Genomic DNA, 143274 nt, shown 5'->3' on the forward strand with positions numbered 1-143274 from the left:
ATTGGCCTGGCAGCCTCCATTGCCTTCTCCATGCTCACCGTCATCTTCAGGACCCAGCTGTGAGTACACAACTGCTCTCACACACACACACACACACACACACACTAGAGTGTACACGCCTACACACACACACACACAAATCTATCCCAGACAGACTCCACCTAACCACAAACATCCAACACTATTCATTTGGATCTACCCCACACATCATTAAACCACCCATTCACTCTTAAAAGTCATTTTAACAGATTTAAAAGGGACTAGATGTCATATCGCTACACTTGTGAAACTATCTTTGAAAAAACATACCAAATTGTGTTATAAATCGTGTGTTAAATCGCTACACCTGTCTATTTGTCCCTTTAAGGCCGAAGTACTCCCTCCTAGGGCAAGTCCCTGAGACTGACATCTACAGACCAGTGGAGAACTATAATCAGGTATGCATCCATGGCAACAGGATATAAAAACATACAGTATGTATTCAGTTACTCTCTAATCATACTGCCACTCAACCAAGAGGGAGTCTTCAACGTGTAGGTATCAGGTCTATGTCTGTGGAGGTGTTTCACTTTGCTTTTCTATCAGTTGTACGGTATACTTCAACTAGGGGCTAGGGGGACGTTTCCCCTAGTTACAGATCTAGGATCAGCTTCCCCTCCCCAATCATATCCTTAATACTGGAATCATTAGTTGCAACATCCATTTTTGGACTTATAAATTAATGATATACACCCATTGATTCTAGAAGAATATCATTTATAAATGCCTTAACTGTCGTAACCGATCAGAACCCAAAATATTAGCTTGTTTTACTCCAATGTTTGTAAACAATGTAAATGTAAACACTGTATAGCCTCAACATGGTTAAAACTATACTTTTGATATCCATTGCTCTGTCTATGAATTTGAGAGTAGATACATTTCTTTCAATCATAGCCGCGGGAAATAGGGGTGCTGAAGGGGATGCAGCACCCACTGAAAAAACATAAATAAATACAAAGGATTTATAAAAATAAATAAAAAATCCCAAAAGTACTGCACTGGGCCTTTACAAGTCCTGTATTAGGGACCCATACAGACATCTGTAGCACGGGCAAACATTTTTCCAGCACCCCTCCCACATTAGTCTTTATTATAATAAGAGCATTTGTCATGTACTGTCATGTTGTCTTGTCTCTGTCCTTTCCCTTCACCCTGTCTCCCTCTGCTGGTCGTGTTAGGTTACCTTTTCTCCCCCGCTTTCCCCCAGCTGTCCCTTGTCTCCTCTAACTACCCATTCACCCCGTTCCCCACCTGTTCCCTTTTTCCCTCTGATTAGGTCCCTATATCTCTCTCTGTTTCTGCTCCTGTCCTTGTCGGATTCTTGTTTGTTTGTGTCATTCATGCCTGAACCAGACTGCCGTCATGTTTGCTGTAACCTTGTCCTGTCCTGTCGGAATCTGCCGGTCCATCTGAGCCTACCTATGTTTGGTAATTAAAGAAGCTCTGTTTAAGTTGATTCGCTTTTGGGTCCTCATTCACGCACCGTAACAGAAGAATCCGACCAAGAATGGACCCAGCGACTTCGGATCCTCTCCACTCAGCCGTCGAGATCCAGGGAGCGATGCTAGGCAGACACAAGCAGGAATTGTCTGCTGCTCGACATGCCGTTGAGACCCTGGCCACCCAAGTCTCCAACCTCACAGAACAGGTTCACCATCTCCGCCTCGATCCACCGGCCACTTCCAGGGCTTTCGAATCTCCGGAGCCCAGAATCAATAACCCGCCGTGTTACTCTGGGGAGCCCACTGAATGCCGCTCGTTCCTCACCCAGTGTGATATTGTGTTTTCTCTCCAGCCCAACACTTACTCCAGGAGCACTGCTCGTGTCGCCTACGTCATATCTCTCCTTATTGGACGGGCTCGTGAGTGGGGCACGGCAATCTGGGAGGCAAGGGCTGAGTGTACTAACCAGTATCAAGACTTTAAGGAGGAGATGATACGGGTTTTTGATCGATCTGTTTTTGGGGAGGAGGCTTCCAGGGCCCTGTCTTCCCTATGTCAAGGCAATCGATCCATAACAGACTACTCTATTGAGTTTCGCACTCTTGCTGTCTCCAGTGGCTGGAACGAGCCGGCCTTGCTCGCTCGTCTTCTGGAGGGTTTCCGCGCAGAGGTAAAGGATGAGATTCTCTCCCGGGAGGTTCCTTCCAGCGTGGATTCCTTGATTGAACTCGCTATTCGCATTGAGCGACGGGTTGATCTTCGTCACCGAGCTCGTGGAAAGGAGCTCGCGCTCTCCGTCGCCTCCCTCTCCGCATCACTACCATCTTCCTCTGCCGGCTCGGGTGCTGAGCCCATGCAGCTGGGAGGTATCCGCATCTCGACTAAGGAGAGGGAACGGAGAATCACCAACCGCCTCTGTCTCTATTGCGGTTCCGCTGGTCATTTTGTCACTTCATGTCCAGTAAAAGGCCAGAGCTCGTCAGTAAGCGGAGGGCTACTGGTGAGCGCTACTACTCCTGTCTCTCCTTCAAGATCCTGCACTACCTTGTCGGTCCATCTACGCTGGACCGGTTCGTCAGCTTCCTGCAGTGCCTTAATAGACTCTGGGGCGGAGGGCTGTTTTATGGACGAGACCTGGGCTCGGGAACATGACATTCCTCTCAGACAGTTAAAGGAGCCCACGGCCTTGTTCGCCCTGGATGGTAGTCCTCTCCCCAGGATTCAGCGTGAGACGCTACCTTTAACCCTCACTGTTTCTGGTAATCATAGTGAAACCATTTCTTTTTTAATTTTTCGTTCACCTTTTACACCTGTTGTTTTGGGCCATCCCTGGCTAGTTTGTCATAATCCTTCCATTAATTGGTCTAGTAATTCTATCCTCTCCTGGAACGTCTCTTGTCATGTGAAATGTTTAATGTCTGCTATCCCTCCTGTTTCCTCTGTCTCTTCTTCACAGGAGGAGCCTGGTGATTTGACAGGGGTGCCGGAGGAATATCACGATCTGCGCACGGTGTTCAGTCGGTCCAGGGCCACCTCTCTTCCTCCACACCGGTCGTATGATTGTAGTATTGATCTCCTTCCGGGAACCACCCCCCCCCGGGGTAGACTATACTCTCTGTCGGCTCCCGAACGTAAGGCTCTCGAAGATTATTTGTCTGTAGCTCTTGACGCCGGTACCATAGTCCCCTCCTCCTCTCCCGCCGGAGCGGGGTTTTTTTTTGTCAAGAAGAAGGACGGGTCTCTGCGCCCCTGCATAGATTATCGAGGGCTGAATGACATAACAGTGAAGAATCGTTATCCGCTTCCTCTTATGTCTTCAGCCTTCGAGATCCTGCAGGGAGCCAGGTTTTTCACTAAGTTGGACCTTCGTAACGCTTACCATCTCGTGCGCATCAGGGAGGGGGACGAGTGGAAGACGGCGTTTAACACTCCGTTAGGGCACTTTGAATACCGGGTTCTTCCTTTCGGCCTCGCTAACGCTCCAGCTGTCTTTCAGGCATTAGTCAATGATGTCCTGAGAGACATGCTGAACATCTTTGTTTTCGTTTACCTTGACGATATCCTGATTTTTTCACCGTCACTCCAGATTCATGTTCAGCACGTTCGACGTGTCCTCCAGCGCCTTTTAGAGAATTGTCTTTTTGTGAAGGCTGAGAAGTGCACTTTTCATGCCTCCTCCGTCACATTTCTCGGTTCTGTTATTTCCGCTGAAGGCATTAAGATGGATCCCGCTAAGGTCCAAGCTGTCATTGATTGGCCCGTCCCTAAGTCACGCGTCGAGCTGCAGCGCTTTCTCGGCTTCGCGAACTTCTATCGTCGTTTCATCCGTAATTTCGGTCAGGTGGCAGCTCCTCTCACAGCCCTTACTTCTGTCAAGACGTGCTTTAAGTGGTCCGTTTCCGCCCAGGGAGCTTTTGATCTCCTCAAGAATCGTTTTACATCCGCTCCTATCCTTGTTACACCTGACGTCTCTAGACAGTTCGTTGTCGAGGTTGACGCGTCAGAGGTGGGAGTGGGAGCCATCCTTTCTCAGCGCTCCCTCTCTGACGACAAGGTCCACCCATGCGCGTATTTTTCTCATCGCCTGTCGCCGTCGGAACGTAACTATGATGTGGGTAACCGCGAACTGCTCGCCATCCGGTTAGCCCTAGGCGAATGGCGACAGTGGTTGGAGGGGGCGACCGTTCCTTTTGTCGTTTGGACTGACCATAGGAACCTTGAGTACATCCGTTCTGCCAAACGACTTAATGCGCGTCAGGCGCGTTGGGCGCTGTTTTTCGCTCGTTTCGAGTTCGTGATTTCTTATCGTCCGGGCTCTAAGAACACCAAGCCTGATGCTTTGTCTCGTCTCTTCAGTTCTTCAGTAGCCTCCACTGACCCCGAGGGGATTCTCCCTGAGGGGCGTGTTGTCGGGTTGACTGTCTGGGGAATTGAGAGGCAGGTAAAGCAAGCACTCACTCAGACTCCGTCGCCGCGCGCTTGTCCTAGGAACCTTCTTTTCGTTCCCGTTCCTACTCGTCTGGCCGTTCTTCAGTGGGCTCACTCTGCCAAGTTAGCCGGCCACCCTGGCGTTCGGGGTACGCTTGCTTCCATTCGCCAGCGTTTCTGGTGGCCCACCCGGGAGCATGACACGCGTCGTTTCGTGGCTGCTTGTTCGGTCTGCGCGCAGACTAAGTCCGGTAACTCTCCTCCTGCCGGCCGTCTCAGGCCGCTTCCTATTCCCTCTCGACCGTGGTCTCACATCGCCTTAGATTTTGTCACCGGACTGCCTTCGTCAGCGGGGAAGACTGTTATTCTTACGGTTGTCGATAGGTTCTCTAAGGCGGCTCATTTCATTCCCCTTGCTAAGCTTCCTTCTGCTAAAGAGACGGCACAAATCATCATCGAGAATGTTTTCAGAATTCATGGCCTTCCGTCAGACGTCGTTTCGGACAGAGGTCCGCAATTCACGTCTCAATTTTGGAGGGAGTTTTGCCGTTTGATTGGGGCTTCCGTCAGTCTCTCTTCCGGCTTTCACCCCCAGTCTAACGGTCAAGCAGAACGGGCCAATCAGACTATTGGTCGCATCTTACGCAGTCTTTCTTTTCGCAACCCTGCGTCTTGGTCAGAACAGCTCCCCTGGGCAGAATACGCCCACAACTCGCTTCCTTCGTCTGCGACCGGGCTATCTCCTTTTCAGAGTAGCCTCGGGTACCAGCCTCCGTTGTTCTCATCTCAGTTCGCCGAGTCCAGCGTCCCCTCCGCTCAGGCTTTTGTCCAACGTTGCGAGCGCACCTGGAAGAGGGTCAGGTCTGCACTTTGCCGTTATAGGGCGCAGACTGTGAGAGCTGCTAATAAGCGTAGAACGAAGAGCCCTAGATATTGTCGCGGTCAGAGAGTTTGGCTCTCCACTCAGAACCTTCCCCTTAAGACGGCTTCTCGCAAGTTGACCCCGCGGTTCATTGGTCCATTCCGTATCTCTCAGGTCATTAATCCTGTCGCAGTGCGACTTCTTCTTCCGCGATATCTTCGTCGCGTCCACCCGGTCTTCCATGTCTCCTGTGTTAAGCCCGTTCTTCGCGCCCCCGCTCGTCTTCCCCCCCCCCCCCCCATCCTTGTCGAGGGCGCACCTATCTACAGGGTCCGTAAAATCTTGGACATGCGTCCTCGGGGCCGTGGTCATCAGTACCTAGTTGACTGGGAGGGGTACGGTCCTGAGGAGAGGAGTTGGGTTCCCTCTCGGGACGTGCTGGACCGTGCGCTGATTGATGATTTCCTCCGTTGCCGCCAGGTTTCCTCCTCGAGTGCGCCAGGAGGCGCTCGGTGAGTGGGGGGGTACTGTCATGTACTGTCATGTTGTCTTGTCTCTGTCCTTTCCCTTCACCCTGTCTCCCTCTGCTGGTCGTGTTAGGTTACCTTTTCTCCCCCGCTTTCCCCCAGCTGTCCCTTGTCTCCTCTAACTACCCATTCACCCCGTTCCCCACCTGTTCCCTTTTTCCCTCTGATTAGGTCCCTATATCTCTCTCTGTTTCTGCTCCTGTCCTTGTCGGATTCTTGTTTGTTTGTGTCATTCATGCCTGAACCAGACTGCCGTCATGTTTGCTGTAACCTTGTCCTGTCCTGTCGGAATCTGCCGGTCCATCTGAGCCTACCTATGTTTGGTAATTAAAGAAGCTCTGTTTAAGTTGATTCGCTTTTGGGTCCTCATTCACGCACCGTAACAGCATTGATAAAAAATGACCATTGTCTTTCAGGTGAATGAGATCCCTGGTGTGGTGATCTTCCGCTCCTCTGCGACCCTCTACTTTGCCAACGCGGAGATGTACCAAGACGCCCTGGCAGAGAAGGTGAGGTCACAGGAATTACTATGCACTACACAAGCATACTTTGACAAATTGTCAAAACGCCTGACCTGTTTTGCTTCCATTCTGCTGTGTGCGTATGGAGAGCGTGACAGACATTGTTAGGGTGGCATCCATTCCTCTCTCCTCTCTACAACCTCTCTATGCTGTCATGTTCCAAGGCAGGAATAATAAAATACGATAGAATGTCTCACTTCCTTGCTATTGTGTCTCCAGAGTGGGATTGACATCACCAAGCTCATCTCCCAAAAGAAGAAAGCAGAGGCCAAGAGACTGAGGAAGGAAAAGAAAGAGGCCAGGAAAGCCAAGAAGGACGCAAAGAAGAATGCACCGGAATGGGTGAGGAGGAGGAGTGGCACTGAAGAGATCATTCCAGGCTGTTTGTATATCTCCAATGAAATCCACTAATATGGTCAATGTGTTCGGAGAGTATTGGATTTCTATGCAGGTAATGTGTTGGGTGAGTGTCTTATGGATGATCCATCCATGTCTTGTCCTGTCCAGGAAGGCGAGCCAGACAGTTCGGAGAACGAGTTGGAGAAGGGTGTGGCCACAGTGGAGGAAGGGAGTAAACATGACTCCACCCTTCCTCGTGCCATCATCCTGGAACTGAGTCCAGTCAACTTCCTGGATACTGTGGGCGTCAAGACTCTACGCAATGTGAGTCGTCTGCATGCACTGATATCCATCTTACTCAACCTTTTAACCTGTTCTGCCAGCTTACCTCCCTCTATCTCTCTCTATGTTCTCTGATAAAATGCAAAAATGCAATGTTGCCAAAATGAGAGACACAATTCAAGCAAAATGAATGGAGCAGTCTCTTTCTTGCTCTCTCTGACCTGACCGTTGACCTCTGGTGCTGCTTCAGATCCAAAGAGACTACGGTGATATTGGTGTAGAGGTAGTCCTGTGTGGATGTCAGAGTGAGTGTTACATTTTCCTCCAATGCTAAACATACAACACTGTAACATACATACCCTGAGTGCTGAAAATAGTGGATGTTCCTGTAGTGGGTGTTCCTGTAGTTGTTTCTGTGTTTCTGTGTTTACTTGCATTCTCTTATGTAATTGCTTATCATTACTGATTATACAGGCAAAATCACTATAGTGGCCAATGTTTATGTAGTTAAGAATGTTGATTAACCATAATGTTTGATCACATCACTCACTACTCTCTCCCCATCCATTCCTCCCTCCTCTCTCTCTCTCTCTCTCTCTCTCTCTCTCTCTCTCTCTCTCTCTCTCTCTCTCTCTCTCACTCTCTCTCTTTCTCTAGCTGGTGTTATTGAGAACCTGGAGAGTGGAGGGTTCTTCAGTGAGAAAGTCAGCAAAGCATGTCTCTTCTCCTCAATCCACGATGCAGTGCTTCACTGTCAGACAGACAGGGCCAAGATGAACAAAGATGACGAGGTAAAACATACTAACACACACGGGCACGACACGGGCACGACACGGGCACGACACGGGCACGAACACACAAGCATGTCTACACAAATATACACACACACACAAACACACTCACATTATTTTACTAAAATAATGTGAACCTGTTTATATTGTTTATACACACAAATGGTTATTTTAAAACATTTGTTTTTGTGGGGTTTAGGTGTTGGTTGCTGGCAGCTCTGTTTTAGCATTTAGTTGCAAGTGTGACTCTTCTACAGCTCCACATGGAGAGTGTCTGTGGTACTTGGTCAGGGAACACACAGTACAGTCAGGGAATGTTTTACCAGTGATTAGGCAGGTTATACTGATAGAGCCTGAAAAGCCTTCTCTGAAAGCGTCATGCGGTGTTTGGAATACAAAGCCTCTTGACCTAAGCCTCTCTGAAGCATTGTGCAGAGACTATGTTATGAAACTGCCGAGGGTGGTGGCTGTGTTGAAACAGGAAGTGCCATTAACTTCACAAGATCTTCCTCTCAAACCAACAAACTCAGTCTGCTGACATTATGTGCAGGGTGGCCCCAAACATCTATGTGACTATACAAGAGTGGTCCACAATGTACTTGACCCTGAGTGGAGCTTTTGCCTTTAGTTTTAGATTGTAGTTGTTAACTATTTATAACCAAACCAGCGATGGTATAACACTCTGTCCTCTCCTCGTTTCTCCCCACTCTCTCTCTCTCTCTCTCTCTCTCTCTCTCTCTCTCTCTCTCTCTCTCTCTCTCTCTCTCCCTTGCTCTCCCTCGCCTGTCTTTCTCTATCTCCCTCTCTGCTCTCTAGGAAATGCAAGCGACTCATTTCTGAATACTGAGGGTAATGGAGGCATCTTACTGTATGGGACTTGGGTACTTATTAAAAAGTTCAGAATACTTGACATTCACATTATGTCCACATATTTTTTGACACAGAAAGAAAGAATGTATCAAAACGAGACACAGATACAAACACTTCAACGAGACACAAACCTTGACAACCCCAGATGAATGTTAGCCTTGTACTCCATACAATGTGCCAAGGATGTTGAAACAGAATAGTATTATTCTATGACCTTCCTATAAGCAAATAGATACACCTTTGGGGAAACTTTTATATTGAAAGATATTTACATTTTCTGTGCTAAATAAACTATTGTATATTTATTGTTTAAATTGTTAACAAATAAAAAAAACATCTAAAAACATGTTTCTCTTCATACCTAACTTTATATTTGTTGTAGGAAGAATAGTGTTGGTTATCTGTTGTGATTGTCAACATACATGGTTGATTCTATATTGCAGAGATGCATTGTGTTCAGAGTCATGTCTATATCAGTTCATTGTCAAATGTTCAATGTCAATCAAGATAATGACTTAAAGTTCAATAGTATCTGCATGTGCTGTGTCATATAATCTTCATTTACTGATGTAGCTAAGCTTGTGCTCAGGATGCAGAGCATGATGTATAGGTCAAATCAAATCAAATCTAATTTTATTTGTCACATACACATGGTTAGCAGATGTTAATGCGAGGGTAGCGAAGTGCTTGTGCTTCTAGTTCCGACAATGCAGTAATAACCAACAAGTAATCTAGCTAACAATTCCAAAACTACTACCTTATAGACACAAGTGTAAGGGGATAAAGAATATGTACATAAAGATATATGAATGAGTGATGGTACAGAGCGGCATAGGCAAGATACAGTAGATGGTATTGAGTGCAGTATATACATATGAGATGAGAATGTAAACAAAGTGGCATAGTTAAAGTGGCTAGTGATACATGTATTACATAAAGATGCAGTAGATGATATAGAGTACAGTATATACGTATGCATATGAGATGAATAATGTAGGGTATGTAAACATTATATTAGGTAGCATTGTTTAAAGTGGCTAGTGATATATTTTACATCATTTCCCATCAATTCCCATTATTAAAGTGGCTGGAGTTGAGTCAGTGTGTTGGCAGCAGCCACTCAATGTTAGTGGTGGCTGTTTAACAGTCTGATGGCCTTGAGATAGAAGCTGTTTTCAGTCTCTCGGTCCCAGCTTTGATGCACCTGTACTGACCTCGCCTTCTGGATGATAGCGGGGTGAACAGGCAGTGGCTAGGGTGGTTGTTGTCCTTGATGATCTTTATGGCCTTCATGTGGCATCGGGTGGTGTAGGTGTTCTGGAGGGCAGGTAGTTTGACCCCGGTGATGCGTTGTGCAGACCTCACTACCCTCTGGAGAGCCTTACGGTTGTGGGCAGAGCAGTTGCCGTACCAGGCGGTGATACAGCCCGACAGGATGCTCTCGATTGTGCATCTGTAGAAGTTTGTGAGTGCTTTTGGTGACAAGCCGAATTTCTTCAGCCTCCTGAGGTTGAAGAGGCGCTGCTGCGCCTTCTTCACGATGCTGTCTGTGTGGGTGGACCAATTCAGTTTGTCTGTGATGTGTACGCCGAGGAACTTAAAACTTACTACCCTCTCCACTACTGATCCATCGATGTGGATAGGGGGGTGTTCCCTCTGCTGTTTCCTGAAGTCCACAATCATCTCCTTAGTTTTGTTGACGTTGAGTGTGAGGTTATTTTCCTGACACCACACTCCGAGGGCCCTCACCTCCTCCCTGTAGGCCGTCTCGTCGTTGTTGGTAATCAAGCCTACCACTGTTGTGTCGTCCGCAAACTTGATGATTGAGTTGGAGGCGTGCGTGGCCACGCAGTCGTGGGTGAACAGGGAGTACAGGAGAGGGCTCAGAACGCACCCTTGTGGGGCCCCAGTGTTGAGGATCAGCGGGGTGGAGATGTTGTTGCCTACCCTCACCACCTGGGGACGGCCCGTCAGGAAGTCCAGTACCCAGTTGCACAGGGCGGGGTCGAGACCCAGGGTCTCGAGCTTGATGACGAGCTTGGAGGGCACTATGGTGTTAAATGCCGAGCTGTAGTCGATGAACAGCATTCTCACATAGGTATTCCTCTTGTCCAGATGGGTTAGGGCAGTGTGCAGTGTGGTTGAGATTGCATCGTCTGTGGACCTATTTGGGCGGTAAGCAAATTGGAGTGGGTCTAGGGTGTCAGGTATGGTGGAGGTGATATGGTCCTTGACTAGTCTCTCAAAGCACTTCATGATGACGGAAGTGAGTGCTACGGGGCGGTAGTCATTTAGCTCAGTTACCTTAGCTTTCTTGGGAACAGGAACAATGGTGGCCCTCTTGAAGCATGTGGGCACAACAGACTGGGATAGGGATTGATTGAATATGTCCGTAAACACACCAGCCAGCTGGTCTGCGCATGCTCTGAGGGCGCGGCTGGGGATGCTGTTATCTCATGTTCTACCACCCAAGGCAGTGTTCAGAGTGTCAACAACATATGCTGCCTATATCTCTTAAAGGCACAGTCAGGAGAGAGTGTTAGAAAAGACTATATGATACCGAGAGACTGAGAAACAGCTTCTGTCACCAGGCCATTAGACTGTTAAACAGCCATCACTAGCAAGGTACCTTCCCAGTACTCTGCCCTGCACCTTAAGACTAATGCCCCATGTATAGAGAGATATTGAACACTGGCCACTTCATATACACTTCATATATTGTTTACTCACTGTGTATGTACAGTTGAAGTTGGAAGTTTACCTACACTTAGGTTGGAGTCATTAAAACTCGTTTTTCAACCACTCCACAAATTTCTTGTTAACAAACTATAGTTTTGGCAAGTCGGTTAGGACATCTACTTTGTGCATGACACAAGTAATTTTTCCAACAATTGTTTACAGACAGATTATTTCACTTATAATTCACTGTATCACAATTACAGTGGGTCAGAAGTTTACATATGCTAAAGTTGGCTGTGCCTTTTTACTTGGATTAAATGTCAGGTATTGTGAAAACATGAGTTTAAATGTATTTGGTGAAGGTGTATGTAAACTTCCGACTTCAACTGTATATACTGTATTCTCAACATAACTCATCCTAATATACCTACTACTGTACACACCATTTTATTTTCCAAATGATATACAGTTGAAGTCGGAAGATTACCTACACCTTAGCCAAATACATTTAAACTCAGTTTTCCACAATTCCTGACATTTAATCCTAGTAAAAATTCCCTGTTTTATGTCAGTTAGGATCACCACTTTATTTAAAAATTGTGAAAAGTCAGAATAATAGTAGAGAGAATGATTTATTTCAGCTTTTATTTCTTTCATCACATTCCCAGTGGATCAGAAGTGTACATATACTCAATTAGTACATGGTAGCATTGCTTTTAAATTGTTTAACTTGGGGCAAATGTTTCGTGTAGCTTTCCACAAGCTTCCCTGTCACGACTCCGACCGAAGGTGGCTCCCCTTCCCGTTCGGGTGGCGCTCGGCGGTCGTCGTCGCCGGCCTACTAGCTGCCACTGATTATTTCCTCCCCCTCCCTTATGTGTTCATTGAGTGCACCTGTTTTGAATTTTGTATAATTAGTGAGGCTTTATTTAGTCAGCCGGCCCGCCTGGTTCCTTGTGCGGGATTAATTATTGTGACCTTCTGTGTTGTGTAAACTTGTGTGCACGTCTGTGAGTTACGTGCTTTCCCATTTCGTGGGTCTTTTCTGGACAGTTTAAGTCCCCCTGTTTAGGGCGTTTGTTTTGTATTACGCCCTGTGTTTTCGTGGGGTTGGCTTATGTTCACCGTTGTGGTGCATTAAAATAGCACTCCCCTGAACTCTCTGCTTCCTGCGCCTGACTTCTCACCCACTACACTCAGAACGTTACAGAATCCCGCACCCTGAGGAATGGAGTCAGCAGGAGCAACAGCCAATCCCCTCCCCTCGATGGAGGAAAGGGTTCTACATCATACCACCGTTCTCCATCGGATCGGAACGGCTATGGATCAAGTGATGGAGAGAATGGACCGATGGGAGAGAAGTGGTCTCCTCTCTCCACCTTCGGCTCCCCCCCCTCAGGACTCCCCATCTCCTGACTCCAGCACCCTCCGTCTTACGCTCCCGAGGGTCTATGATGGAGCGGCGGCGGGGTGCCAGGGGTTCTTACTCCAGCTGGAACTGTACCTAGCCACCGTCAGACCCACTCCCTCGGGAGCGGAGAGGGTGAGTGTCCTCATCTCCTGTCTCACGGGTCGTGCTCTGGAGTGGGCGAACGCAGTCTGGAATGGCCCAGACTCAGCGAAGGAGCACTACCCAGAGTTTTCCCGCCGCTTCCGCGCAGTGTTTGACCACCCTCCAGATGGCCGAGCAGCGGGAGAGCGACTATTCCATCTCCGGCAGGAGAAGAGGAGCGCCCAGGATTACGCGTTGGAGTTCCGGACCTTGGCAGCAGGATCTGGGTGGAACGACAGGGCTCTTATCGACCATTACCGGTGTAGTCTCCGGGAGGACGTCCGCAGGGAGCTAGCGTGTCGGGACACCGCTCTTTCCCTGGATGAGCTAATTGACATGTCCATCCGACTGGACAATCTGCTGGCTGCCCGCGGGCGTTCGGAGAGGGTCCTGTGTGTTCCACCACCCAGCACCGCCACTCCCGTTCCGATGGAGTTGGGAGGGACTGTGCCGAGGGGTACCGGAGGAGGAGGCTCCCTCTGCACCAGCTGTGGTCGGAGAGGACACACGGCCGATCGGTGCTGGGGGGGTCCGTCTGGGAGTCGAGATGGCAGGCGGAACATTTCTCGATCACCCCAGGTGAGTCAGCACCAAACTCACCCAGAACCCCCTGTTGGTCACATGTTTGTCTTGATTTTTTTCCTTAAATTTTTCCCCTCTTCCCAGCATAGGGCGCTAGTCGATTCAGGCGCAGCTGGGAACTTTATGGATCGCGGACTCGCTACTAAATTAGGTGTTCCGCTTGTGCCGATAGATTCTCCCTTTCCCGTGCACTCCCTAGATAGCCGGCCATTAGGGTCAGGGGTGGTCAGGGAGACCACGGTTCCACTGGACATGGTAACGCAGGGGAATCATAGGGAGCGTATCAGTCTCTACATTATTGATGCGCCTGCGTTTCCAGTGGTGCTAGGGATTCCCTGGCTGGCCTGGCACAATCCTAAAATTTCGTGGAGACAGGGGGTTCTCCAGGGGTGGTCAGAGGAGTGTTCTGGAAGGTGTCTGGGAGTTTCCATCGGTGCCACGTCGGTGGAGAGTCCAGACCAGGGTCCCACGGTGTGCATTCCCCCCGAGTATGCCGATTTGGCAATCGCTTTCAGTAAAAAGAAGGCGACTAAATTACCACCACATCGACCGGGAAGGGATTGTGCGATAGATCTCCAGGTAGACGCTGCGCTTCCCAAGAGTCACGTGTACCCATTATCCCAGGAGGAGACGTTGGCTATGGAGACATATATCACGGAGTCTCTGGGACAGGGGTACATTCGGTCCTCCATCTCACCCGTCTCCTCAAGTTTCTTTTTTGTGAGGAAAAAGGAGGGAGGTTTGCGTCCGTGTATTGATTATAGAGGTCTAAATGCCATCACGGTGGGATTCAGCTACCCACTACCTCTCATTGCTACGGCAGTGGAATCATTTCAGGGAGCGCAGTTCTTCACAAAATTGGATCTCAGGAGCGCGTATAGCCTGGTGCGTATTCGGAAGGGAGACGAGTGGAAAACCGCATTTAGTACCACATCGGGCCACTATGAGTACTGCGTCATGCCGTATGGGTTAAAGAATGCTCCAGCCGTTTTTCAATCCTTTGTAGACGATATTCTCAGGGACCTGCACAGGCAGGGAGTAGTTGTTTATATCGATGATATTCTGATCTACTCAGCCACTCACGCCGCGCATGTGTCTCTGGTACGCAGGGTGCTTGGTAGACTGCTGGAGCATGACCTATACGTCAAGGCTGAGAAGTGTGTGTTCTCCAAACGAGCCGTCTCCTTTCTGGGTTATCGCATTTCCACCTCGGGGGTGGAGATGGAGGGTGACCGCAGTAAGGCCGTGCGTAATTGGCCGACTTCGACCACGGTAAAAGAGGTGCAGCGGTTTTTGGGTTTTGCCAACTACTACCGGAGGTTTATCCGGGGTTTTGGCCAGGTAGCGGCTCCAATTACCTCACTGCTGAAGGGGGGTCCGGTGCGGTTGCGGTGGTCAGCAGAGGCGGACGGAGCTTTCAACAAGTTGAAGGCGCTGTTCACGGATGCACCCGTGTTGGCCCATCCGGACCCCTCTCTAGCATTCATAGTGGAGGTGGATGCGTCCGAGGCTGGGGTGGGTGCCGTGCTATCACAGCGCTCGGGTACGCCACCAAAACTCCGCCCCTGCGCTTTCTTCTCGAGGAAGCTCAGCCCAGCGGAGCGTAACTATGATGTGGGTGACCGGGAGTTGTTAGCGGTGGTCAGGGCTCTGAAGGTGTGGAGACACTGGCTTGAGGGGGCTAAGCACCCCTTTCTCATCTGGACCGACCACCAAAATCTGGAGTATATTCGGGCAGCTAGGAGACTGAACCCGCGTCAGGCAAGGTGGGCCATATTTTTTACCCGATTCCGGTTCACTTTATCGTATAGACCGGGCTCCCAGAACGTGAAAGCGGATGCACTGTCCCGCCTTTACGACACAGAGGATAGGTCCACCGAACCTACTCCCATCCTTCCCGCCTCAAAGCTGATAGCACCGGTGGTATGGGAGGTGGACTCGGACATCGAGCGGGCGTTACGGGCTGAACCCGCGCCTCCTCAGTGTCCGGCGGGGCAGAAGTACGTGCCGCTTGGTGTTCGGGACCAACTGATTCGGTGGGCTCACGTCCTACCCTCCTCGGGTCACCCTGGGGTGAGGAGGACAATAGGAAGCCTTCGGGGGAGGTATTGGTGGCCTACCTTGGCTAGGGACGTTAAGGTTTATGTCTCCTCCTGTTCAGTATGCGCCCAGAGTAAGGCTCCTAGGCACCTTCCTAGAGGGAAGTTACAACCCCTCCCCGTTCCACAACGGCCATGGTCACATCTATCCGTAGACTTCCTGACCGATCTTCCCCCGTCTCAGGGGAACACCACGGTTCTGGTGATTGTGGATCGGTTCTCTAAGTCCTGCCGTCTCCTCCCGTTGCCCGGTATCCCTACAGCCCTACAGACTGCGGAGGCATTATTCACCCACGTCTTCCGGCACTACGGGGTGCCGGAGGACATCGTTTCTGATCGGGGCCCCCAGTTCACGTCCCGAGTATGGAGGGCGTTCATGGAGCATCTGGGGGTCTCGGTCAGCCTGACCTCCGGTTATCACCCCGAAAGTAATGGGCAGGTGGAGAGAGTAAACCAGGAGGTGGGTAGGTTTCTGCGGTCGTACTGCCAGGACCGGCCAGGGGAGTGGGCGAGGTACATCCCCTGGGCCGAAATGGCCCAGAACTCACTACGCCACTCCTCTACTAATGTGTCCCCTTTTCAGTGTGTGTTGGGGTACCAGCCGGTCCTGGCACCGTGGCATCCGAGCCAGACCGAGGCTCCTGCGGTGGAGGAATGGGTGCAGCGCTCCAAAGAGACCTGGAGGGCCGTCCGGGAATCCCTTCAACAAGCTAGTGGACGGCAGAAAAGGAGTGCTGACCGCCACCGCAGTGAGGCCCCCGTGTTTGTACCGGGGGACAGGGTCTGGCTCTCGACCCGAAACCTGCCCCTCCGCTTGCCCTGCCGGAAGCTTGGGCCGCAGTGTGTAGGGCCTTTCAAAGTCCTGAGGAGAATAAACGAGGTGTGTTATCGATTACAACTCCCTTCCTATTATCGTATTAACCCCTCGTTTCATGTGTCTCTCCTCAGGCCGGTGGTAGCTGGTCCCCTACAGGACGGTGAGGTGCCGGAGGTCCCTCCTCCCCCTCTGGACATCGAGGGGTCCCCGGCGTATACGATACGGGCCATTCTGGACTCGAGACGCCGGGTGAGGGGCCTGCAGTACCTCGTGGACTGGGAGGGGTACGGTCCGGAGGAGAGGTGCTGGGTACCGGTGGGGGACATTGTGGATCCGTCAATGTTGAGGGATTTCCATCGCCTCCATCCGGAGCGCCCTGCGCCTCGTCCTCCGGGTCGACCTCGAGGCCGGTGTCGGCGCGCTGCGGGAGCCGCGCGTCAAGGGGGGGGTACTGTCACGACTCCGACCGAAGGTGGCTCCCCTTCCCGTTCGGGTGGCGCTCGGCGGTCGTCGTCGCCGGCCTACTAGCTGCCACTGATTATTTCCTCCCCCTCCCTTATGTGTTCATTGAGTGCACCTGTTTTGAATTTTGTATAATTAGTGAGGCTTTATTTAGTCAGCCGGCCCGCCTGGTTCCTTGTGCGGGATTAATTATTGTGACCTTCTGTGTTGTGTAAACTTGTGTGCACGTCTGTGAGTTACGTGCTTTCCCATTTCGTGGGTCTTTTCTGGACAGTTTAAGTCCCCCTGTTTGGGGCGTTTGTTTTGTATTACGCCCTGTGTTTTCGTGGGGTTGGCTTATGTTCACCGTTGTGGTGCATTAAAATAGCACTCCCCTGAACTCTCTGCTTCCTGCGCCTGACTTCTCACCCACTACACTCAGAACGTTACATTCCCACAATAAATTGGGTGAATTTTGGCCAATTCCTCCTGACAGAGCTGGTGTAACTGAGTCAGGTTTGTAGGCCACCTTGCACGCACACGCTTTTTCAGTTCTGCCCACACATTTTCTACTTGGGGTCATTGTCCATTTGGAAGACCCATTTGCAACCAAGTTTTAACTTCCTGACTGATGTCTTGAGATGTTGCTTCAATATATCCATATAATTTTCCTACCTCATCATGATTCCATCTATTTTGTGAAGTGCACCAGTCCCTCCTGCAGCAAAGCACCCCCACAACATGATGCTGCCACCCCCGTGCTTCACGGTTGGGATGGTGTTCTTCGACTTGCAAGGCTCCCCCTTTCTCCTCCAAACATAACGATGGTCATTATGGCCAAACAGTTCTATTTTTGTTTCATCAGACCAGAAGACATTTCTCCAAAAAGTATGATCTATGTCCCCATATGCAGTTGCAAACCGTAATCTGGCTTTTTATGGCGGTTTTGGAGCAGTGGCTTCTTCCTTGCTGAGCGGCCTTTCAGGTTATGTCGATATAGGACTCATTTTACTGTGGATATAGATACTTTTGTACCAGTTTGCTCCAGCATCTTCACAATGTCCTTTGCTGTTGTTCTGGGATTGATTTGCACTTTTCGGCACCAAAGTACTGTCACAACTTCCGCCGAAGTTGGTTCCTTTCCTTGTTCGGGCGGCGTTCGGCGTCGCCGGTCTTCTAGCCATCATCGATACATTTTTCATTTGTTTTGTCTTGTCTTCCCACACACCTGGTTTCAACTCCATCATTACATGTTGTGTATTTAACCCTCTGTTCCCCCCCATGTCCTTGTCCAGAATTGTTTATTGTAAGTGCATGTGCACGTTTATCTTGTGTGCGATGGGTTTTGTATCCATTGATTGTTTGTTCTGTTTCCGGTGGTTTTTATTATTAAACTTCTCTGTTGTAACACAGTTTTTGCTCTCCTGCGTCTGACTTCTCTGTTGTAACACTGTTTTTGCTCTCCTGCGTCTGACTTCTCTGTTGTAACACAGTTTTTGCTCTCCTGCGTCTCTTCTCTGTTGTAACACAGTTTTTGCTCTCCTGCGTCTGACTTCTCTGTTGTAACACTGTTTTTGCTCTCCTGCGTCTGACTTCTCTGTTGTAACACAGTTTTTGCTCTCCTGCGTCTGACTTCTCTGTTGTAACACAGTTTTTGCTCTCCTGCGTCTGACTTCTCTGTTGTAACACTGTTTTTGCTCTCCTGCGTCTGACTTCTCTGTTGTAACACAGTTTTTGCTCTCCTGCGTCTGACTTCTCTGTTGTAACACTGTTTTTGCTCTCCTGCGTCTGACTTCTCTGTTGTAACACAGTTTTTGCTCTCCTGTGCCTGAGTTCTCTGTTGTAACACTGTTTTTGCTCTCCTGTGCCTGAGTTCACTGTTGTAACACTGTTTTTGCTCTCCTGCGCCTGAGTTCTCTGTTTTAACACTGTTTTTGCTCTCCTGCGCCTGAGTTCACTGTTGTAACACTGTTTTTGCTCTCCTGCGTCTGACTTCTCTGTTGTAACACTGTTTTTGCTCTCCTGCGTCTGACTTCTCTGTTGTAACACAGTTTTTGCACTCCTGCGTCTGACTTCTCTGTTGTAACACTGTTTTTGCTCTCCTGCGTCTGACTTCTCTGTTGTAACACTGTTTTTGCTCTCCTGCGTCTGACTTCTCTGTTGTAACACTGTTTTTGCTCTCCTGCGTCTGACTTCTCTGTTGTAACACTGTTTTTGCTCTCCTGCGTCTGACTTCTCTGTTGTAACACTGTTTTTGCTCTCCTGCACCTGACTTCTCTGTTGTAACACAGTTTTTGCTCTCCTGCGTCTGACTTCTCTGTTGTAACACTGGTTTTGCTCTCCTGCGCCTGAGTTCACTGTTGTAACACTGTTTTTGCTCTCCTGCGTCTGACTTCTCTTTTGTAACACTGTTTTTGCTCTCCTGCGCCTGAGTTCACTGCCGCCAGTACGCACCCCTTACAAGTACGTTCATCTCTAGGAGACAGAACGCGTCTCCTTCCTGAGTGGTATGACGGCTGCGTGGTCCCATGGTGTTTATACTTGCCTACTATTGTTTGTACAGATAAATGTGGTACCTTCAGGTGTTTGGAAATGAATCCCAAGGATGAACCAGACTTGTGGAGGTCTACAATTTTTTTATTTTGATTGCTTTTGATTTTCCCATGATGTTGTTACGGCTCTCGACGAAAGGAGTGGACCAAAGCACAGTGTGGAAAGTGTTCATGATATTTTATTTTTCAAAAAACACTCAACCAAAATAACCAAAGTGAAAACAAAAGCGCACAGTTCTGTCAGGTACAGACACTAAACAGAAAACAAGATCCCACAAAACCCAAAAGGAAAATGACAACTTATATGTGATCCCCAATCAGAGAACGATAGACAGCTGCCTCTGATTGGGAACCACACACACACGCACACACACGTACACACACACACGGCCAAAAACAAAGAAATAGAAAACATAGACTTTCCCACCAGAGTCACACCCTGACCTAACCAAACATAGAGAATAAAAAGGATTTCTAAGGTCAAGCAAAGAGGCACTGAGTTTGAAGGTAGGCCTTAAAAATACATCCACAGGTACACCTCCAATTGACTCAAATGATGCCCATTAGGCTATCAGAAGCTTCTCACACCATGACACAATTTTCTGGAATTTTCCAAGCTGTTTAAAGGCACAGTCAACTTAGTGTATGTAAACTTCTGACCCACTGGAATTGTGATACAGCGAATGATAAGTGAAATAATCTGTCTGTAAACAATTATTGGAAAAATGACTTGTGTCATGAACAAAGTAATGTCCTAACTGACTTGCCAAAACTATAGTTTGTTAACAAGACATTTGTGGAGTGGTTGAAAAACGAGTTTTAATGACTCCAACCTAAGTGTAGGTAAACTTCTGACTTCAACTGTACTGTCTATTACACATCACATATTTATATTTGTCTTGTGGATTCTGACACTGCTCACACTAATATACGTGTCTCCTTGGATTGTTAATTGGACTCATTCTGCCATTTCTTGATTTTGTTTTAGATTATTTGTGTATTTGTATAGCATTTGCTAGACATTATACTGCAGTGATGGAGCTAGTAACATAAGCATTTTGCTGTACCTGCTTTAAAACGCGCAAATCTGTGTATGCGACCAATAAACTTTGATTTGATATGTTTAGTTGCAAGCGTGACTATTCTACAGCTCCACAGGGAGATTGTACATGTCTGTGGTAGTTGGTCAGGGAACACACAGTACAGTCAGGGAATGTTTTACCAGTTATTAGGCAGGTTATACTGATAGATCCTGAAAAGCCTTCTCTGAAAGCGTCAAGCGGTGTTTGGAATACAAAGCCTCTTGACCTAAGCCTCTCTGAAGCATTGTGCAGAGACTATGTTATGAAACTGCCGAGGGTGGTGGCTGTGTTGAAACAGGAAGTGCCATTAACTTCACAAGATCTTCCTCTCAAACCATCAAACTCAGTCTGGGGCTGCTGATGTTATGTGCAGGGTGGCCCCAAACATCAACTATACCAGTCAAATGTTTGGACACACCTATTCATTCTAGGGTTTTCCTTATTTTTATTGTAGAATAACAATGAAGACATCAAAATGATGAAATAACACATGGAATCATGGAGTAACCAAAAAAGTGGTAAACAAATCAAAATATATTTTAGATTTTTCAAAGGAGCCACCCTTTGCCTTGATGACAGCTTTGCACACTCTTGGCATTCTCTCAACCAGCTTCATGAGGTTGTTATCTGGAATGCATTTCAATTAACAGGTGTGCCTTGTTAAAAGTTAATTTGTGGAATTTCTTAACTTCTTAATGCATTGGAGCCAATCAGTTGTGTTGTGAAAAAGTAGTAGTATACAGAAGATGGCCCTATTTGGTAAAAGACCAACTCCATATTATGGCAAGAACAGCTCAAATAAGCAAAGAGAAACGACAGTCCATCATTACTTTAACTTGTCATGCACTAATTGATTTGGGTGCGACAATATCACTCATCTCTCAAACATTGTTTGATGATCTCAAAAGGGCTTTGAAGCCAACTAAACGTTGGTTAAAAGTGGAATGATGTCCGATGATACACCTTCCGCTTTGTTGGGGACTGTCACCCCTTACAATGACACTAATGGCGTCAGTCCAGCAACTGACCCGATGACTCCTACTGGTGAAACACTGCGATATCACAGACCGATATCCTCGTCTCAGTTCGCAGGTACTGAAGAGTTTGCCACACGTGGATGCGGTGGGGACTGACATGCCTCTACAGCCACTGAGCATTTTGAAGCACAAACACCAGGAGATTTGGTTGAAAGGCTACAGCCATTCTCATAACGCGGCCGCTGACAACTCGCACATAGGGTCCGACCTTTTCGGTTGCGCCTCGGACACCAACACCACCCGCTGGTGGTGGTGGGGGGGTCCGGAGACACAAGGGGGGGAATAGTAGCCCAGACCCATGATTAGCCTCATCGAGGCCGGTGGGGGGGTTGAGACTACAGACAACACCGTACAAGGCCGCCAGAGCAAAAATCAAATCTAGTTGTAAACTCCACTATGAGAACAGTGAGGAGCAGACAGGCCCCTAGATGGGGATTATCTTAGAACACATCTAAGATAGTACTGAGGTGTACCACACTGGTCGTAAAGGAAGTCCAGTGGACTTGTCCACCTCCAAAACAAATGGCAACAATAATCAGTCCTTGCCATGTGTAGGTTCAACTACAATACAACTACTAAAACGCTCCAATCATGTTTTCCGGTAGTATAATATTTCAGAATAAATCGGTAGGATAACTGGTCCCTTTGAGCACCAGTACCAATACCAGCAACAGTCAGTCTAGCTACAATCAGTAAGAAGGTTAGAGACCTAACCAATCAAATTACCCTTGACAATAGCGACATAGGAGTCACTCAGAGTGCAACATGTGGAAGGGGCGGCAGGGTAGCCTAGTGGTTAGAGCGTTGGACTAGTAACCGGAAGGTTGCGAGTTCAAACCCCCGAGCTGACAAGGTACAAATCTGTCGTTCTGCCCCTGAACAGGCAGTTAACCCACTGTTCCCAGGCCGTCATTGAAAATAAGAATTTGTTCTTAACTGACTTGCCTGGTTAAATAAAGGTAAAATAAAAAATAAAAATAAAAATCTCCAGGTCACTCTTCCAATGGTTAACACACATGTCACTAATAAATAGAATCCTCCATTCAGGAGTTAAATGATTGGAATCATTAACCACGATCACACCACGTACGACTGGTCCAATACTTAAAGAGTACTTCCATCGTGAGGTTAGCTCCTCCGTGGATAACAAAGCTATGAAATAGACTTCATACCTATCACCACTACAATAGTGGAAGACACAGTGACTTGTAGTAAAAACTACTACAGACTCCCTTGACACCAATTCTGACTGACCTCCAGGCATTGACCTGAAAATTACCTGACTACGTCAGACTCATTCTGAACAAGTTGTAATCTGCCAGGATACTTGGTTTTCTTCCCTTGGCATGTGCGCTTGTGTACGCATAAACACACATGCACAACGGAACATCCAATTAGGATTTATGCTAGGATCACTTAAGAGTCCAAGCAAAATACCAGCCTTAGTAAAGTTGAACATTTACTTCTAGGCCTTGGACTCTACAGCACTCACCAGTTTTCTTCCCAGAAGTCCATAGGTCATCCCTGTAGACTGCCCAAAACTAGTGCCTTACAGCTGTAAACTTATCATATATCAACTTAGGATAGTGCCTAAGCAACACACCAAGTAGGAAAACCATATATATGGCATTAGAGACAATGCCATGATAGTCATTTTGCCAGAACATTGGACGTATATAGAATACAGTCCAATTAGATGATTTTTGTGTGAGAACTATATTTTGTATACATTTTATTTATGCTTTCATTCCTTTTCGGTTCAGTTCCTTTGACACTTAGGAAGTGACAGAGCCATAAACAAAGTCCCCATACAACCATCACTTACTGCCACAACGCCGCTAATTGGGGAATGAATGTAATTATATACATTTCATGAGTGTGTGTGCGTTGTTAACATCTGCCTAAGTTACTGCCCAGATCTTCCAGTCTGGATGACGACCAGATGACGGGTCCGGAAAGGCGACCCCAAATCCGGACACCCTCGGTCCATCCTTGTGGTGGCAGCATTGTCCAGGTTTGGCCGGGGTAGGCCGTCATTTTAAATAAGAATTTGTTCTTATCTGACTTAAGGTTAAATAAAAAATAAAAACGCAGAGTGAAGGAAAAGAAGCCAACAAGTGCTCAGCATATGTCGGAAGTCCTTCAAGATTGTTGGAAAAGCATTCCAGGTGAAGCTGGTTAAGAGAGTGCCAAGAGTGTGCAAAGCTGTCATCAAGGCAAAGGGTGGCTCCTTTGAAAAATCTAAAATATATTTTGTTTGTTTAACACTTTTTTGGTTACTACATGATTCCATATGTGTTATCTAATAGTTTTGATGTCTTCACTATTATTTTGCAATGAAGAAAATAGCAAAAAGAAAGAAAAACCCTTCAATGAGTAGGTTTGTCCAAAGTTTTGACTGTTACTGTATGTGATTTGATATCATGTTTCTGGATGATAATGCATTAGTCTACAAATGTTTTCTTAAATTCTTAGTATGTAACGTACCTGTTATTACTTCATGGGAACTCTCTCTCTGTGTACATGTGTGTGGGTTTGTGTGTGAGAAAGAGAGAGTGACCATTAGATTATCATCACCTATTCTCTGTTCAGAGAGAGAGAGAGAGAGAGAGAGAGAGAGAGAGAGAGAGAGAGAGAGAGAGAGAGAGAGAGAGAGAGAGAGAGAGAGAGAGAGAGAGAGAGAGAGAGAGAGAGAGAGAGAGAGAGAGAGAGAGAGAGAGAGAGGAGGCATTTTGGTCTAGTATGTGAAGCTCCATTCGCCTGCTGGAAATGGGTTTCAGTCAGTGTGTGTATTTGGTGTTTCCTCTCACACGCATTACCTACAAGCAGCCACGCAACTTCACCCAAAAGAGCTGAAAAGAAAGAGAGAGCCTTGTGAGAGGAGGCAGAAACTTGACAGACCTTTCAGGACATAAGGTTGGTCAACTTTTTTTGCCAGTCATCATCATTATAAAAACAAGACCTCAAGAATGGTTTCCATTTCTTGCTGTTATCTCAGCCAAGAGTTTACTGTCCACCTATGAATATTGAATTTTATTCAACAGATACAATGTTGCTACTAATAATAATGTAACAAATGTGACAGGTATGCCAGTTAAATCACAAAAATGTCACGTTTGGCTACATTGTTATAAGTAGCCAAATGTAATATGTTGAAACATTGGACTGTGGACCCTTATATGACACAGGCTATCAAAAATTAAGTATTTCTAGAAATTCTGGCTATATGTATCGCTTGTGTATGCTATTTGACCCCACTTTCGACAGTGCCAAAACTAGTAGTGTTGTCGACAGTGTCCCCTCATGTCCCTTGAGACTGTGGCCGATCTATTTATAGCTTATCAGAAGCACTATCATCAATAGTTAATTGACCCATAGTCTATTCCAAGGCGCACATTCGTTAACATTTATATGTTTGGTTTTTACAGACAACCTCTTTTGCACGACATTCATTCTGTAGCCTACATTCAGTCACCTTGACTGCACTGTAGCCTATTGTCAGTGCTGGACTTGGACTGAAATAGGTGCTGGTACTCATTTTGGGTGCTGGTACTGTTTATATTTAGGTGCAGGAGCTCCACAATACTTTTGAGTTAGTATTCTATAAGAGGAACAGGAGCTCAAGCAGTAGAACATTTGAGGTGCTGGTACTCAGCTGAGGTGAGCGTCTGCCCAAGTCAAGAACTCCCTATTGTTACTGTAACATAAGACTGTATTGCTATCCATTTAATGTGCACTTGCCATAAAAGTCAGCTGCTGAGCGTGAAGGGGAGGGGTTGTGGTGAAGCGTGACCACAGTCGCCCGGGGAGAGGCGAGTTGAACATAGGTTTACGCTTCCGTGACGTAGATCGCTGTATTGAATTGAAAAAAAATATTTCTAAACTGCGGAATCGCTTGCTGCTGACCACCAGCCAGCCAGCAAATTAATGAAAAATAGCGAACAATGAACGTCTTGGTCACGTGCTTGTTTTTCGCCGGTCTGTCCTACCTGTATAGCACCGACCTAATATCTGTGCTCCGTGTTTATGTTGCAGAGTGGGTCCTCGGCGCCTCCATGCCCGAACCAGGAGCTCCGCGGCGGACTCCGCAAGGTGTCCCCTACGCCGACTTGCAGCACATCGTCAACGCCGACGGACAGCACTTGTTCTGCCGCTACTGGGAGCCGGAGGGCCCCCCAAGGTCAGTGGAAGAAATGTGACGTGATGTGTAAAACGAGGTATAATCCATAAAAGAGCGTGGATGATCGAAGACAACGACATTGTTTTCGTCACCTGCCATGTCCGGAGGTTGTGCGTGTATTTTTGAAATTATTAACAATGCATTCATTATTTAATAGAACGTCAACTGCTATGTATCCTATGTGTCCTATAATAAAAAGTAACATTTTACACAGAGATAATATATTTTTGAGGCTACACCAGCCTGTTAGAGACTGTCAGACTCTAGATACAACTAAGATACAACATAACGTTTTCAATACAGTAAGTTATTATGCACCTGTCCTTGGTCCCTGCCCCCTCACCCCATAACACCATTTAAAATGGAACAGACTCCAATACATCAGAGACAGAGAGTTGGGCCTGGAAACAGAGGCACACAACATCTGGACTGTAGTCAAGCTAGTGTCACACCAAACCATGGAGCTTGCAGTAGCCTACAACTGACTCATGCTAGCTCTGACAGGGTGTTTGTGGTCTCACTTCTCTATAAACATGTAAACATGTTCCTTGTTTGTGGGCGGATTGAGAATCTGTCTCGGATCACACACACAGCTCCTGTCATATAGGCCAGGCTACAGAATGTCACTCCTAGTGTATGAACCAAATTCAATCAACATTACAGTCAGTGTAGACAGGGTGCAGGCTAGTCCAATGGCACAGTACAGTAAGTACAGTACACCCACATCGCACACAACAACAACCATTTACATGCCTGCACTGCGGTCTAGCAACGGTTACTGCAGCAACCATTCATCCTCCTCAGCAGAACAGTCTTACTACAGACGTGCTGTCACTATGGTTACCATCAGGTCCCTAGAATACTGCTAATTGAATCATTTCTACTGACAGTAGTGTGGGTCAGTTTATAGTAGAGCACTGTTTGTTTAGCACATGCTATTCTTTAGACTGGAGGCTAGTATTTGGCATCTCATATGGGGGTGGGAAAATCAGAGAGAAACATATTTTAGGGCTTTCTGTTCATGTGGTGGCATCATTTATAAAAATGACCGTTTTGGTGTAAATCTCTACAAGCTATGGATTCTCCCCTTTATGATTTTGTGAGATCCAGCCCCTCAGGTTTTAAAGGTTGGATTAAAATAAAATGAATGCTTGTTTAAAAATGTGTTGTAACATCAAGTGCATGCCATTTCTGCCATACATGTCCATTGATGGCATCACTGACTGGGCATATAGAGTGTAAAGGCATCTGCGTATTTCCCATCCGGAACAGTCCGTGCATATATTATGACATTCTGGGAAGTTTTTGTTGGTTTTGGTCTTTGACAAGTTTTTTTGTGGGGGGGGGGGGGGGGGGGGGGGGGGGGGGGGCTGTTCGTGCACACCATTTTGTTTTCTCGAAAAGCTGAAGTTCGGAGCCGAAGTCTACGCCCCTTTGTCGGTCATTGGTCAACAGTAGAGATTCTTCAATGAAGTGTTTGTTATCATACAAAGATAGATGACTCGTTTTCATGCAATTTTTTTTTACTTGAGAAATACTGCTAAACCTTACCCCAACATTAAACCTAACCCTAACTCCCTAACCTAACCAATATCCCTAATAATAACCCTAACCCCTAAGCCTAAAATAGCCTTTTTACAAGTGAGGACTGGCAAAATGTCCTCACTTCTCTGCATTTTTGTTGGTTTGCTATTATTGTGAGGACTTTTCAACAAGCATTTAATATACTCACAAGTATATTAAAACGTGTCCACACACACACACACACACACACACACACACACACACACACACACACACACACACACACACTGCATGTAGTTAAGTGGGTCATTCCACTATTGATGTTTTACACAATTGAATCAGGATTACAATAATTTCCTTACCAAACAAGGCTGACTTGAATGTTTGTCTTATTGCTTTTAGTCTCTCTCACTACTCACTGACACACACCTACCAAGACGTGCTCATTTGGCTGTTCTGGTTGTAGCTGTATTCACTGTGGTGTCCCCAGCCCTGTCTCACACAGTCTGCAGTCAGGGCTATGGCCCTGGAGTGTTGAGCAGCTTAGGCCCTTGATCTGATTAAGATGCCAGTGTTCAGGCCCTGGCCCATTTACAACCTCTCCCTACCTCGACTACACACGTGCAGCTTGATATGCCATAGAGATTGACCAGTCTTGTTGTGTTTGAGTGAATGAATCTATTCATGGTGGATATCAGTCCATGTGCTATGAAGCAGAGTTCAGTCTGCATCTCATAAAGAGGATTATCGTCTTGGCTCGTTTCATGCTGCGGGAAAACTTGATGTTCTTTCAGGCTAGAGGCAGCATTTGATAAGCCTGGTTCAAAGCCACATTCTGGGAGACAAGTGGGTCCAAATTCCTTGGAGAGATAGAGGGAGGGACAGAATTTTGACTCCCTACTACCATTCTCAAGACCGAATATACTGAGATTAGCTCTATAGAAGTCCTACTGTCCCATGTGTGTTGGGAACATTATGTTCACACAAAGGCACGCTTTGAGAAACTCCTTCTTAGCCAACAAGTACATGTGAAGCTCTAGCCTGCCGGAGGCTCTCAAATAAGAATGAGAGAGAGAAACTGGAACAGAGATACTAATGAAGTTTAATGAACAGCCACTCTCACTCTTCCTTTCGCATCTCCTTCTCTGAGCATATTCAGGCTAATTGCCATTGACTGAGAGCTTCACTCAGTTTTGCAAACTGGTTATAAGCAGGAACTAAAGCAGCATTGGCAAGCTGGGTTGGCTCCCTGCTCTTTCTGTTGGCTATGTGTCTGTTTTTGGAGATTAGTCCACTGTCTGTTTCCACTTAACTCTGCTGCTCTGTGGGCAAACAAGGGTGTGTCGTGGTTCTGATAGCTGCTATCGCTGGAGGATGTGAGATGTTTAACTCTGATGAAACCCTTGATGGTGATCACAAGGATGTTGTTTTTGTGTTGTTAATGTGTGTCCATGTGCCTATGTGCATGTAATGTGACTGACTTCTCCTTCCCCATTTCTTGCAGGGCTCTGGTGTTCGTGGCCCATGGGGCAGGGGAGCATTGTGGGCCGTATGATGAGATCGGCCAGACCCTGAAGGAACAGTCTCTGCTTGTCTTTGCACACGACCATGGTGAGTTAAACAGCCTGCAGCACCTCTTACAGAGCCACAGGGGTAGCACTTATTTTACGCTACAGAAATGACCTATTCTAAGGTTATTATACAGTAATGAGGAGGGTGTTAATAAATGTCATTTGTCTACGACAGTCAAATCTTTTTCCATTGAGTTTCAAAGTAATAACCAAAATATTGAATCACTAGGAGAGAGTGGGATGTTTGACACAGACGAGCATGCACACACACACACACCCTTCACTGCTGAGGAGCAAAGAGCAGCATCACCTGACAGACACCAATGGGCTTCCATTGCACCATTATCAGTGGAAGCTATGAGAGAGAAAGGCACATGTTCTGAATGCTTTCTTTCAGCAGCAGTGGCAAGGTCCCCCATTTTTTAAATTTAAATATATATATATACAGTACCAGTCAAATGTTTGGACACACCTACTCATTCAAGAGTTTTTCTTTATTTTTACTATTTTCTACATTGTAGAATAATAGTGAAGACATCAAAACTAATGAAATTACACATAGGGAATCATGTATTAACCAAAAAAGTGTTAAACAATGAAAATATATTTTATATTTGAGATTCTTCAAAGTAGTCATCCTTTGCCTTGATGACAGCTTTGCACACTCTGCATTTTCTCAACCAGTTTCATGAGGTAGTCACCTGGAATACATTTCAGTTAACAGGGATGTTTGACACAGACGAGCAAGGACAGACACACGCACCTTTCACTGCTATTTCCGGCACTGTTAATTTGTGGAATTTCTTTCCTTCTTAATGCGTTTTAGCCAATCAGTTGTGTTGTGACAAGGTAGGGGTGGTATACAGAAGATGGCCCTATTTGGTAAAAGACCAACTCCATATTATGGCAAGAACAGCTCAAATAAGCAAAGAGAAACGACAGTCCATCCTTAATTAAGACATGAAGTCAATCTGGAAAATGTCAAGACCTTTGAAAGTTTTTTCAAGTGCAGTCGCAAAACCATCAAGCACTATGATGAAACTGGCTCTCATGAGGACCTCCACAGGAAAGGAAGACCCAGAGTAACATTTGCTGCAGAGGATAAGTTAACTGCACCTCAGATTGAAGCTAAATAAATGCTTCACAGAGACACATCTCAACATCAACTGTTCAGAGGAGACTGCTTGAATCAGGCCTTCATGGTCGAATTGTTGCAAAAAAAACACTACTAAGGACACCACTAAGAAGAAGAGACTTGCTTGGGCCAAGAAACACGAGCAATGGACATTAGACCGGTGGAAATCTGTCCTTTGGTCTGATGAGTCCAAATTTGAGATTTTTGGTTCCAACCGCCGTGTCTTTATGAGACGCAGAGTAGGTGAACGGATGATCTCTGCATGTGTGGTTCCCACCATGTAGCATGGAGGAGGAGGTGTGATGGTGTGGGGGTGCTTTGCTGGTGACACTGTCTGTGATTTATTTTTGAATTCAATGCACACTTAACCAGCATGGCTACCACAGCATTCTGCAGCGATACGCCATCACATCTGGTTTGGGGTTAGTGGGACTATAATTTGTTTTTCAACAGGACAATGACCCAAAACACACCTCCAGGCTGTGTAAGGGCTATTTGACCAAGAAAGAGAGTGATGGAGTGCTGCATCAGATGACCTGGCCTCCATAATCACCCGACCTCAACCCAATTGAGATGGTTTGGGTTGAGTTGGACCGCAGAGTGAAGGAAAAGCAGCCAACAAATGCTCAGCATATGTGGGAACTCCTTCAAGACTGTTGGAAAAGCATTCTAGGTGAAGCTGGTTGAGTGAATTCCAAGAGTATGCAAAGCTGTCATCAAGGCAAAGGGTGGCTACTTTGAAGAATCTAAAATATATTTAGATTTGTTTACACTTTTTTGTTCACTACATGATTCCATGTGTGTTATTTCATAGTTTTGATGTCATCACTATTATTCTACAATGTAGAAAATAGTAAAAATAAAGAAAAACCCTTGAATGAGTAGCTGTGTCCAAACTTTGTGTGTGTGTGTGTGTGTGTGTGTGTGTTATGGTAGCCACTATTTAGCAGCAGTGGTGTGCCACTGATGAATGCATATAGGGGAAACACTGGCTTCATTGGCATGCTCAGAGCAAAGTGTTAGCTCTCCCTCTTTTCTGCACAGAGAGTAATGAGGGGGAGAGTGGGCAATTTATTCCCCTCTTGTCTCTGTAACTCAGTAGTTTCTCTCGTCTCATCTCGTGTCTCTCTCTCCCTCCATCAGTTGGCCATGGCCAGAGTGAAGGAGACAGGATGAATATTAAGGACTTCCAGGTGTTTGTCAGAGACTCCCTCCAGCACATTGACCTGATGAAGGGACGACACCCTGACCTGCCAATCTTCATCATTGGACATTCTATGGTGCGGTACCCTCTTTAGTCTCCTCCCTGACCAAACATTGAGACTGTATTATTGCCAGGGGCTATGGCATGTTTACCTCTCAGTACAATACAGGACAAACTGTTTTCTCAGAGGTCATAGGGCCAGGGTTACCTTAAGGCTATATCCATCACACAAACATTAGACAAGGCCTGCATTCAACACCCCCTACACTCAGTGTGACTCAAATGACCACAGATGCTCTGACATCACAGCTGACGTGTATGACATCATTTATTCTGCAAACTCTTGGGAGATGGTGTCCTTTGAAAGTCTAGCTTTGTAAGAACCAATAGTGCCAAGTCAGGCTTTCAAAAGGATTTACCGTATTTAGCATTAGAGGCCTTGTTTCCCTTCTGTTCTGCTCTTTCCTGTCTATGTTTGCTTGTTCTGCTGTTCTATGACTGAACTCTGCTTCTGTGTCGTAAAGCCCACGAACAATGGAAACCACCTGTAGCCTATTGGTCAAGATCCTCATTGTTATAGCAATCCTTTAGATTCCCTCATGTACCACCAGCCATGCACCTATAGACAGCCTTCCCCTGGGTTTGACCTGCTGTTATAATTAGAGTACTTTGTTTCACTATGCCTGGAATGTAGGCAATTTTAGTAGAGTAAATGTTTAGAACGTCTGAACGTAAACATTTAAACAGGACGTTTTAATGGGAAGTTATTGTGATGGAAAAGCCTGTGGAGTGAGGTAAGGCTTGGCATTTTACAGGCATGTGGGCCGGCTTCCCGGACACAGATGATGCTTAGTCTAGGACTAAAAGGTATGCTCAATGGAGCAGCTCCATTTAAAGTCATTTTTAGTCCAGGGCTAGGCTTAATCTGTGTCTGGGAAACCAGCCCCAAATGAATATGAAAAAGCAATGCTTAGAACCCATGTCTGATGCCTAGAGACTGTAATGTACGAGCAGCGTCAAATTGTGCACTTCTTGTGTCGGGCAAATACCACCACCACTATTGCCATTAAAGCCCTGAAGCCTGTGGTCTCAGTCAACTTGACAAATCAGAGGAAGATTTTCAAAAATAAGTGAATATATAATCGTTATTTGTGAATGTATGAAACATGTGCCGGTGGAAAAACATTTTGATGTGGGGTGCCGTCCTCTAATAATCACACAGCATGTTTTCGCAGTAATAGCTACTGTAAATCAGACAGTGGAGTTAGATTAACAAGAATTTAAGCTTTCAGCCGATATAAAACACTTATATGTACATAAATGTTTAAAATCCATAATATTTCTGATTATTTATTTGAATTGCTCGCTCGCCAGTTTCAACGGAAGTTGTTCCGCTAGCAGGACTCCTATCCCTAAGAAGTTTTTTAAAGACCTGAAGTCTGTGGTCTCAGTCAACACAAATGGCATGTTTAAGAATCTTAATCCAGATACAGACTAGTCCAGATACACATAGTCCCAAAGCATCCTTTACTGCAGTGCATGCACTGACCACTGATGAATTGACCAGTGACCCTCACTGCCCTCAAAAACAGACCCTCTTATCCAAGCTTAAACCTTGCTACACTGCCCACTCTCCTACTGATCTTTCACTGCTGTCCTGGTTAGTGAGCTATACAGACCCTTGCTCCTTACTGACCAATTTCTCCCTCCATCCCTCCTTCTCCTCTTTTTCTGTACTTACTGACCACCTAACTCATTCCTCCCTCCTTCCCCATCTCCCACTCTGGTTCTGTAGATCTGGCCCTCTTCCATTTCCAACTTCGTCAGAACCAGGCCTTTATGTAATGTCAGTATGTTAGGGCCTTACATAACCACAATCCAAGTATTCATAGTGTCAGGGGACGCAACACTATGCAAGTATTTTCCCCCTCATTGCAGTCGGGGATTAGTGTGTGTTTGTGTGTGTATTTCTAGTGGAGGCCTTTCTCATCAGTTCCTTAAAGAGCCTCTCTGTTTCTCGCTCACCCTTCCTGCTCAATCCCCCAAAGGCCTCTCTCTCTCTGTCTGTCTCTCTATAGCATGAAACACACAGGGAATCTCCTTGCCGATAGGTACTTATCACAGTGGGATGTCGTTCCTTCTCTTGCTAGAACAAAAGCGGTACTTGCAGCGTTCTGACCGAGTTGCGACAAACCTACCGATTCTACTTGATCGCAATGCTCGTCAGTGGCCAACAAATTGACTTTGAGACAATCAGAGAACACAAACCCCCACGTGGGGGAGCCAACAAAAGAAGGAAAGAATTGGGCATTTTCTCTATACATCCACAGATGAGCCAGTAACACTTCATATGCAATGTAGGCTATGGGTGGTAGCTAGCTAAGTGCACAGACGCAATGCACACAACACTAAATACTTCCTCCAAGCTAGCTAACCACTGTAGCTAGCATTGACATTATAATTAAATCACTATAGATTAACTAGTTTCCATGAAACAGCTGCCTGTGTTAGCTGATACTTAGCAGTGTCCTTAGCTAGCTAGCTATGTTGTACTAACTAGCAAATATGCTAACTTTAGCTAGCTAGGTAAACATTTGGCTATGGGCTGGCACTGGTAGTATGGGGTAAAGGAGAGGGAATTAAATTGTTTCTTTGTCATCTTGCTAGCTCTGGCCATCCGGCTGGTATCAATAATGGCTTTCTACAAAATAGCAACATTAGAGCAGATCGCTTGATATCTAGACCATAAACAATACGCACGGATATGCAATGCCAAACATCGCTACTGCCACCTAGGGTTTGGAGTATTTTAACAATGTGTTAACTGGTTGATGACTTCCAAAGTCTTTGTTGTGTGAACACAAAAGAGATTGACTGCAGACACTGTTCAGAGGTGCTAAATACTGTCGGCATTTGTGGTCTCTCTTGATTAGTTATTAGAGAGATCCAAAGAATATATTCATTATACAGTGCATTCGGAAAGTATTCATACCCCTTGACTTTTTCCACATTTTGTTATGTTACAGCCTTTTTCTAAAATTGATTAAAACCATTTTTTACACATAAAATATCATAATGAGAAAGCAAAAACAGGTTTTTATAATTTTCAGCAAATTCTTCATTAAAGAAAAACTGAAATATCACATATTGTTATAAGTATTCAGACCCTTTACTCAGTACTTTGTTGAAGCACCTTTGGCAGCGATTGCAGCCTTGAGTCTTCTTGAGTATGACACTACAAGCTTGGCACACCTGTATTTGGGGAGTTTCTGCCATTCTTCTCTGCAGATCCTCTCAAGCTCTGTCAGGTTGGATAGGGAGCTATTTTCTATTTTTGCAGAGCTATTTTCAGGTCTCCCCAGAGATGTTCGGTTGCATTCAAGTCCGGGCTCTGGCTGGGCCACTCAAGGACATTCATACACTTGCCCCCGAAGCCACTCCTGCGTTGTCTTAGCTGTGTGCTTAGGGTTGTTGTCCTGTTGGAAGGTGAACCTTCTCCCCAGTCTGAGGTCCTGAGTGCTCCTGGAGCAGGTTTTCATCAAGGACCACTCTGTACTTTGCTCTGTTCATCTTTTCCTCGATCCTGACTAGTCTCCCGGCCCCTGCCGCTGAAAAACATCCCCACAGCATGACGCTGCCACCACCATGCTTCACTGTAGGGATGGTGCCAGGTTTCCTCCAGACGTGACACTTGGCAATCAGGCCAAAGAGTTCAATCTTGGTTTCATCAGACCAGAAAATCTTGTTTCTCATGGTCTGAGAGTCCTTTAGGTGCCTTTTGTCAAACTCCAAGCGGGCTGTCATGTGCCTTTTACTGAGGAGTGGCTTCCGTCTGGCCATAAAGGCCTGATTAGTGGAGGGCTGCAGAGATGGTTGTCCTTCTGGAAGTTTCTCCCATCTCCACAGAGGAGCTCTGTCAGAGTGACCATCCATCCGGTTCTTGGTCACCTCCCTGACCTCCCTTCTTCCCCCGATTGCTCAGTTTGGCCAGGCGGCCAGCTCTAAGAAGAGTCTTGGTGGTTCCAAACTTCTTCCATTTAAGAATGATGGAGGCCACTGTGTTCTTGGGGACCTTCTATGCTGCAGAAATGTTTTGGTACCTTTCCCCAGATCTGTTCCTCGACACAATCCTGTCTCGGAGCTCTCCGGACAATTCTATCAACCTGTCATCTATAAGTCTTTGCTAGGTAAAGCTTCACCTTATCTCAGCTCAATGGTCACGATAACAACACCCACCTGTAGCACGCGCTCCAGCAGGTATATCTCACTGGTCATCCACAAAGCCAACACCCTCTTTGGCTGCCTTTCCTTCCAGTTCTCTGCTGCCAATGACTGACTGGAACGAATTGCAAAAATCGCTGAAGCTGGAGACTTATATTTATTTCCCTCACTAACTTTAAACATCAGCTATCCGAGCAGCTAACCGATCGCTGCAGCTGTACATAGCCCATCTGTAAATAGCCCATCCAATCTACCTACCTCATCCCCATATTGTTTTTATTTACCTTTCTTCTCTTTTGCACACCAGTATTTCTATTTGCACATCTATCACTCCGGTGTTAATTTAGCTAAATTGTAATTACTTGCTACTATGGGCTATTTATTAACAGGATATACCTGAGCTCAATTTCGAGTCTCATAGAAAGGGGTCTGAATACTTATGTAAATAAGGCATTTCTTTATATTATTTTTAATTCATTTGAAAAAAATGTCTAAAACCTGTTTTCGCTTTGTCATTATGGGGTATTGTGTGTAGATAGAAGAGGACATTGTTTTTATTTCATCCATTTTAGAATAAGGCTGTAACGTAACAAAATGTGGAAAAAGGGAAGGGGTCTGAATACTTTCCCAATTCCCTGTATATGCCATTTAGCAGATGCTTTTATCCAAAGCAACTTGGTCATGAGTGTATACTTTTTACCTCTGGGTGGTCCCGGGAATCAAACCCACTACCCAGCATGACAAGTGCCATGCTCTACCAACTGAGCTAAATTGTATGGTTATTACTAAATAGATCTAGCTATGTTCGTGTTATATATGTGATCTATTTAGAGGCTCACTCGATAGAGGCCCCCACTCATGAATATTCAAATGTCTGGGCAGACAAACACTGTTCAAACAAATTGGTCTCCCAGAAAAACATCAAGAATTATCTGTGCCAAATTGATTAATTCTAGAAAGCGGTTGTGCATCTCCTAATTACTTTACCCTCGCTTATTTGATTTAAATCACAGAAGATGTCATAACTTCTCTTCCTTTTCCCCTTTCATTCAGGGTGGAGCCATTTCCATTCTGACGGCGTGTGAACGACCTAATGACTTTGCCGGTGTGGCTCTGATTGCACCTATGGTCAAGATGAACCCAGAATCTGCCACACCCTTCAAGGTGGGTTTCTCCCATACAAATATGCTTTACTTACTTCTCACCCACCATCCTCCCAATAACTTGAATGAGGATGTCCGTTCTGGGATATCTAGTTCTATGGTTTCACCTGCACCCAGTCCCTTCTCATTTAGCGGGTCACCAATGTCTACAGATCCATACAACTCAGTACCATACCGTTTGTTTGTACAAGTACTTAACCACTGACCAGAGCTGTATTAGTTCCCTACATTCCTTTGTAATCGCTGGGGATTTCCTTATTTGTTGTCTACAGGTGTTCCTGGCTAAAGTCCTAAATCACATGGTGCCTAGTCTCTCTCTGGGCTCTATTGATTCTAAATGGATTTCACGGGACCAAAAACAGGTGAGACTGATCTATGGAGTGTGTGTGTGTGCATGCTTGCGTGTGTGTACATACATCCGTGTGCAAATACATGAAGCAGATGTTTAGGATGTAGAAGTTAGAGTTAAAGAGTTTATTTAGTCACAAAGGACAACGTGATTGAATGAAGAACGAGAGTTGGCGATAAGACTGGATAGGAGCTCATATGTCTGGGTTTGTATGTTGTGTATGTTTTGCCGTTTCAAAGGCTGCTCCACAATAGAGTCTTGACTGAGATCCAGGCCTAGGGATTTGTCACGTCATCCAGTTCTCTGTTTACACCCAAAGTTACCCTTAAACAAGGGAAGCAACAGACAACAATGGGTATCGGGCTCTCACCCTTCTCTCCTTTCACAACCTGTTATGTTGAGGAAATGCACTTATCACAACAAAGGCAGGTGCAGGTCTGGTGTCAAGCTTCTAGACAGAAAATAGGTAATGAGTGTTACAGTTCTCCATTTTTTTATTATTCAAAGCACCAGGATATGGCCTGAGATAAACTTCAGCAGTGAGTGTTATATACTGGACACAATGTATTCAGGCCAGATCTTGTAGAGTAGTATTTGCATCGTGTCAATATTGAGAAAGCCAAGTACCCTGTGGGATACTATCAGGGAACGCCTAAAGGAAATCAAACATGCTCAGTGGTCACTCAACGGTCCCTTCCTTTACCCTGCAGGTTGAGGCGTATGACAATGACGAGTTGAACCATCACGGTGGGCTGCGTGTGTCATTTGGCATGCAGCTGATGGGCGCGGTGGCGCGGATCGAGAGAGAGGTCCCTGCCATCACCTGGCCCTTCCTGCTTCTCCATGGTGACGACGACAAGCTGTGTGACATTAGAGGGTCCCAGATGATGTTTGACATGGCCCAGAGCACGGACAAGAAGATTAAGGTGGGACCAGCACCAGAGACATACAGTACCAGTCAAAAGTGTGGACACACCGACTCATTCAAGGGTTTCTCTTTATTTTTCTACATTGTAGAATAATAGTGAAGACATCAACTATAACACATATAAGAATCTCAAATATATTTTGGTTTGTTGAACAAAGTAGCCACCCTTTGATTTGAATCCAACTTTGCACATTCTTAGCACTGCAGACAGGCCAAAACCAGACATGTCTCAACAGATGTGAATAGGTCAGACACTAAGTCATACAAACTGATATAGACAAGCCAGTATATTTAGAAAGGACACCATCTTTTCTGCTCTTGAACATTCTGTATTTGTTTCACTGGCTGTTCCAAGTTAATACATCATCACACAGAGAGAGAGAGAAACACACACACACACACACAGAGAGAGAGAGAAACACACACACAGAGAGAGAGCGAGAGAAACACACACAGAGAGAGAGAGAAAGAGAGCGAGAAACACACACACACACACACAGAGAGCGAGAGAGAATGAGAAACACTCACACACACAGAGAGAGAGAGAAACACACACACACACACACACGGAGAGAGAGAAACAGAGAGAGAGAGAGAGAGAGAGAGAGAGAGAGAGAGAGAAACACACACACACAGAGAGAGCGAGAAACACACACAGAGAGAGAGAGCGAGCGAGAAACACACACAGAGAGAGAGAGAACGAGAAACACTCACACACACACACAGAGAGAGAGAGAAACACACACACACACAGAGAGAGAGAGAGAGAGAGAGAGAGAGAGAGAGAGAGAGAGAGAGAGAGAGAGAGAGAGAGAGAGAGAGAGAGAGAGAGAGAGAGAGAGAGAGAGAGAGAGAGAGAGAGAGAGAGAGAGAGAGAGAGAGAGGTAATATGAGAGAGAGAGAGAGAGACACACACACAGAGAGAGAGAGAGCGCAAGTCCATCAACTGAGTGACCATCAATTGGCAATAGAAACCGGCAGACATAAGACATGGCTACCCAAAGAGGAGCGTGTATGTGGTCACTGCACGACAGGGGAGGTAGAGACAGAGATGCACTTTCTCCTTTACTTATATTCCTCGCAAAGAGATTCATTATTCACAGAAATGACTACATTTACTCCAAATGTTAACTTATTAAACCCAGAGGAAAAACTAAAAATTCACATGGGCGAAGGAGCAATGGCTCCTCTTGCAGCCAAATATGTATTTTCCTGCCATAGCCTGAGGGACACTGAATAATAACATCTGCATAGTAAGCAGTAACTTACTTATTATTACTATTATTGTTAATCATTCCAAATAGTAGTGGTATGGGTGGTAATGATAGCAGTTTAATGATGGTGATGGTAGTTGTAGTACTGATGTAATGGTGAAGATGACCGTTTTTAGTTATAAGTTGGTTTCATTTTCCATATTTAGATTTTTCCATTTATTACATTTCTACTATTGACTTATCGTTATATTATTTTTATATTATTATTTTCTACCATTTTATATTATTATTTTTTAGAAATGTATTAATGTATATTGTATACATTGTTGCTTTGGCAATATTGACAATGTCTCATGCCAATAAAGCAGCTTGAATTTGAGATCGAGTTTTAGGGTTTAGAATTTTAAAGAAACTTTCTGATCTGTTGCATCAAACTCAATGCTTTAAAAATAGATATGTAGCTTAGAGAGAGAGAGTTAACCACATGAATACTGGTTGTATTAATGTGGGATCTATCATCCCACAACTGTCCCATTTCCTTCTCGACACACTGACCAATACAATAGGTAGCTTCAACTTTTCTACTGTAGTAGATTGAGGCTAGCGATTTTGCTTGTTGGCTGAGGAAAATGACATGTGGACTGTTATTCTAACATGTTCAAAGTGCACATCAGAATTCGGTTAAGAAGGACCACACATCGTTGCATCCTCACTTGCATGTTTTGTCATTCTGAGCGCCGTGGGTGGACGCCTTAACCAGATTATGCACCAAATGCATATGGGTCCGGTAAGTTTCTCAAATGTCCGGTAAATGAAAATGTTGCTGGTCAAATTTCCTGCTCCACATTTCCCTAATGGAAACCCCGGTGTGTGTGTTGTCTCTGTCAGGTGTACGAAGGAGCATACCACGTCCTGCACCATGAACTCCCAGAGACGGTGGCGGCGGTGCTGAAGGAAGTCACTGGCTGGATCTCTGAGCGTCTCGCTGTGTCTCCTTCTCAGGGCTCCTAGTCCCCTCCTCTTCACCCCACAACCCACTGTATGACCTAAATACATTTGTACTGACAGCATATACTCTACTGCTAGCCCACCAGTAGCGATCATTTGCAGTACAAATGTAGTTAACTGCACCTTACCCCAACCCCAGCCTTGTGCACGTCAGTCAGACTTAAAACCTCTTGGTCCTCTGGGGAGAAGTGGGGGGTGACAGGTCAGGAGGCCCACAGGAGGTTTCCTTAAGGTCAACTTGTCAGTGACCTTTGACCCCCATGGCCAATGTAGGAGCAGATTTTCTAAGCTCTTCATTAGGGACAACAGTTGTGCCCCAGCTGCCAGGCAGCATTTCATAGTACATATATCAGCCATGTCTCCCTGTACTGAGTTCAAAGGGAACAATGCTGAGAGCTAGGCCAGGCACAATTCACAGAGGGGTTTTTTCCTCCTTTGTAACCACAGTGTTCAATAGGCCAACAGAAACATATTGAATTTGCCCAGGCTGAGGTGTTCCCTTTTGTGTGTTGCCATGGAGACAACTGGCCTTTGTTATCCCCACCATATCTCAGATCCTTTGTTCATAGAGTCAAACATTTTGGACTTGTTTGAACACCCAGCTCCCCAGATTGCTGCCACTAGTGGTCATCTATCAGAACTACAGGGTATAGGTGGCTGCAACCCAAGATGGAGAAGTTGCCCGTTACTATGGCAACACCTCAGGAAAAACCCTATGGAAAAAAAGGCTGAATCCATTAGAGCACCACAGTAAGGTGAGGCATGCTGTGAATCATTATACAGTACATGCTGTGAATCATTATACAGTACATGCTGTGTACAGACAAAGGCGTCACTTCGCTACAGTTCTTATATTGAAAAAGATGACGGCCTCAATTCATCACCTACAACCTCACCATTTATCTGTGTTTCTCCATAGTTTGCATTGCAAACGACTAATACAGATTTTAATGTATAATGTGAAATATCCATGTTACCGATATTCCTCTTTTAAATGGTGGAAGTTGTTTTGTAAGGGGAAGACTGGTGAATCTAATTGTCTGATGCGTCAAGCATTTAATAAAGTGAAATTCAATTGACTAGACATTTGTCAATAGACCATTGTTAGTAACTCAACCAAGGGGCCAGGGTTTCTGTCTATAAGCACGGTTTTGACTGCTCCGGCAGTCTTGCTTTGGTACTGCAGTTTAACTGATACCCGGCCCAGAAATTACATTTCCTTAGTTGGCCATATAGAATACCACAGTATGAGTCATAATAGCCATAAAACCTAGCGGTCAAGCAAGGAACTGGTTCCAATCGTTTTTCCACCATAAATGTTCCCCCCTGGCATGATGTTTTAATAACCGTGTAAATCTGTCTCGGACAAGGTGACTTATATCAATATATATTCTCTTGTATTTACCCCCCAAAAATCAAATGCTAATTAGCTGCTAATGTGGCTATCATTAACTACTACAAATGCCATGATGATCTGGATGAGACAGCTGAATCAAGGCAAAGGTAAGAATCTGGATTAACTAAGGTGTCAGCTAGAGATGACGTGCAGGAGCTTGCAGGGATTTGTAGTTTTGCATGATGTCTACTTTGATGCCAAATAGCATTTTTGAATCAGAGTAATAGAGCCAAACATATTGATAAAAGTCACCTTGCCTGAGTGAGATTTACACAGTTATTAAAACGTCACACCAGGGTAAGCCTACACGAAACACAGCCCTTATTTTAAGTGTTTCTAAAGTCACCTATGGATATGAATGATGGAGAAATGATTGGAACCATTTTCCTGTTTGACCACTAGGTTTTATGGGTATTATGACACCTCTGTGGCTAAGAGAAGTCAGATTAGAACATTCCTAATAAAAGACACGTTAGTCATCTTTATGCACAAAACATCCATTTAATTATTCAAATTGTTGCTGAGGCCGTTTCTTTCCTTCATCACTCACAGCCGAAGAAATTCAGATGTTATATTCATCCAATGTCTGCTATGTACATGTGAAGTTGTGCTGTGTAAACGGATGTAGCCATTCCATGAAACGGCGAATGTGAGTAGATTACATTGAACACAACAGTCGGACATCTTGGACAAAGTAAATCAGCATTGTGTGTGTGAACTGAATGACCCGTTTTTAAATAACACACATTTTAAGAACAATATGGTGGCATATATTTGAAAAGGGCAGAATTTGTCCAATTGTAAATGTGTTACTCCTGAAACCAGACATGTTCTTATCAATAAATATTGATAAACTGTCAGATTGCTCATAACAAATTGAATAATATGTGAAGGACATAAGTATTATTCTGTTTGCATCTATATAACTACTTTTATTGATCTTGTCTACTCTATTGTTATGCATTCTTAACTTAAAGTAACGTGATGTGGAACATAAGGGTTTTATACTATAGTCAACTTACTTTTTATTGAGCGTTCAGAACTAATACCTGATAACTGAAATTGAGAAGGACATACAGTAAGAATCTGAATGGCCCATTTTATGAAGTGTAATTTATTTTACTATGTGATTCGTGTTGCTTTGTGCTTTATTCCCAGAACCTGTGTGAAAATAACTTGGGCTCCTTGGTCACTTAAAGACTGACTGAAAATTGCTGAAGGGCTTAAACTACATTCTCATGTGACCCACTAGAACAGTGTTTCCCAACACCGGTCCTTTAGTACCCCCAACAGTAGGGAAGAGTGGGGTAAGTTGAGTCATTTTTTCAGAATGTTATGTGTCCCTGGAAATAATCAGAATTCATGTAAACATTAGTTTTGAAAACCTAGCTTACCTCAGGTATGGGTTAAGTTGACCCGCAGGACAGAGTAAGTTAAGCCACCTATACATTTCTGTACTGAATTAATTATTACCCCTACCTTTTTAAACACATGTCTTTATTTCCCAAACACAATCACATTAGTCTATTAATCATATTTTAACACAGTCTTAACACATGATAAACACTTTGCACTTTTCAAAAACAGTTTGAGGACACGCCTGGGAAGAAATGCTTCAATTTGCTCAACTTGCCATTGGCTCAACTTAATCCATAGCCATTGGCTCAATTTAACCCATAGCCATTGGCTAAACTTAACCCATAGCCATTGGCTAAACTTAACCCATAGCCATTGGCTAAACTTACCCCAAGGCAAACATTTTGATTATATTAGCCTACACAGCTACAAGGATGCACTTTCATGCAAAGGTTGACCCCAACTGACCAATCAATAAATTCATTTGACTTGGTGAATATTTGTTTTCTGGACCGAACTTGTTTAGTACTGTTTCCATGTGGTTTCTTTCTTCCCAGACTACATGCAATTAGGATCTCTTTCTAAATATTTGGTCCATTCTGTGTATGGCTTCCTAGAAACAAGGGCGGCTCAATTTACCCAACTCTCCCCATATCATTTTGTTGTGGGCCTGGACAAGCACACCTGATTCTACTTGTCAACTAATCATCAAGCCCTCATTGAGCTGAATGAGGTGTGTTTGTTCAGGGCTACAACTAAAATGTGTGCTGTTGGGGTACTGGAGGACCAGAGTTGGGAAACACTGCACTAGAATCAGCCATGCCAAACAGCAGTCAGTCTCTAGAGACAGGGGCTTGAGCCAATCCAACAGTTATTGCTGAATCACCTCATACAGTAGACAGGTATCATCAACTAGATTCAGCCGCCGGCTGATTTTTTTTTCTTCTTGAGCGGATGATCAGGGGGCCGGAAAATAATTGCAAATAATTTGTAGACTGCAAATTGACAGCAAGAAACCCAAACATATATAACATTTCACTAAAACATCATATTTTCAAACCTTGCTTACATTTGTAAATGATCAGATATATCTCTCTATTATGTGTGGGAATACTTGGAACAGATTTGCTGGTGTTTTCACTGTTTTTTTTTATGTCTAACAATTAAACTTGTATTTTCTGCTCAGAAAACTAGAGGGGGGAGGGGGGGGGCAAATAAAATCAGACTGGAGACAAATTTGGCCAATAGGGGCTCCATTCAATTTGTATCATTAAAATTTAAAGACAAAGTTCCCATGTTAGCTGACGGTAAAAGCTGCAGATGTCGGAACAATCAGGAACGTTTTTATCGTGCAACTGTAACGCTTCAGCACTACAGATTGAATAGAGCCCTAGGTGTTCTCTGGGTCTAATAGATACATACTTTCAAATAGTTGAGCTGCACTTGATTTGGCATGCCCAGTACAATGGAACCAATGAAATAGTCCCAAAAGTGCAAATCACATCAAATACAGTATTTGACCTAGGTCTGGTGCTATGATGGTTTTGGTTACGTACAAAATGTTGATGAGAGACTGATGGAAGATGTTGGAACAATGTTTAATGATCTGTCGTTTGTATTCCTCAAACTGAACATTTTTGTAACACGAACTGCTGTAACATATGATGTTTTGAAATGACTTGTGACCACTGAGAAACAAGAAACTTACTAAATAAGCTAAAACCTATTCAAACAATGTTACCAATAAACCTTGACTGTTGAACTAATCTGACTTTAGCTATTTCCTTGCCTCGTTTCCTTTCCTAAACAACCTGTTGACTGTGATCAATATCAGGTCTGTCTGTCACTATATGGATGGTGGAAAGTCAGGAGATGCTTGTCTGTTTGATAGTTGGGAAATGATTATGAGTTTGTCATCAATAATAATCCAGGCGTCATACTAGATTGACAAAGTTGTCTATTATTTATTACTAAATTGCTCAATTTAACATAAAGGTGCAGTGTGACATTACACATTGGCCTGTAGATGGCAATATAAGGCAACATTTCTCCCAGCCATATAAAGGGCTCTGGCATTTAAAACAATGAACATTTAAAACATTGAGAAAATACTTATCATACATAAAATCAATCATATTGTAACATGTCATATCAACGTACAGAATTGTAGTGTTCCATAAACCGATTTTGTAGATTGTCCAGTCATTTTGGGGCGGCAGGTGGCCTAGTGGTTAAAGCATTGAGCCAGTAACTGAAAGGTTGCTAGATCGAATCCCTGAGCTGACAAGGTAAAAAATATGTTGTTCTGCCCCTGAAAAAGGATGTTTTTAAATGTTTTTATTTCACCTTGATTTAACCAGGTAGGCCAGTTGAGAACTGCAACCTGGCCAAGATAAAGCAAAGCAGTAGTTAACCCACTGTTTCCCACTAGGCTGTCATTGTAAATAAGAATCTGTTCTTAACTGACTTGCCAAGTTAAATAAAAGGTTAAATAAAAATTATAATTGTATAATATGGGGTTGACGCCATATTGGGCGCACAATCAAATCAAATATACTTGTCACATGCGCCGAATACAACGGGTAAATAAAACCTTACCGTGAAATGCTTACAAGCCACTAACTGACAATGTAGTTCAAGAAATAGTTAAGAAAATATTTACAAAATAAAAAAATAAAACGTAGCACAATATAATTATAGTGGGGCAAAAAAGTATTTAGTCAGCCACCAATTGTGCAAGTTCTCCCACTTAAAAAGATGAGAGAAGCCTGTAATTTTCATCATAGGTACACTTCAACTATGACAGACAAAATGAGAAAAAAGAATCCAGAAAATCACATTGTAGGATTTTTTATTTATTTATTTGCAAATTATGGTGGAAAATAAGTATTTGGTCACCTACAAACAAGCAAGATTTCTGGCTCTCACAGATCTGTAAATTCTTCTTTAAGAGGCTCCTCTGTCCTCCACTCGTTACCTGTATATAGATCCTGGATGGCAGGAAGCTTGGCCGCAGTGATGTACTGGGTCGTACGCACTCCCCTCTGTATCCCCTTTACGGTCGAATGCCGAGCAGTTGCCATACCAGGCGGTGATGCAGCTGTAGAACTTTTTGAGGATCTGGGGACCCATGCCACATCTTTTCAGTCTCCTGAGGTAAAAAAAGCTGTTGTCGTGCCCTCTTCATGACTGTCTTGGTGTGTTTGGACCATGATAGTTTGTTGGTGATAGGGACACCAAGGAACGATAAGCTCTCGACCTGCTCCACTACAGCCCGGTCGATGTTAATCGGGGCCTGTTCAGCCCTCCTTTTCCTATAGTCCACAATCATCTCCTTAGTCTTGATCACGTTGAGGGAGGGTTGTTGTCCTGGCACCACACTGCCAGGTCTCTGACTTCCTCCCTGTAGGCTGTCTCATCGTTGTCGGTGATCAGGCCTACCACTGTTGTGTCGTCGGCAAACTTAATGATTGTGTTGGAGTCGTAGAATGGTAAATGCAGAATGGATGTCTGTGATGATACTTAATACTTATTTTCCACCATAATTTGCAAATAAATTAATAAAAAATCCTACAATGTGATTTTCTGGAATTTCTTTTCTCATTTTGTCTGTCATAGTTGAAGTGTACCTATGTTGAAAATTACAGGCCTCACTCATCTTTTTAAGTAGGAGAACTTGCACAATTGGTGGCCGACTAAATACTTTTTTGCCCCACTGTAATTGTCATGCTCATCACACCATTGCAGCCAAAAGACATAGCCTTCCCAGTGTCGTGTCTTTGGCTATGCTGGATTATGTGATATGACATGCTATTCTATAAAATAATTTCTCCGTAATTAATATCACCTGATTGAGCTAATCATGTAAATGTAATTAACTAGAGAGTCGGGCACCACAAAATAATATTTATAGAGCTGTTATCTCCCGAATAAACTCTTAAAGACCTAGTAATATTTTACATCGATAGCAGTCAATATCAATTGTCATCTTAATTCAGTCTCATCTGAAAGTTGTAAATTCTTGGTTATCTGCACGAACCCTGGCTAACAATTTGAATCAGCAATACAAAATTGGTTTAATTATTTATTTACTAAATACCTAACTAATCACACAGAATTACACATACACATAATTAAATCATAACTTGATTACAAATTACGTCATAAAGGAAAACGTCCCTAGCGGGCGGAACAGATATGACAGCTTGTTACACAAAGGAAAAGGGCTGGGTTTGAGTGAAAGAGCGGGAAGACTGAGGGACACAGGGAGAAGCTGTGCTATCGTAAATACAGTATCTGATGCATTCTAAATTACCGCCCATTTGGAAAAGGAAAATGCAATAAATATTTACTCTGAGCTGCGCTTCGGTAGGTTGGTGGTAGATGGAAGGCCGTGTTGCCAAACCGAGTCCTTTGAAGAATGTCTCTGATTGTCAATTGGATACGTTGTAGTAACGTTGTTGGGTGATAGACGGGATACTCTGTCTGTTCCTCCCTAACCCTCGTTTGCATCTGCTGTTGCTAACTCAATGGCTAGGAGGTATCACTTCTGTAGTGAATAAGAGTTCAAAGTTCATACCATTCGCAACCAAAGCTCACGCTGATGTTGGCTTCGTTCTGTAGTTATTATCTGAACCATTCTGACATAGGACCGTTCATTTCCCCCCACCTTCTGACGTTCCCAGAATCTCTATGTTAACCAAAGGTTTTGCAAATGTAACCTTAGTAGGGGAGAGAGAGGAAAAGGGGGGGAAGAGGTATTTATGACTGTCATAAACCTATCCCCCAGGCCAACGTCATGACACCAGCATTTTCATACATGACCCTAAGGATGATGGGATGTTAATTGTTTAATTAACTCAGGAATCACACCTGTGTGGAAGCACCTTTCAATATACTTTGTATCCTTAATTTACGCAAGTGTTTCCATTATTTTGTCAGTGACCCATATACACAGACTGATGGAAGGCCTTGTTAATTTATGGGAGGCAATGAGAGGGGTTCAAAACATCTCCCATCTGTCACTGTAAATCTTTCTCAGGCCTGCATCATTTACCCAGTGAAACAAACAGTGTCTACCAAAAGATTAACCTCCCCAAGGAGTCAATCATTGTTTTACCATAGAGATTAACCACTTGTATTATGTAGCTAGTTTTACAGGCCCTGGGGAATATAGTTCAGAACTGGCACTGTTGTAGCATAATCGTATACTCCTTGCTGTGGGACTGTCCACCAGAGGCAGACCCAAGACAAGACTCTCTAGAGATGTTCTTAACATCGTTCTTGTGAGAATGGCCACAAATAGAGTCAGTTTGATTTGGCCCATATATATATGGTGTAAATACCTGTTGGAGCCTTATAAATCAGATAAAGGTAATACAAATACACTGCATTCTTATTGAAATGCATTGACCAAATGTATATTGATTATAATAAAAGTGTGATTCCAATCTGCAATTTGCTTGGTGCTCCACTCATTCAGACAGAGGTCACTGATTAAACTGAAACTATCACATTTTCACACGACAACAGGGGTAGGCCTGATCACCAACAACGATGAGACAGCCTACAGAAAATATGTTAGTGCCCCAGGAGCCTGAAGAAATTCATCAGGGCCCATAAGATCCTCACAAACATCTACAGATGCACCACCGAGAGCATTCTGTCAGGCTGCATCACAGCCTGGTATGGCAACTGCACTGCCCGCAACCACATGGCTTTCCAGAGGGTGGTGCGGTCAGCCCAACGCATTACCAGGGGCACACTGCCTGCCCCCCAGGACATCTACAGTACCCGGTGTCATAGGAAGGCCAAGAAGATCACCAAGAACTTCATCCACCTGAGCCACAGCCTGTTCACCCTGCTACCAACTAGCAGACCAAGAGCCTGAAAAACAGCTTCTGGGACGTTCTGCGAAATGAGTTCCTTTTGCATGACATATATAGGGAAGGTAATCAGGGAGGTGATGGAGTCCTGGTGAGTCTGATGACGTGCAGGTACGCATAACGATGGTGACAGGTGTGCGCCATAACAAGCAGCCTGGTGACCTAGAGGCCGGAGAGGGAGCACACGTGACAGTACCCCCTCACCGAAGCGAGTGGGGGACAGAGGAGCCTCTTAAAGAAGAAGTTACAGGTCTGTGAGAGCCAGAAATGTTGCTTGTTTGTAGGTGACCAAATACTTATTTTCCACCATAATTTGCAAATAAATTCATTAAAAGTCCTACAATGTGATTTTCTGGATTTTTTTTCTCATTTTGTCTGGCATTGTTGAAGTGTACCTATGATGAAAATTACAGGCCTCTCTCATCTTTTTAAGTGGGAGAACTTGCACAATTGGTGGCTGACTAAATACTTTTTTTTGCCCCACTGTATATACAGACCCAGTCAAAAGTTTGGACACACCTACTCATTATAGGGGTTTTTCTTTATTTTTACTGTTTTCAACATTATAGAATAATAGTGAAAACATCACAACTATGAAATAACACATATGGAATCATGTACTAACCAAAAAAAGTGTTAAACAAATCAAAATATATTTTAGATTTTAGATTCTTCAAAGTAGCCACCCTTTACATTGATGACAGCTTTGCACACTCTTGGCATTCTCTCACCCAGCTTCGCCTGGAATGATTTTGCAACAGTCTTGAAGGAGTTTCCACATATGCTGAGCACTTGTTGGCTGCTTCTCCTTCACTCTGCGGTCCAACTCTTCCCAAACCATCTCAATTGGGTTGAGGTCGGGTGATTGTGGAGGCCATGTCATCTGATGCATCACTCTCCTTCTTGGTCAAATGGCCCCTACACAGCATGGAGGTGGGTTGGTTCATTGTCCTGTTGTAAAACAGGAAGACCCAGATAGTCCCACGAAGCGCAAAGCAGGTGGGATGGCGTATCGCTGCAGAATGCTGTGCTAGCCATTCTGGTTTTTGTGCCTTGAATTCTAAATAAATCACCAACAGTGTCACCAGCAAAGCACCATTACACCTCCTCCTCCATGCTTCACAGTGGGAACCACACATGCAGAGATCATCCGTTCACCTACTCTCAAGTTCAATGAATGATGATTTGATCTCAAATTTGGACTCATCAGACCAAAGGATAGATTTCCACCGGTCTAACGTCCATTGCATGTGTTTCATGGCCCAAGCAAGTCTCTTATTCTTATTGGTGTCCTTTAGTAGTGGTTTCTTTGCAGAAAATCGACCATGAAGGCCTGATTCACGTCTCCTCTGAACAGTTGATATTGAGATGTGTCCGTTATTTGAACTCTGAAGCATTTATTTGGGCTGCAATTTCTGAGGCTGGTAACTCTAATGAACTCTGAGTCTTCCTTTCCTGTGGCGGTCCTCATGGGAGCACGTTTCATCGTAGTTGTCACGCCCTGACCTTAGAGAGCCTTTTTATGTCTCTATTTTGGTTTGGTCAGGGTGTGATTTGGGTGGACATTCTATGTTCTGATTTCTATGTTTTGTGTTTCTATGTTTTGGCCGGGTATGGTTCTCAATCAGGGACAGCTGTCTATCGTTGTCTCTGATTGGGAATCATATTTAGGCAGCCTTTTTTCCCTTTTGTTATTGTGGGCAGTTATCTTTGTTAGTGGCACTATAGCCCTCGTAAGCTTCGCAGTGGTTTCTTGTTTTTGTTGGCGACATTATAAATAAAGAATTGTATGCTCACCACGCTGCGCTTTGGTCCACTTCTTCAGACGATTGTGACAGTAGTGATGGTTTTTGCGACTGCGCTTGAAGAAACTTTGAAAGTTCTTGAAATTTTCCGGATTGACTGACCTTCATGTCTTAAAGTAATGATGGACTGTTGTTTCTCTTTGCTCATTTCAGCTGTTCTTGCCATAATATGGTATTTTACCAAATAGAGCTATCTTCTGTATATAATCCCTACCTTGTCACGACACAATTGATTGGCTAAAACGCATAAAGAAAGAAATTCCACAAATTAACAAGGCACACCTGTTAATTGAAATGCATTCCAGGTGACTACCTCATGAAGCTGGTTGAGAAAATGCAGAGTGTGCAAAGCTGTCATCAAGGCAAAGGATGACTACTTTGAAGAATCTCAAATATAAAATATATTTTCATTGTTTAACACTTTTTTTGGTTACTATATGATTCGTATGTGTTATTTTATAATGTTGATGTCTTCACTACTAGTACAATGTAGAAAATAGTACAAATAAAGAAAAATCCTTGAATGATTAGGTGTGTTAAAGCTTTTGACTGGTATATATTCCGGACTCTGACATTGCTTAGATATTTCTGATATTTTTTTACTTTTTGGATTATGTGTGTAGCGATATTGTATTGCTAGGTCTTGCTGAACTGTTTGAGCAACAATGTGATTGAGGGGTTTCAATTAAGCAAATTATTGATTTTATTAACCTTGTTTCTTAAGCTACATATGTTAATTTGCTAGTAACAGATGACATTCATATTCTGACAATCTCTGAAACTCACTTAGATAATACTTTTGATGATACAGTGGTGGTAGCAATACATGGTTATAACATCTACAGAAAAGACAGAAATGCCAATGGTGGAGGTGTTGCTGTTTATTTTCAGAACCACATTCCTGTAAAGCTTAGAGACGATCTAATGTTAAATACTGTTGAAGTAATATGGCTAAAGGTTAATCTGCCTCACATAAAGCCCATTATTGTGAGAAGCTGCTATAGACCACCAAGTGCTAACTGTTAGTGTCTGGATAATATGTGTGAAATGCTTGATAATGTATGTGATATCATCAAAGAGCTATATTTTCTGGGTGATTTAAATATTGACTGGCTTTCATCAAGCTGCCTACTCAAGAAAAGGCTTAAAAATGTTACTAGTTAACAGTCAACCTACCAGGGTAGTTAAAAACAGCACAGGAATGAAATCATCAACATGTATTGATCACATCTTTACTAATGCTGCAAAATTTTGCTTTAAAGCAGTATCCAAATCCATCGGATGAAGAGGGCACGACAAAACATATTCCCCCTCAGGAGACTGAAAAGATTTGGCATGGATCCTCAGATCCTCAATAGGTTCTATAGCTGCACCATCGAGAGCATCCTGACTGGTTGCATCACTGCCTGGTATGGCAACTGCTCGGCCTCTGACCGCAAGGCACTACAGAGGGGAGTGCGTACGGCCCAGTACGTCCCCGAGTACCAAGCTTCCTGCCGTCCAGGACCTCTATACCAGGCGGTGTCAGAGGAAGGCCCTAAAAATTGTAAAAGACTCCAGCCACCCTAGTCATAGACTCCAGCCACCGTAGTCATAGACTGTTCTCTCTGCTACCGCATGTCAAGCGGTACCAGAGCACCAAGTCTTGGTCCAAGAGGCTACTAAACAGCTTCTACCTGCAAGCCATAAGACTCCTGAACATCAAATCAAATGGCCACCCAGACTATTTGCATCCCCCCCCCATTTTACACTGCTGCTACTCTCTGTTATTATCTATGCATAGTCACTTTAATAACTTTACCTACATGTACATATTCCCTCAACTAACCGGTGCCCCCACACATTGACTCTGTACCGGTACCCCCTGTGAGTAGCCTTGCTATTGTTATTTAACTGCTGCTCTTTAATTATTTGTTACTTTTATTTTATATTCTTATTTTTTTTAGGTATTTTTTAAAAACTGCATTGTTGGTTAGGGCTTATAAGTAAGCATTTCACTGTTGTTTTCGGCGCATGTGACAAATAAGATTTGATTTGATCACAATTTAGTAGCCATATCTAGGAAAATCATAGTTCCAAAGGCTTGGCCTAATATAGTGTAACGTACATCCCTCCTGCCTACTTTACACTCCCTGCTATATTGTGGATAAAGTTATCTGTCTAACAGAACACAGAGGGTGTTATTTAATGGAAGCCTCTCCAACATAATCCAGGTATAATCAGGAATTCCCCAGGGCAGCTGTCTAGGCCCCTTACTTTTTTCAATCTTAACTAATTACATACCACTGGCCTTGAGTAAAGCCAGTGTGTCTACGTATGCGGATGCCTCAATACCATACATGTCAGCTACTACAGCGAGTGAAATCACTGCAACACTTAATTAACAAAGACCTGCAGTTCATTTCAGAATGGGTGGCAAGGAATAATTTAGACCTAAATATTTCAAAAAACTAAAAGCATTGCATTTGGGACAAATCATTCACTAAACCCTAAATCATGTAATAAATCATGTGGAAATTGAGCAAGTTGAGGTGACTAAACTGCTTGGGGTAACCCTGAATTGTAAACTGTCATGGTCAAAACATGCTGATAAAACAGTAGCTGAGATGGGGAGAAGTCTGTCCATAATAAAGAGCACTCTGACTTTTTAACAACACTATGAACTAGGCAGGATCTACAGGCACTAGTTTTGTCGCACCTGGACTACTGTTCAGTCGTGTGCCACAAAGAGGGACCTCGGAAAATGACAATTGGCTCAAAACAGGGCAGCACGACTGGCCCTTAAATGTACACTGAGAGCTAAAATTAATAATATGCATGTAAATCTCTCACGGCTCAAAGTGGAGGAGAGATTGACTTCATCACGACTTGTTTTTGTAAGACGTGTTGACATGCTGAAAGCACCAATGTGTCTGTTTAAACTACTAGCACACATCTCGGACACCCATGCAGACCCCACAAGACATGCCACCAGAGGTCTCTTCACAATCCCCAAGTCCAGAACAGACTATGGGAGGCACACAGTACTACATAGAGCCATGACTACATGGAACTCTATTCCACATCAGGTAACTGATGCAAGCAGTGAAATTAGATTTTTATTTAAATGGAACAGGGAGGACTGTGTAGAGACACACACACACAGGCACAGACATATACACATGATAAGACACACACACATACACATGGATTTTCTATTGTAGATATGTGATAGTAGAGTAGTGGCCTGAGGGAACACGTGTTGTGAAAAGTGCTATGAAATGTAATGTTTATGTAATATTTTAAATTGTATATCACTGCCTTAATGTTTCTGGACCACAGGAAGAGTAGCTGTTGCTGTGGCGCCAATTAATGGGGATCCTTAATAAATACAAATAAAGCTGCCACGGTTTGAAGCTGCCACGGTTTGCTAAAAATGAGCAGTAATCTGCAGCACTTGGTCATATTGTTATCCAGTGCCGGTGCTGGCCTTTTGGAGACCCTAAGCGAAAGAGAAAATTTCCTGCAATTCTACCCATTTTGCAATGGGGTAGAGAGACATTATTTCAGTTTTAAACCTAATTTCTGACAATTCTACACATTTTGCCTAGACGTATGTCATGTTAATGATATCTGAGTGAGCGTGACTAACAAAAAATCAATGTGGGCCCCCTGGAGGCCAGGGCCCCTGGGCATGTGCCCTGCATGCCTATCTGGTATTCGGCCATGATTACTACAAGTTTAGATAGCTGGCTAGACTAATTTACCAATCAAAACATTGTTAGCTGACATGGCTGAGTGACTGTCAGTGACTGACATAACAAGAGAAAAAATGCTGATGCACAACCATAAGCGATCACTTATGCCTGGAGCAGGCCCTGTTGTCAACAATACAGCATAGTGCATCGTTCAGAAACATACACCTATTTTCATTGGGAAGGCAGATAAAGATGTTTTATTTAAAGCAATCACTTTATCGAAATAATCAAACTCATTACTCCAAGTACTTAATGGTGCAATATGCAGAAATCGCTCAGCCATTTCCTGGTTGCAAAAATTCGAATATTTCGACTAATTTCATTTTGTGACAAAAAAAAAAACTATGCATAATGTAGAGAATCATGGTACCATCTAAACTGCTGTGAAATATATTTTCAATACCCAACAATGCTGTATTTTCAGCTAGTTGAAGATGGTGTACAAATCCGAAAGTAAAAGATGCAAAACTAAACTTAAGATCGGGAAATTGCGCACATAGAACAGATCTTCTTAGACTTGCTTTCAATGAGAATGACAGATCTATAACTCACATTTATATGTAAATATTACATATTGCAGCTTTAACCTGTCACTTTTCTTTAGAGCCGACTTCCCCGTCTGCCAGAACGGGACACCCGGCTCACGCCCGGAGGAAGCCCGGTTCAAAATCGAATGTATTCAATGTTAACTCGGTTCACCCGGGGAATTCATCGAATCCCCTAATTGATCCTTGCGTGTCATGAGTCTTAGATTGGATTGGTACATTGGCATGTCAATCAACCGTGTCTACCACTCACCCCGAAGTAACGAAAAGAAGAGCCTCATCTGGAGGTAGAAACAGATTTACGGAAAATCACGAGGAACGTCGTTACCAATATTTATGCCACACATTTTTATTTTAACGTTGGAGAAACACTGGGTAATTCAAGCTAACGTTTGGGTTGTTCCTACCGCTCTTTGTCTACAGGGGCTTGGAATTAAGCCGGGCTCGGATTGTCTGCTGCAACTGAACTGTCTGCCTGGACTCAGCAATAAGAAGTCAGCTGTTAGTTATAGCTACCGGCATTTAGTTTAAGGGACGTTATTGGTAGATTTTAGCCGCCATTACTTTATCCGTATAATACAAAGGCGAAATACTTCGGATATTTAATTAGATGTTTCTTCTTTCCTCGAAACCAACTGGCTAGTACTGTAGTTAGCTAATCTAGCTAGCTAACGTAACAAGTCCCAGTGCCCACCCATTAATTATAGGCTAACGTTTGCTGGCTGGTGGTGTACTATACATCGCCTGTTCGCTGATCAGTTAAGTTTTTGATCGGGTATTGATTGGATATACCACTAGCTGGCGGGGTTTGGTCGCTACCCTGGCAAAGAAACAAGCGAAAAAGAGGAGGCGAAATAAAGAACAGGGAGGACAGCGAGGGAACAAACTATAGTAACATTACTGTAGCTAACTAACAACGTTCGTTATCATTTGTGGCATCCATTTATTAGCCATCGAGCTCATTTGTCAGCTTGGTATAGCAGCAGCTAGCTATCTAGTTACCCAACTTGACAGCTCAGATATCATAAACTAACGTTAACGTCACTGGGGTTATATTGCTTTCTTTACACAACAATACCGGCCTTCCATCGACAGTGTCACTACGTTACTTGCTTGGACATTTTTGTTAGCTAGCTAAGCAAATTTGCAACCGCTAACTGTTTATCAATGTCAGCAAGCTAACCCAGTTTTGTGAAGCTGTTGTAAGTGTCAGCTATCTCCCCCCAGTAGGAGCTGTAGCGTGCAACACATGGACGGATATTGAATTCATATATTTTTTTTTTGTACGAAAAACAGTATACCTGAACATCTTTCTAGTTAGATAGCACCCTCGAAAAACAGTCATGAGTATCGAGATACCGGTGGGATTGACGGAATTGCTGCAAGGCTACACTGTGGAGGTGCTTCGACAAAGGCCAACAGACCTGGTGGAATTCGCCGTGCAATATTTCACGCGCTTGCGGGACACCAGAAGCCAAGATGGGGGCGGTGCTGCTGTCAAGCTCGGGAAGGGAGTGGTGTTCGATGGGGAGCCGATGCAAACAGAGTCAAATGGCGACGATGAAGACGGGTCCGACGAGTCTGATTTCGAGCGTAAGTTGCAGCCTGATGTGGCCGATTCACTTAATCATTACCCAAACGGAATACTGTCATGCTTTTTGTTAGAGATGAGTACAGATGGATTAGACTAAGTCTGCACAACCAGTAGCACTCCTGGACTGGAGTTGGAGAACCCTAACTAAACTAGTAAGACTTATGGCTGCAATCCTGTTTGTGACGTTATATAGGTTAGACATGTTATATCAGATGTCTGCTGATCTTACTGTTAATGTCCTCAATGATGACATAAGTGCATTCACCACACACCCAGGCCATGAAAACCCTATTTACAGAAACAAGATGTGGCCAGCATAACATCTGCCAGCCCAGGCTGTTCCCGGACATAAGATGCCAGGAAGTCCGCTGCTCTCTGCAGGCTGAGAGAGCAACGTGACCCAGATCGCATTGCTTTTCAGGGGCTGTTCTGCTGTGAATGGACGTTCTGTTTTTGTCAATGAGCTCCGGTCTGTGATCACAGCAATTCCAAAATGTGTTTTCATTGGCTGAGGAATGACTTGGAATTCAGTTTAATCTCTGGCTGTATTTGGCGGTTGTGAGATTGATTGCAATTACCTCATTGGTTATATGTGTGGGGTGTGTGTAAACAGATCTCTAATGACAATCGCATCTATTTGAATTCCTCTCTTAGTGGAGAAACCATCTCATGCATAACACAACTCCTCTCATACCCCTGAGAGGCAGACACTGACCCACTAGGACATTTCTTAATGTTATTGGCGTATTATAGCAGACTTTTTGTCTTCATGATAGGGTTCCCATCGTCAAACTTGATGTACTGAGGATAATCAAGTTTTGTAGCATGTTTGTGTAAGTGACCGTAGCTGAAGTAATATTCAGCTCCATAGTTAAAAGGGTCTGTTCTGCGATTGCTACATCAATTTTCTGACTTAAATTCATACATTCTTGAAGACTAAAACATAGAAGTGTCTGATTAGATTAGTTAAATTGTGTAACCCCATCAGAACCCAAAATATAAGCTTATTTTACTCCTTTGTTTGTAAACAAAGTAATCTTAATCAAACATTGTATACTGTAGCCTCAGCACATGGTTAAAACTGTCATTTTGATCTCATGGATGGTCAGTCCTTGTGTTCATAGCTATGTCTGTGCTTACATTTCTCCAGCCCTGTCCCTTCGCTGTTTACCAACTCAGTGGAGGTGTGACCGCTTTGTTGTTCTTTGTACTGCAGATTTCCCATTTTAAGCTACTTAAATAAATTATGGTATAGTTTTGAAAACAAACTGTTGCATAAATCCTATTTTCCTTGAGGTAGAATTGCAATTTGGGCTCATTTGAACCAATAGCCTATCTTTTGCACATTTCAGAGGAATAGATGAGCTCTAAAGAGGGGGAGAATAGAACTGGGGGGGGGGGGGGGGTGTATTGAAAGTAGAGGCCGACTGATTATGATTTTTCAACGGCGATACCGATTATTGGCGGACTAAAAAAGCCCAAACTGCTGCATATACCCTGACTCTGCTTGCAAGAAAGACACAATTTCCCTAGTTAAAAGAAATTCATGTTAGCAGGCAATATTAAGTAAATATGCAGGTTTAAAAATGTATACTTGTGTATTGATTTTAAGACCGGCATTGATGTTTATGGTTAGGTAGACATTGGTGCAACGACATTGCTTTTTCACGAATGCGCATGTTAAATCACCTGTTTGGCGAACTAGGCTGTGATTCAATGATAAATTAACAGGCACCGTATCGATTATATGCAACGCAGGACAAGCTAGATAAACTAGTAATATCATCAACCATGTGTAGTTTGATTGTTTTTTATAAGATAAGTTTAATGCTAGATAGCACCTTACCTAGGCTCCTTGCTGCACTCTCATAACAAGTAGTCAGCCTGCCACGCAGTCTCCACGTGGAGTGCAATGTAATCGGCCATAATCGGTGTCCAAAAATGCCTATTACCGATTTTTGTTATGAAAACTTGAAATCGGCCCTGATTAATCGGTCGACCTCTAATTAAAAGTGGGAGTTTGTATAAGCAGAGAAGGAATTGTTTACACCGGCACTTCATAGCTTGTCTGATAGGGCATTATAAGGCCCTATGAATAGATGAGTCACCTGAACGAAGACATGACAAACAGCAGACCATTGTGAGGTCACTTTGCTTCAGGTTTGCTGTAACCAGATTCTGGATCCCATGAACTGGCCATACAACTCCCAGCTGTATGATTGCCAGGAACATGCCAAAACATTACATTTTCTGTCACAGCAGTTTGAAAATACACTCTTGGAAATATCCTAGTATTTCTGCATTACATACAAACTTTGAAAAACAAGTTTGGGTGCCATTGAGAAGAGAAATAACAAATGTCAGTTAGTCTTATGTGGCATGGACAGAGATTGGGCCCATATTGCGATACTCTACTATAGAAATCCTCCCGCCCATCACTAGGGAAAATGTGGTCCCTGTCAGTTGTGCAACAGGTGACCTAATTACCAGTCCAGACTGTGCATTTAGGCTAATCTAATGGATAGCATCCCTTGAGAGCCACACTCCACACTGGCTTTAAAGTCGCTCCCCGTCTCTCCCTGTGAGCGTGAATGGGGAGGCAAACTAGGCATGCATGCAGTTTACTGCTTCATTTATTAGTCACGTTTTGAAAAGCATCTGAACTTTGGCACTTCCTCATTCCCTGCCCATTTCCTGTGGCAGAAAAATAAGGAAAATCACATCCTCTCTTTTATATGCATTTCACACGGCCCGCTCTCCCATATGCCATTTTTACTGTATGAAGTCACCACGTTGAAAGACGGGCTGTTACCGTGTTTAGTCACTTGGTCGTGGACCTTATGCGGCTTCCCTACACTGCAGGATGTAGAAACCATCCGTTTGGATCATTCTAATAACATATTGTCATGCAATGCATAATAACCTCTGATAAATTCTGATATGGCTAACAGGAAGACTGCAAACATTTTCTCTTGTTGCATGCTTTTATTAACTATCTCAGATAGTTAATCATCGGTCGTTGTGCATCAATTAGCCTTTCCGTTGATGATGCTACCGGTCCACTGTAATATCAACGTTGAAATTGAAATCAAGTTGAAAACAGACCGTCATGGCTGTCCTTCCCTGACTCTTTTCCATTTTCTCTCCCCTCTCGAACAGGATAGCTTCTCAATCTGATTAGACAAGGTGGTTTAGGGAGAAGATGTAATTTGTACGATTTAACGGGACAAAGGGGCTTCGAGGGTGGGAGCACCAGGCAGTCGCTGTAAAGATGCTGCGGGGGGGGGGGGGGGGGGGCCTTCAGGGCCTGGCTTGCTAACAAATAGATGTGTTGGTATTTATTATAGCATTTTATATATGACATATTTAAAAACAATTACATTTTTTTTATGACCTTTTACTAGCAGACGCCTTTATCCCAAGCAACTACATTTTTGACGTATAGGCTGCAATACATGAAAATGGTCATGGAAGATGTCTGACACCCCCCACAGAACGAACATGGAACAAAAATTTGTGTTGGCTTGTGGTGACCTTGTCCTGTCAGTGCAGAGGGAATACAGACTGGGCCGGCAACCTTGGCGCTGTCCTCACAAACACATTGGAGTGGGAATAAAGTGGACAGGCAGCGACCTTGCCTAATCACACAGTAGATAAAGTGCAGGGGTTCAGTAATAGTTCAGTCCTCAGCCATCCACAAGTGGCTTTGATACAGGCATCTTTGCATAGCTTCAATAATTTATTATCTGAAAGGGCACCAGGGTGGGAAATTAACACACACCAAATGCTGGTATATTTTGGCAATGGCTGGTAGAATGTCTATCGCTACCAGCTACATTGGCAGGTGGTCACACAGAGCATTTGCAAGCATGATTTTTGCATTGAGAGAAAAAAAATCTCAACAGGACAGTGGTGAAGCGGGGTGGCTGGTCAAATTAGGACATCCACCAGCCTGGCACCAGCACCACACTCTGATTTTCAGGAGCAAGTCTAGTCTACACAGCTCTGTAAAGGCCAATATGTTCATATTTGGTTGCTAGGCATTCTGCCCAATCCCATTACCCATCTAGTATTTCTTTGATAGTTTACACACTTTCAATTGTTACATTTTAAACATAAGCCTGATAATGTGGGTTCAGGAAGCCTTTGTTACTTTAAATGGGCCCAGATAGTGAGTCAGTGCTCTTTGTTACCATCACTACTGTCTCTCTGACCACACAACCTTCCACGGCTCTTCCTCCTAAAGTCTTTCTCTTGACTTAGGCTATAGCCTTCCAATGGGGCGGGAGTTCCGTCTTTGGCCAAGGTCCTAGCTAGCGCGTCCGCCATTAAATTGGCACCCAGACCGCTCTGACATATAGGGGCTAACCCATCACTGACAGTCCAGAAGGGGTTAACAACGCAAGCTCTAAACAGGACAAGGCCACTTCTCCTTTTAAGGACTAGCCTGGAGAATGAGAGGGGGGGGACGTGGAGAGAGGAGACAAGTGAGGGTTGGGTGTAGTAAAGGAGGCAGATTGACAGGGGAGAGGGAAAGCTGGAAAAGTCATGGGGAGAAAATATACTGTAGTTAATTTCCATGAGTATGACAGTTGAAAGTCAAGCTGAAAATTCAGAGTAATCTCTTGTACCTCAGCTTGTAGTGGAAATCCTCTTGCAAAGAGCAGAAACACAATGTGTGCGTGTGTAATGTTGATGTTCTCCATCACACAGTGGTAAACTTGTGGGTGTGGGAAAATTAGACCCGTAAGTACATGTTTTTCCCAGTGTTTGGCCTGCCCTAGCAATTTCACTGACATACCATACGATAAATGATTTTCAGCGGTCCTTGCTAAGCATGTCTTGTTGTAGTGTGTGGCTGGGGCCTCTACAATCTGCTACCAAAACATGACAAAGTTATTAAGTCTCTAAAGCAGAACACTGCAGGAACACTTGTATATGCTACCTTGCCACACCATCATCCTCATGTTCAGGGAAAATGGTGGACTGTGTGTGTGGATTTACTCATTACACAAGCCTTGTGACTAATCTATACAGTGCTGTCGAAGAGTGCTGAGCACTGCACTTTGGGATGTGCCACATTGACTGGTGACGTCTAGGAATATAAATGCACATTGTTGGGTGAATGAAGACCATGGCAACGCTCCTTGACCCATCAGGGCTTTTTGGAACGTGTTTGCATTAACATACGTGTGTGTGAGCAAGACCAGGTCTCCCTGGAAAACATTTTAAATTGTTAGACGATCCTGGCTAAATCATTAAAAAAAAGCAGTGAGTAGGCTACATCCATGTGTTTAAATAAACATGTAAAAATGGAACCTAGACAAGATTAGCCTTAGTTCATACTTCATTGTCTGTGGTTTGGGCACTGTTACTTGAAAAAGGTAGTGTGTTACTGATGACAGTTGCTTGAAAAACAAAGTAATCAGTAACGTAATCGTTTTCAATTACTCAGAATGAGTCATGTAATCCTATTACATTTGGAATACTTTTGAATTACTTTCACTTTTAAAACCCAGACATACTTAAAACATGAATCTAACATAGCATTTTTTAAATTTAGTAACATGAGCATTTCCAAATGGGGACTAGCATGAGAGTATATGCTATAATTCACACGTTATATTCGATGTGTAAGAGCATAGTCACAGGGCTCCAAACTAGCATTTTCAATTGGTGGCACCAGCTCATGACTTGGTTGCGCCACAATTGCAGTGGGGTCATGCAATTGAACACATTTGTAGCCTCAGTCTTATAAAGTCTTTCAAAGGGTTTCATTCAGAAGTGTACTAGACTACGAAAACGGTATGATTCAAGAAATAAAGTTGACTCTAACAACATGTTCAGGCACGAATACATGACACCAGATATCTTGATGTGCAACCTGAACCAGCGTTTGTCATGAATTTGGTGTATGATAACTAGGCAATAAGGGTTCCAGAATTTTTAGATCTATTTTTGGGTTCAATAGACATTCATTATTCTACATCTTTTTGGGCACTAATATCACACAGGCTAATTAATTTGTGGCTAATTCACCAGTTGAGGAAGTAGTTAGCTAGATCGCCAACTCGAAATATAGCCTATTACCATAAGAGGCCATCCACACTTGATGGACGATCAACCGAACAATATAATCTTTGAGAGCATGTGATAAGTCTTGATGCTGTGCAAAATGACAGCAATGGCAATTTCATAAAATTACCTCTTAACATGAGATGAAGTAATCCCGAAAGTAATAAGCTGTTTTTAAGAAAGTACATTTTTGTAATCTGATGACGTAATCCCAGTTACATGTAATCCGTTACTACCCAACCCTGCTTGGGCCTCACTGATTATTGGTTAGGAGGCTGTGTCAAAACAATTAGATTAGCAGAAGAGATGTTCTGGATAAGCACAGAGGAGCATCAACAACAAGCTAGCAGACACTATGGCTGCGTCTGAGTTGGCACCCTGTCCACTATGGCTGCGTCAAGGAATTAGTAGCCAATAATTAAAATGAATAGAACAGGTGTCCCCATTCAAGTCAATGATGGCATAATGGGTGGACCTTGTTCTATTCATTCCATTTCTATGTGCTCGCCTTCCAGCTCATCTCTTGCCGCTGTGCTATCTCATATCTCAGACTATATATTTATTAATGTGCTTCCTGAGTTATGATGATCCACTTTTCCAGGCATTGTGAGATCTGATCATCTGAGCAGTGTGACAGCCCTGACTGCAATAAAGATTGTTTTCATGGGGAGTCAGGTGTATACAGCTGTGGTAGTATCTAAAAGGGAGAGCTCCCTGCCAGGCTAACCGCCTCTGTTGTCCTTGCTGCTTCCATGGCTGGCTCTGCCGCGGAGGCAAGGTCAGCCGTGCTGGTTTGGAGACACAGACGCCCCTGTCCTGTCCCTGCGGTGCTCTAACCAGAACAGTATGCCAACACTGAGCATGTGCTGATTTAACCCCTAGTCTCCCCCTAGTCCCCCACCCTCCAGCCACACAACTACACTTCCCTTCTCAATGGCCTTGTGTGTTCCTGCTCTGCCCAATAGGCCATTGACACTGGTTGCTGCTTCACAGCCCTGTCTTTATAAACAGTCACTCTGTCTGTGCATATGAGATGATGCTCTGTCATGTTCATGTGGGGCCAGGAGAAACACTTCTCCAGGCGTTGAGGTCTGATCATCTGCACGGGGGGGGGCTGTCGAAGACTGCAAGAACGTAACCTGCGAGCACAAACACTTCATTCCTTTTTGCATTTGTTTCCTTTTCCACTTTATCATGGTTGATTTATTTTTTTTACAGGGGTGGGCATGAACAAGGAGGGAAAGAGGGAGGGACTAAGAGATAGTGAGAGACTAAGAGATAGTGAGAGAAAGCCGGAGAGAGCAACAGGCGGGGGGGTGAGGGATGACTGTTCAACGAACAAGTACCACTTTGATTGTCTTTAGCTCTAGCTGCAATTAGTAAGGCCAGCAGACAGTGATAACGTCTCGTCCTTAAGGGAGTTTATGAGTGGGTGTTTGGGTAGAGGGGGGACCTTTTACTTAGGAAGAAGTGGTTTCAGGGGGGGGGGTTGTTATGGCAATGGGGTCTTCCTTGTGTTTTGTTGTCATGGCAACTTCAGGCACTTGCTATCCCCCACACATGATGACGGGCAAGAGCACTTCATACACTCTCCTTACACAGCACATGCAAACACGCATGTCCTTGCACAATGACACACTTAGTCTACACTCATCCCCTGCTTCCCACAAATGCACTTTAGAATAATGACACTGAAACAATCATTATGTTAATATAGTGTTTCCCCTAGGATCTGTTTGAGCAGCAGTGGCAAAGGTTGGGGGGGGGGGGTTCTCTTTGCTGCGGGGGTCTGTGCACATGCCCCCTGGGAAATGTTTATTTGTAGAACAACTGTGGTGACTTTAAAAAATATATATTCTACTCCAAAAATCCATAAAAATGTAATTATGTTAACACCATCTGAAACGTAACACATGCTTGCCACTGCACTGTAGGGAGATGACGAGCAAGCGGTGGCTGTGTGCTCATGGCTCTCATTTGCACCAATGCTCGCTCTGTTGGCTACAAATATGTTGTAACTTGTCACTCTGATCTTAAAGCGATAGTGAAAGATTTTGACAATGATGCACTTTTTCTATACTGAACAAAAATATAAATGCAACATGGAACAATTTCAACGTTTTGACTGAGTTTCATTTCATATTGAAACAATTCATAAGGAAATCAGTCAATTAAAATAATTTCGTTAGGCCTTAATCTATGAATTTCACAACTGGGCAGGGGTGTAGCCACTGGGGAGCCAAGACCAGCCAATCGGAATGAGTTTTTCCCCACAAACGGGCTTTATTACAGACAGAAATACTCCAGTTTCATCAGCTGTCCATGTGGCTGGTCTCGGACGACCCCGTAGGTGATGAAGCCTCATGTGGAGGTCCTAGGCTGGCGTGGTTACACGTGGTCTGCGGTTGTGAGGCCGGTTGGACGTACTGCCAAATTCTCTAAAACAACATTGGAGGTGGCTTATTGTAGAGAAATTAACATTTCATTCTCTGGCAACAGCTCTGGTGGACATTCCTGCAGTCAGCATGCCAATTGCACACTCCCTCAACTGGAGGTATCTTTGGCATTGTGGTGTTTGACAAAACTGCACATTTTAGTGGCCTTTTATTGTCCCCTGCACAAGGTGCACCTGCAATGATCATGTCATTTAATCAGCTTAAAAATACATAAAAGAGCTGTTAAATTCTACTTTTGTGTTATTTTGTCTGGCTTTATTGCAGTGTAGAATATTGTGTGTGTCGGCACGGTCTCATTTCATGTGTTTGAGTTGTTTTTCTCTGCCGTTTCAAGAGTGCTAGCAATGTCAGAGGTCGTAACCACAGGCTCTACAGTTGCAGCGATCTGTGAACAGGAGAGAGTGTTCACCAACCCTCTCCCTTCCTTTCTCCCTCCCTCTCTCCAGCCCCTCCTCCCAGCAGATATAACCGGAGAGTGTCGGGTAAGTCCTGTTTGATGTCACTACTCACTAATGCAGTGTTATTCAAACTTTTTCAGCAGGGACCCAGTTTTTTAAAAGTTTTTTTTTTATCCAATTTTTTGGCGACTCCATTTTTCTCGCCAGTTAGGCTGGCGTCTCCACCGTTATTTTCACATCAACAAATAACCTTCAGTTCATTAGGCTACATTTTAATCTCTCTAGAACAAAAACATACATTTACTCAATATTTTTATTTTTCAAATGATCTTTCTCAGTAAAAAGTATTCACACCCCTTTACGTTTTCCACATTTTGTCACTGATCTACACGCAATACCCCATAATGTCAGTGGAATTTTGTTTGTAGAAATGATTTTTTAAATTAATTAGATTTTTTTTAAAATTAAAATATATTTTTTAAGTATTCAATGCATTTTTTATTTTTTATGGCAACAACAAATCACAAGTCACATGGACTCATTCCGTGTTCAATAATAGTTAACATGATTAATCACTTCCCCATCTTTGTGCCCCACAGATACAATTATCTGTACGGTCCCTCAATCTAGTAGTGAGTTTCAAGCACATTTTCAACCACAAAGAACAGGGATGTTTTTCCAATGCTTCGCAAAGAAGGCAGAAGCTGAATATCCCTTTGAGCATGGTGAAGTTACTGCAATTATAAATACACCCAGTCACTTCTCAGTTGCCAGAGAGGAAGGAAACTGCTCAGGAATTTCACCATGAGGCCAATGGTGACTTTTAAACAGTTCAAGTTTAATGGCTGTGTTAGGAGAACTGAGGATAGATCAACAACATTGTATTTACTCCACAATACTAACCTAAATTACTGAGTGAAAAGAAGTCTATACAGAAAAAAATTATCCAACGTGCATCCTGTTTGCAAAAAAAGTACTTAAGTAATACAGCAAAACATATTTTCAAGCATGGTGATGGCTGCTTCATGTTATGGTATGTGCTTGTCATCGACTAGGGAGTTTTTAACATAAAAATAAATGGAATACAGCTATAAGCACAGGCAAAATCCTAGAGGAAACCTGGTTGTCTGCTTCCTACCAAACACTGAGACTAATTCACCTTTTCAGCAGGACAATACCATAAAACACAAGAACAAATATACACTGGAGTTGCTTACCAAAACGACATTAGATGTTCCTGATTGACCTGGTTAAAGTTTTGACTTAAATCAGTTTGAAAATCTATGGCAAGACTTAAATGGCTGTTAAGCAACAATCAACTTGACAGCTTGAATTTTTTTTTAAAGAATAATGGGCAAATATTGTACAATTCACATGTGCAAAGCTCTTAGACTTACCCAAGAACACTCACAGCTCTAATCACAGCCGAAGGTGGGTCTTCAAAGTATTGACTAGGGTGTGAATACTTATGTAAATGAGATGTTTCTGCATTTTCATGTTCAAGAAATTTGACATTTCTACAAACGTGTTTTCACTTTGTCATTATAGTGTGTAGATGGGTGAGAACAAACATTTTGAATTCCAGCTGTAACAGTGGAATAAGTCAAGGGGTATGAATACTTTCTGAAGGCACTGTGTATATCTTTTTTTGCCTACCCCACTGCAATTCCGGGGGTCACCCACCTGACTTTGAATAGTACTGCCCTAATGTAATCTGCAGCAGCGATGTTTGTTTGCATGTGAAGTGTTTGTGCTTTGATCTGGTGTAATCTTACCTGGCCTCTTTATGCCTGCTTGGTGTTAACACTAAGTCACTGGTTGTCTTAATGTACCACTGAACACTGATAACTAGTAGGTGTGTGTCACACTGATATTAGTCCCCTGGAGCGTGGTTTTCAATGTTTTCCCTCGTTGTGTCCAGCACACAGAGTAATCCCTTACAATGAGTCTTTAGGTGTATTGATTGTGGTGCTAATATTGTGCCCCCAGGCCCGTATGTGTTACAGTATAAGTTAGAACTCTTTACCCCACCATGTTACGATTTAAGTGTTACGGTAATATTGTTCCTTCTATGTGTTAAAGATGACCCCCCCCCCCCCAAGCATCTGTTAGTCTAAGTGGTAATAGATGGCAATAGTAATGGCATATTTTTGTAGGCACTAACTCCGCCATGGCTCGTTGGCCAAAGCCTATTGGGGGAAATGAATGGCGTTTTTATGTAAACACTGAAAATAAGGTCTGCAATAACACCGGCTTAGGAGATCTTACTTTTTCTACAGTTTGAGTCATTTATGTAATCAAAACTTTAAGCACAAACAGCACATATAGGTCATGTTAACTGACTGATATTGTCTCATAAAACAAAACATATAACATCTAAGCCTGTGTTAACCTCAGACTTTATTTTCAGCATTTATCCCAAAATCCCATTGTCACCCATTCATTTCCACCATAGGACTGGCCGAACAAACCAGAGGTAACTCAGTTTTTTTAGGACTACAGGATGGCAATCTGTGTTTACCCCCCAAGTGTTTGTTACAATCTAAGTGTTCTCACGCCAGTGTGCGCGGAGGCCTTTAACCCAGACGACGATGACGAGGTGGAGGAGCCGAGGGTGGTGCATCCTAAAACAGACGAGCAGCGCTGTCGACTGCAGGACGCCTGCAAAGATATTCTACTGTTCAAGACCCTGGAACAGGTAGAAAAGATGAGACCGAGGTTTTAACCACACAGTGACAGGAAACCCCAACACTCTAATAGAGTATAACGGGCCACACCGTCGTATGCACTTCTGTTCTAATAGCTTGTAGATCACATTGACTCATAAAAGGTTAAGGTTTCCTGGTCTTTACTTACTGGTACACTCAGTAACACACAGTAATACACAATCTGCCAGACAGGCACAACTCACTCCGTCCATTATTAAGTTGAGTAGTTTTTTCAGACAGTGATTGTTGTGGTCTTTGTTCTCAATCATCCTCTTTCCCTCCTGCTGCTGCCCTCCTCCCTCACAGGAACAGTTCTCAGAGGTACTGGACGCCATGTTTGAACTGCGTGTCCAGCCCCAGGAGCATGTCATCGACCAGGGAGACGATGGAGACAACTTCTATGTGATCGAGAGGTGTGTGTGTGCGTGCACGGTTTCTTCAGAATCGTTACAATCAAGGCATTCGCTAGAAAGCAGCGTTCATACCAAACACAATACAAAAGTCCCCCTTGAGCCTTATTTTACTAGTTGTTGTTTCCGCCATGTGTCCTGGGCCTAGGCTTCATGGGTGTTTCCCAAATGGCACCCTATTCCCTATATAGTGAACAACTTTTGAACAGAGCCCTGTGGGCCCTGATCAAAAGAAGTGCACTACATGGGGAATAGGGTGCCATTTTGACGCAGCGTATGAGTGGGCTTATTCTCTGCACCTTAAGCTCCCTCCTCAGTCATGCTAGTGCCTCACCCTGAGAGGCTTAGGGCTAGATGCACGTCATAAGCATGTTAAAACCTATTCCCTCCCTGTGTGTTGCCTTGCAAAGCCTCATGGGAAACCCCCTGGTCACCTACATAGCCAAGTGATCATCATACTAATCCCCCCCAAACAAAGTGAATGCTCACTGGCTACCACAGCACAATGCAACCCTGGCAGCCAATCAGGTGGTGTATCATCCAAATAAATTCCCAGAACTGAGCTCCTCGTGCTGTTAGTCCCCCTACCCCTGGTTGGTTAATCCCAAGAGTAGAGCCCAATACTCCAATTTTTTGATCAACTTTATTATAGATGAAGATTAGTCTGCAAATATCTCCTATGTTATTACTATACACAATGCATTTTGTAGAGAGCTCAAATATTATTAGAACATTCTTCATTTCTCTCCCTTCCCCTCCCCCTGTCTCCCTCGCCCTATTCTTCTTCCAGAGGAATCTATGACATAGTGGTACTGATTGATGGCGTAGGAAAGTGTGTGGGCCAGTATGACAACAAGGGCAGCTTCGGGGAGTTGGCACTGATGTACAACACCCCCCGTGCTGCCACCATCATTGCCACCCAGGAGGGGGCGCTCTGGGGCCTGGTGAGAATCATGCACACACACACACACACACTGGCCTAACCCTCTGACCTCTAGTTCACTGCTATGTTCTGCCACAGCACCTCCCAGTGGACACTAGGGAGAATGGTAAACATAATGGCATTACAGATACAAGATTTACCACAGAGCTTCTAAACCCAGACATCGCAAGATTTCTGGGAACGCTTGCCAAACAAACCGGGCCAGTGTTTGGGGTTTGAAAAGTCAATGAGAGAAGTGAAAAATAGTTCCTTATTTGTATATTTTCTCAATCTAAAGGCACAACCTAGATTTGAGCCAATGTCTTAAGTAGTTGAACATGTTAGTACTCCAACCTCATGAGAGTGACAAACTGACACCTTTTCATTTTTGTCAAACTACTTCATATCGATATAAATCTAGTTTTACTGCTTGCACATGCTCAGTTCGGCACGAGACGACCTTTAGACCTGACGTCGTGTTTCTACTCATGAGCTTAGCTAGCCAACGTCGTCATGACATCGCCGACAAGTCTGATTGCGATTTCTGTTGGAGAAGCAGAAGCCCATCTTAATTCTATTCAGTCTTTGGATTTCCTGTTTTGTTCAGTGTTTTTAAAGACCCGCTACAGCTATTTCTTTACTTTTCCCATTTGGGTGATAAATTGGGTGCCAGGGAGGCTGTTGTGGGTCTTTAATTTGTAGGAGATAGATCTTAGATTTTGTGCTTTAAGATTCTTTGGTCTTTAATACTCTTTATGTAATGAAAAGTGCTATAAAAGTTTAATAAATTCTTTATGATTAATATTTTTAATCATGATAGTAAATATTATAGAAGATTAGTACACCTATCCATACCTTTTGTCTGTTAGATATGTAACCTATAGCAGGAGAATGAAACAGTTTGTGTCGGTGTGATTGTGTTATCCTGTCTGTGTGCACTACCAGGACCGGGCCACGTTCCGTAGGCTCATTGTGAAGAACAACGCCAAAAAGAGGAGGCTGTACGAGCAATTTGTAGAGTCTGTGCCCCTACTGAAGTCTCTGGAGGTGAGGGGAGTGGGATGGGAGGAAGTTGAGGAAGCTCGACAGTGAAAAATGTAGCACTGATATTAATTTGATTTGGACGTCTCCCTTTGCTTTTCCTTATCAAACTTCTGTCTCTCAGTTATCTGAGAGGATGAAGATTGTGGATGTATTAGGAATGAAGACGTTTTCTGATGAAGAACGCATCATCATGCAGGTAGGATGTTCTCCAAGATTCTCTTGGTATTACTGTAAAGCGTACTAGTAACGATGACCATGGGCAATTGTAAACGGTTTGTGTTGCTGTATAGGGGGACAGGGCAGATTGTTTCTACATTGTGGAGTCCGGAGACGTGAAGATAATGATGAAGAGCAAAGTAAGAGTACTTGTTTTCTCCTGTCATTTCTGCCTCATCACCAGAGAATGTGGAAAAAGTGCCTTTATTTTATGTTCATGTCACCCTGTTTTTCTCTCCTCTTTTTCTCATATGTACTGCTTAACCCTGCACCCAAACACAAAGATGGTATGACTAATGATCTGAATTATAATAATTATTAATATGAATAGTAATAATTAAAAGTTGAGCACGGCGTACCTTAAAAAAAAATCGCCAACATTTACCTGATTCGAATCAGAATATTTGTCAAATCTACAATCCACAAAATGTCCTTCCCAAAAAATAATTTAAGCTAGCTAACAAACTATGGTTCCTAATGTTAGCTAGCACTAGACGGCTGTACCTGCATCAGAACTCCTTCTCACCCTGATAGTTTCTCCATCTGATTTCTTCTTAGTAAATGGTGTGGCAGCACTTTGTTTATAAAACCGAACAGTGTAAGACAAAGTTTTACACTGAGGCTTTTTCATTTTTCTAATGCATTGATGTGCTGCTTTAAGTCTGTATTTCCATTCTTGTGCATTTTATTTTTTGCCGTCTTGTGTATTAGCTGGTGCAATTAAATGGATTTTAAAAAGTACTATCTTATATCCATGACAAAGCAAAACTCATTTTCTCATGGCTCTATCCAGACCTGGGTTCAAATAATATTTAGGTTATTTCAATTACTTTAAAATATATTTTGAAGTAGTTTGGATAGTTTTTCTCAGAAAATACAAGTAGTTGAATATTGGAATGTATTTGAAAATACTCATACAAGTGTATTTTCAAATATTTAATACTCCATGTATTTGAACCCATGTCTGTTTTGTTCCTAGGGGTATTTGAAAAAATGTATTTGGAGAAACGTATTTGAATAGTTTTAGGATAGTTATTTGAAAATACTTCAAATAGAAGTAGCTGATCTGGCCACATTATTTGAAAATACACCAAGTATTTAAATAACATACTTAAATACGCATGTATTTGAACCCAGATCTGGCTTGTTCTTAGCTCTCTGCAACAGACATGGCCTATTGCTTAGTGAACAACATGTTTGGGCTTCCTTGGCACTGTGGCTCGTGTGCCATGACAAAACATTTTGTGAATTTTGAAATCGGCAACCAGTCATTTGAATCGGCAAAAAAATATAAAAATCATCGTAAACAAAATCAGCCACAACCCATCCTGTCCTCTTTTTTTCTGTACCCTGCTCTCACTCCCCCTCTCTCCCCCAGACGAAGGTGAACCAGGAGGATAATGCGGAGGTGGAGATCACCCGCTGTAGCAGGGGTCAGTACTTTGGGGAGCTGGCACTGGTCACCAACAAGCCCCGCGCTGCATCAGCGTATGCTGTGGGAGAGGTCAAGTGCTTGGGTAAGGCCACTTCATACATCTACACACATATGTGTGTGTGTGTCAGTTTATTTTAAAGGCCCTGGGCTCTGAGTGGGTGTCCATCAGTGTGACAGAGAGCGGTATTTTCTGCTTGTCTCCTTGAATCATCTTAACTGCAGATTACTGGCTTGTAAGTGTTCTAGATGAGTATCTCTCCTTCACGGTCTCTCAGTACCTAATGCAGAGATGTTTCCCTCAGACAAACAGGTGTTTGCGTGATGCTCTCTCTCTCATAGTGATAGTCATCTCTCTTATGACTTCAAAGTGTACACACATCTAACAATTCTACAGGTGTAGAGTGCAAAAAAATGTTAATTTGAAAGCAGTGTGCTGTACTGTAGTTTTATCTCAGTGTTTTGACAGGAAGGTCTATATCCGGCTCAACCCGTGTGGTGGTTAAGCTAAGCATGGCAAAGAACTGTTGGAAATAAACTATACAGGAGCATAGGCTACAACAGTGTATTTCTATTCCTTTACCAGGACACACTATTCATAAAGCATCTCAGAGTAGGAGTGTCGATCTAGGATCAGTGTTGCTCTTTACATCCTAATGAATAAGATGACATGGACAGGGGGCACCTGATCCTAGATCAGCGCTGTTTTTCCGTGACACCTTATGAATACGGGTCCATGTCGCCATCTATCTGTTGTGCAGCTGTGTGAGTGATTTTGTCTGTGTTTTTCAGTAATAGACATTCAGGCGTTTGAGCGTCTGCTGGGTTCCTGTAAGGAGATCATGAAGAGGAACATCACCCACTACGAGGAACAGCTAGTGGCTCTGTTTGGCTCCAGCATGGACCTGAAATGACCACCCTTCTCCGTGCCTTACACACACGCGCACATTTACATTGATGAACAGATACATAGACCACTTACAGAAGTACACCCTGACACACATTTTCTAGCTTAACACACTCCTTTGTAAGCTTGCGCATAGGTACACACACTTTCTACTCACCCATAAATATCACACACAGACATTCTTAGTTGCTTGAACCTGCTCCAGACAATTTAAAAAGCAACGTCCCTGCTGTTACCACTCTAACGCCGCCACAGCTCAGCAAGGACATCATACACACACACACACACACACACACACACACACACACACACAGGCTTGCCCTTCTCTCTCTCTCTCTCTCTCTCTCTCACACACACACACACATGCATACATACATACAGGCGTGCCCTTTTCTTTCACACACACACACACACACACACAAACCTCAGCCAAGGACACATGCACACACAGACACCTGGTGAAAAAGAAGAAACAAATTAAAACGTTTAAAATGCCCACAAAAAATAAAGGTTTAAAGAGAAGTTTTAGAAACATTTTATGAAGATGAACAGAAGCTTTGATAAAATATTATTTCAATAAAAAGTGTTTCCTCTTTGGGGTTGAGTCCTTTCTGAAAGCTCTCCTACTGTTGTTGATTGATTCAGTGCCGGTGATTACCACAGAATACCCTATGTTTCAGGGCTATTGTTGTTATCATTAACTCCACACATGTATTGATTCATGTATTATATATTCATTTTGTTTTACTTTGACCTATTCAGCTAAAGTACCATCTCTGACAATGTAAAACAAGAATATAGTGCTTATTTCTCCTTGATCATTCTGAATGAGTTGTCCTGGATAAGAATAAAGCAAACATTTTGTTAAACTGCCCTGTCTTTATTATATTGCTGTTTATGTTGGTGTTTTTGAGGGATAGTTGGAGGCTGCGGGCAGTTTTCTCACTGGCTTTCCAGTTCTCATTCTCTATCCCTGACTCAAGATGGGATGAAAATATACATTTAATTAATGTTATGGTTTCCTGATTATGGAAGAGCTATTGTTTAATGCAAGGCGGGGGGCATCAACCCCTATTTAACCCTGATTAAGTGAAAGTCATATCCATGAAGTACATCCTCCAATGATTTCTGAACGTTTCCTTTGAAAAACGATATCCCAAGCGTGTGTACAGACTAAAGGGTAAAACAAATAGTGAGGGGGGTAAACACAACGGCAAACTTCAAGGAGTTGGTCTGATACAGTATGTCATCGGTCTCCCCCCCCCCCCCCCCTGCTTAGAGAACAACCCGTCCCCACATAATCGTGGGTGGTGCTGCGTTTTTAGCCCGCACTACAGAAGGCTTTATCGGACAGCTAATACAGGACTTTGTTGTTGGTATGCTGATTTTTCAGGGTGCGCTGCAGCACCTCAGTATCTCTACTTTCTGCTGCTATGCCCCCCCCCTTTCCCCAATTTGGGACTCGTTACATACCTGGACCACCTATTGAGATGTGCCTTTTAAGTAAATCGTGTTAAAAAAATTGAGACACGAGTTGGTCTTCAATACCACTGACATATCCATTAAGTTGAACATTGATCTATCCCCATCGTTTTCTAAAAGATGCTATGATACCTCCCATACGCTGGGTGGACGCATTACGTTTCTTGTCCACGTGGATCCAGTGATCACAGCCAAAGATTAAAGTATATTTCCTGACCAAGTGCGGTAAATCCCGATCGCAGACCAGTGAAGGCTACTGAACCATTACCCTGATTAGTTTGGTTAAGGAAACCAAAACCGATCCAGGAACAGCGCGTGTTTCAGATTCGAGCCAACTTTCGGTGGAAGAAGCGTGAAACCGTGAACATGTAGGTATTAGCTGTGGTTTAGGCTTTAACAGCATACATTTGTCACAATTGCTTTCCACTTTAACCAAATACAAATTTAGGCTATTAGGTCTTGGATATTTGGAATATGATATTTAAATAATGGTTTCTGGAAGTACTCGAAGTCGAGGCGTCATTTGAATTACTCAATGCACTTCCCGAGCCAGCACGATTTATGTTGCCTATGATGTCGTTCACAGAGATTATTTGTTGCATTCTGTACTGTGAACGCAATGCATTTACGACAAAATGGTTAGGGCGCATTCTGATGTGGTGTCACTTATTTTTGGACCTGCCCTTATTTGGCAGTGGAAGTGAAAAGCCTATCCCGTCATTTTTCAGTAGCTGAGATGTTTGACAGTGTTTCTTATTATTTCACTCAGTATTATGTTGTATTTTTTATTTAACCAACACCTAGTTTTAAAGACAATAATTCCATACCTGCAGCTTAAAGGGGAAATTTGCAGTTCAAACATTAACAAAGTCGTGACCCCGCCACTATTTTGGTAAAGGTATGGGGGGTGGAGCAATGTCAAGACTTTCAAATGAATAGACAGAGCTATGGATGCAAGGACTGACCATCCATTTTATTAAAAGTGGTTTTAACCATGTTTTGAGGCTATACAGTGTTTGTTTACAAATACATTGTTTACAAACAATGGAGAAAAACAAGCTTATATTTGGGTTTGAAAGTTAAACTAAGCTCATGAGGCATTCATTAGTTATATTCTTCAGGAATCAATGGGTTTATATCATTAATTTAAAGTCCAAAAATGGATGTAGCAATTGCAGATTGCCTGTTTAAAAAACACAAAATATTTGAACCAATTGAGAAAGATGGGCTTTAAAATCACTTGACCTGGTGGTTATATAAACAAATGTTTTTGAAATGATTATTATGTATTTGAACCTTTATTTTACTAGGCAAGTCAGTTAAGAACAAATTCTTGTTTACAATGTCGGCCTACCCTGGCCAAACCCGGGCGATGCTGGGCCAATTGTGCACGGCCAGATGTGATACAGCCTTCATTTGAACCAGGGACTGTAGTGACGCCTCTTACACTGAGATGCAGTGCCTTTAGACCGCTGTGCCACTCGGGAGCCCGGGTGTCTTATAAGGCTCTGGTGGTGATGCGATCCTTTACACAAGAGGAACCAGTGAGTGATATCTTGAGATAAGAACAGTGTTCCTAAGAAAATACTATTTTACAACTCATGTGTCATACAGAAGATCAATGACAAGCTCCCTTCATAATGCTGTTATTCAGTAATCTAGGGGTTCTATACTTAATCAATTTGTATCCACATACTGTACGTTTTAGATAGCTGCAGCACTGGCTATATTGTAAAATACCATATAGTCTACAAATCATAATTACATCTCCCCACTAAATTCCACATGTTATTTGGAAAATGCTAGGCCTACGACCAATGCTTGCATATGCAGTACATCTAATTTGTAACTAAATGATGTATGTATCAGCTAACATGAACACACTTACAATTTAATTTACTGGAATAAACAGCCCTTGCCATGTTTGTCACATCGGAAGTGTGTTATTTAACACTAAATTAGATAAAGAGTTTGTGGTTGAGCTGCTGTCACAACTGTCATGTAGGTTATTTCCTGGTTTTTGACGTCTATTAGCATGTTCAGTGTGATGTCATTAGACTATTGGCATTCTCTCTCCTCTCTGCCTGCCAGTCACTAGTCCACTCTGCAGTAGAACCAGGTAAGATGCCTGCAATTGCAAGGGCAATTTGTTTCTTTTGTATTTTGCTTGGTATAGGCCTCGTATTGTACTCTTATCATATGTGTTTCTCTACTGCTTTTAGGAGGCTTTTCTATGTGTAAGCAAATAGAACATTTTACAGTGCAGCAGCATGCGTTTTCTCTGTGGTCTTTATTATACAAAATAATGCTCTGCAAATATTTTCTGCATTTAAGGAATGGTGGCTCTTGTTCACTGCTACCCAGTGTTGTGCGAGGAGCCCCAGATTTTGATTACATACCAGGTCATAGATTTAGATCAATTCATGAGTTTGTCTGAGAGTCATTTGCAAAGTTGTAAAGGATGCTGCTCTCATAAATGATACAACTCTTGTTGACAATTCTGACAATGATATTAAGATGTAGATCGGGGATTCTTGAAAGTCGGGACAAACCTTGTCCAGCAGGGAAACTTTATTTTATAGTAAAAAAATAAAATAATAATGCAACATTTCCATGTCGGCACTATGCTCGGAAATGCCACCAAAGAAAGTTGAAAATGTTACAAAAACAGGCAATGATTAATATCAACTGAAAAATGTCATTATGCAGTGTCTTGCAATAGCCCTCTTTGAATATTTCTCTCAAAACTGTAGTTGCTAAAAAAATGTGTCCAGAGATTTGGTCAACTCCGTCAAACGTGTGTGAAATCCTAAATGAATGAGGAATGAGCAGGGATAACTACTCCATAGGGATCCCTTCTTCTTGTCTTCATTATGGTGCAGCAAGAATGCTCATGGTCTGGGAAGTTCTCTACTTTTGATAGATTTAAACAAACAATATTGAAATAACCATGGTCTCAACCATAAACTGTCAACTCCATCTCCCTGATAGATTACGATAGGATATACATTTTGGTTCAAATATGTTTATTTTAAGGTGTCTGACATACATCCAGTTAGTTGCATTTGATGAAGAAATTGAAGAATTAGGAGGTTGTTCCTTTACATGGTGTGATGATAGCTGATACTTTGGTCTGTGAAAGTATACATTTCAAATGTTGTTAATATTAAGACAAATATTTGTGGGAAAATCATAAATACATAGACTCATAAGTAGGCTACATTATGAGCTTTCTATAATGACAAATATTGTATCTATTTAAGTTGATGTATTGCTCCAAGATAAGTATTACAAACTGAAGGAATATATAACAATGAAACCAATTTTTCGGACTTTTATTTGTGTATCTGCATTGGTTTTGGCCATACAACACGACACACGTTTTTTGTCCAAAGTTGACAAGCTGGCAACCTCAGGTCTTGTTGTGTCAGATATTCTCAACTAGTCCAGTCAGCTTATTTCTTCCAATCACCAGGGGGAGGAGAAGAAACATGTTTTCCTCAGTGGTAAATAAGAATACCGTAGTAATGGTGCACAACCTTGTTTTTTAAACGGTACATTTTCTGTGGAGAACATGGATGTACATTACATGTATCGCAAGAATGAGTGGGTTCAGTGTGTCTCTTCCTTGAAGCTGATATTATCAAGAAACGCTGTGGAGTAATAACTTCCCCATTTATGTCTGAGAGAGATAGTGTGGAAACTGGTGTTATAGACACTCAGCACATCTCTTGATCATCTTAAGCCTGTCAGCTCTGGCCACACTCTGTGACACAGACTAGGCCTATCTGGAACACTGTACTAAACTGGAGGCCTGCTTTGTATAGCATCGGAGAAATGGAAATGATGATGCTTGATGTACTGTAGTACCTTTTGAAAAATGTACGGTTGAAATGTTAACAGCTTCTCTCCTGTCCAGGGGCTGCATGTTAACTGAGTCTCATCAATGCACTTGGGCATGCATCCTACTTTAGCTGTACAGTAGGTGCAGTGAAACAAGGTATCATTTCACCCTCGGTGTCCCGGACAAGGGGCCAGCAGAGAAGGTCACAGGGGAGGGAGGGGAGGAAGAGAGCGAGACTAAAAGTCTCTACTGTTATCCTGGCTGGTGTGGGTCTTATTTCAACCACCAATGAGCCCATGGATTGTCAGTAAAAACCAAGATCATTGCAAGACTGCCTGAATTACACTGAGGTTGCTTCTATAATATTTGTCTATGATGCCTATCTACTGTTTGTTGTCAAATTTGGTGCCTATCTAATAACTGCTGTGTCATAACTATACTTTGTGACACACTGGGGAATTTAGTAGTTCCCAGTGCAGTTGTCTGATGATGTGACCAGGGGCATGTGCATGAAGATGGAATCCCCTCCCTCTGTGTGTTCTGACCCTGGCTGTCCCGTGTTGTCTGGGGGGGTCACAGGTATGACAGTGGGGGGGTGTGGGCAATCCCCCTGCATCAGCGTCCGGACCTGCTGGAGCCGTGCGCCGACTTGGTGAACAGTGAGTGGCAGCGGAGCCATGGTGCCCGGGTCCACGCCCTCCAGAAATCCTGCCAGGAGTTCCCCGTAGCCCTGGTGCTGCTGCAGGGCTCTGGGAACAGGGACGGTGGGGATGGGGAGACCCTCCTGGGGCATGTCCGGCTGTCCCGCGTGGTGTCCCGCCCTGGGAGCCTGTTTGTGGAGTCGGTGGTGGTGTCCAAGGCCCAGAGAGGGAAGGGCTACGGTCGTACACTGATGCAGGAGACGGAGTGCTACGCTAAGGCCCGAGGGTTCCGGAGGCTGTGTCTGACTACCCACGACAAGCAGCACTTCTATGCCCACCTGGGCTATGTTCTGTCCATGCCGGTACAGAATGCTGGTGTCATGGCCTCCTTCATGCCCATGGAGGTGCTGGAGAGGTTCTCCAAGCTCCCAGGGACAGACGCCACCCAGGGTGAGGTACAGGGAGGCCCACCACCACCATCACCACCCCAGATCCCTCCTTCCTTTATAGGGCCTGCTCCATCACCTCTGCCTCCTCCTCCACCACCCACTCATCCTTCTAGTCTTCCTACTCCTCCACCTCTTCTCCTCCCTCCCTCTGCTCTATCTTGTCGTCCACCTCCCTTTCCTCCCTCTGGTCTTCCACCTCCTCCCTCTATTCCTCCTCCTCCTCCTCCTCCTCCTCATCAGTGTCCGGCCCGACTAGTGTTTCAGACTCTTGAGGAGACGCCCTACAGAGATGCTAAAGGAGTTCCTATCTTCTGGATGCACAAGGACATCTGAGTCTGAGGGCCTGGCTGACCACAGACCATGTCACCCATGTCACTCAGCCTCACACACACACACATGCTCAGGACATTGAGGAAAAGGACGCTGCCTTTGGCCTATTTAGTACCACAGCCTGTAGGGTTTTGACAAGAGGTTGACAGACTGAGAAGGAAGGATATTTTTGGGGTCTGGCTGGCTCTCCTTGAGTTCTTGACAGAGATACTTAGTGCTGTAGACTGAGATAACACTTGAACAAAGAATACCAAATGTTTGATCTCATGTGCCTTAAGTAAGTTGTTTTTTCTTGTCCTAAAATAAAACATTTATTTAATGAATGGTTAATTTTACCTGATCAAACTAAATATTTATCACTGGGTCTATATTTTGGACCTAATGTTTCAATCATTTCGATGTTGAAATAAAAGACAGCGTACTAAAGTGTGTTGTTATGTGTTTTCTATGGGTCACCGTTTAAGATTGCACATGTTTAAATACCCTTTCATCCAAGCATCTGTGCAGACAATCTCCAATGGTCTTGTCTTGAAAGGGATGCAACCGAGGTTGTGTATAATTTCAGCCAGTAGTTTGGAAAGTAGTGCTCGCGAGCTAAAAGGGTTCCCTGAAAATTGTGCACAGTTGAGTACATGTCATCCATTTCCTGTGATATGCTACATCCTGCAGAAAAATATTCCAATTTGTACAATATGTTAAGAATTTGTAAGTCCTTAAGATCCTCTTGAAATATTAACATCAGCCAAAATGAATTTGTCTGTGTGTTCTCTTTAGGCACGACAACACATTAACCAGTGAACAGCCATGCTGCTACATAGCTTCCCTCTCACCATCCTCCTTCTCTCCACCATCCCTGTCACTCCCCAGTGGGGGGCAGTGGGTGATGAGTCTGGAAGGTCTGTGGCTGCTGCAGGGCCAGTGGTCCAGGGCAGGCCCTTCACCATGGTCTGGAACATGCCCACAGCGAGCTGCCAGGAACACTATGGCATCCACCTGGACCTGGGGGCCTTCGACATCGTGGAGAACCACCACCAGCGCTTCCAGGGCCAGAACATGAGCATCTTCTACCACAATCAGCTAGGGCTCTACCCTTACATCACCCAGGAGGGTCTGCAGGTTAATGGAGGGGTTCCCCAGAGGGGAGACCTGGAGGCCCACCTGGCCCTGGCCCAGACCCAGATCTCAGCCCTGCTCAGGATAGGGTTCAGGGGCCTGGCCGTCATCGACTGGGAGGAGTGGCGCCCCTTGTGGGTGAGAGACTTCGGCATTAAGCTGGAGTACCGCCGGCTGTCTAAAAAACTAGTGAGAGGGGAGCATCCAGAGCTAACCAAACAGGAAGTGAACTCCCTGGCCCGTAAGGAGTTTGAGAGGGGTGCCAGGGACTTCATGTCTGAGACGCTGCAGTTAGGAGTGTGTCTGCGACCGAGGGGACTCTGGGGCTTCTACAGCTTCCCTGAATGCTTCAACTACCACAGGAAGCAGAAAGGCCACAGCTACACGGGTCACTGCCACTCCAAGACCAGGCAAAAGAATGACCAGCTAGCCTGGCTGTGGCGCCAGTCCACTGCCCTCTACCCTAGTATCTACCTACCCAAACGTCTGGCAGGGTCCTCTGATGCCACCCTCCTGGTCAGACATAGGCTTCTGGAGGCCCTGAGGGTGGCGAATCAGTACCCCACTAGCACCCATGCAACTCCTGTACTGCCCTATGCCAGAGTGGCATTCGCTCACACCCTCCACTTCCTCAACAAGGTAAAGTATAACAGTAAAGTTGGAAAATGTTTCCTATCCCATGACTGTGTTATTACAGAGTTATAATCAGTCCTTCAAAACATACACTAACAGTGATGCACTTATGTTATGAATATTATAAACTCTTTGATATGATATTTGGCAGAATTTACTATTATTTGTGCTGATATCACTTTGTGGCATACAAGTAATCAAACTAGTCTCCCATTGACCTTGCCATGCAGACAGTGACATATGAGCACACCTGGCAGTTGATGCTAGCAAGCAATGGAAAGATATTCTATTCCTGCATTATTTGTATTTATTTATTTTACCTTTATTTAACTGGAGTCAGTTAAGAACAAATTCTTATTTACAATGACGGCCTACCAGAAGGCAAAAGAGCTGCGGGGACGGGGTCTGGGATTAAAATAAATAATAAAATAAAAATATAGGACAAAACACACATCACGACAAGAGAGACACCACAACACCACATGAAGAGACCTAAGACGACAACATAGCATGGAAACAACACATGAAAACACAACATGTAGCAACACAACATGACAACAACATGGTAGCAACACAACATGGTAGCAGCACAAAACATGGTACTAACATTATTGGGCACAAACAACAGCACAAAACAGCACCAAGGGCAAGGAGGTAGAGACAACAATACATTACACAAAGCAGCCACAACTGTCAGTAAGAGTGTCCATGATTGAGTCTTTGAATGAAGAGATTGAGATAAAACTGTCCAGTTTCAGTGTTTGTTGCAGCTTGTTCCAGTCAAGGTTAAGGGCAGAGAAAGCTTGTTGGACACTAAGAAAGCTTTGTTGTAGAGCATTTAACACAAAGTCCGGTTAGGGACCAGCTGAATATAAGACTGTATCATCTGCATATAAATGGGTGAGAGATCTTCCAACTGCCTGAGCTATGATGTTGATATAAATTGGAAGAGCGTGGGGCCTAGGATCAGGCCTTGCTGTACTCCCTTGGTGACAGGCAGTTGCTGAGATAGCAGATGTTCTGACTTCATACACTGCACTTTTTGAGAGAGGTAGTTAGCAAATCAGGCCAAATACCCTTCAGAGACACCAATACTCCTTAGCCTGGCCACAAGAATGGAAAGGTCTACCGTATCAAAAGCTTTGGCCAAGTCAATAAAAACAGCAGCACAATATTGCTTAGAATCAAGGGCAATGGTGACATCATTTAGGACCTTTAAGGTCGCAGTGACACATCCATAACCTGAGTGGAAACCAGATTGCATACAGAGAGAATATTATAGACATCAAGAAAGTCAGTCAGTTGATTATTGACAAGATTTTCCAACACTTTTGATAAACAGGGGAAAATAGAAATTGGCCTATAACAGAGCATCAGCTTGATCTCCCCTTTAAATTAAGGACGCACCATGGCTGCCTTCTAAGCCATGGGAACCTCCCCAGAGAGGAGATTTAAAAAGGTCAGAGATAGGCTTGGCGATAAAAGGGTCAGCAACCTTAAAGAAGAAAGGGTCTAAACCATCTGAACCAGATGTATTTGTTGGGGTCAAGTTTAAGGAGCTCCTTCAGCAGCTCGGACTCAGTGACCGCCTGCGGGGAGAAACTTTGTAGCGGGGCAGGGGAAAAATAGGGAGGAGCATCGGGGATAGTCACATTAGAAGGGGTGGGAGAGCAGGAATTGGATGGGCAAGGCGGCATGGCTGAGTCAAATAGGAATCCTGAATTAATGAAGAGGTGATTAAAGAGCTCAGCCATGTGCTCCTTGTCAGTAACAACCACATCATCAACATTGAGGGACATGGGCAGCTGTGAGGAGCAGGGTTTATTCTCCAGGTCTTTAACCATTAGACTCAATCATCTCACCTCAAGTGTATGTCTTTTTGTGTGTGTTTTCAGACGGATCTGGAGCACACACTGGGAGAGAGTGCAGCGCTGGGGATGGCAGGAGTGGTGCTGTGGGGGGAGCAGGCGTTCGCTAAGTCAAAGGTCAGATCCTGGAGACCTCACAGTTTGTGCATATACATCCACTATAATATACATACAGTGCCTTCGGAAATTATTCAAACCACTTGACTTTCTCCACATTTTGTTATGTTAAAGCCTTATTCTAAAATTGATTAAAGTGTTCCCCCCCCCCCTCATCAATCTACACAAAATACCCCATAATGACAAAGCAAAAATTGGTTTTTAGACATTTTTGCTAATTATTAAGAAAACATTACTGAAAAATCACATTTACATAAGTATTCAGACCCTTGCTCAGTACTTTGTTGAAGCACCTCCGGCAGCAATTACAGCATTGAGTCTTCTTGGGTATGACGCTACTACCTTGGTACACCTGTATTTGGGGAGTTTTTGACATTCTTCTCTGCAGATCCTCTAAAGCTCTGTCAGGTTGGATGGGGAGCGTTGCTGCACAGCTATTTTCAAGTCTCTCCAGAGATGTTCGATCGGGTACAAGTCCGGGCTCTGGCTGGGCCACTCAAGGACATTTAGAGACTTGTCCCGAAGCCACTCATGCGTTGTCTTGTCTGTGGGCATAGGGGTCGTTGTCCTGTTGGAAGAGGAACCTTCTCCCCAGTCTGAGGTCCTGAGTGCTCTGGAGCAGGTTTTCATCAAGGATCTGTCTGTACTTTGCTCCATTTATCTTTGCCTAGATCCTGACTAGTCTCCCAGACCCTGCCGCTGAAAAACATCCCCACGGCATGATGCTGCCACCACCATGCTTCACTGTAGGGATAGTGCCAGTTTTACTCGTGACGCTTGGCATTCAGGCCAGAGAGGCCAGAGAGTTCAGTCTTGATTTCATCATTCCAAACAATCTTGTTTCTCATGGTCTAAGAGTCATTTAGGTGCCTTTTGTCAAAGGTACCTTTTGTCATGTGCCTTTTACTGAGGAGTGGCTTCCGTCTGGCCACTCTACCACAAAGGCCTGATTGGTGGAGTGCTGCAGTGATGGTTGTCCTTCTGGAAGGTTCTTCCATCTCCACAGATGGGTGAACTCTGGGAGAGCTCTGTCAGATTGACCATCAGGTTCTTGGTCACTTCCCTGACCAAGCCCTTCTGCCCTGGTTGCTCAGTTTGGCCGGGCGGCCAGCTCTAGGAAGAGTCTTGGTGGTTCCAAACTTCTTCCATTTAAGAATGATGAAGGCCTTGTGATGATGTGTTCTTGGGGACCTTCAATGTTGCAGACATTTTTTGGCACCCTTCCCTAGATCTGTGCCTCGACACGATCCTGTCTCAGGGCTCTACGGACAATTCCTTCGACCTCATGGCTTATAAGGTTGAACTGCACTGGCAACTGTGGGACCTTATATAGACAGGTCAGGTATGTGCCTTTCCAAATCATGTTCAATCAATTGAATTTACCACAGGTGGACTCCATTCAAGTTGTAGAAACATCTCAAGGATGATCAATGGAAACAGGATGCACCTGAGATAAATTTCGAGTCTCATTGCAAAGGGTCTGAATACTTATGTGAAGAAGGTATTTCTGTTTTTCATTTTTTATACATTTTCAAAAATGTCTAAAACCTGTTTTCACTTGTCATTATGGGGTATTGTGTGTAGATTGCTGAGGATATTTATTTAATCCATTCTAGAATAAGGCTGTAATGTAACAAAAGGTGGAAAAAGTCAAGGGGCCTGAATACTTTCCGAATGCACCGTACCTCTACAACCTTCAGTGTGTATGCAGTTCAGTTTCTGTTAGATTGTTTGTTTTTGTTCTGTGTTTGTTTTTGTTCTGTATTTGTATATGAATATCTCTTTCCCTTCCTCTCTCGGCAGCATCAGTGTGAGATACTGAGGGACTACATTAATTCTGAACTGGGAGTGTACATCAGCACCCTGAAGAGAGGGGTGCAGCGTTGCAGCGAGGAGCGATGCCATGGCAACGGTCGCTGTGCCAGAAGGGACCCCTACTCTGACCACATGATCCCACTCTCTGACTCCTTCTCCAACTTCCTCCCTGACCCCACTCATGACCTCAGCCACCTCCGCACTAACTTCCTGTGCCAGTGCTATCAGGGCTGGGCGGGTGAGAAGTGTCAGGAAAGGATAGCTTCAATCACTAACACTTAGTGTCAGGAAAATATATAGTCTCTATCACCAATATATAATATCACCTCTTTTGTTTATTTGGTTGATGCGCAGCATACAGTAGCATCATTGCAATTCCACCAAGTGTATCAAAGTGAAAACTGTGGCAGTTGCCATGCTAAGGCACTTTCTCAGCGTATTCATTCTATACAATTCAGTTCCACTTGTGACATGTTTAAGTTGTGATAGTCAGAACAAATTTGCACTGTGTTTTGTCAGTAACTAAATGGTTGTGACATTTCATCATACATCGCCTGTCTCATGCATACATGTAAAAGAGGACCGCTTCTAAAAGTTACAGCGTAGCTTGTATGTACAGTATGTTTAAGTCACAGATCACATGGACGTCTCGAACCTGAATCATTTCTGTCTTCATGCAGTTGTTCAAATACATGAATACATGAATTGTCAGTTGAAGAGTGTGGTCTTTTAAGCTGTGATGTCACTAAAGATGCTATAAAGTGTTCAATACCCTGCAATCTTACTGAATGAGTGTCTTTCTTTCCCCTATTTGTCTTGCAAATCAAACAACTCATAAATATACAGTACAGTATATGGAAACATTCTCTATGGGTTCCAACTCCCGGGCTATGTTGTGCATATGGCAGTAGGGGTTGTTTCTGGATGGGCCCAAGTTCCAATACCATGTGCAGGGCAGGGATTTGACTTGAGTGGAGATGTTGGGGCAGGTAGTTAACAGTTGGTGTTACATTAGTGTCCAGGGGCCACTAGGACGGGGATTTCAGGGTCCAGGGGTGAAGGGTGTTCCTCTCCGTGACCTCTGCTCCTCAGGATCCTCCCGTGATGGCTGTGAGGTTGTGGCGCAGCGCCTGCAGCTCCTGGATGAGCTGGGAGACCTCTAGGGCCACAGCCTGTCTCTCCCTCACTGCTTCCGTTAGGGACCGGAGAGTGCTGCCCTGCTGCACTGGAGGGGGAACGCAGTCACAGAAAGGGATGGGCAAAATGTTGAGGCCTGGTTGGATTTCAGATCAAGATTCAGAAAGAGTAAGTGAATATCGTTACCTAAGAAATAGAAGATAAGAAGTAGCGTCAACAGCGTCAGTGATGTCACTGCACACCCCATGGTGTATCGAAACGAGGTGGGCATCAACAGGTCTCGGAGCGTGCTCTGCCATCGGCTTCTCATTGGATGCCCTGTCTGATAGACAACTGGTCTGTCCCGGAGATGGAGGTTTCCATTGGTGGAGGGAGCAGGAGGAAGGGGAGGTCGTCTGCTGCCTATAGAGACCATAGAGACAGTGGAGATTCTAGTGACGGGAGAGTAATGAGAGTCACATTTCAATGGTGGATTTGGATGCAATCACTATACACAATACAGCCTGGAAACATCTGGTACCTTTGTGGTTGTGCTCTGGGTGGGTGCGGTGCAGGTCGTTGATGGACTCCACGGAATGTAGCTCGATCTCAGTCAGATCCCGATCACTGATCCGGGTAAAAAATACTGGAGTGGTAGGGGATGGAGGTTGTTTCGCCATAATCCCTGGAGGGAAGGAGGGAGAGAGAAGAGGACACCAGGTTTCTAAATATTATTACTGATAATCAAAATAAAACTGTTATCAGGAAGTTGGAATTTGGACTCAGGGCCAGGGCCAGGGGAGAGGTGATTGAGAACAGGCCCTTTGTCTGACTGGGAATGTTTCCACAAGTCTAGCCAAAATGACAAGCCATTTCAGTCATGCAGCCTAGTTAATATAATGTACAAGAATGCTTTAAGCACACTAAGTTGTATATTGGCATATTGGTATGGTGGCATTGACAGGCAAGCACAATTATTTCAATGATAGAAGGGAGACATGATATAGTCCTACTCTCTAACACACAAAAACAGACGCATGATTCATCAAACCAGACACTCCCACCCCATTTTCTATTCAGGTATCCGGGCTTCACCCAAAAACTTTAGGGACACAATACCCATGAATTTTCTCCTCACAATCAATCAAGTGTCCAGATAGTGCCATTCCACCAAATCAGCCACCTTGAATTCTCCCCTCTCTCTGCTCTTACCTTCTGAAAGATACACGTATAGTATGTGTATCTGAGGAGAATTCACGTACAGTACGTCTCCGTGTGCGTCTCCTCAAGAAAGGAAAGCTGCTGTCAATACGTTCCCAATACGTGTCAACAACAAGTGATGAAAAAGGTTGTCCAGTGTCATAGGATCAAACAAAATATACATCCACAACTGTATTAATTAACCTTCTGAATATAGTCCAGGGTGAATAACTGCCTTATCGCACGGAAGTGAGTCCAGACCCAGTGTTCTGTGTCTGTGTCTCTGTGCCCCCAATCCCTGCCTTGCTCCCTGCTGCTTGCCCCTACCCCAACAGCCCCTACCCTAAAATAGAAGCTGGGACGAGGGTGCTATTAATAGCTGCTACTGGGCCACAGGATCATTCAATTATCCAACAGAGGAAGAGGAGGTATAGTAAGCAACAGGACCCAGAGCAATGTGAAACGTCCCCGAATATAAAAAAAGACTGCTTTTTAGTGTGTTCATATTTTATTAATTTACAACAAGTGATCTAATGACAGTGTAAAGATAACAGTTACTGGTTGACTGTTAGTGTAACACATCGTTAGTGGTTTTCTGAGATGTAGCCACTGTCATCCCAGATCCAGAAATTCCTTGGTTTTTCTGGGTCAGTGGTAATGACATTTCTTCTTGAGTATAGGAGACGTTATGTTATGGTGCTGGGTGTTGTGAATTTCCCCTCAGTCAGACTGTCACATAGCGAGGCTTCAGTGTACTATCTGTGCCATGACAGAGATTGTTGTGTTTTGAAAGTGTACTCTGACAGTAGGCCTATGGACATTTACAAATATAAGTAATGACAATAAGACATGTTACAGAGCATTGGTGTGAACATTTTGCTTGTGTTATTACATCATAAACACTTGCAATAGGCTATGCATAATATGTATGTATAGAAAGAAAAAATAAAGAATTAAAGAAAGACCGAAAGAAAAATATAAGAAAAGTGTAGAAACAAATGGTTGAGAATATATTTATTTGTTCATATGACAGCAACATTTAGTATTGACACAGAACATGTGCAACAAACAGGCCTGTGTTGTGAGTTTTCCTCCAAATGTTTGAAGAATGTGTAATTTCATCAACTACATTTCCCAAAATACATTGCTCTGGCTAGGGTCGCTGTTTTGCAGAGAAAGCACAATTCTGAGTGCGGAGTCCAAACTGTTGACGACAGCGAGGTGTTTATGTTACGTGAACTTTTGGATCTCGTCTGCAACGAATATACGATGTGGTCTCGGATTCTATCTGGCGGCCGCGGGTTCGGATTCGGTTTCCGAGTTCCGAGGGAGTGTCTACGTGGCGTTGGACTCGGAATAGCGAGGAGGCAGAAGAGGCATGCTTCAAGTTCAGAGGTACTGTTCCATCAACCTCGAAGACAAATTTCTGCTGCTCACTAAAACTGACCCATGCAGTTGGCCTAGTGCTGGGAAATTTTGAATATTAATTGTTTCAGATCCTTCAGAACGTAATTTGTTTATCTGTTCATATGTTTTAGATGTATTTAGTCGTCAAACCTTGATTTTTTAACAATGATTTTGTTGTATAAGCTATTGCAATATGACAGAACGGCGATCATATTGCGCTTGCCCATTTGCTCCATGGTTTTTTCCCCTCTTATTTGTGGCACGCTTGGTCATGCAAATCAAATCTACATCTGTCCCCGCAGAATGCCCCCGAGCCCGCACAGATCACTTCGCTTGACTGGCTGCTGCAGATTATGGCTTTATTAAAAGTATAATAGTGGCTTGTCAGGGTATAGATAGGTCTGCCTCAGATCCCCCATCTCTAGAACTAGTCTATTGAATGAACACTATCTTCCATTTATACTCTAATCAGTTCTAGTGAGATTTCATTGAATAGTTTAGGCTGCTGAAGACTTCCTGATTTACTGTCAAATGATGAATGTAGTGTAGTGTAATGTCTTGGCCCACTGCAGGTCAGGATTCTTTACAGGAATGGACCTTGGATTGTTACTATCCAGTTGAAAGAGTTCGGCGTTGATGCTAATCAGTTCTGAGTGGGATAAAGTATTTTATTAAGATCTTGTTTATGCCTCGCGCTGCCATTTACCGTAGGAAAGAATGTATGTAAGGAAGTATTCATATCCCTTGACTTTTTCTGCATTTTGGTAGGTTACAGCCTTGTTCTAAAATTGATTAAATCATTGTCGTACAGGTGTGCCAATACAGGTTGACACCTGTATTTGGGGAGTTTCTCCCATTCTTCCCTGCAGATCCACCCAAGCTCTGTCAGGTTGGATGGGGGAGTGTTGCTGCACAGTTATTTTCAAGTCTCTCCAGAGATATTAGATCGGTTTTAAGTCTGGGCTCTGGTTGGCCCACTCAAGGACATTCAGAGACTTGTCCCGCAGCCACTCCTGCGGTTTTCATCAGGTTTTCATCAAGGATCTCTCTGTACTTTGCACTGTTCACCTCCCCAACCAAGGCCCTTCTCCCCTGATTTCTCAGTTTGGCCGGGCGGCCAGCTCTAGGAAGAGTCTTGGTGGTTCCAAACTTCTTCCATTTAAGAATTATGGAGGCCACTGTGTTCTTGTTGACCTTCAATGCTGCAGACATTTTTTGGTACCCTTCCCCAGATCTGTGCCTCGACTCAATCCTGTCTCGACGCTCTACGGACAATTCCTTCGACCTCATGGCTTGGTTTTTGTTCTGACATGCACTGTCAACTGTGGGACCTTATATAGACAGGTGTGTGCCCTTTCCAACTCATGTCCAATCAATATAATTTACCACAGTTGGACTTGAATCAAGTTGTAGAAACATTTCAAGGATAATCAATGAAATCATGAAGCACTTGAGCTCAATTTCGAGTCTCATAGCAATGGGGCTGAATACTTATGTAAATAAGGTATTAATCCTGTTTTTGGTTTGTCATTATTGTGTGCAGATTGCAGAGATTTATTTTAATTTTAATACATTTTAATACATTTTACATGCTTTCTGGTAAGTTTTGAGTACAGTACTGGGTGGGGTGAATATATTTTATATGACACATTATTTTTTTGTTAACTAGTAAATAGTAGCCTACAGCAAAGTGTGTTTAAATAATTTCTAACTTAACCATTTCTGCTGGTTAGTTTTTGCTACCATGTGGGTTTTAGCTTGCTTGAGCCTGCTAACTGAGGAGTGTTAATTCACCTGTTGCCATACATGTTTCATTTAAAAATATATATCTTACAAAGGAGTTGTTTAATCTAACTGCTTAACTATTTATCTGTACATGGAATTGTATTTTTTTTCTCTTTTTTTCTAATCTTTACAAGAAAATGCCACAGGTACTATCTGATGTGTGGAGAAATTTCACTGCAGCTAATGTAGAAGGAAAAGCTGTGTACATTTGCGAATAGTGTGCCAAATCATATGTGAATGATGCAACAAAGATGCAGAGTCATCTGGCCAAGTGCATAAAGTTCCCTCAGCGCTCACAACAAGCAACCTCTGACAAAAGTCCCTCTACATCTATTCGAGGTGAAAATTATGAATCAGACACCGTATCGACAGCAACAGCTCATGGTCCTCCTGGAATCAAAGGTTTTTTGACTCAGTAGAGGAACGTAGTCGGTGAAATGCTGGTGAATGTCTTGCACAAGCTGTGTATGCAACTGGTTCACCTCATACTCACAGGCAATGTGTATTGGAAGAGATTTCTGAATGTTCTTCGCCCAGCATACACTGCTCCAACCAGACATCTTTATCTACTCATTTGCCAGATGTAGAGTTCAAGTGAAGGTCAAGCAAATCATAGAGAAAGCAGACTGTATTGCTGTCATCTCTGATAGGTGGTCGAATGTTTGTGGGCAAGGAATAATTAACTACATCATCTCCACCCCTCAACCAGTATTCTACAAGAGCACAGACACAAGGGACAACAGACACACCGGTGTCTACATTGCACATGAGCTGAAGGCAGTCATCAATGACCTTGGACCACAGAAGGTATTTGCACCGGTGACAGACAATGCTGCGAACATGAAGGCTGCTTGGTCTAAAGTGGAGGAGTCCTACCCTCACATCACACCCATTGGCTGTGCTGCTCATGCATTGAATCTGCTCCTCAAGGACATCATGGCACTGAAAACAATGGATACACTCTACAAGAGAGCCAAGGAAATGGTTAGGTATGTGAAGGGTCATCAAGTTATAGCAGAAATCTACCTCACCAAGCAAAGTGAGAAGAATAAGAGCACCACGTTGAAACTGCCCAGCAACACCCGTTGGGGTGGTGTTGTCATGTTTGACAATCTCTTGGAGGGGAAGGAGTCTCCCCAAGAAATGGCCATATCACAGTCTGCCGATATGGACAGCCCCATCAAGAGGATCCTCCTGGATGATGTATTTTGGGAGAGAGTGGTAAGCAGCCTGAAACTCCTGAAACTTATAGCAGTAGCCATTGCACGGATTGAGGGAGACAATGCAATCCTGTCTGATGTTCAGTCACCTGGTGGAAGGGACTGTGGATCTGAGGCTCTTTCCCCTGTTGCCTCCATCATCCACCAAATCCCACCAACATCAGCCACCTCAGAGCACAATTGGTCCTTGTTTGGGAACAGACACACCAAAGCACGTAACAGGCTGACCAAATCAAGGGTTGAAAAATTGGGGGCCATCTGGGAAAATGTGAGGCTTTTTGAGCCTGACAACGAGCCATCCTCAACAAGGTTGGAAAGTGACAGTCCAGGGAGAAGACACGGAAGCCCGAGAGGAAGACAGTCTAGAAACTATAGCGTTGATTATCATTTTAAAAATGTATGTTGAAAACGTTTTTGGGAGATGCGATGGATCATTCAGTATTCACTTTCTTTTGTTGTTCAGTGAAATCATCCCGTGTGAAGGTCAACTCATTTAATTAAAGTTCAATTCGTAACTAAATAGTTTAAAAAATATATATATTGGAAGGATTTTATCATTTGCAATTATGTCTACTTATGATAAGGTAAAAGGTTTATGTTTCTGTCTCTATATGATATGGTAAATATATCCAATGCAAAAACATCTACATTTAAATGTTATTAATATTAATTTGCATATATTTACCTTAATTCCCACTGAAAGTTTCCACCTCTGAATATTCCCCAAAATGTGCAACCCTAGCTGTAACGTAACAAAATGTGGAATAAGTCAAGGGGTCTGAATACTTTCCGAAGGCACTGTATGTGTGCCTATTGTTCACTCTTACAGTAGATGAATAAGAACAGGGAGGCACCCTGAACACTTAGCACATCGTACCCATCAAGCAGTAGGGATTAGTTAGCAGTGTTCGTTTAGACTACACAAAGAGAGAGAGATGACTTTGGAGTTGTTTCACAAAATACTGAACCCGTAAGCAGGCCAACATCGGCCCCCAAAGTGCATGGCTGACTGATAAGAGCAAGCAGTGGCTGGGTTAATGGTTAAAGGTGACAATGGTTGTAGTAGAAGAAGTCTGCATAATAACTTGGGTGTATTTGATTAATGTTGCGCACCAGACTTATACTGTACACTGCGGCTGTTGAAAGAGGCACATTTATCACCAACATTAATACTGTTATCTATTATAGGACCTGCATTTGTTATGGTTATGATGAAAACATTAATATTTCAAGTCAGACCTGCTGTTGCCCTCTTTACACTAATGAGTTCTCACCTACAATGATAGGACAATCAGTTGTATGAATCAGTTACATGAATTACATGAACTTCCATGACTCTACTAGCCTGGTCCCAGGTCTGTTTGTGCTTTTGACTACTCCATTGTCATTGGCACGACAATACCATAAGAAGTTGGCAGGAGGGCAGAAACAGACTGGCGACCAGGCTATGACTTTTACATTACTGATACCATTACAGTAATTGCGGTACAGCAGCATATGTTACAACAATAAAGACCGAGTGTTTTCCTCCTGAGCCAGGCCTGTATGAGGAAGACCACTCTGTTTGACTTCCATCGGGACCAGGGGGGTAAGATGGTGGAGTTTGCTGGCTGGAGCATGCCTGTCCAGTACAAAGACAGCCACATCCACTCCCACATGCACACCCGCCAGCACTGCTCCATCTTCGACGTCAGCCACATGCTACAGGTGAGAGGCATTTCATTTAGCAAATTTGCATGGGTCGATATTGTGTTCTCATTCTATGGGCTATACCATCTATTGTGTGTCTCAAACAGAGCAAAGTCCACGGAAGAGACAGAGTCAAGTTTATAGAGTCTATGATCGTTGGAGACATAGCAGAACTGAAGGACAACCAGGTGAGACAAATGCCTGCAAGCAAAAAGACACGCACGTACACTTGTTTCTCCCACACACCGACACACTCTTCTCACACTTATCTCCAGGGCACGCTCACCCTCTTCACCAATGACAAGGGAGGAATAAATGATGATCTTATCGTCACCAAGACAGACCAAGGCTACCTCTACGTGGTGTCCAATGCTGGCTGTGCAGACAAGGACTCTGCCAACATGAAGGTCAGTAGTCCACAGACCTCATGTGTTTGACGACCATCACTCAACGTTTTGGATGGATTTGTAACGCTTTGATGAAGTGTCATGTCTGTTTGTGTTTCATATATCTGATCCTTTCTGTGTTCATGTAGGCTAGACTAGCCAAGTTCAAAGCAGAAGGTCACGATGTGGAGCTGGAGTTTCTGGAGGAATGTTTGATTGCCGTTCAAGGTAAGTTCTCTTATGGCAACGTCAGTTCTACTCGACCTACAGTATCAGTCAAAAGCTTGGACACACCTACTCATTCAAGGGTTTCTTTATTGTTACTATTTCCTACATTGTAGAATAATAGTGAAGATATCAAAACTATGAAATAACTCATGGAATCATGTAGTAACCAAAAAAAGTGTTAAACGAATGAAAATATATTTTATATTTGAGATCCTTCAAAGTAGCCACCGTTTGCCTTGATGAAAGTACCCCCGCCTTTTTGTTTTTTCACTGCTGCTACTCGCTGTTTATTATCTATGCATGGTCACTTTTAGAGGTCGACCGATTATGATTTTTCAACGCCGACACCGATTATTGGAGGACCAAAAAAAGCCGATATCGATTAATCAGCTGATTTTTATATATATATATATATATATATATATTTGTAATGACGATTACAACAATACTGAATGAACAATGAACACTTTTATTTTAACTTAATATAATGCATAAATACAATTTATTTAGTCTCAAATAAATAATGAAACATGCTCAATTTGGTTTAAATAATGCAAGAACACAGTGTTGGAGAAGAAAGTAAAAGTGCAATATGTGCCATGTAAAAAAGCTAACGTTTAAGTTCCTTGCTCAGAACATATGAAAGCTGGTGGTTCAATATTCCCAGTTCTTCAATATTCCCAGTTAAGAAGTTTTAGGTTGTAGTTATTATAAGAATTATTACACATCGACTATTTCTCTCTATACCATTTGTATTTCATAAACCTTTGACTATTGGATGTTCTAATAGGCACTTTAGTATTGTCAGCCTAATCTCAGGAGTTGATAGGCTTGAAGTCATAAACAGCGCTGTGACTCAAGCATTGCTAAGAGCTGCTTGCAAATGCAGTAACGTTTGAATGAACTCTTACGAGCCAGCTGCTGCCTACCACTGCTCAGTCAGACTGCTCTATCAAATATCAAATCATAGACTTAATTATAATATAACACACAGAAATACGAGCCTTTGGTCATTAATATGGTCAAGTCTGTAAACTATAATTTTGAAAACAAATCGTTTATCCTTTCAATGAAATATGGAACCGTTCTGTATTTTATTCAACGGGCGGCAACCCTAAGTCTAAATATTGCTGTTACATTGCACAACCTTCAATGTTATGTCATAATTATGTAAAATTCTGGCAAATTAGTTCGCAACGAGCCAGGTGGCCCAAACTGTTGCATATACCCTGACTCTGCATGCAATGAATGCAAGAGAAGTGACACAATTTCCCTAGTTAATATTGCCTGCTAACATGAATTTCTTTTAACGAAATATGCAGGTTTAAAAAAAATATACTTCTGTGTATTGATTTTAAGCAATGCATTGATGTTTATGGTTAGGTACAGTAATGCAACGATGTGCTTTTTTCGCAAATGCGCTTTTGTTAAATCATCCCCCATTTGGCGAACTAGGCTGTGATTCGATGGTAAATTAACAGGCACCACATTGATTGTATGCAACACAGGACAAGCTAGATAAACTAGTAATATCATCAACTATGTGTAGTTGACTAGTGATTATGTGAAGATTGATTGTTTTTTATAAGATAAGTTTAATGCTAGCTAGCACCTTAACTTGGCTCCTTGCTGCACTCGTGTAACAGGTGGTCAGCCTGCCACGCAGTTTCCTTGTGGAATGCAATGTAATCGGCCACATTCGGCGTCCAAAAATACCGATTACCGAATGTTATTAAAACTTGAAATTGGCCCTAATTAATTGGCCATGCCGATTAATCGGTCGACCTCTAGTCACTTTACAAATTACCTTGACTAAACTGTACCTCCGCACATTGACTCGGTACCGGTAACCCCTGTATAAAGCCTTGTTATTGTTATGTAATTTTCTTGTTACTATTTGATTCTTTTATTTGAGTCTTTTTCCCCTTTAGTTTATTTAATAAATATTTTCTTTACTCTATTTCTTCAACAGCATTGTTGGTTAAGGGCTTGTAAGTATTCAGCGCATGTGACAAATAAATGTTGATTTGGCCAACTGAAACAGAGAGGAACTACCTGAACTTGTCCCATAAGATATTTTTGTTTTCCGTTGCAAATCATTTTGCTACTATGTGTACTAAAGAATATGACCCTGTAATGTCCTCCTCAGGTCCCTCCATGGCCAAGGTGCTCCAGCCGGGATTGACAGATGACCTCAGCAAGTTGACCTTCATGACCAGCACTCTGGCCACTGTGTTTGGGATCCAGGGCTGCAGGGTGACCCGCTGTGGCTACACTGGAGAAGACGGAGTGGAGGTGGTCCTCTCACTCTCTTTTTCTTTGTACTTCAGTAGAGATGGATATTTTTCTGTGCTGTGTGCATTTCTTTCAAGAATCCTTTGTCTGAAAGCAATTGGCATTTGTAAAAAAGAATGTGTTTCTTTCGTTGTGTTGCAAAATCATCCTCCTGTTCAGATCTCAGTGCCTAAATCTGGTGTGGTGGCCCTGACGGAGCGCCTGTTGGCCAACAGTGAGGTCAAGCTGGCTGGACTGGGGGCGCGAGACAGTCTGAGACTGGAGGCAGGCCTCTGTCTCTATGGTAACGACATCGATGAGACCACCACCCCTGTGGAGGCAACACTGGTGTGGACCATAGGTGACTCCCCATTATTATACACTCCCGTGTGTGTGTGTGTGTGTGTGTGTGTGTTAATTGGGTTGTTTGATGGACTTGCAGGAAAGCGGCGGCGTCAGGCGAAGGATTTCCCCGGTGCTGAGATAATTGTCCCCCAGATAAAGGCAAAGACGACGAGGAAGCGTGTGGGCTTGGTGTCCACGGGACCCCCTGTCAGACAGCACACCCCCATTCTCAGCCCAGAGGGAAAGGTCATAGGTCAGTTAGAGGATCTCTACTAGCTATTACAAGATATAATATCTGAATAATCATACGTAAGAGTTTGATTATGCCTACTTAGGATCAGGATACCAGGCCTGATGATTTTCTGTTATTGTTTGTCATTGTTATTAGGCCTACAAATTTAGGCCTGAAATTTAGCTGTGTGTGGATTGCTGTTGAGATTAGATTCAGCTTTCTTTTTATCAGTTATTATTATTTTTTCAGGTGAGGTCACCAGTGGTTGCCCCTCCCCCTGCCTGAAGCAGAACATTGCCATGGGTTACGTGGATGTGGCGTACGCCAAGAATGGAACTCCCATTCAGGTGGAAGTGAGGAAGAAGGCAGTGAAGGCAGTGGTCACCAAGATGCCCTTCGTGCCTACAAACTACTACTCTGGCCATTAGATCTGTCCCTCAATGGACACCTGGCTTATGAGATCAGCCTGCGAACAGTACCCTGATCGGACAGACTGCCTCCTAATGACAGCAAGAGATCAGTCTATCAGAACAAATGCTGCCCCCTTGTGTTTACCTTGAGCAGTTACACTCAAACCTGAAGGACTGTAAGGCTTTCTTTAGCGATAGAGAATGGGTTATGAGAGTGTGTGGCCTTGCCTACACCCAAATCTCCACTCAACTACACAAATACAGCTACACTCTTGAGGATGAGGCTTTTCACTCCTGTTATCTGAAGCTTGTTGATGGTCTTTAGACAACAGTGAGTTGTGTGAATGAGCCATATGGTTTGAAGGACAGGGATCTCACTGACCAGTCAGCAAAAGCAGCAACACGTGCTATGTAAACCAAGAGACACAGGAGAAAGTCACGTTCTCAGGACTGCTGAGCAAAACATTTTCTCCTGTCTAATAGTATGAATCTAATCTAGCATTTTACAGGCTAAGTGGCACAATGACGTGTTAATGTTTACTAATTGCTAACTTAATACTAAATGTCAGCATGAACAAACAACTCTTCATATGATTCCAAATTGCTTTTGCGATACTTTGTCTTTAGGCTTGTACCACGATCCTAGTTGTCACATTCCCAACAAACTAAAACTAAACAATATATACAGTAATGTGTGGCAAAACTCCAATACCTTGCTTGTAACTACTGTGAAGTATCTTATAGAGGTGTTCATGGTCTTGCATCTCCCCTCTACCATTGAAATATTGTCTCAATGTTTTTGATATTCACTTTTGTTCATGTGAATGCCTTAATTTGTATAGCAAGGTAATGATGTAGTTTGTATCTGAAACCCTCATTTTCCTTGTAATATAGGTTATAATTCACATAGAATTAAATATTAGAATTCAGGGTAATTCATAATATATTATACCTTTCTCTTTGTTGGGGAAAGCCATAACTTTGGAGAATTGTCATTGCACATGACTCCACTAGATGTAAGTTAAACATCTGTCACTAATGTTGTTTGACAATTGCCAAAATGTATAGACTACTGTATTTACTGCTGATTAATGCCCTGTATATTGTATTTCTAACATTCAAGATTTTGTTGTTTGCAAATTATTAAACACGATTTTCCCATTATTTGGTTATTTTATCATGTATCTTATTTGTGTACTGTGTGGATAATTAAGCTTGAAGTTCCTTGGCTTACACATCACTGACAATCTGAAATATTCCACCTACACAGACAGTGAGGTGAAGAAGGCAGAACAACACCTCTTCAACCCCAGGAGGTTGAAAAAATGTGGCTTGGCACCTAAAACCCTCACAAACTTTTACAGAGGCACAATCGTCGTTTGGTACGGCAACTGCACCACCTGCAACCGCAGGGCTTGAAATCACTGGCCACTTTTATAATGGAACACTAGTCACTTTAATAATGTTGACATATTTTTTCTTTGTTCATCTCATATGTATATACTGTATTCTATTCTACTGTATTTAGTCTATGCCTCTCCGACATTGCTCATCCTAATATTTATATATTCCTTAATTCAATTATTTTACTTTTAGGTTGTGTGTATTGTTGTGAATTGTTAGATATTACTGCACTGTCGGAGCTAGAAACACAAGCATTTCGCTACACCCGCAATAACATCTGCTAAACATGTGTATGTGACAAATAACATTTGATGTGATTGATTTGAGATAGAATCCTACCACACTGGCTCAGACTCTCGTCGGATGTGGCAGGATTTGCAGGCTATTACAGATTACAAAGGGAAACCCAGCTGTGAGTTGTCCAGTGACGCAAACCTCCCAGATGAGCTGATTGCCTTCTATTCTCGCTTCGAGGCAAACAACACTCAACCAGGCATGAGAGCCCCTGCTGTCCCGTATGACTGTGATCTCGCTCTCCGTGTTCAATGTGAGTAACAGGTTAACACTTGCATACTAGAGCGTGTTCTCAGAGCATGTGTAGGTAGACCAGCTGGCAAGCGTCTTCATTTTCAACATCTCCTTGTCCCAGTCTGTAATCCCAACATGTTTCAAACAGACCACCTGTTTCTAAGAACCCAAAGGTAACCTGCCTAAATGACCATCGCCCTGTAGCACTCACATCTGTAACCATGAAATTCTTTGAAAGCCTGGTCACGGCACATATCAACACCATCATCCCAGACACCCTGGACCCACTCCAATTCCCATGCCGCCCCAACAGATCCACAGATGACACAATCTCTATTGCACTCCACACTGCTCTCTCCCACCTGGACAAGAGAAATACCTATGTGAGAATGCTGTTCATTGACTACAGGTCAGCGTTCAATGCCATAGTCCCTCCAAGCTAATCACCCAGCTCTGGACCCTGGGACTGAACACCTCCCTCTGCAACTGGATCCTGGACTTTCTGATGGGCCAGCCCTCAGGTGGTGAGGGTAGGTAACAACACATCTGCCACACTGACCCTCAACATAGTGCCCCTTCAGGCATTTGGCATGGGCCCACCACATGCGCTGCTGCGACAGCTCAGTCTATTATCTATCTTATTGCCAAGTCACTTTACCTTTAGCTATATGTACATAGCTACATCAATTACCCCATACCCCAGCAAGTGGACTTGGTATGGTACTCCCTATATTTAGCCATGTTATTTTTTACTTGTTATTGTTATTCACTGTGTATTTATTCCTCATGTCACTATTTCTATTTTTACTTTATCTTTGTATCTTTATCTTGAACTCTGCGTTGTTGGAAAAGGATCCGTAAGTAAGCATTTCACTGTTAGATTACACCTTCTGTTTACAAAGCGTGTGAAAAATACAATTTGATTGGACAATTTTTCTTAATTTTTTACTCTGCATCGTTGCGAAAGGACTCATAAGTAAGCGTTTCACAGTAAAATTCACACCGGTTGCATTTGGCTCGTTTGACAAAAAAATAAAATTGCCGGACGACCCCAACAGCTGATTTGTTTTGGGGTATTATGGATACTGTAGTTTAGTCGAAGACGAATTCATGCTTTGGGCACTTAAATGAGAATCATCATATGACTACAAAACACAGCTTTGCCTAATATATCTAATAAGAGGTGGGTCTGAAAGCAGTTACCACTTACCCAGGAGAAGATGGTGGATTTGTTAGAACTGGTGCTTTTACTGGTCGACCTTCTTATTATAGCCCAGTGTTCCTGACATGGTTTCGAGGCCTTTTCAGAATTATTGCTCCCATAAATGTGCTGTGTCAAAGGACACTTTGTTGGTAAATAAAATTGACTTTGGGAAGGTTATCAACACGACTCGGATTGTGAAAAGCAGAAATGTCAGGTTGAAAATGATTGTGGATACGGCAACAGTTATTAGGAATAACAGTATATGTTTCTGTTGACATGATTTTTAAATGCTGCTTAATCCTATAGTTAGATTGTCTGAGCATGATAGAGAAAGTTTGAAGAGGGATGGAGTTTTTGGGGAGGGTTTGATAGAAGTTAATGGGATTTGTTTTTTCTTAGTACAGAATTAGGCAAACCATGATTGATCGCACACTCCAGTGCAATAGGTGGCGGCATACACCTTAAACGTTTGCTTGTGGAACGCCTTTATACCAAAGAAGAAGATGTGTGAATTTGGAACAGCAACGTGCTCGATACTCCATTCCAAACACTTTAAAAAACATGTTGTATCTCAATCTGGCATTAGATATCGGTTACCCGGGGACAATCACAGGTAATGAAGAAAAACAAATTCCTCGACTTGTAAAGCCAACTCCACATCATCTGCGGTGGTGAAACGTGGTGCCACTAAAAACAAGTGGGGGATCGAGTCTAGCTAACGTTAATTATTTTTGTTTTTGATATATGGTGTCATCACACTAATTAAGATCTTGAATACATCGTGACCTCCGAGGTAGTTTTCAAAAGACTGTCAAGGCCTTGAATATTAATTGTTCAGTTTCGGCTCCGGGGGTGCCCTGTTGAGACTTGGAAGTGAATTTGTGAAGAAACCTGATTGGCGACATGCCAAGGAGTAAAAAAGGGAAACGTAGTTCAAACAAGGGTAAGTTGGCTAACTGCTGTCTTATTTGTTAACATATGATTATGTGTAGCAAAGGGCTAATATATATTATTTGCATCACAATCTAAGCTGGCATAAATGCTGTGCAACTGCCTGAATTGATCGGTTCCATATGGAACAAAGTTGCTACACTACAGTAGTTAGCTACTTTCTCATAGAATGACCATTATTTGTAGCAATGCTTTGACAAACTGGTGTTTGATAATAGCTAGCTATCTAACACCTTATATAACTGCTATAACACACTATATATCTGTACAGTATGCAGTGTTTTGTTTGCATTCTGAGCTAGACAATTTGTTTATCTTGCTCAGTACGTTAGCTAGCTAGCTAGATTTATTTGCAAGCAATTTTGCCTTAGCTAGCTAACTTTGCTTGTTATAATTGACCACTTGATCATTTTATTTCATCATTATTTATGCAGTTAAGTCGATTGAGGACACATTCTTATTTACAGTGACCTGTCATACATCAATAAACAACAATTGCAGTATACATAACTATCTAAATACACATCAATTACACAATACATGAAAAGCAAACGCATTCAAAGTGACATTGCCACATAGCTCTAACATAGTAGCTTGTGCACTGGGAGTATTCCTAGCAAGGCTGGTGTTAGTCTGAAAAAGAGACCTAATGGCATGTGCCTGTGATTTGTGGTGGGGAGTTGATTCTTTGCCCTTCGACCCGAGCTTCGATTCCTACTACCACTAAGATTCAGTATTTTGCAATGGAGGAGATGAGTAGTTGAAAGAGCAAGAAAATGCAGGGTCACTGGTAGGCAGGTGGGCCACCAGGCAGTACAGTCAGAACCATGTATCGGTAAACAAAAGATGTAGGCCTATATCGCAATACTGTATCTCTGTTTCTTGGCCTGCAATGGCTCGTACATTCACTAAATTAGAGGCTATCAATGAGTAGGCTGACATCAATGTGCTGGAGCTCAGGGTGGTTCGCCTGGCTCTTCAACAGTTCCAGCCCTATCTGGTAGGACAACATTTCCTGATCCAATGGCTTGGGAGCTCTTGCCGTGGGCCCAGTCCCACCGGATGGGGGCCTGGAGTCTACACCACGGGTTGGCAACCTTTTTTCTGTTGAGTGCCAATTTACAATTTATCCTACCATTTCTAACGATCTGCGTGTCAGTTAGGATGTTCATATGTGCATTACAGCTAATTGTGTATTGAATGTTTAATTGCCCACAAACAGAAGAATTCCATAACTGAACGAAACATATCAAGCACTCGTAAGTAGACTCACCTCTTTATTTAAAAATAACTTAATACTCTCGTAGCCTATAGCTGTCTTTGTTAGTCAAGTTGCAGCACTCCTGGGCTACAGCACACCAAGATGGTAAAACATACTACCGCATCTGTTAACTTAGAGGCGCTGTCCATTAGCACCACGGAGCTCCACTATAGGCCCAGCTACATCAGATGAGCGATGCCACACCAAGGCGCTGTTCATTAGCACCACGGAGCACCACCATAGGCCGAGCTACATCAGATGAGCAATACCACACCAAGGCGCTGTCCATTAGCACCACGGAGCTCCACTATAGGCCGAGCTACATCAGATGAGCGAAGCCACACCAAGGCGCTGTCCATTAGCACCACGGAGCTCCACTATAGGCCGAGCTACATCAGATGAGCAATGCCACACAAAGGTGCTGTCCATTAGCACCACGGAGCTCCACTGTAGGCCTAGCTACATCAGATGAGCGATGCCACACCAAGGTGCTGTCCATTAGCACCACGGAGCTCCACTATAGGCCTAGCTACATCAGATGAGCGATGCCACACCAAGGTGCTGTCCATTAGCACCACGGAGCTCCACTATAGACCGAGCTACATCAGATGAGCGATGCCACACCAAGGCGCTGTCCATTAGCACCATGGAGCTCCACTATAGACCGAGCTACATCAGATGAGCGATGCCACACCAAGGTGCTGTCCATTAGCACCACGGAGCTCCACTATAGGCCGAGCTACATCAGATGAGCGATGCCATACCAAGGCCGCTGTCTTCGCTCCTTTTTAAAACGCATCTATAGATCTTTGTATTCTACTTCCTGATTTTTGCCATTGATTTGTCGGGTTTGTAAGTTTTTCCTTTTGTGCTTATTATTCCATTGCGTTATGTGTATTTGTCTGACATGCAGTTGTGGTTAGCAGATTTAAAGCAATGGTCATTTTAATTTTGAAGTGTGCTTTATTGTGACTTGATGGCCTGTGTTAGTGGTTTTATGTATATTTTGTAAAGCTGTCTAAATGTTGGTTTTATTTATGTTTTTGAATGATGGACAATATTCGTTTGAGTTTTATCAAGATAGAATCCAGATTTCATTGTGGTGAGACACTTCACTGTTTTCAATTGCATTTATCAGACATTTTGATTGTTTATATGGAAATGTTGTTAGAACATTTGGAAATATGATTTATACATCTTTGTTAATAATAAATCATGTGTTTTAAATTGCTCCTCCATTCATTTTTGTGGAAGTCACATTTCAATATAGGCTACAGAACTACAAAGGCCAAATAATATGTGATTAAAAAAACTAACATTTATTTAAAAATACAAGGTTCAATAAAAAAGACAGACGACTGTTAGGCCTAACAACAACCCTAAACATAATGTGTTATCATGTCCATAACTACTGCTGAGAATCGTAGCCTACTCAGTCTCTTGTCTCCCCCGTCTAATTCCATATCCCCTGCAACACACACTCTCACATTACTAATTGCTGAAATTTACTGGCATGAACATTACAAGGTTATATAATTTTGTATTGAAAATCACATCTTACCGATCACATCTTACCGATTTTTAATGCGATCCTTGTCCCTGCTTTCCATAGCTGAGCCGCGTAATATCTGGGCTATATTAGGAGACTGAGCTGCACACAGGCCTCTGAGTGGTCAGCCGGCAGCGTGAGGGGCTCAGTATTGACTTAATGTGTGAAAAGTTTGCATAGATACGTGGATTTGAATGCTGAAAGCATTGCACAGATGCAACCTTCTTCAGACTGTCATTTCACTGGCAGGCTCTCCCAACATTGGATAATGGAGGCCCCTTGATTGCTCTGTCCCTTCCAGTTCTTTGCGCAGCTCCATGAATTTTGATGACCAAAGGGAGGATGCCTTGAGCTCGATCAGCTGCATTTCAAAGTCCTTGGTTCCCATCCAATGAAACACAGACCGATCCAAGTCGCTCTCCTCAAAGTTGTCTGGCTTGATCAAAAAATAAAACATTGGGCCATGTTCCTTGAAGTCTTTAAATCTGACAGAGAACTCCGACTTTAGCTCCCCCATGTACACTCCGATGGCGTCAGTACTGACTATTGCGTTGACAGCCCTTTTGAGTTGCTTGAAGTAGCGGAATGTTCCACTTTGAATATCCCGCTAGTAAACTTCTTCTAGCTTGGCAACGAATGCCTTCCATGCATGGAACCCATCCAGCACTGTTTGGCCTGAATCCTGCAGGCGCAGGTTGAGCTCATTGAGGTAACCTGTGACGTCAGTGTAACACATCAGTTTTACAAGCCAATCCTCAAGCTCTGGGTAGTTTTGGCCCTTTTCAGCCAGAACGGCTTTAACCTTATCCAAACACTCCACAAACTGTTCCAGAAACTTCCCTCTACTGACACTGCAGTGAAGAGGCAAGTCTTGGTGGATTTGTTCAATCTCTTGCAACAGTGACCAAAACTGGCTGTGTCAGAGACAAGTGAGCAACAAGGAAATTCACAATTTGAACTACAGAAGCTATCACAGTACCTAAAATCGGAATTTGAAATCTTGGAACAGATTCTCTTGGTGAATGACAGTGTAATTTAAACACAGGGTGGCCAATCTAGTCTTCAATCAGCTTTGCGAATAGTTTGTTTCCCTACCATTAGTGGGGGCACTGTCAGTTGTAATGGCGAACGTTTTTAATATCGACACCACTCTCCTCAAAATGATCTGTGAAGGCTTTTGCTACATCTTCCCCTTTAGTGTTACTATGCATGGGTTTTGGACAAAGCAGCTCCTCACCTACCTGCTCTGAGTCACAGTATCTGACTACTGCTATACGTGGAATGTCATTCACTGGTGCGCATTGTCTAATATTAAAGAAGTCTCTGGGTATTGCTCAGAGCCTTATGATAAGCTGGAGACCACACTGTCTACCAAGAGTTCTCATCTATATTATTTGTAGCTGTCCATTTACCACCACAAACCGATGCTGGCACTAAGGCCTCACTCAACCAGCTGCATAAGGCCAAAAGCAAACAAGAAAATGCTCATCCAGAAGCAGCGCTCCTAGTGGCCGTGGACTTTAATGCAGGCAAACTTAAATCCGTTTTACCTCATTTCTACCAGCATGTCACATGTGAAACCAGAGGGGGAAAAAAAACTCTAGACCACCTTTACTCCACACACAGAGACGCATACAGAGCTCTCCCTCGCCCTCCATTTGGCAAATCTGACCATAATTATATCCTCCTGATTCCTGCTTACAAGCAAAAACTAAAGCAGGAAGTACCAGTGACTCGCTCAATACGGAAGTGGTCAGATCGTCAAAGACTCCAGTCACCCAAGTCATAGACTGTTCTCTCTGCTACCGCACGGCAAGCTGTACCGGAGCGCCAAGTCTAGGACCAAAAGGCTCCTTGACAGCTCTACCCCCATTTCGTGGGGCTCCCGAGCGGTCTAAGGCACTGCATCTCCGTGCCAGAGGCGTCACTACAGACCTTGGGTCGAAGCCAGGCTGTATCACATCCGGCCGTGATTGGGAGTCCCATAGGGCGGCGAATTGGCCCAGCGTCGTCTGGGGTAGGCCGTCATTGTAAATAAGAATTTATTCTTAACTGACTTGCCTAGTTAAATAAAGGTTACACAGACACCAAACCCAACTGACCAAAAAGTTATTTTGTTGGCATTTACATATGTTCCCATTACCAGTAAAACATAATCAAAACATTTCTTTCACTTACTTGCTGTGCTGTTTCATTGTTCATTTGTTCAGTCTTTTCATTCTCAACCAAGATTACATCATACATGTCAAGCAGTGAAGTTTCAGCTGTCTGTCCGTGGCGCCTGTTCCTCGGTGCGCACCGTCTCTACGTCCGTTTCCATCTTGTCCAGCTGTGTATGTAACATTTCAAGTAAACTAAGGCTGGGCGATATGGCCAAAATATATCTCATGGTATTTTTTTGGGACATTATTTTATGTTTTTTTTTTTTGTTCTAAATTTGCTTTATGAGTAGTGTGTGACCCTAGGGTGGGGAGATATATATTATTTCAATGGGTCTTTCTCCATTCGGAGTGTTTTATATTGTTCAACTTCAACCTAAAATAATTTCCTGCATTTCCATCAATTTCTGCATTTTCTTCGCTCATTTGGGATCATTTCAACACTGCCACGATATGGGCAGAAATACTAGGCCTTATTTTTAACCAAACGTTGCAATTGTGATTTAGATCAAAACACTTGGATGAACTTTTGGTATCATGGAAATAGAATGTTTATTATAATTCTATATTTATAATCTAAATAATATTGGGCACTTTGAATACAGTGTTTGACATGACAACGAATGAAAATGCCATGGACGAGTTAGTGACAGGGTAGGAACCAAAGTGATGTTCAGTGTTTCCTAGCGGATCATATAATCTTTGGCTACATTAAATGTTTCTTCATGTAGCCAACATATTCATGCTTCACCTATTCCTTTTTGATTTAGTAGATACTGTTGCACAAACAACATGCATGTATTAGCTAGCTACGTTTTCTCTGACTCAGTACTTTTATTAGCTAGCCAGCTAACTAGCAATTATCATTAGTGGCTAACACGATTTAGCTTGACATGCTAAGAAAATACAAACTAGCTGTTTGCAGATGTAAGAAACACAAACTAATATTGTAATTATAGAACGCTTGTGGATTTATATTAAGATCAAAGTGGAAACAACAACATTGTCATCAACATTGTTGCATGTGCTGCATTGACCATGCAGACTGAACGAAAGTGTCTCGTGGTCAAGCAACAACAAATGCGCTCCTTGAGTAATGGGGTGGGACTACATCTCTGTGGAAAGCGGCATGGAGAGGGAGAGAGCAGAGAGGGTTGACTTAAGTAGCGGAGTAAACTATAAAAATGGACGTATCACATTCAACAAACCAAACATACAAATACCGTTATAGAAGGTAAAGTAAAAACCCAAACTGGTCTGTGCATAAATACCGGTGTATATAGTAAAATACGGTATACCGCCCAGCCCTAACGTAAACCCTGTTTATTGTCTGCATCGAAGTAGTGGTCCTTTTACCTAGCATCGAGCATTGTGGCGACACAGTAAAGAGGCTCAGATAGCATGCCACCAAATCGCATGTTCACAACCTTGAGTACTTTTGTAGCAGCAGCGGTATGATAACCAGCACATTCTTGAGCATACAGTATGGCTTTCTTCAGTACAAAATCCTTGTCGAACCACTGTGCTGTCAGACTCCGCATGCTCATGGGGCTGACATCGCTGGTCTAAATGTCAGTCGTGAAGCTAATATCAGTGACGCCCATAGCAAGTAGCTCATACATGTGCATTTCAACAATACTGTGTAACTCTGGTAGTGCAACATCTGAAAAATAGTGTGTACCGGGGCTCGATCAGTCGGCGAAAGCCAACATCATCCACGACAGAGATTTTCCTGCAAAATCATGAAAGCCCATTGGCTAATCAGGTTGGACATACCTTGGGAACTACAATATTGCCTTAAACTGTTGGAATTTGGATCTGCACCGCCTCCATCTTCGGGCTTGGCCTCTGAGGCGTTCGTTAGTGGACCTGTCTAGGCCTTTAGGACAATGTGGTGAACACAGTGCGGAGCGCCATGGTTTCTTCCACCAATGCGTCATATCAAATGTGGTGGGGCATATTCTGTACCTGGTGTGAGAGCCATATGTGCAAATGGTTTTAGTCACTGCTCAATGCAGGCCGAGGGACATTCCACATTGAGAGTATAGCCGTTATCTCGGCATGCCACGACGAAGTTCATTGCGCTCCAAATTTATGGAGCTTGACGTCTGTGTCCAGCAATGGCCCACTCGGTGCCAAACTGGAACGTTAACGTGGTGCTGTCAGTGCTTGTTGAGCCCCTAAAGTCAAGGACTTTGAAGCATCTATCGATGAAGGTGGCATTCCTGTTGGCTATTACCTCAACTAAGAGGGTGAGCGAACTTCATGATTTTTCAGTGTGCGCTGAATGTGTTTATGAATGGGTCCAGACGAGGACTGTCACCCTCCGTCTTAACCTCTCATTCTTGCCGAAGGTCCTGTTTGACAGATGCGAACTGACCCTTACGTTTGTCCGCATATGCTCCTCCTTCGGATGAGCTGGGTGTTATTCCCCCCCATGTGTGCTGTGCCCACTTACATTACACAGTGGCTGGCAATACGACAGTCTGATCGGCTATTAGTTTGCTATGGTGAGAGTTCTTGGCCAGAGCCTATCGATACAAAGACTCACATTGGATTGTGGACATTTACACTTACTACAGCATATCAGCTGTAGGTATATACAGTGCCTTGCGAAAGTGTTCGGCCCCCTTGAACTTTGCGACCTTTTGCCACATTTCAGGCTTCAAACATAAAGATATAAAACTGTATTTTTTTGTGAAGAATCAACAACAAGTGGGACACAATCATGAAGTGGAACGACATTTATTGGATATTTCAAACTTTTAACAAATCAAAAACTGAAAAATTGGACGTGCAAAATTATTCAGCCCCTTTACTTTCAGTGCAGCAAACTCTCTCCAGAAGTTCAGTGAGGATCTCTGAATGATCCAATGTTGACCTAAATGACTAATGATGATAAATACAATCTACCTGTGTGTAATCAAGTCTCCGTGTAAATGCACCTGCACTGTGATAGTCTCAGAGGTCCGTTAAAAGCGCAGAGAGCATCATGAAGAACAAGGAACACACCAGGCAGGTCCGAGATACTGTTGTGAAGAAGTTTAAAGCCGGATTTGGATACAAAAAGATTTCCCAAGCTTTAAACATCCCAAGGAGCACTGTGCAAGCGATAATATTGAAATGGAAGGAGTCTCAGACCACTGCAAATCTACCAAGACCTGGCCGTCCCTCTAAACTTTCAGCTCATACAAGGAGAAGACTGATCAGAGATGCAGCCAAGAGGCCCATGATCACTCTGGATGAACTGCAGAGATCTACAGCTGAGGTGGGAGACTCTGTCCATAGGACAACAATCAGTCGTATATTGCACAAATCTGGCCTTTTATGGAAGAGTGGCAAGAAGAAAGCCATTTCTTAAAGATATCCATAAAAAGTGTTGTTTAAAGTTTGCCACAAGCCACCTGGGAGACACACCAAACATGTGGAAGAAGGTGCTCTGGTCAGATGAAACCAAAAATGGAACTTTTTGGCAACAATGCAAAACGTTATGTTTGGCGTAAAAGCAACACAGCTGAACACACCATCCCCACTGTCAAACATGGTGGTGGCAGCATCATGGTTTGGGCCTGCTTTTCTTCAGCAGGGACAGGGAAGATGGTTAAAATTGATGGGAAGATGGATGGAGCCAAATACAGGACCATTCTGGAAGAAAACCTGATGGAGTCTGCAAAAGACCTGAGACTGGGACGGAGATTTGTCTTCCAACAAGACAATGATCCAAAACATAAAGCAAAATCTACAATGGAATGGTTAAAAATAAACATATCCAGGTGTTAGAATGGCCAAGTCAAAGTCCAGACCTGAATCCAATCGAGAATCTGTGGAAAGAACTGAAAACTGCTGTTCACAAATGCTCTCCATCCAACCTCACTGAGCTCGAGCTGTTTTGCAAGGAAGATTGGGAAAAAATGTCAGTCTCTCGATGTGCAAAATTGATAGAGACATACCCCAAGCGACTTACAGCTGTAATCGCAGCAAAAGGTGGCGCTACAAAGTATTAACTTAAGGGGGCTGAATAATTTTACACGCCCAATTTTTCAGTTTTTGATTTGTTAAAAAAGTTTGAAATATCCAATAAATGTCGTTCCACTTCATGATTGTGTCCCACTTGTTGTTGATTCTTCACAAAAAAAATAAAGATATAAAACTGTATGTTTGAAGCCTGAAATGTGGCAAAAGGTCGCAAAGTTCAAGGGGGCCGAATACTTTCGCAAGGCACTCTACTCATACCTACTAGAGGAGTAGGTATATCGTGGGCACTGCTTTGAGGAGTTCCTCTCAATTACATTTGCGCCTCTGCCAGTTGCGCATCGTCTAGCACCTGTTTCTAGGTACATCGAGTCATTGTTGCCCCCGCAAATGAGGTCGGGACTGCTGTGGTGGGTTTTGCCCAAACCCTGAGTGGGAACGGAGGGACATAGCCCTGAGCTCAGTCCTACGGGACTTTGCTCTCTGTCTGTCCCTTACCTAGTTCACCGATTTGAATCTGGTATTGTGATACCATATTGGCGTGATCCAATATAGTGCTACATATCAAAGGTTACTTATGTAACCACGGTTATGTGAGCTATTGGATCTCTCCAATCTTCTCTGTGATCTACGGCTCCTCAAAGGACACGAGGTGGAAGTAGTGTGGCGGCAGCTATTTAAGGTGGTCAGTCGCAGAACTACCCGGTACACCGGACTAATCTCATATTCTTTCTCGGCACCTCGGAAGGCTACCATATTGGAGTGATCCAATAGCTCACATAACCGTGGTTACATGTGTAAACTTAGTTGTCCGCCCTTGTTTAATGTTGAAATCAAGTGTCCTTCCTGAATAAGATGCTTTTCTTTCTCAGAATGAGACTGTCATTGCTGAATGCTGAGACTTTTTGCCACGTGTGCAGGTGGCCAAATGTCAGCATAGTGGTAGAAACATTCAAATTACGGATCCTAAGGAACTTCTGCCCATATATAAAGGAATGTTTTTATGCTCATTGCACATTCATAAAACACAAACTAGACAGCTAGCCCGTAGGTCTGGCTAAAATACGGTACGTGACACTCCAAGGCCGTGCGCAAATGAAACTGATGATTAGTTTTCCACCATGTTCATTGATATTCCATATTTTAGTAGGGTCAGTTGGTACAAATGGTATGGATAGAAAGGTTAAGGCCTTTAGGACAATGTCTCCATGTGTTTCTGCGTCCATATGACCGATTCTGTTGGACCAAACCTCAAATGCAAATAGCTAGTTGAAACTGCTTTCTGTCAGAGAGGAAGAAGTGATCTTCCATCTTTGTTGTGAGTGGCAAGGCGAGGGCCTTGGTGTGTGCGACTGGGAAGTTGCACAGAAGGAGCGAAAGAGACGAGACCAAAAAGACAAATGCTCATATAAACAAACAAATTAAACCTTGATTCTTGCAGTACTGGCATTTGGAACATTGCGTTCAAACAAAGTAGAATTGATTTGATCTATCGCCCAGCCCTAGTCCCTAGGCTGGCAGGGAGCTCTGCCCCCGGTCAATTGTCAGCATAGTGGTAGAAACGGTAAAATGACATTCTAATGAATGTTTGCTCAACTGGAATACTTTAGCTAGCTATCTCCAAGTAAAATCCATGTTTATAACAACCACGGAGTAATCTATATTAGATATCTCCATGTGACCAGTAGTAAAGATGGTAGAATTCATCTTATTGCTGTTCAATTGATGAGAATGATCAAACAGGACAGGTTACACAGAGAAGTGTCTGGTGAAAGCAAGAGCTGCACTGCTGAGAGCAACATGAAGAAGGAGAGGAGGTTTACTCTCTAATAGTCTCTTCCTCCATCCATGGCCAACCTTTCATCCCTTCTCCCTGCACCTGAACCCCTTAACAGGCTGTCACAGACAGGGGGTTATACAGTTGTATCTGTTGGCCAAGGGCCCTGTCTCTCAAAGGTAACACAGCAGGACTCCAACCCCTGGCCTGCTTCAAATCTTATTCACCGTTCATGTAACCTGGACCCACGTACTAATGTGTCCCTACATCACCTGGACTAATTGGACGCCCATGGCCATCTGTTAACTATTCCCACTTGACCATCACATCCCAGTACTTCTCCACCCACTTGACTAACTCATCTTTACCGTTCGTCATTGTTACAGTTCATATGATATTGCATGGCTCATGACTTTACAGGTGTAGTAGCTAGGTTTGAATATTCCAAACAATGTCCTCGGGAGTTCCTTGCCATATGTTTTACCCTGCCTCATGTCACTCCGGCTGGTCCCAGGGTTCTCAGCCTTCTCTCTCCCTCTCTGTCCTACGAACACTGTATCCACATCTTGGATACCCCCAGCTCCACTGTCCCCTCTGCACATGTTGGCCAACTCACTGACCTAACTCCTCTCATAGAGGCTTCATTCAGAATGCTGCATAAACCATGGCATTACCATTCGTCAGCTTTCCCATCTCTTACACCGTGTGTTTGTTTTTCTTATCTGTGGTTTCGAGCTTAGGCAGCAGGGAAGTTGCTTATGTTTTGAAAAGCTCAGTTAAAGACCCAATTGGCCAAGACTAAGTTTTGAGACTTGTGGGGACAGGAAGCCCCTTCATCTCACTGGCTGTGTCTGGAAAAGAAAAGCCCTGTCACACACTCAAGCGCCTCCCCTTGTCATGACTGAGGTGCAGACACTTGTGGAAAGCTTGAGTGATTGCCATAGGCTGACACGTGCATAGTGCTGGCTGTGAACACTCTGCCTGAGGTTCAAGGTTGAGTACCAGTAAGTCACGTGACTGATAAGGGCCCACTCGGTACAGTATGATCACTAGAGACAGAGAAGGTGACTTATGGGAATGAATTACAGTACCAGTCAAAAGTTTGGACACCTACTCATTAAAGGGTTTTTCTTTATTTTGACTATTTTCTACATTGTAGAATAATAGCGGAGACATCAAAACTATAAAATAACACATGGAATCATGTAGTAACCAAACAAGTTCAACAAATCAAAATATATTTTATATTTGAGGTTCTTCAAAGTAGCCACCCTTTGCTTTGATGACACTAAATGAATGGACATGCTTCCTGGAGGCCATTGTTGATACAGTACTTTTGGTCATGCAGTGTATTCTAGGACGTCATAGTAAATGACAATGTGGAGCCTGGTCAGGCTTCCCCCAGCCCTAGAGCCATTCAACAGGGAGGTGATTTTACAGCTTGATTCCCTGCATCAGGTCTGTCATCCCGGTGAACTTTCCCCCAGTAAAGCTCTCTGCTGGGGCTGGGCAGGCTGATTTTTGCGGTTCAACCTGGGGATCCAACTTCACTGATAAACTAAGAAAGGTCTGTCTTGAAGGATGAATTCCTTTGAGCCTAGGTATGCTAGGTCTTGATCACTGGAGTAAGGCAGTGTGGCCATGTGTGACGATATCCTCACTGTCTCTGCCATCTGTCAGGATAGGGCCACAGTCTGGTAGCTGTACTAGGGGCAGTGTCAGTCAGTTGGCTCGGCTGTGTCTGAGGGATTAACACTTCAGGCAGCGGCCGCCCGCAACCAGCCTTCCCAGTTTAGCTGCATGTGACGTGCCCGTGTGTGTCAGCACTGGGGAGAGAATAGACTTTGGTCTCTACAAGGGTCCTCGGATGTCATTACTGACAGAGACAGACAGCTGAGTGAGCCACTGACAGAGACCACGTTCACCTCAAACTCACACTCCTATCTCTCTGCATCTCTTTCCCTTTTTCTCTTGCTCTCACCTACTATCCTCCACTCTCCTTGTTCTTTCTATCCTCCGTTCTCTCTCATAGGGGGGAGGAATGGGGTGAAGGGTGGGTCTGGTGCCAGTGATGATGACCTGGCATCTGATGTGCTCAGTCACTACAGCAGTGCCAGCGAGAACGCCTCGGTGCTGGACGACAGCCCAGGTGGGTACACACACACACACACACACAAGCTAAGTCAACATTCATGTGCTCTCACACCACTAAACACAGGTGCATCATCCAAAGAAGCGTCATGCAGTTGATATAAGCTCTTTGTTTTGGCGCTTACCTGTCGTTTCCTCTGTGTCCACCACAGGAGCAGGTGAGCCACTAGATGAACAGACTGCCCAGGAAGAGACCGAGGACAAGCTGAAACAATGCATAGACAACCTGATGGACAAGAGGTGGGTCTCGCAGGATTTAAAATGTTTTTACAGAGGGACTTACTGTACACCTAACTTCTCAGAACTAAAGCCACCAACGTTGCTAGTACTTGGGTAAATGGACATGAGGAACATAAGATCAGCTTCAACATAATGGTGTGGTGTAAGAGGTGTCCTCTCATATAACTACAGCGTTAGGCAGAGCTGTGTGGAGACATACTGACGTGCCCCTTCCTCCTGTCCCTCGCAGTGCAAAGACACGCCTGGCAGCCCTGGAGTCTCTGAGAGGGGCCTTCTCATCCAGGCTGCTCTGTGACTTCCTGACAGAGAGACGCCTCACCATCAGCGACTGCCTGGAGAGGAGCCTGCGCAAGGGTGAGACTGACACCGTGCGACTGTCTGTGATGATGGTGGAGGGAGGAAGCTAGAGGCTGAATTTACCTACTCAATCTAGTCAAACGCAGGTTACTTTAGGTGGTGCTAGGCCAAGGAGATGAATTTGACCCGCACACACTGTTTGGTCTACCATGCCTTTATTTGGCTGGAAAATAAACATTGCTGATCCAGTGGATCGTCTTCAAGTATACCTGAATTTAAGCTCTATGAATTCAGAGTTTTTCTTGACAAAGTCCTGCAATAGCCTGACTTCTCTTGTTGACCTTAATGATTGTAAAAGGTTTCTTACCCTTGACCCTTTTTCTCCCTCTTTCTGTCCATCATTCTCTCCATTCTCCTCTCAGGTGGTGGAGAGGAGCAGGCTGCAGCGGCCACAGTGTGTGCCCAGCTGTGTGTGCAGCTGGGCGGGGGGGACGAGAGCGAGGAGGGCTTCAAGATCCTTCGACCCGTCCTCAGCGCCATCATGATTGACGGCTGTGCCAGTGTGGCCGCCCGCCAGAGCGTGAGTGTCACCATTGGCCTTCACCACAGTCCTGCTGTCGACTGCAGTTTTCCACTGAAAGTGCATGTATTCTTATAAGCCCACTCAGAGTTGAAGTGTTCCCTCTTTGTTTCCCTGTCAGTGTGCCAGTGCTCTGGGTATGTGCTGCTATGTTTCTGCTGCGGAAGATGGAGAGGTGAGAATCTCTAGAAATCCTTTTCATTCTATTTCTCTGTAGCTGGAATAGAAACGTAATATGGCAAATCGCGTACTTAATTTAATGTTTCTCCTTCACTGTCTGTCTTAATCGCTCTCTCTCGCTCTGGCAGGACTTGGTCAAATCCATGAGTCACCTGGAAAGTGTGTTCACCACGTCGTACCCCAACTTTGAGGGCACCCTGCCCACCCCCAAGGCCGGTACCCCTGGGCTCCACAGCGCCGCCCTGCACGCCTGGGCTCTACTCGTCACCCTCTGCCCCGCCTCCCGCCTCACTGTGCTGCTAGACATGTGAGGAAAACACACAGAACAGGGCAGCGTCTTAAATGACACCATTCCCCGTGTACTACAGTGGTGCAGTACATTTGGACAAATTGGTGGAATAAATGGGGAATAGGCTGCTATTTCACATACAGACAGGATCTTGCCAATGAGGGGAAAAACAGCAAGATGGCACCTTAAATAAAAAGTGAATTTAACCTGTTGGTTTGCTCATCTCACTTCCTTTGTCTCCTATTGTGCTCAGACATCTACTCAAGCTACAGGCCTGCCTGGAGAGCAGCGATGTGAACTACAGGATAGCTGTGGGGGAAACCATCGCCCTGCTGGTTGAACTGGGAAGAGATATAGACAGGGTATGTTCTGCCTCGTGACCAACCAGGGGCTGTAGGTTTAGCCTTTTAGATCACAATGAATAAGATTAGACATTGAGGACCTGATCCTAGATCAGCAGTCTTATTCTGAGACACTTTGTGAATACAGTCCCTGGTCTTATTCACACAGGCTATAACACAATATGGATCCAATGTAGATCCCATGGAGAGGAAGTGAGGAAATATCCCTCCTTATCCTTGTGTTTTTCTCTGTAGGAATTTGAAGACAGCGACATGCTGTGTGAGTGCCTGAAAGGTCTGGCCACTGACGGGAACAAACACCGTGCCAAGAACGACAGGAGGAAACAGCGCTCCATATTCAGAGAGGTGCTGCACTACATAGAGGTGAGGAACCACCCGTCCCTCCACATACACTTCTAACGGTGCTTAATGGGTTTAAAATTCACCCCAGACCAGTCTCTCTAACTGGAGACCATAGGTCAGTGTGAGACATAAATAACTATATAATGTTGATTTTAATATTGAAATATTCTCTCCCCCGCCTGTGCAGAATGAGGACTTCACAGAAGAGAAGATCCGCTTTGGTGTGGAGGGCATCTACATTGACAGCTGGATGCGCAGGAGGGTCTACGATGCCTTCAAAGAGGTGCTGGAGTCTGGAGTGAGACACCACCTTCAGGTTAGGACAAATTCTAGGTCTAGAAGTGTTTGTGAGGTAAATGTACTTTTTTACAGCAGAGATATCTGGTATCTCAACAATGTTCTAATCAAATGTCTGAAAGGGTTTTGATGCTTGTTTGCCTATGCTTTCTCATGTATCATTTAGTAATTGCTAATAGTCAGCTTGTCATTCTATGATATTTAAGGGTGTGCCTGGTCTTGTCTATGTAGTTTAATCCGTTGCTGAGGGATATCTTTGGCCTGGGACCCCCTCTGATTCTGGACTCCTCCGTCAAAGCCAGCAAGATCTCCCGTTTCGAGAAGGTGACCCCACGTCCTATGAACTTTAAAATGTCTGTAAACCCACCAGCAGATTACCACTGCCCTGAAACCATAACCACTGCCCTAAAACCAGAAAATACTGTTCAACAACCACACACATATCATGTGAGATCTCCACTGTCTAATGAAATATATGTCGGTTAAACAAAATGTACCTGCCCATTAGCTTCTTTAGCAGGTACTATGACATGTTATGGGTTTGCCTAGTCTTTACAGGACCCAATAGAAACCTGTCCTCCATATTGGTATTCTTCATTTTGAATGGTGTAAATCGAACCTGTTGATTTTATTTCCCTCACAGCATCTGTTCAACTCAGCGGCCTTCAAAGCCAGGACTAAACTAAGGAACAAAGTGAGGGACAAGAGAGCAGATGTGATGTGAGGAATGAAAGAGAGGATTGGAGGAGAGGAATTGATGGAACGTGCCTTGGCCCCATAGGATGGAGACCCTGAGGAGAAGAATACTGGGGTATATTTATTGAAGCGAAATGTTTGTAACGTTGCAGATAGAAATGTAATGAATAGAGCTGACATGATTTCCTTTTCCAAATGACAAACAATCCTATCTGTTCTACACAGTACATTTCTATAGGAATGTTCTGTAACTTTACACCCTCTTGAATAGGCCCCTTGCCCAAACTCATCTCACAGGACACAATGGCTGCTGCCAAACCAGGGACTTTGCAGACAATGCAAACTCGTGTGCGTGCATGTTTTTTTTATTTGTAATTTAACACTACATAATAAAATCATGACACCTACGGGACGCCTGAAAATCAAACAGAAAGGTGGTTTATTGTATCTTTTTATTAATATTTTCGGAAGAATATCTTAACCATTTCTGGTCATGTACAGTATTTTATTTTCTAATTTATTGAAAGTGGGAGAACAGTACATTGATTTTTTAAAGGAAGTTCTGTTTACAGACTTCAGATATGGGAAGAGGACAAGGAATGTAAGTTTGGGTGTTTTCATGTATATTTTTATGCTGGTTGGTTGTGCATATAATCTATACATGTAAACTGAACAAAAATATAAATGCAACATGTTGGTCCTGTGTTTCATGAGCTGAAATAAAAGATCCTAGAAAGGGCTTATTTCTCTAATTTTGTGCACAATTTTTTTTCATCTCTGTTAGTGAGCATTTCTCCTTTGCCAAGATAAGGTGGATGGAGTATCCAAAAACTGATTACAGCATAATCATTAACAGGTGCACCTTGTGCTGGGGACAATAAAAGGCCACTCTAAAATGTGCAGGTTTGTCACACAACAATGTCACAGATGTCAAGTTTTGAGGGAGCGTGCAATATCCACCAGAGCTGTTGCCAGAAAATGTTCATTTCTCTACCATAAACTACCTCCAATGTCGATTTGGAGGATTTGGCGGTACGTCCAACCGCAGACCACGTGTAACCATGCCAGCCCAGGACCTCCACATCCGGCTTCACCTGCGGGATCGTCTGAGACCAGCCACCTGGACAGGTAATGAAACTGTGGGTTTGCAAAACCGAAGAATTTCTGCTCAAACTTTCAGGAACTGTCTTGGAATCTCATCTGCATGCTTGTCGTCCTCACCAGGGTCTTGACCTGACTGCAGTTCAGCATTGTAACCAACTTCAGTAGGCAAATGCTCACCTTTGATAGCCACTGGCACGCTGGAGAAGTGTGCTCTTCACGGGTCAATCCTGGTTTCAACTGTACTGGGCAGATAGCAGACAGCGTGTATGGCCTTGTGTGGGCGAGTGGTTTGCTCATGTCAACGTTGTGAACAGAGTACCCCATGGTGGCGGTGAAGTTATGGTATGGGCAGGCATAAGCTATGGACAATGAACACAATTGCATTTTATTGATGGCAATTTGAATGCACAGAGATAACGTGAAGAGATCCAGAGGCCCGTTGTCACACCATTCATCCGCCTCCATCACCTCATGTTTCAGCATGATAATGCACGGCCCCATGTTGCATGGATCTGTTCACAATTTATGGAAGATGAAAATGTCCCAGTTCTTCCACAGCCTGCATACTCACCAGACACGTCACCCATTGAGCATGTTTGGGATGCTCTGGCTCGACATGTACAACAGCGTGTTCCAGTTCCCTCCAATATCCAGCAACTTCACACAGCCATTGAAGAGGAGTGGGACAACATTCCACAGACGTTCCACAGGCCACAATCAATAGCCTGATCACCTCTGTGAAGGAGACGTCGTGCTGGATGAGGCAAATGGGGGTCACACAAGATACTTTTATTTCTTATTGTCTGATCCATGCCCCTACTTAAAAAAAAGGTATTAGTGACAAACAGATGCTTTTCTGTATTACCAGTCATGTGAAATCCATAGATTAAGGGCTAATACATGTATTTCAATTGACTGATTTCCTTATATGAACTGATACTCAGAACAATTTCAAAGATTTTACTATGTTGGTTTTATATTTTTGTTCATTGTCTATACAAATACATATGTATTCTAGGCGTGGACTCCAACAACAAAGTGCCATATAACTGATCATGTTGTTTTCCAAGAGAGCCACGTATTTTGATGAACAATGCTATGTAACCCAAAGGATGAGGCAAATAAATTGATTATGGATAAATGTAATAACGCAGTAAGGCTGTTGTATCTATGTAATCATTCATTATTTTCTCTGTGTTTATGTTAAATGTTTTAATGTTGACATTGTAATGCACAGATCAAAGGCAAGGGATGAGAAGTAACCATTTATGGATCGCTGCGGCACACGGTATTAATATATCTAGTTGGATTTGATAGGGAAGGATAACGTTTTCATTTTGTGAATCCACACTGGACAACAAATCAGTGACTGCAAGGTCATGTGTTGCTGCTGCCCCCTTGCGTTTGGTCTCCATCACCCCTGTTCTGCTAAATCTCATTCTCCACAAAATGGTATCATCTGCCGTGTCAACATGGAGTCCCTGGTAAAAGATGAGAAATTATTGTTGCATTTTTTTGCAGATTTAGAAGTAATAATTTCAAACAAAATTTGACCATTTTGTTCCATTTTCATTAATATTAAAGTTAGCTCTAAACGTTATACATTTAAGCAGATAATTCATGTTCGTTGCATGCATGAGTTGTTTCATATCACCTGTGCTCAAACGAATCGATAAATGTGGTTAGTGCATGCAGTGTAAAGTGTTTCCAAATACAGTCGATAGCCGCAGGTCTCTGTTAACTAACTCTACTGCACCTCTCACCTAGGCACGAATGGAACCCGATGCTGTCATTACTTTGTACAAGGAATATAGTGGGTATCCCATTCCTATTATGCCTTCGTGACTGCGACCGAACCAGAAGGATGCTGCATTACTAGTTTTTAATTTGTCGACAGGTGAGCTCACACACACACTGATTTAAACCATACAAAAGTTATATGCGCACAAGCTGGTGCGTAAAAAGTGTTTTTTGTGTATGCTCTTTGCTTTAAAATGTACCTTTTTAAAAAATAAATAAAAAAATAATACAACTTTCAAACTTCTCCACAAACTGCGCTCAGAGTGGAGCCAAAGTGAGACAGTCAATGGAAACGGACTGCACAATACCCAGCAGTGGACACTGATTCAAGAGGACAGTAAAGATCTTACCACCAAACCCTGCAGTCTCTTACACCATGAGTAAGTAGCGGACAGACAAGCCCCCACCTCACACTTTCCTGGTGCTGTCATGCCTTTGGATGATGTTACATAGTATGTGTGTAAAAATCCTTTCAAGTACTACTTAAGTATTTTTTGGGGGTATACGAACTTTAGTGTACTATTGATATTTTTGACAACTTTTACTTACCTACATTCCTAAAGAAAATAATATACTTTTTACTCCATATATTTTCCCTGACACCCAAAAGTACATTTTGACAGGAAAATGGTCAATTTCACGCAGTTATCAAGACAACATCCATGTTCATCCCTACTGCATCTGATCTGGCGGACACACTAAACACATTTTATTTGTAAATTAATGTCAGTGTTGTAGTGTGCCTGGCCCTGGCTATCTGTAAATCAAATAACAAATAAATTGTGCTGTCTGGTTTGCATAATGTAAGGCATTTGATACTTAAGTACATTTGAGCAATTCCAGCAATCGGGGTGGGACAATAATTAGGTAAGGAAGGAGTGGTCTAGCCTCGTACGAACCATCCTGATAGCCGTGTAGCGAAACAGAATGTAAGCTCGTGAGATCAGGATGGTTCGTACGCGGCTTGGAGTGTCCTGGGTGCGTCAGTCACATTTTTGTCTCACTTCATTCACCCACCCTGATACAATACGTAAAGGTTTGTCTCACTTCATTCACCCACCCTGATACAATACGTAAAGGTTTGTCTCACTTCATTCACCCACCCTGATACAATACGTAAAGGTTTGTCTCACTTCATTCACCCACCCTGATACAATACGTAAAGGTTTGTCTCACTTCATTCACCCACCCTGATACAATACGTAAAGGTTTGCTTCTACTTTTATATTGTGTGTTCGTTTTCAGATATGGAGCAGCTATGGCATGAGAAAAATGATCAAGCTCACTGATCTCAACAAACATGGGAGAGCGTATGAGGATGGTAAGGCCTTGAGTGATTTGAATGACTACCCCACAGAGTGCAAAGAACCTTGGTGTGATCCTGGACAACACCCTGTTGTTCTCTGCAAACATCAAAGCAGTGACTCGATCCTGCAGGTTTGTGTTCTGCAACATCCATAGACTACGACCCTTCCTCACACAGGAAGCAGTGCAGGTCCTAATACAGGAACTTGTCATCTCCTGTCTGGACTTCTGCGACTCGCTGTTGATGTCATGGCTTTATAAGCTCGGATAGGGTAATTGACATCATTTGAGTCAATTGGAGGTGTACCTGTGGATGTATTTCAAGGCCTACCTTCAAACTCAGTGCCACTTTGCTTGACATCATGGGAATATCAAACGATATCAGCCAAGACCTCAGAAAAAAAGTCTGGTTCATCCTTGGGAGCAATTTTCAAACGCCTGAAGGTACCACGTTCATCTATACAAACAATAGTACGCAAGTATAAACACCATGGGACCACGCAGCCGCCATATCGCTCAGGAAGGAGACGCGTTATGTCACCTAGAGATTAACGTACTTTGGTGCGAAAAGTGCAAATCATTCCCAGAACAACAGTAAAGGACTTTGTGAAGATGCTGGAGGAAACAGGTACAAAATTATCTATATCCACAGTAAAACTAATCCTATATCGACATAACCTGAAAGGCCGCTCAGCAAGGAAGAAGCCACTGCTCCAAAACCACCATAAAAATTCCAGACTACGGTTTGCAACTGCACATGGGGACAAAGATCGTACTTTTTGGAGAAATGTCCTATGGTCTGATGAAACAAAAATAGAACTGTGTGTCCATAATGACCATCATTATGTTTGGAGGAAAAAGGGGGAGGCTTGCAAGGCGTAGAACATCATCCCAACCTTGAAGCACGGGGGTGGCAGTATCATGTTGTGGGGGTGCTTTGCTGCAGGAGGGACTGGTGCACTTCACAAAATAGATGGCATCATGAGGGGGGGAATTATGTGGATATATTGAAGCAACATTTCAAGACATCAGTCAGGAAGTTAAAGCTTGGTTTGCAAATGGGTCTTCCAAATGGACAATGACCCCAAGCATACTTCCAAAGTTGTGGCAAAATGGCTTAAGGACAACAAAGTCAAGGTATTGGAGTGGCCATCACAAAGCCCTGACTTCAATCCTATTGAACATTTGTGGGCAGAACTGAAAAGGCATGTGTGAGCAAGGAGGCCTACAAACCTGACTCAGTTACACCAGCTCTGTCAGGAGGAATGGGACAAAATTCACCCAAGTTATTGTGGGAAGCTTGTGGAATGCTACCTGAAATGTTTGACCCAATTTAAAGGCAATGCTACCAAATACTAATTGAGTGTATGTAAACTTCTGACCCACAGGGAATGTGATGAAATAAATAAAAGCTGAAATAAATCACTCTCTACTATTATTCTGATATTGCATTTAAAATAAAAGTGGTGATCCTAACTAATCAAAGACAGTGAATTTTTAATCAAATGTCAGGAATTTGAAACAGTTTAAATTTAAATTATTTGGCTAACGTGTATGTAAACTTCCAACTTCAACTGAAGGTAATATCTAACAATTCCATAGCAAAACCTAATACACACAATCTAGTAAAGGAATGGGATAAGAATATATAAATGTATGGATGGGCAGTGACAGAGCGGCTAAGATGCAGTAGATATGTATAGAATAGATAGTGTAGGATACAGTAGATACATATGAGATGAGTAAACATTATTACAGTGGCATCATTAAAGTGACTAGTGTTACATTTATTAAAGTGACTAGTGTTACATTTATTAAAGTGACTAGTGTTCCATTTATTAAAGTGACTAGTGTTCCATTTATTAAAGTGACTAGTGTTCCATTTATTAAAGTGACTAGTGTTCCATTTATTAAAGTGACTAGTGTTCCATTTATTAAAGTGACTAGTGTTACATTTATTAAAGTGACTAGTGTTACATTTATTAAAGTGACTAGTGTTACATTTATTAAAGTGACTAGTGTTACATTTATTAAAGTGACTAGTGCTCCATTTATTAAAGTGACTAGTGTTACATTTATTAAAGTGACTAGTGTTCCATTTATTAAAGTGACTAGTGCTCCATTTGTTAAAGTGACTAGTGCTCCATTTATTAAAGTGACTAGTGTTACATTTATTAAAGTGACTAGTGTTCCATTTATTAAAGTGACTAGTGTTCCATTTATTAAAGTGACTAGTGTTACATTTATTAAAGTGACTAGTGTTACATTTATTAAAGTGACGAGTGTTCCATTTATTAAAGTGGCCAATGATATCAAGTCTGTAGGTAGGCAGCCGTCTCGCTGTGCTAGTGATGGCTGATAAACAATCTGATGGCTAGGTCAGCAGAGTCTCTTATCTTCTGAAGCACCTGAAACCCTATGTCTTAAAGTATCTTAAATAATACACCTCCTCACCTCGACCCTCCAGACCCCTGTCAAGCCCCCAGTCCTTAGCATGACCTCCAGACCCCTGTCCAGCCCCTATCCCAGACCCTCAATTAAGGAGAAGTCTTCAGTAGCGCCCGGAGGAACTGGAGGGTAAATGCACAGACACACGAACACTCACACATTTGGAAAGACTGGCCCATTCCCTCTTTGTTCTCTCTGTGCTCCATTGTTGTAATTCTCTCTCTTTGCAGCAATTTGACCATAAAGGCTTAATTCACACTGTCTCCTCTGAACAGTTGATATTGAGATGTGTCTGCTACTTGAACTCTGAAGCATTTATTTGGGCTGCAATCTGAGTTGCAGTTAAATCTAATGAACTAGGGGCCTCCCGGGTGGTGCATTGGTTAAGGGCGTGCCACCAGAGACCCTGGGTTCGCGCCCAGGCTCTGTCGTAACCGGCCACGACCGGGAGGTCCGTGGGGCGACGCACAATTGGCCTAGAGTCGTCCGGGTTAGGGAGGGTTTGGCCGGTAGGGAGATCCTTGTCTCATCGCGCACCAGCGACTCCTGTGGCGGGCCGGGCGCAGTGCACGCTAACCAAGGTTGCCAGGTGAACAGTGTTTCCTCCGACACATTGGTGCGGCTGGCTTCCGGGTTGGTTGCGCGCTGTGTTAAGAAGCAGTGCGGCTTGGTTGGGTTGTGTATCGGAGGACGCATGACTTTCAACCTTCGTCTCTCCCGAGCCCGTATGGGAGTTGTAGCGATGAGACAAGATAGCTTATTAAAAACAATTGGATACCACGAAATTGGGGAGAAAAAGGGGTAAAATAAAAAAAAAGATTAGAAAAATCTAATGAACTTATCCTCTGTAGCAGAGGGTCTTCCTTTCCTGTGGCTGTCCTCATTAGAGCATGTTTCATCATAGCGCTTGATGGTTTTTGTGGCAAAATGTCTTAAAGTAATGATGGACTGTCATTTCTCTTTGCTTATTTGAGCTGTTCTTGACATAATATGGACTTGGTCTCTTACCAAATAGGGCTGTCTTCTGTGTACCACCACTACCTTGTCACAACACAACTAATTGGCTCAAACGCATTAAAAAGGAAAGAAATTCCACAACATTTTTAACCTGTTAATTGAAATGCATTCCAGGTGCTCATGAAGCTGGTTGAGAGTACCAAGAGAGTGCAAAGCTGTCAGTCAAGGCAAATGGTGGCTACTTTGAAGAATCTCAAATATAAAATATATTTTGATTTGTTTAACACTTTTTTGGTTACTACATGATTCCATATGTTATTTCATAGTTTTGATGTCTTCACTATTCTACAATATAGTAAAAATAAAGAAACTCTTGAATGAGTTGGTGTCTCCAAACTTTTTACTAGTACTTGCCTTCGGAAAGTATTCAGACCCCTTGACTTTTTCTATATTTTGTTACGTTACAGCCTTATTCTAAAATGTATTACATATTTTTTTAAATTCTCATCAATTTACACACAATTCCCCATAATGACAAAGCGAAAACAGGTTTTTTGAAATTTTTGCAAATGTATTAAAATGTAAATCCTTGTCCAATCAATTGAATTTATCACAGGGGGACTCCAAGTTTTAATCCATGAGGATTTATTTATTTTTAATCCATTTTAGAATAAGGCTGTAACGTAACAAAATGTTGAAAAAGTCATGGGGCCTGAACTTATTCATCCCTAACACACACAGAGACAGACAGACGGCATATGTTTTACTATCCTGAAATTAACTTCTATTCAAAAGCCATGTTTTTAGATGGTTCGTGGACTTGTGTTAACTCTGGACCGTATTCATTTGGCACTAAATGGACGCAAAACTAACAAACAGGGAGGAGGGACTACCTCATTTTTGTTTTCCAATGCAAACGTTACGGTGTGCACTAATGAATACAACTGTGCTGCCCCCTTTGTGTGTGTGGTTTGCCGAGGACGGTCACTCTCTGGCCCGTGTTGACACTCAATGTGGTGCTGGTTCCAACAGCACCTGCACTGAGCCTCTACCGGTATGACTAGACACGCACACAAAGAAGTGAACTGAGGAATTAAGACATGCGCACTTGTGTACTGTACTCACGTTGTTCATTTCAGTTGTTCGTAGATTTGTTTTCTACTGATTTATTAGTTATCGTTATCATTATTACCAGGTGTTCTTCTGGCGTGTAATTTTTCTGCGATTGCATCGTGTTATGTTAGCAATAAATGTTTTGCTGAATATATGACGACCTCTTGTTCTTGTGTTGATTATAAATCGTACGCACTAGGAGCCTTTGTGAGCTCTAGGAGAGAGTGAGTGGATGATTTACTTACTGCAGATATTAAGTCCTATTCTGGAAAGCATTCAAGAAACTTGAGGTAATATCATTGATACAGTCGATCCACAACTGCAGGGAGAATATTCCTGCTGTTGTTCAGACAACACTCACTCCCACAAGGGAACACGGGCACCTCTACATACACAGGTGACACAGCCAGTACACCTTCATCGATGCCATTCACACCCAGTACGAAGGTAGAGCTGACACTCACTCTGCTTCAGGCAGCTACAGATGGTGTAGAATCCAATACTTCAGCCCTCCTATTGGGACACTGAAAGACCCCAAAACAATGTATGATAGAATCTGAGGGGAAAATTCAGTTTAAAAAATGTGCTCCTGGTTAGAATTTTCTCATGACAATTGTATTTCAATATGACATTTACTGTTACTGTAGCTCTAAAACAGCAATACTTACAGATTATTATAATTTATGATGGGTTGAACCCGAGCCACCATCGCTTAACCATTTTTCATGGTTGTCTGTAAATGTGGTTCTGGTTAATCATCTGAGCTAGGCGACCTGAGTTCAATTTACCATCCTGTGGTACAGTTCTGGTATCCACCACCAGAGACCACTAGTGAGTGGTGGTGCTGTCGGCCGATGCTGTCTTTGACCATGGCAGCAGCATGGCTAAGTCATCATCATGTCTGAACCTCTGCTGTTGACGTTGTGCCAATGCTGAGAGAGGGGAGGCAGAAGTAGTACTCTGGTGGCTGAAACACAAGATCAGAACCCAGTAGAGAGGAGGCAGACGGAAGGAAATTCGAGCACTGCAGGGGGACAGGAGTGGACCCAGTGTCGCAGATCAAGAGAGGTGGGCTGGTCCTGGAAAAATATGGCCCTGTGTTTTTGTTATGTGATGTGGACTGTGGGTGTTTGAGGGTTGTGTATTCTTTGTGGTGAGTTTTGTGAGGGTCGTATCCGCTGTTGGTATTGTCTGCTGAATGTTCTGCACTTCCTTCTGTGTGTGTCTCTGTCTGTGGAGTGTGTCTGGGAGAGTGGGCTACTCCAAAGGCCCTTCTCACCATGAAGATCAGTGTGGTGGGAACTGGGCAGCAGCTACCTCCTCTGATTCAGGTTTACTGCTCTGTGAAGACTGGACCTTTGACCAGCTCCCTGTAGCTCGTCCACACATCTGAGGCCCAACCCACTGTGAGGTCAGAGGTCATGCATAATAGGATGCCTGTGAACCCACACAGCCTTTGGTCCAGGAGAAAAATATAAATTCACAGCTTTGTGTTCAATAGGTAAGTAATGGGCTACAGACTGCTGTCTATCTCTGTCTCTGTCAATCTCTGTCTCACTCACTGGGGCCATTTAGAGTGTGTGCTAGCTGGGGTCAAGCAGCTAGGTCACTTCAGCCCTCTGTGTTGGGTTGTGTGACTGGGAGGGATGGCTCATGGAGGGAGTCAACCAAGGCTCTACTAGTAGCCAAGGGGAATGGATACATACAAGATGGATGGGGTTTTAAGAATGTGTGGGAGAGCTGCTTGCAGCTGTAGTTTGAGAGCAGTCCCTCTCCTCTTCTCCAGCTGTATTCTTCAGTCTTACCCTCTCCAGGTCCACATCTCCAGGTCCACAGTCTTACCCTCTCTAGGTCCACATCTCCAGGTCCACAGTATTACCCTCTCCAGGTCCACATCTCCAGTTCCACAGCCTTACCCTCTCCAGGTCCACATCTCCAGGTCCAGTCTTACCCTCTCCAGGTCCACATCTCCAGGTCCACAGTCTTACCCTCTCCAGGTCCACATCTCCAGGTCCACAGTCTTACCCTCTCCAGGTCCACATCTCCAGGTCCACAGTCTTACCCTCTCCAGGTCCACATCTCCAGGTCCACCGTCTTACCCTCTCCAGGTCCACATCTCCAGGTCCACCGTCTTACCCTCTCCAGGTCCACATCTCCAGGTCCACAGTCTTACCCTCTCCAGGTCCACATCTCCAGGTCCACAGTCTTACCCTCTCCAGGTCCACATCTCCAGGTCCACAGTCTTACCCTCTCCAGGTCCACATCTCCAGGTCCACAGTCTTACCCTCTCCAGGTCCACATCTCCAGGTCCACAGTCTTACCCTCTCCAGGTCCACATCTCCAGGTCCACAGTCTTACCCTCTCCAGGTCCACATCTCCAGGTCCACAGTCTTACCCTCTCCAGGTCCACATCTCCAGGTCCACAGTCTTACCCTCTCCAGGTCCACATCAACAAGGCTGAGACATAAATATTTTAAAGGACAGGCCTCCTGAGGAGGTGAACTTACAGTGATGAACACACACACACGCTAACACTCATACCACACATATGTATGCTCAATACATTAACTTCATTGGTTCTCCGCCAACCTACGATTGTCAGATTAATGTCAGTAACGTCAGTAGTGTTCTTTGAGGAACTGTTCAACACTTTGACCTGGAATGCACATATTGCCTGACTCTCTCTTCCTGTCGAATTATATGTACATTAAACTTGTCCCACCAGTACAGCGGTAGGGCTGAGTACTCCACGAGCATCAACATGTTTGGAAGTAGAAAAAGAGGGGAAATAAGAACAGAGGTTCAACCTTGACCTGTCAAATTTGTTTATGATGATGTGCTTATTAGTTTGAAATGCTGTGGCGGACATTTGCGTTACTTACACATGGAACGTTTACGTGTCTGTCGGTCACCAGACACACATGCAAAAACACGCACACAAGTAAACTCACACGCACTTGACTAGGCTCTTTGATTGGTAATGTGTCGCCACTTGAGAAGTGTTTTCACTGGACCATAATGGATGAGTCAATTAGCAGTACGAGGTGGGGGAGTCCATCGCTCACACCCACCCCAAGGTAAGGAGGGATCCCCGACCCCCACCCCCCACGGCTCTAAGAGCATCATCACTCCACGTGATGAATGTGCCGAGGCGACCCACTACCCCCCAACCCATCTCTCTCTCTCTGTCTTTTCAGGGAAGTACTTACCAGAGAAATAAAGAAAATAAGCTGACATATTTTGTCAACACACATTTCCTTTCAGCAGCGGAGTGTTTGTAAAAGTAGTGCTGAGAGCGAGCCAGGTCTTGGGCATGTGGTGCCGTCTGGGAAGCTGAAAGGAAACCACAATAACAAACCTGGGTAATGCGATCACCCATCCGTACAGAGCCAGAACCTTAAATAGAACCCTGGGTGAAGCAGGTCTGGTTTGTTGTGTGTGTTCTCTCTCACCACCGCCAGTTCTTCAGGTTAGGGAATCAGGTTTGAAAAATTGACAGGTCCCTAGGTATCCCTGACAAGTTTAGACTCAGAGCTGCTCTTTGTGTGTGTGTGAGAGAGAGAAAATATAACGTGACTGAGAAGGGTGAAATCTTACGAGTTCCAACCCAACTTTGCTATATAATGACTTTTATCGTTTGTCTTTTGTACAGAACATTCATATTATTGTCACATCTGACCGCCAAGCACTCCTGGGCATCAGATAGACAGCTACCAACCTCCAATTTGACTTCAAACTCCGATTCCGCTGTTCCACTGTTCATACCGGGCCTTATTCCTTTGTTCCATGTGCTACCAAAACGCAGAAGTGTAGACGCTGAAGACGAGGTGGAGTCCTGGTGAAATTGAGGTGAAGAGAAAACTAAACATTGCTCCCCTCTGTTCTATTGGCAAATGTCTGGTCACTCGAAAATAAGATGGATGAGCTTCGTTCGAGAGTCTCCTATCAGAGAGACTTGAAAAACTGCAATATTATGTCTTACTAAAACATGGCTGGGTGATGAAACTATGTATGTTGTACCACGTGGATTTTCCATCTAACGGCAGGATCGTACAGCGGCTTCGGAGAAGTCGGTGCAGTGTGTTTTCTCTTAAATAACAACTGGGGTGGTGCTTGAAGTGTGAAGGAAATCTCGAGCTTTGTTCGCCTGATATAGAATACCTCATGGTAATCTAGAGACCCTTTTATCTACCAAGAGAGTTCTCATCTGTAAGTATCACAGCTGTCTACGTCCCGCACCAAGCCAACACCACTTTGGCACTCAAACTGTATGCGGCCATAAACAAACAAGAAACCACTCACCCAGAGGTAGCATTTCTGGGGGGTGGAGACTTAAAACAGTCTTACCTCACTTCTATCAACCAGTCCCACGCGCCCCTAGGGGCGCTAAAACGTTATACCACTTTTATTACACCCACAGAAACACATACAAGGCCCTCTCTCAGCCTCCCTTCGGCAAATATGACCATGACTCCATTCTCCTGCTTCCTGTTTACAAACAAAAGCTCAAACGGGAAGTACCAGTACGGAAGTGATGAGATGAAGCAGACACGAGGCTACAAGACTGTTTTGCTAGTACAGATTGGGATATGTTCCAGGATTCATCCGATTAGTATTGAGGAGTTTATTACAACAGTCACAGGCTTAATCAACAAGTGCATAGACGATATCATCTCCACAGTGACTATAAGAACTTATCCAAACCAAAAACCATGGATTACAGGCAATATCCACGCTGGGCTAAAGGCTAGTGCTACTGCTTACAAGGGGCAGGACATGGACGCATACAAGAAAGCCCACTACGACCTCCGGCGAGACTTCTAACATGCAAAAGGACAATATAGGAGGAAGGTGAAATCCTGTTATACTGGCGCCAACACTCGGTATTTGTGACACGGCTTGCAGACGTTAACGGATTACAAAGGGAAACTAAAAGCTAAAAGTTGCCCAGTGGTGCAGAACACCCAAACGAGCTAAATGCCTTTCACTGTTTTTCCGATTGACTGTGTGATCTCGCTCTCTGTGGCCAATGTGAGCAAAACGTTTAAACAGGTTACCAATCAAACAGACGGAATATCAGGGCGCCCCCTAGACCCACTCCAATTCACATACCACCCCAACAGATCCACAGATGATGCAATCTCAATTGCATTTCACACTGCCCTTTCCCACCTGGACAAAAGGGGAAATAACTATGTGAGAATGCTGAGCATTTAACACAATAGTCCCCACCATGCTTATCACCAAGCAAGGTGCCCCTTGGACTAAAACCCTACGTCTGCAACTGGATCCTGGACTTCTTAACGGCCTGGCCCTAAGTGGCGAGGGTAGACAACAACAACTCTTCCACGCCGACCCTCAACATGGGTGCCCTTCAAGGCTGTGTACTTAGGCCACTCCTGTACTCCCTGTTCACCACAACTGCGTGGTCACGCACTACTCCAACACCATAATCAAGTTTGCTGATGATACGACGGTGTTAGGCCTGATCACTGACGGCGATGAGTCGTTGCAGTGTGGTGCCAGGACAACAACCTCTCCCTTAACGTCAGTAAGACCAAGGAGCTGATCGTGGACTATAGAAGAAAGAGGGGAGAGCACGCCACTATCCACATTGAGGGTGCGCTTGTAGAGAGGGTCTAGAGCTTCAAGTTCCTTGGCGTCCACATCACTAAGGACCTAACAAGGTCCACGAACACCCGCACAGTCGTAAAGAGTGCACGGCAGCGCCTCTTCCGCTTGGATCCTCAAAGTTAGGTGTATGATCAAACCTGCACCATCGAAAGTATCTTGACTAGCTGCATCACCACTTGGCATGGCAAATCCACGACCGCAAAGTGCTACAGAGGGCGTTACGGATAGCCCAATAAATCACTGTGGCTGAGCTCCCTGCCATCCAGGATTTTTTTTAAACTCTGCATTGTTGGGAAGGGCTCGTAAGCAAGCATTTCATGGTAAAGTCTACACTAGTTGTATTCAGGGCATGTGACAAGTAAAATGTTATTTGGAACGCATACACACACACACACAAACACACACACTGTAGATCATCTCTCACTTGAGGATGCTCCCTCACCACATCCATGAGTCTGTCATGCCTGTGCTGCTTATCAGATTTCCGTCAGTAGATCTGAGGAGCAGCCTTGTGATCCTGGGTCTGACTGACACAGCAAACTCTTAGCCATCACTCAGCATCAGGCCTTAATGAGCCAACCCACGCAGGGTTAAAACAAACAGAGGATGTTTAATTAGATCACTGATCCACTGTTCTTTATGTTGGAGGCCAGTTCAGCACTATAAAATAAAGGACTCTGTTTAATTATATGCAGTAGTGGATTATTTGTATTGATGTCATTAATGGACCTTAATTCAGGCTGGCTGCAGGGCTCAGCTTGATTGGATGTGAGATGTGCTGTGTTTTTACTCTGGCTCCTTAACCATGGCCTGGTGCCCAGAATTCTCTCTTTCCTTCTTTCTCACTCGTCTTACTCGCCCTCCACTTTTTCATCTGTCTTATTACTTTCTCTCTTTCCATAATTACTGTACCTAACCATTTTTCAGCTGTTAATGGTTATTTGGGATTAGATGTGTTTGGCTTGCGATGAGAGGATTTTCCTGTGCACGTATATTGCCAGGAGGAATTGGGTCTGTACAGAAGGTAGGGTTGTTACTCATCACCGTACAAATTAGGGAAATATTAGGAAGAAGAGTGAGAGAGTGAAGGGTTTAAAGATGGCAAGGGTGAGAGTGAGGTAAGAGATGAAGGAGAAAAATCAAAAGAAACAGAACCAAGAAGAAGAGGATAGAGGAGTTTATATGGGACCATGCCTCGGAGGTGTGACTCTGCTTGGGGAAGACTGAAACACTGCCTGCCACTGTAGCAGTCAGGGGTTCATTTTGGGAAATTATTGCGTCATCATCAGCAGAATCTCCTCGTGAATCATGGGGAACGTTTATGGGTCTAAGAACACCTCGGTCCCAATATGATAAATAAATGAAAGCACCCCCCCCCCCCCCCACCCCCCCAGTAACGTTGCAGCATCCATCCTGTGATTGGTAGTTTATACCTCAGTGGTTATGAAGAATATGAAGAATCAGTCACTGTTGTAGAGATTCATTATAAACACATCCATTCAGCCACACCGCATCAGAAAAACCTGGATCGATGAGTAACCACACTGAGTCATACTCACTGAGTCAATGGAAACACGCAGCCGAGTTCTGTCTTGAGCTGGCTCATAGAAGTTAATGTGTTGTTTTGGTTGGAGAGAGGAGGATGGCAGTCAGGCTTGAGACGATTAGGAGCTGAAATTCTGTTTCATTCACCCGTTTAAACTGTTTCATTTTGTGCATATACACTGAGTGTACAAAACATGACATAAACAACAAGGTGAATCCAATGATCCCTTATTGATGTCACTTGGTAAATTCACTTCAATCAGTGTAGATGAAGGGGAGGAGACAGATTAAAGAAGGATTTTTAAGCCTTGACAATTGAGACATTGATTGTGTATGTGTGTTATTGGGCAAGACAAAGGATTTAAGTGCCCTTTGAATGGGGTATGGTAGTAGGTGCCAGGTGCACCGGTTTGTGTCAAGAACTGCAACACTGCTCAACAGTTTCCAATGTGTATCAAGAATGGTCCACCACTCAAAGGACATCCAGCCAACTTGACACAACTTCGGGAAGCATTGTAGTCAATATGGTCCAGCGTCCCTTTGGGATAGTTTCGACACCTTGTAGAGTCCATGCCCCTACGAATTGAGGCTGTTCTGATGGCAACTGCATTTTAGAAAGGAGCACACTCAAAGGGTGACATACCTGACGAGGCATTGAGGAGGGTGTTGTGGGCATATTCCACCCAGGGTAGCTGAGCACTCGAGGAGGAAGGGTTAGCCGAACGCACAAAGCGTAGGGCAGTCTCCAGCTCCTGGTTGGCCCGGTCGGTCTGGGGGTGATATCCAGATGAAAGACTAACATTAATGCCAAGTGCTGAACAGAAGAAAGGATCTCCATTAATGGGATGTAAACTGGGGTCCCCTGTCGGAAACAATGTCAGTGGGAATGCCATGCAGCCGAAACACATGGGATACCAGCAGGTCCGCAGTCTCCCTGGAGGATGGAAGCTTGGAGAGGGGAATGACTGTGAGCCGCTTTGGAAATTCTGTCTAATGGTGAGGATGACTAAGTTACTGTTAGAAGGCCAGTGATGAAGTCCAGAGCTATGTGTGACCAGGGGCGACTGGGTATGGGAAGAGGGCGAAGCAGACCGGAAGTGGGTTTAGTGGAGTTTTGTTCCGGGCACAGACCGAGCAGGCTGAGATGAACTCCCGGATGTCTCTCTCCATGGTGGGCCACCAAAAGCGCTGATGCAGGAAGGCAACAGTCCGGTTCATGCCAGAGTGACAGGTGAGAAGAATGGGCCCACTGAAGAACAAACAGGCTTTCTAGGACCGTTACCTGGGTCAGGCTGGTTCTGCTGAGCCTGGCTTATATGGGACTCGATCTCCCAGGAGACAGCGGTGGATGGCATAATGGCCTTTGGCTCAGAACTGGTGTTGTTGGGGGTGAACTGACGGGAGAAGGAGTCAGGCTTGGTATTCTTAGATCCGGGGCGATAAGTGAGTGTGAAGTTGAATCTTCCAAAGATTAATGCCCACCTGGACTGCTGGGAGTTCAGACGCTTGGCGGTCTGGATGTAGGACAGATTTTTGTGGTCTGTCCACACAATGAAGGGGAAAACCGAGCCCTCCAACCAGTGATGCCACTCCTCAAGTGCCAGCTTCACAACCAGAAGTTCCCAGTTACCTCAATTATTTTCTGCAGGTGAGAGCTTGCGGGACAAGACAACACATGGGTGAAGCTTCTGATCAGAGGGGGAACGTTGAGACAGAACAGCATTTACCCCGGTATCGGAGGCGTCAAGCTCAAATACGAACTGGAGTTCTGGCTGGGTGAGGATTGGAGAGTGAAGTGAAGTGAAGCGGCGCTAGAGTTCCTGGAATTCTGCCTCTGCCCCAGGGGACCAGTGGAATGGAGTGGAGGTGGAGATGAGAGGGGCTGCCAAACGGCTGTAGTCACGGATGAAATGTTTGTAAAAATTGGCAAACCCCAGGAAACGCTGTCGCTGCTTTTTGATTCGAGGGCACAGGCCACTCTGTGTTAGATTAACTGTCTTCAAAGTAATGACTCGGGACGTCGGGTTTGATATGAAAGCTTCTTTTAGTAATAATACTTGTTCACGTTACAATTAACAACTTTAGATTCTATAGAGCAATGTAAACAAGATTTTAGTGGAAAATCAGCTTAATCACTTTGCACCTGCACATGACTGGCACGTTCTCTCTCTCATTCCTGTCGCAAGGCATTCTGGAACTTGCAGTCAAAAGCGTAATTCAATACTAACCAATATAATTACATATGTAAATAACTGTAAAGAAATATCTTTAGATACCTCTCAATGAATTAACTTAAACATTAACTCTGTAACACATTAAAGTTGTTACAACACTCTGTGACTTCCCTGACTTTGGCAGGGTCCATCCATAACTGTCCTTGTGCAATTATGTAACACAGGAAGGACACAGGAAGCATAAAACTCACATCTCTCAGCCTTAATGCAAACACTGTCAGATTTTTAAAAAACTTTATGGAAAAAGCATACCATACAATAATCTGAGTATGGAGCCCAAACCAGCCAAAAGAAATATCTGCCATGTTGCGCAGTCAACATTAGTCAGAAATACTATTATAAATATTCACTTACCTTATGATCTTCTTCAAAATGCACTCCCAGGAATCCCAGTTCCACAATAAATGTTTGTTTTGTTCGATAAAGTTCATCATTTATGTCCATATACCTCCTTTTGTTATGGCGTTTGGTAAACAAATCGAAACGCGGTGCAACGTCCAGCGGAAAGTTCGGACGAAAATTACAAAAAGTTATATTACAGTTCGTAGAAACATGTCAAACTAAGTATAGAATCAATCTTTAGGATGTTTTTATCATAAATGTTCAATAATGTTCCAACCGGAGAATTCCATTGTCTGTAGAAAAGCAATGGAACGAGAGCTACCTCTCATGTGAATGCGCGTGACTGAGCTCGTGACTGCTGGCAGACCTCATTTCCCTCTCATTCAGCCCCCCTTCATAGTAGAAGCATCAAACAACGTTCTAAAGACGGTTGACATCTAGTGGAAGTCTTAGGAAGTGCAACATAACCAATATCCCACTGCATCTTCAACAGGGGCTGAGTTGAAAAACTACTAACCCTGTTTGAAATTTTTCTCAGGTTTTTGCCTGCCATATGAGTTCTGTTATACTCACAGACATCCTTCAAACAGTTTTAGAAACTTCAGAGTGTTTTCTATCCAATAATACTAATACTTTGCATATATTAGCATCTGAGACTGAGTATGAGGCAGTTTACTCTGGGCACGCTTTTCATCCAAAAGTGAAAATGCTGCCCACTATCCCAATGAAGTTAACAAAAAGGTTATTCTCCAGCAGCCATTGGAGAACATGTTGCTGGTGAGCCTCAGGGTCCTTGAAAAAAATTGCAATGTTCACATTGTCAAAAACGAAGCGTCAAATCACGCTTCACCCCTCAGAACATCATTAACCAGGCTCTGGAAAACAGCAGGAGTGTTAGTGAGACCAAACAGCATAACCAAATACTCAGTGTCCACTTGGTGTGTTGAATGCCGTTTTCCACTCGCCCCCCTCTGATGTAGACAAGGTGGTAGGCATTCCGGAGGTCGAGTTTAGTGAACACCGTGGCACAATGGAGGGAGGCAAAAGCAGAACTGATGAGTGGCAAGGGATACTTGTTCCTAACAGTGACACTATTCCTTCCCATGGCAGTCTATGCACGGCCTCAGTGACCTTTTTTCTTGACAAAGAAAAAACAGCCCCTACCGGAGAGGAAGAAGGCCTGACATGTTCTGGAGCTAGGGAATCCTGGATATACCCCTCCATAGCCTCTTGCTCGGGGAGAGAGGTTATACAACCGGCTACAGGGGAGAAGAGCTCCAGGCTGGAGGTCAATAGCGCAGTCGTACGGCCAGTGAGGTGGCAGAGACAGGGTGTGCTGAACACAGGAGCTAGATCGTGATACTCTGGAGGAACTGATGACAGGTCCGGGGGTTCTGGAATGGACTGGGGCACAGAAAAGGGAGGGGGAAAGGCAGAATGTAGACAATTAGAGTGACAAAATGTACTCCAAGTGGTGACCCTTCCAGGGTCCAGTCGATCTGTAGGTTGTGCAGGTTTAACCGAGGAACCAGGGGAGAGCGAGGGCAGTCGATTATGTGGAGACTGATCCTTTCCTGCTGATTCCCAGAGAGACGCAGGATGACCGGCACCGTTCTCTCACTGACACGGGCAAGGAGCTGTCCATTGAGAGCGTTGGCATCAAGGGGTGAATCGAGTGGAACAGTGTCCAGACCCAACTGGGTAACAACACTTCGGTCCAGGAAACTCTCGTCGGCACCCGAGTCGTTGAGGGCAGGTAGAGAAAAAGCCTGGCTTTGCCATACAAGAGTGCCATCTAGCAAGGGTTTGGGGAAAGATGGACCGGTGCTTTGACTCAACAGTATATACCCCACTACAGCCGAGCCACCCCCTTTAGCTGGCCGCAGTGAACAAGTGGAGACAAAGTGACCAACCTGGCCACAGTACAGGCAGCTCCTAGCGCAGACTCGCCGCTGCCTCTCCCCAGGAGAGAGATGGGCCCAGTCGAGCCATGTGGGTTCAGGTTCTGCCCTCTCTGATGGTTCTCGATGCGTATGGAGAAAGAGATGAGCTCCATGTCCATCAGGCTCATCCCTGGACACCAACTCATCCTTGATGGTTTCGGTGAGAGCATTCTGGAATGCTCCCTGAAGGGCCTCATTCCAGCCGCTCTCAGCGTTGAGGGTGCAAAACTTGATCGCCATCTCAATGACACTATGGGAGCCTTGAAGGAGGGACAGGAGTCGTTGGCAGCATCCTTAGCGCAGACAGGGTGGTCAAAGACTCTCCTCGTCTTCTCCGTGAAGCTGGAGTACAAGGAGCAGACGGGACTGTTTCTCCCACACAGCCGTGGCCCGAGAAAGCGCTGCTCCACAGAGGCTGCCAATCAGGAAGGATATCTTGGCCCGTTTGCTAGAATAAGAGTGGGGCTGTTGCTCGTATACCAGCAAACATTGTAAGAAAAAGGCTCTGCAAGCTCCGAGGTTGCCGTCATACCGCTCAGGTGCCAGAACGAACGGCTCACGGAGCAGAGGAGGCGAACTAGGAGCTGGTTGCAAGCTCCGGCGAAGGTTCGGCCCTGCAGGTCAGACAGGCTCCGTGAAAACTCCTTGATGTGCTCCAGAAGGGTTTTCAGGGCTTGGTCATGTTGCTCACGGCGCCTTGGCCAGTGAGGGTTTGGTGTAGAGGATCTGAGTCTGCTGGGTTCATGTCTTTGGCCAGATCGTACTGTCACGCAGAGCAGAACAGGGAAACCCAAGAGCAGACTCAGATGAGGAAACTGGGATGAGGTAACCAATGTATTTATTGAAACACGGGGGGGAAGATTGATTGCAGGCCCGGGGAAGCTCGGGCGGATTGCTGGAAGCCAGGTGGGGAGGCTGAGGCTGGAGCGGGAGGTGTGGGGACAGGGTAAGCAGGTCCAAGGGAGCGTAGCGTGGGGAATCCGTGACAGAGTAGCAGGACTGACGAGAAATCGGACTGGAGACAGGGACCAGAGTCAGAGTGGGCAGAACTGTAGTGGAGAGGAAAACAGCGTCAGGCAAGAGAAAACGGGCACAGCAGGAACAAACGGCTAGAAACATGGACTGACTGGGCAGAGATTACGATCTGGCAGTGTGGAAGTGGCAAGACTGAGTATTTGTAGAGGTCTTGATTATGGAACAGGTTGCAGCTGGTGGGAATCTGCTCTGATTACAGCACACCTGTCTCCGCCCACACAATCACACACACATAGGGAGAGGGAGAGAGCACTGGGGGAGTGGTGGCAGGTCAAGGAGACACCGGATGAGCATTAGAGGGCGTGGCAGGAGCAGATGTGACATGTTCCTCTGTTGCTCTGTGCTCAGGGTAAAAATAAATATTTTGAGCAAAATAGTTTTTTTTTTTTTTTTACACAACTTCAAACAGTATGTCAAATAGTTGGTCTGGTGGGAATCTGTGATGTCATCGGCCTCCCCCTTGCTTGAGGAACATACCTGGATCACCTATTGAGATGTAACTTTTCTTTAGTAAATCATATCAAATTTTATTTGTAGCCCTTACCTTGAAATGCTTACTTACAAGCCCTTAATAACCAACAATGCAGTTCAAGAAATAGTTAAGAAAATATGTGCAAGATAAACAAGTGCTTTTATTTTTTAATAAAAAAGTAACAAGAAAATGACATAACAATAACGAGGCTATATACAGGGTGTACCGGTACCAAGTCAATATGCGGGACTACAGGTTAGTCCAGGTCATTTGTAAAGTGACTAGGCATAGATAATAAACAGCGAGTAGCAGCAGTGTAAAAACAAAGGGGGGTTCAATGTAAATAGTCCGGTTGGCCATTTGGTTAATTGTTCAGCAGTCTTATGGCTTGAGCGTAGAAGCTGTTAAGGAACCTTTTGGTCCTAGACTTGGCGCTCCGGGTACTGCTTGCCGTGCGTTAGAAGTGAGAACAGTGTATGACTTGGGTGACTGGGATCTTTGACAATTCTTTGGGCCTTCCTCTGACACTGCCTAGTATATAGGTTCTGGATGTCAGGAAGCTTGGCCCCAGTGATGTACTTGGCCGTATGCACTACCTGCCTGTAGTGCCTTACCGTCAGATGCTGAGCAGTTGCCATACCAGGCAGTGATGCAACCGGTCAGGATGCTCTCGATGGTGCAGCTGTATAACTTTTTGAGGATCTGGGGACCCATGCCAAATATTTTCAGTGTCTTGAGGGGTAAAATGTGTTGTCAATGCCCTCTTCAACTGTCTTGGTGTGTTTGGACCATGATAGTTTGTTGGTGATGTGGACACCAAAGAACTTGAAGCTCTCAATCCGCTCCAAATCAGCCCCATCGATGTTAATGGCGGCCTCTTCGGCCCTCCTTTTCCTGTAGTCCATCATCAACTCCTTTGTCTTGCTCACGCTAAGGTAGAGTTTGTTGTCCTGGCACCACACTGCCAGGTCTCTGGCCACCTCCCTATAGTCTCATCATTGTCGGTGATCAGGCCTACCACTGTTGTGTCATCAGAAAACTTAATGATGATGTTGGAGTCGTGCTTGGCCACACAGCCGTGGGTGAACAGCGAGCACAGGAAGGGACTAAGCACGCACCCCTGAGGGGCCTCAGTGTTGAGGATCAGCGTGGCAGATGTGTTGTTGCCTACCCTTACCATCTGGGGGCGGCCCGTCAGGAAGTCCAGATTCCAGCTGCAGAGGGAGGTGTTTCGTCCCAGGGTCCTTAGCTTAGTGATGAGCTTTGTGGGTACTATGGTGTTGAACGCTGAGCTATAGTCAATGAACAGCATTGTCACATAGGTGTGCAGGTGGGAAAGGGCAGTGTGTGTGTCTCTGGGGTGTTCTGGATAAGGCCTGAGGGGCCTGTAACTCCTGTCTATGTCAGACGAGGTATTAAGCATGATTAAACGCTCAATTAGCCCGCAGAGCGCTACACTTTTAGCTCGGGGTGTGCCACTCTCCTCCTCGGCACTCACCCACCCACGGGACTTGACCAGAAAGGCCAGGGTGTTTGTTGGAGTGTGTGTGATTGTGGTGTGTGTGTATTTATGTGAGGCTTGACCCTCTCCTTTACATCCCAGACTCTGTCCCCTCTGGGCACACACATTCCAACCTCTCTGTGGTGCTGGGGCACGTTCTGGTTCAGGTCATCTGGTTAAACCAGAACCACACAGGATGGCTGGGCCCCACCAGAGAGAGGGGGAGAGTTGAGGACTGCTACCCAGGGGAGAGTGCCGTATTGGTGGGGTGGGATGGAGCGGCAACAGGAGGGTTCAGTGGAGGAATGATTCAGAGGCCTCTATTACAAATCAGCCATCATCACCCCACTGTTCCCCTCGTTCCCTCCATTCAGAAAACTCTCACAAACACCCGGCAATACACTTAATGCCCCGACAAGAAACTCCTAAGGAAAATACATCTGTGGAGAGTAGAAAATAGGACAGCTATAGAAGCTCTGAATGTGTTCTCAATTAGCAAGCGCCACCAGAAACAGAGGAGAGAAAGGAGAAAAGAAGGGAGAAAAGGAAGAAGAAAAGGGCTCCTTTGTGTATAGCAGCTCTCCAGGGTTGTTTTAAGCTTGGTCCTCAGGCCTGCATTTTCAAGCTGCTAATTGTTAAATTGACAGTTTTTTTCTTTCTAAAACATCTTCATTCTAAAGAGGCCTGCCATGCTTTCTCTTGAATACTCAAACAGCAGCAGTCCTCACAAGTGTGTGTGTGTGTGTGTGTGTGTGTTGACACACTGAGCAATCAGTTCAACATCTGTTACTCTGCTGGTTGCTGCTTTGTCCTCATCAACTCCTTTCAATACCATGTCCGTTTCCCTCCACCCTTCCCTCCATCTTTCATTCACTGTTGTTTTCATCATTGCCCACCCAGCCCCATGCACAGACACTTGCATGCGTCTCCTAGTCCTAGGCCTTTGACCACGGAAGAGAACCGGGAGGGTTGAGAGTTACCATTCAGTGGTGGTGTTCAAACGCAACATGTGAAATTCCGTTCTGCGTGTTGTCAGACTGCCAGACTTTCACAGCCAAGACGAGAGCAGCTCAAGAGAAAGGCCTCTTGCGCTTGTTTATCCCTGTAATGTTTTCTGTCTGAGAGCCTTACTTCCACAGAAACTCCTTCCCAGGTGAGCAGGGGGGGAGACACAACAATAGATTGTGCTTATAATGCTGCTGTCATTTTGCATATAGTGTGCATACACATTTCTAGCTTTGTTCACTCTTTCTCCCTCTTTCGTTCTTTCCCTCCTGTCTATCTCATGCTGACATGTTGCTAATTGAGCTTGTCCCTGGTTTGTCTGTCAGTAGAGGTGAGCGCTGTGTTTTAGAGAGAGCTGCCTGAGAGTTAAGTCTCCTATATGCCCTGACATCTGTGATGAGTGTCTTGTCCTGGCAGTAACACGTGTGTGTGTGTGTGTGTGTGCATGCTCCTGAACAGCTACTGAGGAAGGACAAACTGTCTCACCAAGTCACAGGAGACCTTACCAACACACCTCACCTCACCAACACACCTCACCAACACACCTCACCAACACACCTGACCAACACACCTCACCAACCCACCTCACCAACCCACCTCACCAACCCACCTCACCAACACACCTCTGCTGAACAGCAGTAAACAGCAGTACTGACCTGAAGCTTTTAGTCAGGTACATTTGGAGTGCTTAAACGTCCTAGATTTTTACATGCATCATTCTTGGTCTATAAGCAAAGACTTCATTATCTTAGATGGATATTCACAACCAAAGTGGTCTTCAAAGTCCCTTACAGTGCAGTAAACATGACCTGCCACAAGCTGTCCTGTGGTTCTCAGGGATAACATGTCTTACTCAGTGAAGACAATATTGATTGAAGAGCTCTCAGAATAACAAGATCCTTTGCTTCATTCAGTAAACTTGCCTCTTCAGACTCCTTAAACAACAGATTATCTAGGCTCTTTGTAACTTCCTAACTTCACACTTAGACACATGGCTTGTGTGTGTGCAGCTTTTAAAATTAAGCAATGCAGCTGCATTCACTCACTCACTACTATTCTCTGATGGCCAAGTTTTCCCTATACCTTACTGTATGTAGAGTAGCATGGCCAACGTGTGTGTGTGGGGCGGGGGGTAGACTCCCAGAAGCAGCCTCTTCCACTGCAGTCCAGATGGAGGAAGAGAA

The 143274-nt window shown here is 44.0% G+C and overlaps 8 protein-coding genes across 11 annotated transcripts in view; 7 read left to right on the top strand and 1 right to left on the bottom strand.

Annotated features, from left to right (window-relative positions):
* slc26a6.2 (solute carrier family 26 member 6, tandem duplicate 2) overlaps nucleotides 1-8949 on the top strand; it is a 19912-nt gene extending 10963 nt beyond the window's left edge. The window contains exons 12-19 of the mRNA XM_036947317.2: nucleotides 1-59; nucleotides 368-437; nucleotides 6219-6311; nucleotides 6543-6665; nucleotides 6831-6986; nucleotides 7195-7249; nucleotides 7602-7735; nucleotides 8552-8949. The exon at nucleotides 1-59 is cut by the window's left edge and continues 48 nt beyond it. Of these exons, the coding sequence (XP_036803212.2) occupies nucleotides 1-59; nucleotides 368-437; nucleotides 6219-6311; nucleotides 6543-6665; nucleotides 6831-6986; nucleotides 7195-7249; nucleotides 7602-7735; nucleotides 8552-8575 (714 nt within the window). The 3' untranslated portion in view covers nucleotides 8576-8949. The remainder of the gene's footprint in view (nucleotides 60-367; nucleotides 438-6218; nucleotides 6312-6542; nucleotides 6666-6830; nucleotides 6987-7194; nucleotides 7250-7601; nucleotides 7736-8551) is intronic.
* A 15176-nt stretch (nucleotides 8950-24125) lies between these two features.
* Nucleotides 24126-44461, top strand: mgll (monoglyceride lipase). 2 transcript variants are annotated; one of them, XM_021566538.3, is made up of 8 exons: nucleotides 24126-24362; nucleotides 25482-25626; nucleotides 28655-28761; nucleotides 31000-31136; nucleotides 36335-36445; nucleotides 36717-36806; nucleotides 37504-37719; nucleotides 39824-44461. In XM_021566538.3, exons 2-8 carry the CDS (start codon nucleotides 25502-25504, stop codon nucleotides 39944-39946), a joined length of 909 nt encoding a protein of 302 aa, XP_021422213.1. In that variant the 5' UTR covers nucleotides 24126-24362; nucleotides 25482-25501; the 3' UTR covers nucleotides 39947-44461. The 2 variants fall into 2 exon arrangements, with proteins under 2 accessions (XP_021422213.1, XP_021422212.1); XM_021566537.3 differs by lacking the exon at nucleotides 24126-24362 and having other exon boundaries at nucleotides 25211-25626.
* Nucleotides 44462-52306: 7845 nt separating this feature from the next.
* LOC110492322 (cAMP-dependent protein kinase type II-alpha regulatory subunit) lies at nucleotides 52307-73698 on the top strand. Its single transcript, XM_021566540.3, has 10 exons — nucleotides 52307-56260; nucleotides 65239-65274; nucleotides 67752-67888; nucleotides 68205-68311; nucleotides 69099-69252; nucleotides 70176-70277; nucleotides 70396-70470; nucleotides 70565-70630; nucleotides 71869-72007; nucleotides 72715-73698. The coding sequence occupies exons 1-10, from the start codon at nucleotides 56011-56013 to the stop codon at nucleotides 72834-72836; spliced, it is 1188 nt and encodes a 395-aa protein (XP_021422215.1). The 5' UTR covers nucleotides 52307-56010; the 3' UTR covers nucleotides 72837-73698.
* A 793-nt stretch (nucleotides 73699-74491) lies between these two features.
* On the top strand, nucleotides 74492-80001 carry naa80 (N-alpha-acetyltransferase 80, NatH catalytic subunit). Its single transcript, XM_090203488.1, has 2 exons — nucleotides 74492-74679; nucleotides 78735-80001. Coding segments are annotated over exons 1-2 (846 nt in total). The 5' UTR covers nucleotides 74492-74677; the 3' UTR covers nucleotides 79579-80001.
* On the top strand, nucleotides 74553-85900 carry hyal3 (hyaluronidase 3). 2 transcript variants are annotated; one of them, XM_036947318.2, is made up of 4 exons: nucleotides 74553-74679; nucleotides 80350-81327; nucleotides 83217-83306; nucleotides 85110-85900. In XM_036947318.2, the coding sequence occupies exons 2-4, from the start codon at nucleotides 80380-80382 to the stop codon at nucleotides 85401-85403; spliced, it is 1332 nt and encodes a 443-aa protein (XP_036803213.2). In that variant the 5' UTR covers nucleotides 74553-74679; nucleotides 80350-80379; the 3' UTR covers nucleotides 85404-85900. The 2 variants fall into 2 exon arrangements, with proteins under 2 accessions (XP_036803213.2, XP_021422216.2); XM_021566541.3 differs by lacking the exon at nucleotides 74553-74679 and adding an exon at nucleotides 76345-76430.
* Nucleotides 85439-87788, bottom strand: LOC118939556 (uncharacterized). 2 transcript variants are annotated; one of them, XM_036947321.2, is made up of 4 exons: nucleotides 87450-87788; nucleotides 86779-86922; nucleotides 86445-86660; nucleotides 85439-86346 (listed from the first exon to the last, which is right to left on the bottom strand). In XM_036947321.2, the coding sequence occupies exons 2-4, from the start codon at nucleotides 86915-86917 to the stop codon at nucleotides 86210-86212; spliced, it is 492 nt and encodes a 163-aa protein (XP_036803216.1). In that variant the 5' UTR covers nucleotides 86918-86922; nucleotides 87450-87788; the 3' UTR covers nucleotides 85439-86209. The 2 variants fall into 2 exon arrangements, with proteins under 2 accessions (XP_036803216.1, XP_036803215.1); XM_036947320.2 differs by having other exon boundaries at nucleotides 85439-86341; nucleotides 87450-87786.
* A 794-nt stretch (nucleotides 87789-88582) lies between these two features.
* Nucleotides 88583-98577, top strand: LOC110492324 (aminomethyltransferase, mitochondrial). The gene is made up of 9 exons (XM_021566543.3): nucleotides 88583-88832; nucleotides 93389-93556; nucleotides 93646-93726; nucleotides 93814-93945; nucleotides 94074-94152; nucleotides 96302-96447; nucleotides 96607-96787; nucleotides 96869-97024; nucleotides 97253-98577. The coding sequence occupies exons 1-9, from the start codon at nucleotides 88665-88667 to the stop codon at nucleotides 97429-97431; spliced, it is 1290 nt and encodes a 429-aa protein (XP_021422218.2). The 5' UTR covers nucleotides 88583-88664; the 3' UTR covers nucleotides 97432-98577.
* A 2399-nt stretch (nucleotides 98578-100976) lies between these two features.
* ifrd2 (interferon-related developmental regulator 2) lies at nucleotides 100977-118404 on the top strand. Its single transcript, XM_021566547.3, has 12 exons — nucleotides 100977-101492; nucleotides 114251-114367; nucleotides 114522-114609; nucleotides 114839-114963; nucleotides 115329-115486; nucleotides 115608-115661; nucleotides 115795-115973; nucleotides 116209-116317; nucleotides 116552-116680; nucleotides 116847-116975; nucleotides 117188-117280; nucleotides 117600-118404. Exons 1-12 carry the CDS (start codon nucleotides 101453-101455, stop codon nucleotides 117678-117680), a joined length of 1302 nt encoding a protein of 433 aa, XP_021422222.1. The 5' UTR covers nucleotides 100977-101452; the 3' UTR covers nucleotides 117681-118404.
* Nucleotides 118405-143274: the final 24870 nt, after the last annotated feature.

Source organism: Oncorhynchus mykiss, chromosome 16 (genome assembly GCF_057628025.1).
Source record: "Oncorhynchus mykiss isolate SJ-2025 chromosome 16, ASM5762802v1, whole genome shotgun sequence".
NCBI classification, from domain to species: domain Eukaryota; kingdom Metazoa; phylum Chordata; class Actinopteri; order Salmoniformes; family Salmonidae; genus Oncorhynchus; species Oncorhynchus mykiss.

Excerpts from the sequence above, each read along its gene's own strand:
- mgll (XM_021566537.3), top strand. The coding sequence starts at position 25,391 with ATGAACGTCTTGGTCACGTGCTTGTTTTTCGCCGGTCTGTCCTACCTG. Across the intron at positions 36,446-36,716 it reads AATCTGCCACACCCTTCAAG|GTGTTCCTGGCTAAAGTCCT; the intron begins GTGGGTTTCTCC and ends TGTTGTCTACAG. Across the intron at positions 37,720-39,823 it reads GCACGGACAAGAAGATTAAG|GTGTACGAAGGAGCATACCA; the intron begins GTGGGACCAGCA and ends TGTCTCTGTCAG.
- LOC110492322 (XM_021566540.3), top strand. The coding sequence starts at position 56,011 with ATGAGTATCGAGATACCGGTGGGATTGACGGAATTGCTGCAAGGCTAC. Across the intron at positions 68,312-69,098 it reads AACTTCTATGTGATCGAGAG|AGGAATCTATGACATAGTGG; the intron begins GTGTGTGTGTGC and ends TTCTTCTTCCAG. Across the intron at positions 70,278-70,395 it reads CCCTACTGAAGTCTCTGGAG|TTATCTGAGAGGATGAAGAT; the intron begins GTGAGGGGAGTG and ends TCTGTCTCTCAG.
- hyal3 (XM_036947318.2), top strand. The coding sequence starts at position 80,380 with ATGCTGCTACATAGCTTCCCTCTCACCATCCTCCTTCTCTCCACCATC. Across the intron at positions 81,328-83,216 it reads CCCTCCACTTCCTCAACAAG|ACGGATCTGGAGCACACACT; the intron begins GTAAAGTATAAC and ends GTGTGTTTTCAG. Across the intron at positions 83,307-85,109 it reads AGGCGTTCGCTAAGTCAAAG|CATCAGTGTGAGATACTGAG; the intron begins GTCAGATCCTGG and ends CTCTCTCGGCAG.
- LOC118939556 (XM_036947320.2), bottom strand. The coding sequence starts at position 86,917 with ATGGCGAAACAACCTCCATCCCCTACCACTCCAGTATTTTTTACCCGG. Across the intron at positions 86,661-86,778 it reads CCCAGAGCACAACCACAAAG|GCAGCAGACGACCTCCCCTT; the intron begins GTACCAGATGTT and ends TGGTCTCTATAG. Across the intron at positions 86,342-86,444 it reads TCTTATCTTCTATTTCTTAG|CAGGGCAGCACTCTCCGGTC; the intron begins GTAACGATATTC and ends CCTCCAGTGCAG.
- LOC110492324 (XM_021566543.3), top strand. The coding sequence starts at position 88,665 with ATGTTACGTGAACTTTTGGATCTCGTCTGCAACGAATATACGATGTGG. Across the intron at positions 93,557-93,645 it reads ACGTCAGCCACATGCTACAG|AGCAAAGTCCACGGAAGAGA; the intron begins GTGAGAGGCATT and ends TGTCTCAAACAG. Across the intron at positions 94,153-96,301 it reads ATGTTTGATTGCCGTTCAAG|GTCCCTCCATGGCCAAGGTG; the intron begins GTAAGTTCTCTT and ends TGTCCTCCTCAG.
- ifrd2 (XM_021566547.3), top strand. The coding sequence starts at position 101,453 with ATGCCAAGGAGTAAAAAAGGGAAACGTAGTTCAAACAAGG. Across the intron at positions 115,974-116,208 it reads CTCACTGTGCTGCTAGACAT|ACATCTACTCAAGCTACAGG; the intron begins GTGAGGAAAACA and ends TATTGTGCTCAG. Across the intron at positions 116,681-116,846 it reads AGGTGCTGCACTACATAGAG|AATGAGGACTTCACAGAAGA; the intron begins GTGAGGAACCAC and ends CCGCCTGTGCAG.